At 41.4% G+C, this 123,823-nt stretch overlaps 1 protein-coding gene across 1 annotated transcript; it reads left to right on the top strand.

The window, feature by feature from the left end:
• Positions 1-11,700: 11,700 nt before the first annotated feature.
• Positions 11,701-94,137, top strand: LOC124607324 (acetylcholinesterase-like). The gene is made up of 10 exons (XM_047139625.1): positions 11,701-11,830; positions 22,804-22,938; positions 36,305-36,581; positions 53,791-53,976; positions 62,124-62,323; positions 66,734-66,884; positions 67,294-67,475; positions 78,127-78,256; positions 85,394-85,532; positions 93,878-94,137. The coding sequence occupies exons 1-10, from the start codon at positions 11,765-11,767 to the stop codon at positions 94,041-94,043; spliced, it is 1,632 nt and encodes a 543-aa protein (XP_046995581.1). The 5' UTR covers positions 11,701-11,764; the 3' UTR covers positions 94,044-94,137.
• The last annotated feature ends 29,686 nt before the right edge of the window (positions 94,138-123,823 follow it).

Here is a 123,823-nt window from a genome sequence, read left to right as displayed (position 1 = left end):
ATCATCATTTCATCCCCATCGACGCGCAGGTCGCCGAAGTGGCGTCAAATCGAAAGACCTGCACCAGGCGAACGGTCTACCCGACGGGAGGCCCTAGCCACACGACGTTTCGTTTTTACTGAGAACTTTTGTAATTTTCATTCTTGTTCTTTACGCTTAGCATGTGAGGAGGGGAGTAACGTATTCCGCCTGAAAGAAAGAAAGATCTGGAAATTTAAGACACAGGGTGTTTAAAAATATTCATCGTATTTCACAAGATGACACGAATGAAGATTTGAAGAAAATGTTTACTTACGTACTCAAAATAAACGTTTGCCTTGGCGCCAGTTGTAAGTTAATGGTTTATGCAGTTGCCAGTTGGGTCTCGCACGAACAATTTAAAGACATCTGTTGTTTATACAACGGGACGTTGGACGCATTGACGCACTGAGTAGAGTTTTGCAAGTAGTCCACAAAATTTGTTTTGGCAGCCGAGAATTAGTCATTCCTCGTATATCTGTCGGTGCGTTTTTTTTGCGTCGGTTGTTTTTCAAACAATACAGGATTCCTGTAAGCGGAGGCTTCCGTGGTCATTGTCGCATTCAATAAACTTCTTCTGGGTATGTGACCGTATTGCCAGTGTGTAAAAATGTCGGATGTTTCGGCCACTGTTGTAAATGGTCTTCTTCAGCGTGCTTTCTGTGCAAAAATACCCTGAGGAAGACCTTTTGCAATAGTGACCGAAACGTCGGAGAATTTTATACATTGACAATACTTTCTCATACTTAGAAGAATTTTATTGACTAATACAGGAGCAACAAGCCCTTCTTAATAGTGATAGACCATGTTGGGTTATGCGTCATTCTGAGCCTGGACATGGGTGAATGTAATACCGTTTCACGTTTACTGCTCAGTGATGAAACTACGTTCCTTTTAAGTGGGAAAGTGAACCATTACAGACCAAAAACATGAAGAACACAGGTGTCAGATGCCAACGGCGAGCACGACAAATAGTCCCGAAGCTCCATGCGTTTTGCACCGTTTAACGAGAAAAAAAGATTTGCGAACCATTCTTTTCTTGTCGACGTGTTGGGACAAGTCTTCCTCCTCTATTCTGAGACCGTTTCGAAAATGATGCAGGACCATGACACTGACAGCTGCATGTAAGAGCATTTCTTAACAATGAGCTACATGAATGATGTGGATCTCCCATTGCACTATGTGCCTCTGTAATGATTAGGTATTTAATTTCAAGACATAAATGTCCTCCAGAAAGTACGATATACCATGAAATCTCTCTAAAGTACGTAAATCATTTGTTTTCTAGAAAAAAAAATTGATGGACGACTTAGTCTTGCATCTACTCTTGTCTTTTGCTCCCTGTTTGCTCTCTCGAATGGAGGCACAGAGAAGGAGGTTCTGTACTCCATTTTGTAATGTAACTAATCAATGGGAATGCCCTTTGTTTCATTCGTTTTCATAATTTTTGTGATACTTTCCCAATGACTGTTAAGCATTGATACGTTTCCAGCTAAGTAGGGCGTTGGATGTCGATGGTTAGGTGACAAAACCATCACGCGCCATCAGCGCGCTATCGAATATGTTAGGCTGATGCACAAGTTCGTAGCATTTTTGTTTTTCGTGTGGGTATTTATCAACTATCATTTTTTATTTGTAGTTCACTGTTGCTATTTGAGTTTATATGTTTCTCATTTTCTCATTTGAGATAGTGAATGGAACTGTGGACGCTAGAAAATGGAGTGCCAAGTGAAGAAATCCAAAAAATTGCAACATATTCTTCAGTTTCATTTCAGCAGAGGGGTGATAGCATCGGAGACAGCGAGCAGCATGCGCGCTGTGTTTGTCATTGGAAGAGAACGGCAAAAAAATAGTTTTCTCGTTTTGACATTAGTGACTCTCCACGTTCAGGAATACCTTCGGCGATCGATGAAGATCGTTTAAACGCATTATCCACAATTATCCACGTCAGTGTACTAGAACCTCTGTTTGCGGGGAGGATTCTCTTGTAATGAACAGATATTTACTGAAGAATGTTGTTGATATTTAATAACAAAAAATTGCTAGAAAACATAACAAGAAAGACGTTGTATGTTATTCCAACAACACGCAATATTGTTCGCTGCACTTTCATTCACATCAGTGAATACAGAAAGCAGGGAACGTGTGTGAAGTGTAGTACCTATATTATTTAGTGTACCAAATAAGCCACCACACCTGAATCTGAAGGGAAAACTACATAGACTTGATAATAAACCTCAAACGTATTAGAGCTGTTTTCCAAAGCAAGAAGAAATCGTTTCCACAATTGTTGCTACATTTGAGACACAAAAAGGAAGAACGTTTATCACTTTCGCTTTTGAAGCAAAGGTAATTACACATATAAAAATATTCGTGTATTAAAAAATCGAATAAGCCCTAGTAATGGGCGAATCATTAGAAACAAAAAATTTTGTATGTGTCAAGAAAAATGCCTGTCATAGTAAGAACAGACAACTACATAAATATATGCTTTACATGCACAAGATATATGTTCAGCAGAATAAGCTGCAATTATACACATATTCGTAAGTATTTCTTCAAGAGTAAGTTCTAGCTTACGTCCCTGAATCAGTGAGCTTTGGCTGTTCTTACATTTATGTCACAATTTTTACTGTCTTCTGATATTACACAAACTCTTGGAGGCAAAAAAATAAAACACGTATTTCGTAAATCACGAGGAAAAGAGATGAAAAACAAACACTAGCCCTACGAACCAACTGGCTGTGCTTTCTCACCGACTGAAGCGCTATAGCTGTTCAAGCTATCAAACAGTAACACCTTTGCAGCAGAGACTGTCCTGACTGTATGCATTAGACTGTGATAACTATAATTTGACAAATGGTAAATGTTTTCAGATGAATTGTGAAACATATATATGCGTTCCGAAACAACTTTGTGATCATTAGGATGTCAATTTTCAACTTTTTAAAAAGGTGATGCTCTTCGACTATCGAGTTCTAGTATTTTCATTCAGGTTTTAATTTTTCGGTTTTGTTATTTTAGTTACAGATACTTGTAATCTCTGTTAATGTAAGTCAATGCCAGTTTCCATAAATGTAATTAGTATACAACATATATTTAAAGGGCGGAAGAGTTGCTGTTGCAAAGTTAATACATAAAGAAACATCAGCTAACGTTTGCCATGTGAATTAAATTAAGGTACGTTTCATAAATTTATTATCTGAATTTAAATTTTTATTACCAGTATCTGTGATTCAGGAGGTTGTGAGGATGAATTCCCACTGTAATGCAAAATTATTTAAAGTCTATAAAGAACACAACGGTTTTCAACAATATTACACTACAAGCGTGGAAAATCTCGTTGAAAAATCTCTGTTCGGAGCAATGAAGGAAATCTATGAATTCATGACATATCTCTTTCAAGGTTAATTTCTCTTACCTGAAGAGCAAAATTATTCTTTAAGGGGATACGGAATCGGATTTTGGGTTAAAAAATCGAATTTTTTTTTATTGGCGTATTATATTCTGCCATGTTTCCTCTTTAAAATGACGTATCATACATAGCTCTACTACAATTATAACTATTTTATTTTTATATATTTGTGAGATCGGGTATTGCGCTTTAGTTATACACGTCTCTCGTGGCTGACCATGAACTTTTTGGCAGTACCTTTAAAGTGACATGAATTCAAATATCCCGGTTTCCAGCGAATATTTATACACTAGTTGCCCGAAAATGTTTCTCTCTGGTTTCCTCAAGTTACTCTTTGACTTTGTGGCGGGACTGTTTTGTAAACAGTGTGATATAAGAAAGTAGTTGTTGTTGAGTTATTTCGTATTTAGTGCTTCATTTTTCGCAGTGAAAATGCCTAGAGCTAAAGCAAAAGTATTTAAAAAGCGTGTGAACTGGCAAAAGAAAAGAAATAATGATTCATTAGCAAAGCAAAGCAGTTCATCATCATCACTGTTGGAAAATGTGAATCCACTTATTACTGATTTGCCGAACGAACTTACACCAAATGAAAACAGTGCTTCTCATAAAAAACTAAGAGATTTGGAAGAGAAATATAATTTACTTGATAGAGGGAATGAAGTTTTTGAACTCATTGATACGAATATATTGTGTGAAGCTCTTGAAAACAGTTTGTGCTGCAAAAAATGTCATGGAAACGTTTCTCTGAAAGTAGAATCCCATGTTGGCCTGGCTGCCCAGTTTAATTTAATATGCAGTGTTTGTAAATACAGCTGTAAGTTTCCAAGTTCGGTTTCAGTAACTGTAAATAATGGATACAAGAAAACTGAACTTTATAGTGTAAATATTAGGTTAGTTTATGGATTGCGAGCAATTGGTAAGGGCAAAGCAGCTGGTGATATGCTATGTGGTGTTCTAAATCTTCCAAGTGCACCTTCAAAGTTTGAAGCTTACAATTATGTACTAGGATCTGCAGTTGAAGATGTAGCACAGAAGTCAATGCAGGTTGCTGTGGAAGAAGCAGTGGAAGAAAATGACGGCAGTCGTGACCTCACAGTGGCGTTTGATGGCACGTGGCAGAAAAGGGGCCACACCTCCAACAATGGTGTTGTAACAGCAACTAGTGTTGATACTGGCAAGGTTATTGATGTTGCAATAATGTCTAAATACTGTAGGTGCACAGGCAGGCTGAAAAATGAACACAGTGATGACTGTATTGCTAATTATTATGGTAGTAGTGGTGGCATGGAGGTTGCTGGGGTGAAGAAAATTTTTCATCACTCTTCACAGTGGTATAATGTTCGCTATGTCAAATATCTGGGAGATGGTGACTCTAAAGCATTCAAAGAAGTTTTGGAAAGCAAACCATATGATAACAGTGTAAATATAAGCAAACTTGAATGTATAGGACATGTGCAGAAGAGAATGGGTGCCAGGCTGAGAAGGTTAAAATCAGTTATGAAAGGGAAAAAACTAGATGATGGGAAAACCTTGGATGGCAGAGGAAGATTGACTGATTCCATAATAGACCACATTCAGAACTGCTATGGCCTTGCAATCAGGCAAAATACAGGCAATCTTGAAGAAATGAGGAGAGCTATATGGGCTTTATATTTCCACACCGCATCCACGGATGAGCATCCACAACATGGTTTGTGCCCCAAAGGTGAAAACAGCTGGTGTAAATACAATAGGGGACTAACAACAGGAGAGAAATACATTCACCACCACAGTCTACCATCAGCCATCATGGCAGAAATAAAGCCCATTTTCAGAGATCTGGCTGACAGAAGTCTTCTGATGAAATGTCTTCACGGAAAAACGCAGAACCCCAACGAGTGCTTGAATAGTGTGATATGGCATCGTCTCCCAAAAACAGTGTTTGTCGGAATTAATACACTACATTTTGGTGTGTATGATGCTGTGGCAACCTTCAATCTTGGAAATATAACTAAATGCCAGGTCCTTCAAAAGTTGGGTATGTGTGTTGGTTCCCGTACGGTACGTGCTATGTTCTTTTTAGATCAGCACAGACTAAGGCATGCTGATAATATAATCAAGACATTAGTGAAAAAAGCAAGACAGGTGCAGAGGGGTGCCAAAAGAAGACTTGAAGATGATTATGAAGACTGTGAAGATGATTATGAAGACGGATCAGGAATGTTTTAATCTTCTTTCTCCTTTTCCCGTAAGTTTACTTTTTACTTCATCTAGGAACATTATCTCAGGTACTGGTCAACCTAGAAGTCTGAAATTTTTATGACGTAGTGACATAGGTCCCTATTACATACTGAAACAACGATTTTTTAATTACTTGATTTACAAAAGACTTAGGGGTGATAGTCTAGTAAAAAGCGATGGAAAAAATTTACTTAAAAATAAATGTACAATATCTCTGTAAGAAAATACTTTGACAATAAACTGTTGTTTCAGTATTGTTGTAACATATGAATGCACATACAGTAAAATTTTTACCTCTCTGTCTCCAGTAGTTTGTGAGAAAATGTTCCCTATAGTAGGCATATATTAACATTGCGGGGATAGGTGATTCCGTATCCCCTTAAGAAGAATATGCATTTTCATTCCTTGAATGGAAGTATGAACATTATCTCTGCTATCAGAAGCAGTTAAAGCAATTTATCATAATTTCCTGTTCGAGAGTCAGCTGATAAATTATCAGAGTATTGAAAGTCCCTGGCAGATTAAAACTGTGTGCCCGACCGAGACTCGAACTCGGGACCTTTGATTCAAAAACCAGTAAGAATGTAGCAAAAAAATTATGCAACCACCTCTGGTGCTAACTCCCTGAAATTATGTCTCAAACAGAGGCTAATGATAGTGTTCAAAAAGTGATTTAGGCTAATATGGCTGAAGTGATGCTGGAGGCAGATGGAAGTGAAGAATGGGTAAAAAAAAGGCAAAATAAGTAAATTACGCATAAGGCTGTCTTTACTTAGTTTGCTAACATCGGTTGCCCGCCATGTTAATCTCCAGATGGAAAAATTTTCTGCAGCCGAATTTCTGTCAACACCAACTTCGACAAAGATCCTTCAACATAGTAGAATGATCCTACTTAAGGAAGTGGAACGGGTAAATTTCGGAAGATGATTGTTGTCAACAATGTTGTAGAAACAGATATCTTATAACACTATTATTCAATCAGTCATCTAATTCATAAAAAATTTTTGCCTTTAATATTGGAATGCTTTTCCATTGTGTGGAAGTTACTGTAGGAAGCAGAAAACGTGGCGTAATATGGGATGAATTATAAATCATTACTGAAGTGCCAATTACTTGTTTCCTTGCAGTGGAACTGGTGCTAAAACTACGGTTGCAAAAAAAGGAAGGAAGAGTTAATGTCTGGTCAAGAACGGGGTCATTACAGACGGAGCACAAGATCGGAGAAGGGAAGAATGGAGACGGTACTCCAACCCATTTAAAAGGAATCATCCCTGAATATGCCTTAAGTAATTGAAGTAGATCACAGAAAACTTAAATCTGGGAGGCCGGATAGGGACTGAACTGTAATCCTCCCGAATCAACGACGTGGGTAACTTTATACAAACTCATTGAAGTACCTAGGCATGACAATTATGGGGAACTTAACCTTGATCTATTACATGTATAATATTGTGGGGAAGACAGCATTTTATTGGCAGAACGCTTAGAAGATGCAGCAGGTTTATTAAAGAGACTGCCTATGCTACTCTTGTCCTTATTTTGGAACAGTACTGCTGTGCAGTTAGCGATCCTTCCCAGATAAGACTGACAGAGGACATAGAAAATTCCAATAAAGGACAGCTCGTTTTGTATTATCCCAAAATGGAGGAAGGAGTGTCACGAATATGAAAAGCGAATTGGTTTGGCAAGCATTAAAACGAAGACGTTTTTCTTTGCGGCGAGACATTTTCACGGAGATTCGATCACCAACTTTCTCCTCTAAATGCGAAAATATTACACTGTCGCCAAGCTACTTATGGAGGAATGATCATCATGATGAAATAAATCAGAGCCTGTACCGAAAGATTTAAGTGTACATTTTTCCTAGTTGCTGTTACCGAGTGAAACGATAGGGAAATAGTTTGAAGGTGGTTCGAAGTACTCCCTCCCACGCGCTTATACGTGAATTGCAAAGTAGGCACGTCGATGTAGATACAGATGAAAGAAAAATATGTAGTAGCTGCCTAAAGATCTTCCTTAGTCAGGTACATGGCATCGATGTTTCTGTCTAGTTAATATAGTGATTGCCTTTTAAGTTTATCTTATCAACGAGCTACACCTGGTAAACTAATTATCCTCTCAAACCTGGAAAGGTCAATTGCATCAGTACTAATTTCACGACGATCAGAAAATAAGCTGACATTATGCAACCACGTACATATTGTGAATATAGAGGATATAATGGACTTATAGTACCTTAGATAAATGTGCTGATTATTTTTTCTCTGTGTCAAACAATCTTCCCACAAACCCATCACATATTTCACTACCTGATCTTTTCTACACAGTCCTAAGAGTACTGCAGTACGGACTAAATGTTTTGCATCCACATGTCCACACTTCAAAGTCTGGGGTGCCGTCAGGGGCAACAAGAGTTAATGGCTTGGTCTTGTCACGTGTACTTCGAGATACTAATTAACCTAAAGACATACTATTCCTAAAAATATAATTATTAGTGTGCAAATGAAGTAAATAGTTATGTAATGGTGTTCAGTAAACTGTCCTCGGTCGCCAATAAAAATACGGGTACCGTTACACTCTGCATATCTTAAGAAACACTGAAATAAGTATCCCACTTGCTAACAGGCGTTTATATGTTAGCAGTGTTACATAGTGGTGATTTTTTCTTTGAATAAGTACTTATTCTCTCTTTTCATTTGGTGCTCGATTCACAAGTAACCGTAGAATACTTAACTACAGTCTATATTTCCCGCTTGCTGTACGAGTAATCGTGACTTAAATATTAGAAAATTTTGCACGTAGTAGAAAACTGATTTTTATGACGTTTACGAGAGCAATACTGAAACTGTTAAGTGTTTCCATTTTCACACATCATAAAATAATGGAAATGAAGTCCGTTTCTACACAGGTTGTAAAGATTGCCATTACTATGAAAAACAGAATCACCGTTATTGTGACGACAAATTTTTTACCGTGCAACGAAAAGATCTGCAAAAAGTTTGAGAACGTGATTTAATATCTCGAAATTGGCGATGCGAATAAAAATACAATACATTTTCTTCCGGTAGCAGCAGATTTGGCGAAAGAAGTCAGTTTGGAATTTAGGGTTTTCGGATTTAATTAGGAGAATATTTTCGGAATATGATTTATTTTTTTGAGAGGTTTGGGATGTGTTTCATGATCTCAAGTTCTTGTGGTATATCAGATCTGGGTACAAGACGACGAGATATGAATATGGAGGGCAGATGACTGAGAGGACAGAATAGTACAGGCAGTTTCAATTTGTAGTTTTTTAGGGGTTTAGTAGAGAACAACTTCTCACGCTGCTGTTTTGAAGACCCTTCGAGTAGATGGGATCGGACAGGGGTTCACTTGTGGTTCAATGTCAGTATGGGGCCACGATGTGACACTTGGCACACTGCACATAGAAAGCTGTCTTGCACCACCAATCCGTAATTCGCCGTTCTCAGAGTAACGAGCGTCACAGGCAACAAATACGTGCAGTAGAGATTAGCATAAGCGACCTCATTCTCAGGAGAGTAATCTTGTTGACACAAGTAGTATGTGCCTTGGATAGACTATGGGTAATTTGAAGAGTAATTCACTAGCATCCGAGACTAGACTCTTCAGTGATCACAAAAAATACCGCACGGTATTTACCCAAAAACTACTAGAAAACAACCAGTCCCAAAACACAGCACATCGGTCATTCTGCCGTTTAGTGAGAGTTGCGTTAGAGGAAATGCGACGACATTTTTGAACGTGACTCGTCGAATGTGGTGAGACGAATTATGCCACAACGAGTGTCTGCTTTGTACTTGATTACCAGAGGTAACGTCAGAGTAAGTCGTCTGAAGTTTTGGGCCACGCTTGGTAGTCACAAGTATCAATTTCCCTTTTGTATACAATGTAGCTCCTTGGCAGACTGCAGGGTGGTTACCAGTAAAACTGCCTAAAATCGCCCTATTGATGCTTTAACGTTCCAGTGTAGTGGACATTGTTGGATAGTAAGAGGTGTGTGGTAGAGGTAACTTGTAAACTTCTTCGAGTGTTATTCGCTAAAGGAGGTGAGAGAAATTACGCAACGGGAGTTTTAATGTACTAATATAACCGAAGACTAAGAACCGTGACAACAAGAAGTGGCAAATCCGTTCCAAAGAGGAAAAGAAACTTGTCGAAAAGAGGAAAAAGTCACACAATGAATGTTTAGAAATCCACAGAAATTAATTGTAGATGTTCCTAAGCAAGGCTATGGAAACATCAGTAGAAGACTTTTTGCAGACCCTGAAACTTCAGCAGGAAAAACAAGTGTAGATCTGCAATTCATCTATCGTTTCAGTGTCATTCTAGAAGCTATTGCTAGTAGACATAAGACAGAAATAATAAGTTGATTTATATATATCCATATATGGCCACACGTATATCCGTTAATACATATTTATATCAATGGCATCGAATGTACAAAAGATTTTGGTGTCTTCCTCAACTGTCATTGCATATTACCCATAGGCAGTTTATCAGAAGCATCAGAGGAGGCCTGCAGTTAGACATAATAAACTCGCTACTAATGACACCTGATCTATTAATAAAAGATACGAGGCCGAAGCCAAAAGAAACAAGGAAATCTTTCTCAAAAGAAAGATTAGATTTACTGTTCTCTGGTGCATGACGGATTAGGCATGTATCTCAGGCTGAAAATGAAGAAGAAGAGGAGTCAACAGTAAAAACAGACTGCTCAGATGAACAAGACTAGGAGGCATCATTTGAATAATACATAGTATTGTAGTCAATAAATAAAGAATCTAATGAAAAAACCAATAATTTTGTTTAGTTCATATTATAAAGTATGTAAGTACGTTATTACCCTACAAATACGTACAAAAAAACCACAGTATTTTTGGACTACTTTTTGCATGAAATCCTATCTGTGGCGTTTAGTATGGCTCTCCTGAAATAATCAATTCTGTATTGGCATGACAGGCGTGGATCATAAGCAGTTTAAACAAAAATATCGCGGCTTGATAAATCGCTGTGTCGATGCACAAAGTACCTACACTAGGTGTAGCACAATCTTACAAACAACGTAGATGCAAACGCAGTACGTGCGTGTGAAGTTAACGGCGCGACCTTCCATTATTTGCACATTGTGCATATACTTTCTCTCAACTGTAAACGTTAAAGCTTCTGTAAGTTTGAATGTGAGAGAATAATTTTCTATGACTGAAATTTAGACGTGTTTCTGGTTTGGTTTCTATGAATAACGATAACAAATGGCCTTTATTTCATCAATTCTGATAAATATCGAATAATATAGACGTTTGTTTCGTAATACGAAACAACAATAATATCTAAAAGGAAAAGGGAAATGCAATACATACTTCATGAGTAAGAGTGATTAATAATATATTTTCGAATGGAATGAAATTGAAGTACGTTGCAGTAAGTAAACAGAATAAAAAAAATAAATAAAAGGAAATTACAAAAAAGCCCACAGAATATACTCGAGATTCCCTTTTATAGCCTTAACGCAAACTACTTCGATATATTATAGTTGGGCTATATAGAACGAGTTACAATTCATTGATTAATGGATATTCAGTACTGTCATCTTTTGTTGTACGATTTTCATTCTCTTCAAGAGACCACATTTCTTCCTCTTATCTGCCTACGGTTCACGTAACACTCAGTAATGTCGAAAATTTGGCTTCTTTATTTCCCAAAAATCTCCACTATGTTTATGGAAACACTCCACGTATGACTACTTTGTATTATCTCTGTGTAATTTTCGCTGCGCAGTGCTAACTATATAGACACTTAGAACATGCAGAATTACGTAGTCCAGTTGCCACTTTGTTATCTATGAAAGCTCTCACTTCAATCAGTTTATTGCTTTATTAGACCCACTCAACACAAAAGACTGTTTATTACGTAGGTGATTAGAATATGATATTTTAGATACGACAGCTAGGTGCAAAGGACGCTGTCTGTTTTCCCTTTCTCCTTCCGCCTGATAACCAGCTAGCCTTGGAACAGTGATGTGCTTACTTGAGACGTGGCTAATACCTCGTGCTGCAGTTGTAAGGCAGACGGGAGTGTCAGAACACGGCAGCCATGCAGGCAATCCGAATGTCTCCCACGTGCGCCTTTCTGCTGTTCTGGTTGGTGGTCACGGTCAAGGTAAATACTGCCCTATCTTCGGTGATATCTCACCCTTGACAATATTTACGCTGAAATACAGCAAAGAAATTTAAGAAGAATCTACCTTAAGAGCAACAACCCGCTTTCTTAGAAGCAGACTGAGATATGTAGCATCTTTGAATGTAAAATGAATGTTTATAATACTTTGCATAGTCCTGTGTGGATAGTCGAGGTTACTGTTTCAGTCTCACTATATTCCTTCGTTCCTGATCTGCATCAATAAGCGTGGATATCCGCCTTGCCTCAATCATTTTCGTCGCTGGAGGCTGTAAACTGGGCTTTCACATCATTTCATTCTAAAAAGATGTATTGTTCTGTCCAGAAAATACCAATAGTAATCTCTCGTAAAAGAATACCGACTTTTTCCCGTCATAATCTCATTATGTTTTGACTTGTCAGTTTCTTACGGTACACTCCAACATTTACGTGGCGAAATAATGTACTCTGTTTCTGCCACTAAGTTTTAAATCGTGAATCCTGTACAAAACGCATCACGATGCAGCGTTCAGGCACCAGGGTTAATCCTGCCTTCTGAACGGTGGTTTATAATCTACCTTTTGCTCCTTCTCTAACGTTTTTCTCTCATCGTTGAGCTTTGTGTGTGAGTATGAATGTGATATATTACCCCTAAAGGAAGGGAAGGTCTCGAAATTCAAGATAGAGGGAGATTAAAAAGATTCATGATATTTCACAAGATAAAACGATTGTCGATTAAGAATAAACTTTAATCATTGAAACTAATTACTTCCCTTGGTACCGGTTGTAAGTTGTTGATCTATGTGATTGTCGGAAGAGGTATTCCTGTACAGCTCCCACGCTAGCTCATTCATTGCCCAACGTATGTAGAGTCGAAATGCTGACAATAAAGTAACAAAAGGCGTTTTGGTTAGTCCATCTCATAGGATCGATTAAGTTACAACTGCGCGGCGTGAGTTTCGCCGCAAGTACGTCACTATAGGTCACAGAATTTGACGACGGTACCAGTAGTTTCAGGAATATGTTTGTTTATGTAAGGGAAAATGTACTGTAAAAATCATTCTACATATGTAAATAACAAAAAAGTTCTTGAAAATGTAACGATTATAAGCCTGAAGATGCATCTATACTGTTGTTGTTGTTGTGGTCTTCAGTCCTGAGACTGGTTTGATGCAGCTCTCCATGCTACCCTATCCTGTGCAAGCCTCTTCATCTCCCAGTACTTACTGCAACCCACATCCTTCTGAATCTGCTTAGTGTATTCATCTCTTGGTCTCCCTCTACGATTTTTACCGTCCACGCTGCCCTCCAATGCTAAATTTGTGATCCCTTGATGCCTCAGAACATGTCCTACTAACCGGTCCCTTCTTTTTGTCAAGTTGTGCCACACACTCGTCTTCTCCCCAATTCTATTCAATACTTCATCATTAGTTATGTGATCTACCCATCTAATCTTCAGCATTCTTCTGTAGCACCACATTTCGAAACCTTCTATTCTCTTCTTGTCCAAACTATTTATCGTCCATGTTTCACTTCCATACATGGCTACACTCCATACAAATACTTTCAGAAACGACTTCCTGACACTTAAATCTATACTCGATGTTAACAAATTTCTCTTCTTCAGAAACGCTTTCCTTGCCATTGCCAGTCTACATTTTATATCTTCTCTACTTCGACCATCAGTTATTTTGCTCCCTTGACAGCAAAACTCCTTTACTACTTTAAGTGTCTCATTTCCTAATCTAATTCCCTCAGCATCACCCGACTTAATTCGACCACATTCCATTATCCTCGTTTTGCTTTTGTTGGTGTTCATCTTATACCCTCCTTTCAAGACACTGTCCATTCCGTTCAACTGCTCTTCCAAGTCCTTTGCTGTCCCTGATAGAATTACAATGTCATCGGCGAACCTCAAAGTTTTTATTTCTTCTCCATGGATTTTAATACCTATTCCGAATTTCTCTTTTGTTTCCCTTACTGCTTGCTCAATATAAAGATTGAATAACATCGGGGAGAGGCTACAACCCTGTCTCACTCCCTTCCCAACCACTGCCTCCCTTTCATGCCCCTCGACTCTTATAACTGCCATCTGGTTTCTGTACAAATTGTAAATAGCCTTTGGCTCCCTGTATTTTACCCCTGCCACCTTTAGAATTTGAAAGAGAGTATTCCAGTCAATATCGACTAAAGCTTTCTCTAAGTCTACAAATGCTAGAAACGTAGGTTTGCCTTTCCTTAATCTTTCTTCTAAGATAAGTCGTAAGGTCAGTATTGCCTCACGTGTTCCAACATTTCTACGGAATCCAAACTGATCTTTCCCAAGGTCGGCTTCCACCAGTTTTTCCATTCGTCTGTAAAGAATTCGCGTTAGTATTTTGCAGCTGTGACTTATTAAACTGATAGTTCGGTAATTTTCACATCTGTCAACACCTGCTTTCTTTGGGATTGGAATTATTATATTCTTCTTGAAGTCGGAGGGTATTTCGCCTATCTCATACATCTTGCTCACCAGATGGTAGAGTTTTGCCAGGACTGGCTCTCCCAAGGCCGTCAGTAGTTCTAATGGAATGTTGTCTACTCCCGGGGCCTTGTTTCGACTCAGGTCTTTCAGTGCTCTGTCAAACTCTTCACGCAGTATCGTATCTCCCATTTCATCTTCATCTACATCCTCTTCCATTTCCATAATATTGTCCTCAAGTACATCGGCCTTGTATAGACCTTCTATATACTTCTTCCACCTTTCTGCTTTCCCTTCTTTGCTTAGAACTGGGTTTCCATCTGAGCTCTTGATATTCATACAAGTGGTTCTCTTTTCTCCAAAGGTCTCTTTAATTTTCCTGTAGGCAGTATCTGTCTTACCCCTAGTGAGATAAGCCTCTACATCCTTACATTTGTCCTCTAGCCATCCCTGCGTAGCCACTTTGCATTTCCTGTCGATCTCATTTTTGAGACGTCTATATTCCTTTTTGCCTCCTTCATTTACTGCATTTTTATATTTTCTCCTTTCATCAATTAAGTTCAATATTTCTTCTGATACCCAAGGAGTTCTACTAGCCCTCGTCTTCTTACCTACTTGATCCTCTGCTGCCTTCACTACTTCATCCCTCAGAGCTACCCGTTCTTCTTCTACTGTACTTCTTTCCTCCATTCCTGTCAATTGTTCCCTTATGCTCTCCCTGAAACTCTGTACAACCTCTGGTTCTTTCAGTTTATCCAGGTCTCATCTCCTTAAATTCCCACCTTTTTGCAGTTACTTCAGTTTTAATCTACAGTTCATAACCAATAGATTGTGGTCAGAGTCCACATCTGCCCCTGGAAATGTCTTACAGTTTAAAACCTGGTTCCTAAATCTCTGTCTTACCATTATATAATCTATCTGATACCTTCTAGTATCTCCAGGATTCTTCCATGTATACAACCTTCTTTCATGATTCTTAAACCAAGTGTTAGCTACGATTAAGTTATGCTCTGTGCAAAACTCTACCAGGCGGCTTCCTCTTTCATTTCTTAGCCCCAATCCATATTCACCTACTATGTTTCCTTCTCTCCCTTTTCCTACCGACGAATTCACCTACTCCTGCATTACCCCTATTTGATTTTGTGTTTATAACCCTATAGTCACCTGACCAGAAGTCTTGTTCCTCCTGCCACCGAACTTCGCTAATTCCCACTATATCTAACTTTAACCTATCCATTGCCCTTTTTAAATTTTCTAATCTACCTGCCCGGTTAAGGGATCTGACGTTCCACGCTCCGATCCGTAGAACTCCAGTTTTCTTTTTCCTGATAACGACGTCCTCTTGAGTAGTCCCCGCCCGGAGATCCGAATGGGGGACTATTTTACCTCCAGATTATTTTACCCAAGAGGACGCCATCATCATTTAACCATACAGTAAAGCTGCATGCCCTCTGGAAAAATTACGACCATAGTTTCCCCTTGCTTTCACCCGTTCGCAGTACCAGCACAGCAAGGCCGATTTGGTTAATGTTGCAAGGCCAGGTCAGTCAATCATCCAGACTGTTGTCCCTGCAACTACTGAAAAGGCTGCTGCCCCTCTTGAGGAACCACACGTTTGTCTGGCCTCTTAACAGATACCCCTCTGTTGTGGTTGCACCTACGGTACGGCCATCTGTACTGCTGAGGCACGCAAGCCTCCCCACCAACGGCAAGGTCCATGGTTCATGGGGTGACAAAATTATTTTCGGTGAAAACCGGGACACATTTACCCAGGTGCCAATGGACACCTCAATCCACATGTACCCAGGTTTCTTAGTTTTAAATATTAATGTTTTGTTGATACATTTTGCTAACCCGATTATTATAACTAATAAGAGGATACAAAAGATTGATATAATCTAGATTATCTGTACAATTAATGACATTTGATAAACGTATACAGTAATAAAGAAATGTATTACGATTTTACAAAATTTTACAGCCATTCAAATTTTTAAACAATTAATATTAACATGAGCTTTAATATTACTGAGCACTTGTAGATGGAATTGACTGTCCTTGATGAAAAGGGCATTTTTCACTGCCTCCGGCCTTCTTGATCATGTCTTTGTTCTTTGAGACACAGTGATAAAACTCGGCACAATCCATTTTGTAGTTGTACAGGATCTGCAGGATTGCTTCAAGAGAGTCCACCTCCATTCTGTTTCTTTCATCAGTCCATTGGATATTCATGAACCAAAATGTTCTTTCCACATTGGGATTACGGGCTGGGGTTGCAAATAAATACCTTAAAATTATTACCAACTCAGAGTAATGCTGCGACAGTCACAGCTTTTAAAAAAACCCACTCACTTATCATGACATTCCAATGGTGTTTTTTTTTCATCATTCCACTTGTGAAGAATTTCTTCAACAAAATTTGTCAGTAAGCCGAACTGATCAAAGAGAATGGAATCATCGATTTCAATCTCTTTATTCTTCAAATAAGAAACTGTCTCTTCGACACTTCCCTATTTTGGAACTCTCTTCTGTAACATCCAATCAAACACCGGCGATGAGGGTAAATATGAGGCGCTCCACTTGCTGAGATATTCTACACAAGTGACATAAAACTTGTTAACTTCTTCTCTAAAACTCCTTACCGCTGCTTCTGATACTTCTGCTCTTTTAAGGACAGATTTAACATTAAAAGAAATGAACTGCTGTTCTCTCTTCTTAGTAACAGTTTCCAGAGTATTTTTCAAAACATCATTTACCTCTATTACACTTTGCGTGCTTCCCTCAATATCCTTTATCGCATGCTGCAAAGTGCTAAGCTGACTGTGAATGAACCATAAGTAGGCTTCACTTAAAGGGTTATTGAAAAACTGAACCAATGTTTTGGGGGCTTTGTCTTCATTTAGGAAAAAATCTTTTAATGGTTCAAACAGGCGAATTACTCTTTCAACTGCTGGAAATAGTGATAACCAGCGAGTTTTCGAGTGACACATTACATTCATATATTCAGTTCCCACATAATCACAGAACTCCTTAAGCCTCTCTGTTCTAAGAGTATATATGTAAAAGTGTGAGTATACCTTCATGATGATAGTTTCAACATCACAGATTAAACTGTCAGCAGATGTCTGCACGCTATTGTGTAAAACATGTGCAGGGCACCCTATGCCTTCCATGTTTTCATGCAATGTTGTCTTTTATTTGGTAAATACGTTGCATTTGCCTTGTCTTTTTAAACCACCAAAGTTTGTGTTGGTGTTATCTCCACAAAATGCCACACATTTATTTTTCTCAAGATCAAACATTTCGATAGTATTCATACAAATTCTTGAAATTTCGTCAGATGTTTCATGAGGTAGGGAACTCACCTTCAAAAGTTTGGTCTGAATTCCCTGATCAATATCGAAAAACTGAACAACAAACGGAAATATTTTAGTGCCCTTATGACTGCTGGCATCAGTGGATATCCCGTAGAAAGAAAAATTCTTGATGTATTCAAGGCTTTCCTTTACACTCTGGGGAGTAATAACTCCTTTCACTAATGCTGAGACTTAAGTTCTTGCTGAACTAAACTGATGTTTCACAAAATAAGTAGAGTTTTACTGCAGCTCGGTGCAGTGTATCTGTTAATGTGTTTCTTTGACCTGATGTCATCAACTACGTCGGAACGTCCACCATGACTTATACTAATAAAACAGTTACATACGGAACACTCTGCTTCGTAATCAAAACGACCGTTCTTAATGAAATTCCATTCCTTGGAATAACAGTCACTGAACTTGGATACACGTTTCGGCATTACGTTTCACAGTACTGCAGCAATAATACCACTAATATGAGAAAAAACTATTGCAGTTTGTCTGACAAAACATCAACTACTACACTGTTCTGACAATGAGTGTGTGAGTAAGTGGCGCGACACTCGGAATGTTTCATAGTTGTGTTACAATAATGCAACTTACTACTTGTTGGCCAAAGCACCGCTCAAAGTAAATTATTGCCAGAGTGTATCAATACTGATACTGTGATTATTAGTATGGGACAATGTAGGTTTTAGACAAATAAGCTAAAATATATTAATTTATTGTGTTGTATTTCCTTTAATATAGCGAAATCACAAAAATTTGAGAAAGTTTATGGGCACCGGAACATAGGGATGAAAACCGGGACAATCCCGGTTTTCCGGGACGTTTGGTCACCCTAGTCTATACTGACGTGAAACGGGTAGTTGTGAATAAGGTTCCTTATAGATTTTTGCAGCTTTTCGACAGACCTAATAAGTTCTGACTTTTTTAATTGTTGTAATTTTTACGAAATTTAAATTGTTATTGACTGAAGATTCTATTCATCGATATTAACAATGTCTCAAATCTGTGTTTACCCTCCCCATAATGTTGTTTGCATTATTGAATGGAGTTTTGCGTGTAGTGCTCATAGATAAACTCGTCGTGCTAGGCGGGAGTTAGCGATTCGTCGTGGGGATGTCGGAAGCATTTTTTTTTTTACGTTGTTGGCTTTTCAAACAATGACGCCAACGCAATAATTCCTTCATGCATGTGGTAACAATGTGTAGAGTTTAGTGTCATTAAGAGTGTGGAGATAGAAAACAGAAATGTCATTTCAAGTCAGGTGTTCAGTGATAAGGCAACAGCGAACGCGAACTGTTACAATTTTAAAATATGGATAACACAGCAAGGTCGAGCTCGAGTCTCAGAGCTGCGTAGTTTTACGACCATTTTCCGAAGAAAACTGATCGATGGAAAACAGATCGATGTACACCTGGCATCTTCCTCAGATATGAGAACATGTCGAAAAGGTTACAGCACCACCACACTGGCAGCTGCATCTAACAGCATTTCTTAACAATGAGCTGCCTGAATGATGGGTGGACCGTGACCGGTGTACGGATCTCACATTGCACCGTTGGCCTCCATTGTTATGTGACCTCACGGTACGTGATTTCTTTTTGGGATGGTTTTCGCGTGAGTTTCTGTCTACGTGGCCCCCCTTCCAATTACTTTGGACTACCGTCTGGATGTTTTGTCGTGTGGTCCATGGAAGGACATTGAACATATGTGAAAGTGGAATGAGACCTTTGGTTTTAAACGTATTTGTAAAATGTATCTACACTCCTGGAAATGGAAAAAAGAACACATTGACACCGGTGTGTCAGACCCACCATACTTGCTCCGGACACTGCGAGAGGGCTGTACAAGCAATGATCACACGCACGGCACAGCGGACACACCAGGAACCGCGGTGTTGGCCGTCGAATGGCGCTAGCTGCGCAGCATTTGTGCACCACCGCCGTCAGTGTCAGCCAGTTTGCCGAGGCATACGGAGCTCCATCGCAGTCTTTAACACTGGTAGCATGCCGCGACAGCGTGGACGTGAACCGTATGTGCAGTTGACGGACTTTGAGCGAGGGCGTATAGTGGGCATGCGGGAGGCCGGGTGGACGTACCGCCGAATTGCTCAACACGTGGGGCGTGAGGTCTCCACAGTACATCGATGTTGTCGCCAGTGGTCGGCGGAAGGTGCACGTGCCCGTCGACCTGGGACCAGACCGCAGTGACGCACGGATGCACGCCAAGACCGTAGGATCCTACGCAGTGCCGTAGGGGACCGCACCGCCACTTCCCAGCAAATTAGGGACACTGTTGCTCCTGGGGTATCGGCGAGGACCATTCGCAACCGTCTCCATGAAGCTGGGCTACGGTCCCGCACACCGTTAGGCCGTCTTCCGCTCACGCCCCAACATCGTGCAGCCCGCTTCCAGTGGTGTCGCGACAGGCGTGAATGGAGGGACGAATGGAGACGTGTCGTCTTCAGCGATGAGAGTCGCTTCTGCCTTGGTGCCAATGATGGTCGTATGCGTGTTTGGCGCCGTGCAGGTGAGCGCCACAATCAGGACTGCATACGACCGAGGCACACAGGACCAACACCCGGCATCATGGTGTGGGGAGCGATCTCCTACACTGGCCGTACACCACTGGTGATCGTCGAGGGGACACTGAATAGTGCATGGTACATCCAAACCGTCATCGAACCCATCGTTCTACCATTCCTAGACCGGCAAGGGAACTTGCTGTTCCAACAGGACAATGCACGTCCGCATGTATCCCGTGCCACCCAACGTGCTCTAGAAGGTGTAAGGCAACTACCCTGGCCAGCAAGATCTCCGGATCTGTCCCCCATTGAGCATGTTTGGGACTGGATGAAGCGTCGTCTCACGCGGTCTGCACGTCCAGCACGAACGCTGGTCCAACTGAGGCGCCAGGTGGAAATGGCATGGCAAGCCGTTCCACAGGACTACATCCAGCATCTCTACGATCGTCTCCATGGGAGAATAGCAGCCTGCATTGCTGCGAAAGGTGGATATACACTGTATTAGTGCCGACATTGTGCATGCTCTGTTGCCTGTGTCTATGTGCCTGTGGTTCTGTCAGTGTGATCATGTGATGTATCTGACCCCAGGAATGTGTCAATAAAGTTTCCCCTTCCTGGGACAATGAATTCACGGTGTTCTTATTTCAATTTCCAGGAGTGTAAGTGGGGTATGCGCATGCAAGTAAAATACAGTACGTAAGTTCAAGTTGGAGAGGGGAGAAAGGAAATGCAAGGGACTGTTAATGATAGCTGCATCGGGACTTTTTACGGAGTGGGCGGAGAAAAGTGAAAATGTGTGCTGTACTTGGATTCGGACCAGGGATCTCCTGTTTACCAGGCACGTACGTTAAACAATGCGGTGCTCAGACACAGTGTTTATCGGAACTGGGAGGACTATTTAGGTACTCCTCCAGGCCGACCCACATTGCCAACTAGTGCCAACTATCAGAACTCTCCGTCCATGTCCTCCACGCTCGCTAACTTGGGATGCCAGCAAGAGGATGGGCGTAACTGCGTATCCTCTCTGACGGTAGTAGATTCATTGCCCATCTAGGCTAATATGTTATGTGAATGCGTGGTGTCTCTTCTTCCGGACGTGTTCAGGTGTCAGCCCAAACAAATTCTGCTCATCTCATTTTTCATACAACGCTTAGCGGTGACAGAATGCTTGGGTTTGTTTCCCCTTTACAAACAAAATGATTTATAAGTCGCAATATTATATGTCCATTTGATAGGGCGCTACCACGTTATTCTTATGTGATATTCATTTTACCGATATCTATTAACAGGAACAATATAACAAGAAGAATAATCAGTTTTCCAGCGGCGACTGAGTAGCGCACTTTCGCACGGCGGTATCAGTCAGCGCGAGCGAGGGCACAGCTGTAACTACTTGTTACTCCTCATGTTTTATTGTCCCTCTTAACACATATCGGTAAAACGAATATTGCGCTAGGCTAACTTGTTTGGGCTGACTCCAGCAAGACGTTGCAAAAACAAAATTACAAGCATCTGTCGAAACACCAGAGAAAATGGCTCTGACGGCTGTTAGGAGAGACAATTTGTATATCCTTGTAAAATCCCATGGTTCTCCGACAAATAAAAACTTTATAGTACTATGAACAAGTTAAAATTCATCCCAAGTTTCTGTCCTTGTGCATGTAAAAGGCATAGTCTTGTGAATCTGGATGAACCTTTTTGAATCACGCTGTAGAACCCTTTGCATGAAGTACAGGATCTTGTTTCAGTGCCTCCCAATGCGCTATACTGAGTAAAAGTAATTTAGCAAAGGGTAAACGATTTTACTTGAACTACAAAACACTACGTATGCTATCCTCCAAGCATTCTCTATGTTTTACCAAAAGAACGTCGCCTTTCCTCAAGGGAGTTCCATTAGAGTTCGCGAAGCATTTCCGTAATACTCGCATTTCGACCTAACATACCGGTAATAAAACACTTTACATCATCGTAGGTTATAAATTACGTAGACTACATTCCACTGATTTGTAACGTATACACATCAGTAATGCACATTCCACTAAGAGTAGTGTTTTTCACGATCATCTGTATTTAAGTTAAATTATTAGATAGAGATGCAACCTCGTTACCGTATTTACTACAGCAAAAGATATTCGACACGTAAACTTGCGGAAATACCAGTAAACAAACAAGTAAATGAGCAACATTTAAATCTGCTGAACACAAATCACGAAAGGAGTACTGCTTCACACTGTTAATGTTTTCGGTGTATAGTTGGCAGGCAGAATACGCAGTATATACAAGCAATACACATAAAAATATAACACAAAATGTTTAGCAACAGTACTTATGTAATGGAGGAAAGAAATTTGGAAAATGCTGCAAAAGAACTCTGCACAGCTAAAGAACCAAAGACAAAATAATAATACAAACCAGTAAAGCAAACGTGGTGGTCAACAAACTAATCGTCTTTCTCGTACTGCAATGTTAGCATAAAGCGTTTTGTTTACAAACAAGTACTTCTCTAAAAGGTGCGGAGAATTGTCCACCAATGAAACAGTTGTTCATATTTGAAGCATCCACATATTTTAGGTTTTGTATTTCGAATTTTTGAACGTTCGCTTACTCAAATATAAGAACGCTCCGACAGTGTGACGAGGTGCTGGTGGCCGTGCGGGAGGGCGTACTGAGAGGCAGCACAGCCACGAGCGCCTACAACACGACGTACTCCGCCTTCCTGGGCATTCCGTACGCCGAGCCGCCGGTCGGAGACCTGCGCTTCGAGGTGAGTGGACAGACGGACAGCCCTTGTATCATTATTATTATTATTAAAAGCTCGCTTACAGTGAGATTACTTTCTCTCAGATCGGTTCACGGAGAGCTGTGAATGTATCCAGTGAGCAAGTTACAGTAAACTGGTTGATAGTCAAATAAATGTAACACTTTATGATTGTTTGCTTGTTCAGTGGACGTATGGCACACGAATGGAATGAATCTTTGATATACCCTATTTGCAAGAAAGGCGATAAATTAAAATGCCAAAATTACCGAGAAATAACTCTACAAAGTTCATGCTGCAAACAGTAGGCTAAACTTATAAATAAGACCTTAGTACCAATAGTGGAAGCACGTATGTTGGAGGTATAACATGGTTTTAGGAAAGGTACATCATGTTCGGCCTTACTTTTCACTTTGGCACAAATAACCGTGAAAAGAAGGGTGTTTAGCTTGCCAGCTTACTATGTTCGGTTTGAAAAGGCGTTTAACAAGGTAGAGTAGAAAAAATCTATGTGAATCACTTACACTTTCACCGCCATGTGCGGTATACGCCTATATGATGTACACTGATTTTTCAGTTTTCGCCGTGTGCATCATAAGCGATCACGTGAGGACTCGTGAGTATTTGTCTGTGATGCATATATTATCAGAGTTGTGCTGAAAACAAATGGGCGCCACTTTCTACCGGCCAGCGGCAAAAGTTCTTTGATGGTTTTGTAGTGCAGTACTGGATGACAGGCAGTTGTTACCTGGTTACGATATGTAGCACCTGTATGTGATCCTTGCTGGTAATGGCGTTTCGATTACATGGTTGGCGTTGCGTAGTCCTTGTTTTCAATAAGACTTTGTGGTTTTTGGTAAAAATGGATTCACAAGACCACAGATCCAAAAATGATTGAAGTAATCGAGCTTAACTGATGAGTCACTGTTCGGAAGTGGCATTAATTCCCACGAAGACAATCGTCCTCGTTCCTGGAGTTAGAGTAGTAGTGAAGATGAAGTAATTCCATTAAAGAAACAAAACATACACATGCAAGTTACGAATGATACGTCCATAAGTTGGGAAAACGAAGTTCATCATCCACTGACCATAACAGCAAAAGTGAGCTGTCACCTACAGAGATATCGTGTACTGATGGGCTCCCTACTTCACGAATAAAGTGGTCTGAGTGCAGGGGAAAGTAAACTGTTTTGTTGTTTCTGGTAACTGTGGATTGGGCAATGCACTCTTGGTTAATCTACCAGCAAATATTCGTCTCATTGACGCTTACAATTTTTTTCTTGATGAAGAAGTATGCAATTTCATTGTGAAGGAAACAATCCGTTAAGCTGAACAAAAGATTGTTACTGGAACAACTGCAGAGACATTACCACCGTCTTCAAGACTGACGTTATAAAGTAATATTAGCGTTGATAATTTGAGGAAATTTATGGGACCTTTGTTGTGGATGGCTCTTGGTTACAAGCGTTATTAGAGCCGGAAGCTGCTTTTTAAAAACCAAGTATCTTCTACTATACACTGAAGCGCCAAAGAAACAGGTACAGGGATGCGTATTCAAATACAGAGACATGTAAACAGGCAGTGTTGTGTACATAGTTCCGCGTAGTCAACGCGTACACAACTTTCCCACTAGAGCGCGCCCCGCTAAGCACAACAGCGCAGGCGCAGCGCTCGTCCGTCTCCGCACTACGAGATGGCGCTATCATAGAGACGGACCAAATTTTGCTTCCGCCGATCCGCGTATTAATATGTAACGCAGCCAATGAGATTGCTGCTAACGTATAACCTTTTCTCCTCGCGGATTACACTCGCGCAGTGATACCTGAACGCGCGAGGTATTATAACCTCCGATTAGTCAGTCTGCATTGGTCTGTACCAGTCTATAGTCAAGTTTCAGTCTTCGCCTAATAAGATTACCATATTCCTGTACATAGCCATGAAGATAAATGTATAGACACTTCGTCAAGTATCAGAGATATGTGAGAGTAAGATTAACGTACCAAGACCAAAGGAACTTCAGATTGTCAATTGTAAACAGCATCCAGAATCAAGTTAAGTAATGTTTATGCATTGTATTATTTTAATAAATGTGTGTGAAAATTAATCAAGTTCTGTTTAAAGTTGGTCACCGTCAATCTGCTACTCTAAGCGTGCAAGGGGCATATCTATCGTCTGACCTAACGGCAGAAGATAAACACGCCACGATAAGACCACGAGACATATTGCTGACACTCGCCTACTTCGTTAGAGCGACAAGTCAAATAATCTGATGGTGTGTGTACCGAAGGTCTTACAGTACGCACACCACAGGCAGAATACAGCGCTACGGTCGGAAACGCCTATATAATACAAGGGTCTGTCGCAGTTGTTAAATCGGTTGCTGTTGCTACAGTGGCAGGTTATCGAAGTTGAAATGCGTTTGAACATAGCGTTATAGTCGGCGCACGAGGGGTGGGACGCAACATCTCCGAGATAGCGATGAAGTGGGGATTTTCCCGTACGACCGCTTCACGAGTGTACCGTGAATATCAGGAATCCGGTAGAACATCAAACCTCTGACATCGCTGCGGCCGGAAAAAGATCTTCCAAGGACAAGACCAATGACAACTGAAGATGATCGTTCAACATGACAGAAGTTGAACCCTACCACAAATTGCTGCAGATTTCAGTGCTGGACCACCAAAAAGTGTCAGCGTGCGAATCATTCAACGAAACCGTTAGATTTATTAGCTTACCTTTTTACATTAAGGTGTATGATGCACGTTAGTTTTTGATACCAAAGGAATCATCGATATGGGCTTTCGGAGCCGAAGACCATCTCGTGTAACCTTGATGACTGCAGGACACAAAGCTTTACGCCTCGCCTGGGCCCGTCAATACCGACATTGGATGTTGGTGACTGGAAACATGTTGCCTGATCCGAAGACTCTCGTTTCAAATTGTAGCGAGCGTATAGACGTGCACGGGCATGGAGACAACCTCATGAATCCATGGATCCTGCATGTCAGCAGTGGACGGTTCAAGCTGGTGGAGGCTCTGTAGTGGTGTGGGGCGTGTGCAGCTGGAGTGATATGGGACTTCTGATACATCTAGGTGTGACTGTGACAGGTGACACGTACATAAGCATTCTGTCTTATCACCTGCATCTATTCATGTCTATTGTGCATTCCGACGGACTTGGGCAATTGCAGCACGACAATGCGACACCCCTGCACGTCCAGAATTGCTGCAGAGTGGCTCCAGGAACACTCTTCTGAGTTTGAACACTTCCACTGGAGAGCAAACTCCCCAGGCATGAACATAATTGAGCATATCTGGGACGCCTTGCAGCGTGCTGTTCAGAAGAGATCTCCACTCACTGATACTCTTAAGGATTTATGGACAGCCCTGCAGGATTCAGGACGTGAATTCCCTTCATTGCTACTTTAGACGCTAGTCGAGTCCATGCCACGTCGTGTTGCGGCACTTCCGTGTGCTCGCGGGGCCGTACACGATATTAAGCAAGTGTACCAGTTTCTTTGGCTCTCCAGTGATGTTGGATTTGCTACTTCGTTGTACATTTTTGCGACAGTGAAAATATAGATGAATATGACAAGGTTTTCAAAAGACGAAGCTTGTGAATCGTCTGAACAAAGACTTCAAAGAAGCTTTCACTCCGGGTGAAGGAGTTTGTACCGATGAAACAATGGTTTCATTTCGTGGAAATTTATGCTTTCGCCAGTTCGTTTCTGGAAAACGTTTTAAATACGGACAGAAATTATCCAAAGTGGGTGCTGTAGGCGGATATACACTACGTGATCAATAGTATCCAGACACCTGCCTGAAAATGACTGACAAGTTCGAGACGCCCTCCATCCGTAATGCTGGAATTCAGTATGGTGTTGGCCCACCCTTAGCCTTGATGAGAGTTTCCACTCTCGCAGGCATACGCTCAAGCAGGTGTGTGTGTGTGTGTGTGTGTGTGTATGTGTGTGTGTGAATTCCTAAGGGACCAAACTGCTGAGGTCATCGCTTCCTAAACCTACACACTACTTAAATTAACTTAAACTCACTTATCCTAAGAACAACACACAGACCCATGCCCGAGGAAGGACTCGAAGCTCCGGCGGGATGGGGCTGCGCAATCCATGACTCTGCGCATCAAACCGCGTGGCCACTCCTCCTCATACAGTTGCTGGGCGGTTTCTTGGGGAATGGCAGCCCTTTCTTCACGGAGTGCTGCTCTAAGGAGATGTATCAATGTCGGTTGGTGAGGCCTGACAACAAGTCGGTGTTCCTAAACATCCCAAAGGTGTTCTATAGGATCCAGGTCAGGACTCTGTGCAGGCCAGTTCATTACAGGAATGATACTGTGACCACTCCGCCACAGGCCGTGCATTATGAACAGATGCTCGACGGTGTCGAAAGATGCAGTCGCCATCGCCGAATTGCTCTTCAACAGTGGGAAGCAAGAAGGTGCTTAAAACATTAATGTAGGCCTGTGCTGTGATGGTGCGACCACACCATAACACCATCGCCTCTGAATTTTACTGTTGGCACTACACATGCTGGCAGATGACGTTCACCGGGCATTCGCCATACCCACACCCTGCCACCGGTTCGTCACATTGTGTACCGTGATTCGTCACTCCACTGTTCAGTCGTCCTATGTTTACGCTCCTCACACCAAACGAGGCGTCGTTTGACATTTATCGGCGCGATGTGTGGCTTATGAGCAAGCCCTCGGCCATGTTTCTCACCTCCCGTCTAACTGTCGTAGTACTTGCAGTGGATCCTGATGTAGTTTCGAATTCCTTTGTGATGCTATGGATAGATGTTTGCCTATTACAAATTACGACCCTCTTCAACTGTCGGCGGTCTCTGTCAGTGAACAGACGATGTCGACCTGTACGCTTTTGTGCTGTACGTGTCTATTCACATCTAGGGATGTTTAGGAGTGTGGAAATCTCGCGTACAGACGTATGGCAACTGACTCCCAATTAACTGACCACGTTCGGAGTCCGTGAGCTCCGCGACTTGACCCATTCTGCTCTCTCACGATGTTTAATGACTGCTGAGGTCGCTGATATGGAGTACCTGGCAGTAGGTGGCAGCACAATGCACCTAATATGAAAAACGTATGTTTTGGGGGGTTTCCTGATACTTTTGATCACACAGTGTGTTTGGAATGTCAAAATGTACGGTGGAAAAGAAGTTAATGTTATAAGCGTAACAACAAATGTTTTAGAGTTAATGGAATCGCTTCTGAATTCTGGGAGGACATTATTTGAGGATACCTTATACACTTGGGAACACTCCGCGGAAACAGAATGGGTAATCCAAAAACTATTATCAGAAAAAATAATGGAGAAAGGGGAAATGGCGGATGCGAACAGCAACAAAAGATGGGTATCCGTAAGTGGCGTGCATTGCAGTCAAGCTCATGCTTGAGGAAGTCACTGAAGTGGTACCGTAAAGCGCCTTTGAATGATTATTCAATAGCACTTTTGTAAATGATGGTACTTTGTGTGTTCAGATTACAAAGTGAAAAATGGGTATCAATGCTTTCCATGAGGCTACTGCTAATGAATTACTCGGGACTGGCGATGTTCAGGGGATCACGAACTGGTTGTAACTGCAGAGAGACCACTTTGTTAACAACTGTTAGCACAAACTCTCAAAAGCAAGTGGGTGAAACGATGCTATCAAATACATCAAGCTGGTGTCACTGAAATGCCAAATTTGTTCTCAGAGTTTCATGCACAAATGTGTGATAATGTCAGTTTTCTATTTTGATAATCAACGAAATTATGCCGGCCGTTGTGGCAGAGTGGTTCTAGGTGCTTCAGTCTGGAACCGCGTGACCGCTACGGTCGCAGGTTCGAATCCTGCCTCAGGCATGTATGTGTGTGATGTCCTTAGGTTAGTTAGGTTTAAGTAGTTCTAAGTTCTAGGGGACTGATGACCTCAGATGTTAAGTCCCATAGTGCTCAGAGCCATTTGAACCATTTGAAGGAAACATTATTTAAACTCTACAAAGTAATATTGTTCGTTAGTCTGATGCTGTATGCTAGAAATGTTGAAAAGGAACATGTGATTAACTACGACGAATTGAATCATCAGCGATAAAATTCCTCCACTTCGTAGCGGATATTCATTGTTGGACCACTAGAGAAATGATGATATTAGAGAACTAAAAGTTGAACCTATTACAGCTACAACTGAAAAAGACCGACCGAACTGAGAAGACCATATGTCTAACGAATGCATAACTAAAGCGGCAGTACAATGTAGCCCAACCGGCGAGATACGTAGGACGTTTCTTAAAACAGATGCCATGAATAGCTCTGAGGCGAAACATTCCAAAAGACCCAATCCTTGAAGACGATGATGATAAATGTAACATCTGAAACAACATGTGTCGGTATGAACTCACTCTTTGATGGCGAGCGGCATGGATTTGTTGCAAGTAATAATTCCAGTAAACTATTTACGTTCCTTGGAAACGTATATTTAGGTAGGTGGGATGACAAGTTTTGTGACTGACGACTGACTGATTATTTCACAGGAAAGTTTAAGTTGCCACCAACCATCCGAATTAATGTTTTTCCCATTTTACCGTCACTGCGACTGAAGTTCTGCACTAGCAGCACGGTGAAAAACTTTAAAAAGGGACATTTTTCGGTCTACAGCATTGTAGATGGCGTATAAGTTGTACCAGCCGTTCATGTGAACGTCCACAGGTCACGAAAGTCGTGAGAATCAAGTGGGTGGCTACGTGACAGTTGGTTGTGTAAGATCAGGCCGGTGAGAAGAGTGAAAGTGGAGAAAGAGGCAGAGTGACGGAAAGGAGCTGCCGAGTATGGACTTCTCCCTGAACACTACGGGTATAAAGTTAATGGATTTCTTGGTGGTTCAACAGGTCTGCAAGGAATACTGTATCAGCTGCAGAAATGAATACGGTCCTGAAAATATCCTAATTGACAGGTTCCGGAGACGAATGTTACATCTTGACATCGAGCAAACGTTGCAAAGGGAACTGAAATCAAGGGACGTTTGGAATCTGGTACCTTGCTTAAGGGCACTGCTCACAGAGGAACATTATAACTTGCAGTGATCGAAATTTTATGCAATATATTGAGTTTACTTTGAGTTCAGGATTTGAGTATGAAACAAAATGTAACACAGTACCTTAAACTGCACTTATGTACGGCATTTGCATGTTAAACAGCATGAATCACAATATCTTATAAAGCTCCAAAAATTTGAAAATTACGCAGTTAGGAGCGACAGCCACAAGACTGTAAATGGAATTAGTCACAAACATTTACTTTTATAAACAAAAGTGCTTTTCGACTAAGGCTCTCCAAGTACTATTTATAAATTGCTATCATAAGTAAAAAGGAAATAATCATTTGCCCATCAGCAACAAATTTCTCGTGGTTGTAGCAGGGCTTTCAGTGTTGTTGCTATGATATGACAGCCTCACATGAATAAGAAGGCTTTCAAGCAGGCAATAGTTGAGCTACTCCTGGAGAGACTGGAGGCGTCCTCGAGCAGGCAAGCTGTGTCTTGTGGCAGTATGAAGGCAGTGGATGGATGTTCTTTGGTCGTCGGGCCCCGTCTACCAAAGTCCGGCGGCAGGAATGTAGTGGGTCCGCTTTTGCTCCCACTATTCCCTCAGCAAGAAGCCACTTACAGACTTTGAAAGTATTTCTAACAAGCTTTTCTTCCCTTGGCAAAATGCACGTCACATATCTGACATCGGCGGCCACATCCTCTGGGAGTGTCCAGCTGTCTACTCTGTCCCTGCATTTGATAACGTCTCCTTTTTGGCAGTCTGATAATGTGGATCTGTGCCCCTTCAACACTTCTCAATAGCAGAGACCGCTCACTGTGCTCCAAAGATTTTTATTCCACTGGCACACAATAGCGGCAGTGTGGAAGCCATGGGGTCTTTCACATGTGGGCAAGTGTGCCCCACAGGTGGTGGCGGAGCCACTTATTCAGGGGTCGATCAGCTGTTTGTCTTACACTGAAGAGAGAGTGTCTAGAGGGGGGCAGCCAGGGTTCTGTAGAGGCTAGATCCCTTCATAACGACCATATTATATTCGTGACATGACATCCAGAGACGAAAACGTTACGTTTCTCCCGACTTAAAAGACGGAAATCTCAACTGTACCCAAATTTCTTCCATAAAACTGGCAGTAGCCCACACAAAAAGGTCTTACACTGTCTTTCTATGACCCATTCACATTCAAATAGTTGCACTCCATGTTTGTCCCGTAGTGATCAAAATCTGTATTTAATGTCCCCAACACTGGGCGTCTCTTAATACTTGTACAATCATAAAAATTGCATCTCAGTGGCTATACAAGGGGTTGTCCATTCATAGTGCATTGTTGCCAGATATCCCTCATCCCCTCCCCTCTCTTCCTCAGCCTTCCCCCACAACATCATGCAATGTTACCAGATTTCTGACAAAGGTCAATTTCTCCATTGTATAAAATGGCGGAAAATTCAAATTTTGTTGGGAAATTCAAAAACAGGCCAATTATGCCACCCATATGATGTCACCTAGGAAGCAGGGCTGTTGTCTTAACTATAAATAGGTAGCAAAAAATGCAAGATGATGTATTGCCATACTAGAATCAAAGAGAGGGATACTGGCCCAGCTTGCACTGTGGCCCAATTATCCCCTGAGACAAAGAATGTCTGTTTGCCCTATAGGCCAAAGTCTGCGATTTTGGAACAAAGTGCAAGGTCACCCCTATCTCCTCTGTATCAGTTCTAGAACAAAGGGTATTTGTTTCCCTTGCAGGTGCAGGCCTATGTGCTAGACAGAAGAGGCCAGTCTCAACCTGAAGAAGTTTTTCATCATATAGGTAGTAACCAGTCTGCTGAAGTGCTTTCAGTGATATGAGAACAGGGTTTCCCAAACTATTAATCATTCATACGTTTAGGGACCTGCAGTCATGATTGTCACACCATGGTCACCAGGTTCTACCTTGACATTCTCACCGCTCGCTCCAAGTTGAGGTCCAGCTATCCAAAGCTTAAAGCAACCCCCCAACTCCCCTGCTGCCGAAGTATAAACATTTAAGTCTCCTGTGATGTAACCGTACGTTGGATCCTACATTTAAGTCCACCTATGCTACGCTTAAACTACTGCCGGGAATAAGATAGTAAAAATGTTGTACCTTTATTTAAATGAACACCTCACTATAGAGTGGCCCCTTTGCATGATGGCAAATTTCATGACTGCCAGACCAGTCAAGAAATCCTTGATTATTGACTGCCTTGTGAGAATAAATTTGCTGCCCTTACGACGCAACACCGTGTCAAGTGTATTCTTTGTTTCCTCGACGCACGATGTGCAGCATACTTCACGGTGTAATCCGACAAAATCCTAATATTCCTAAGGGATGTATGGAGTTGTGTATCTGCAGATAGGAATTAGAAATTCTGATTGTCTCAAAGATGGCGAATGAATTATCTACGCCACAGTTTGAGAACTTGCATAGTTGCAGTTTTCAAGACAATGAAAATTGTTGATTAAGAAATGCACTTGTGCTACTGATGCCAAGAAAATGACAACGAATAGGGATTCAGTGGTAAGTATTCCTTTGAGCGACGGTGCAGAGAAGCGAATCTGTATTTTGTAGACGTGGCTGCCACATATATAGGAAGAGAATTTCCTATCATGTAAAAGACATTCAGTTTCTTTGACGGCTTGCTATCACTTGTTTATGCTTTTGTGTTGGATGAGCAAGTTGGTTGCTTAAATGAAGAATGACCAACACTTTATTAAAAAATTTTTTGTGACTGCTGGGAAGTTGGAAGTTTGTGATGACTGATTCGCTGAATAAAAGATAGTTATAGCGTTAAGTTCGACGAGAAGTGTAGAAGAACAGGGATCGTTCATGACTGGAAAGATTTGAGCACCGCAATTCTGGTGCAATGAATAGGAAGGGAACCGAAGTGTAAGTGGCTAGTGTACACTCATTAGTTTCGCGAAATTTTGAGTTCTGAGCATTCAAATGATTATGTAACAACCGGAAAGCTAGAATCGAGAGAGTTTCTTGTAAAGACAAGATAAATATTTCACTAAGGAAAGCGCTTTTCTTTTCCTCTGTACAATCCAAATTGATGTAGCTAACACGGTGTAGAGGGACGTCTTTGTTTTCCTGATTCTTTGGAACAATTTAATGGCATCTTCTGAGGGAGGGAGAAAAAATTGAAATATTTATTATATTTTACGGGTTTAAATGTAATAAACTTGAACTCACTCCTTTCTGTTTACTTTTTGGTAAATCACTGACCACATAAGCATGGACTAATGGTAATTTTAACCTCTGTCAGGTAACACAGTGGGTCTTGAGGGTTACAGGGCTCTGCAGTGGCGATCGTGAGCAGCTCAGCCGTACTTTTTTCTCATATCACACAAAACTGTCACGCAAGGGTAGCTGCACACCGTGAGAGTCTGAAATGGACATTGAAATGTACGTAATTAGTGGCTCTCCCCCACATTGTTAGTAGAGGCCACTCCAGCAACCAGTATAAAAAGAAACACCCTTACGGGCGTGCCATGAAGAACAGGCACTGTCACATGTTACGTTAGAAAACAGAAGAGTAGGTAGGTGTATGTAAGTGATTGGACTGGCATTAGAGTTCAACTGGATAGTGAGAAATTCAGAATTGAAAGATAAATTAGGTAAGAAAATTTAGCGCCACAAAAACTATTCAAAGCATTCATGATATATGTTTTCACATCCTTAACACGGGAAAGTAAAAGACGACTACTAGTTAATGGAAGGTATCTGAAGAAGAGAAATTTGTTAACATCCAGTATTGATTTAAGTGTCAGGAAGTCATTTCTGAAAGTATTCGTATGGAGTGTAGCCATGTATGGAAGTGAAACGATAAATAGTTTGGACAAGAAGAGAATAGAAGCTTTCGAAATGTGGTGCTACAGAAGAATGCTGAAGATTAGATGGGTAGATCACATAACTAATGAGGAGTTATTGAATAGGATTGGGGAGAAGTGAAGTTTGTGGCACAACTTGGCCAGAAGAAGGGATCGGTTGGTAGGACATGTTCTGAGGCATCAAGGGATCACCAATTTAGTATTGGAGGGCAGCGTGGAGGGTAAAAATCGTAGAGGGAGACCAAGAGATGAATACACTAAGCAGATTCAGAAGGATGTAGGTTGCAGTAGGTACTGGGAGATGAAAAAGCTTGCACAGGATAGAGTAGCATGGAGAGCTGCATCAAACCAGTCTCAGGACTGAAGACCACAACAACAAACAATCTGAACATCTTAGTTTTACTGATGACGCTGTACTTTTTGCCTTCAGCGCAGAAGAAGTTCAGCAACGAACGCAAGCTAACAAAACTATTCTGAAAATAGGCTTCGATACTACTTACCATAAAACGTAAATAATGTGTAAAAGGCGATAAAAATTTTTCCGTTTGACGGCGTTAATGCACCGTATATGCAATGTAACGCGACTCCAATGCGTATATATAAGCACATACATGCAGGAAAGATATTAATGTGGATGCCTGTCTTTCCGACGTGCGTGTTATAAATGCGAAAACGTGAAATATGACGTCTTTATTAATAAATGCGTCCAAACAGGACCAAATTCCTGTTATTCTTCTCTTACAGTTAGTTAGCGAAGGACAAACACCGGTAGACATCCATCACATGTTGAAGGAAGCCACCGTTGTGGAATGGTACAACAAGCTTCGTGCTGGTTGTGATTCAACACAAGACGCCGGTCGATCGGGGGGGGGGGGGGGGCGGGGGGGGGGGGCAGTCTGATCCATTACCGATAGCAACAAGCCGGCCTTTGACGATGCTGTGATGTTATCCATCGTCCTCTCATTCCAACTATCTTCCAGACAGCTGATGTCCTCTCTGTTCGCTGATGACCGGGACTCACTGCTTACTGATTTCAAGGTACCTGGTGTCTGCATGAATGGAGAACTGCACTGAGAAACACCGGAGAGATTACGGCGTGCAATTAAGGCTAAACGTCAGGGAAAACAGCGCCAAGGGCAGCTGATGCTTGATGATGATGCACCTCCCCAAATCGCAAATGTCGTAATGGAGAACTTACGCCAACTTAAGAGGGAGACACTCGAGCGCCAGCCCTACGGTCCTCATCCCCCCCCCCCCCCCCCCCCCCCCCCCGTACGATTATCACGCCTTCGGTCCCTTAAGAAGTGTCCTGAAGGGTCGACGATTCTCGTTGGATTAGGATGTGCAGGAATAAGTTGCACGGTGTTTTATGAAACGGGTATCTTCGCTCTGCTGCGTCAGTTCGATGAATGTCTCAGTGCTCAAGGTAATTTTGCCTGATTAACATACCGCTTCTGGACTGTACGATCTTCGAGGGAAACTTTTTGATCATTCCTTCTTTTAACCAACGTATAGAAATGAACGTGGTACAAATTAACAGTGAAATCATGGGATCGGGTGACATGTTCCGATTGTGATAGACGATTACTGAACAGAAAGGAATAGAAGTAAGAAGAATTTAACGGGTGTGCAATGCTTTGGTAAACTAAGTGGGGCTGTTACTTGTGATCCTCCAGTATGTAGACGAAGGAAACCTTATAATCAGTTTAGTTACAAGTTGTGAGTTAACCACGTGAGACGTGGAATTTTAATGTGCAGAGCAGTTGAGGGTTGTTTAGCGAGCAAAGAGGCGATGCCGGGGATTAATACAGGGAAAAAGAAAGGAAATAAATGGGCTGGGGAATGGACTAGAGTGGGGAACGAAATGCAAATGGCAAATGTAGCCAGAAGAACTGATGATAGCTGGATTCCAAGAGATAGGAAAAGACTAAGACGACAGCCTAATGTAAAATGGGTGGACGATATTACAAAACTTGTATAAGTACTTTTAAAGACCGTAATTCATCGAAAAGTCTATAGGTTGCCCTTAACAACCAGAGGTTGCAAAGTAGTTAATGATGATATTATACAGGGTGTTTCGGAACCTCACTGACAAACTGTGAGAAACGAGAGGCATACCAAGAGGCTCATTTTCGATTAAGGAACATATTGCTCTCAGTCCGTCATTTAAGCCCTCTGGATATCATATGGCTGATGCTGATGATAACGATGAATGATAATAACTAAATTCGTCATGTCTATAAGCACTATCGAACTAAATATCAACAAAAAGTATATATATATATATATATATATATATATATATATATATATATATATATATATATATATATATATATAAAACAATGGCTACCATTATCAGCAAAAACACCCCAGTGGTACAAGAAAGTAGCGACTATGAACAATGTCAGTATAATTGTCATCGAGTTTCTTCTCATATTTCAACCAGAAACTGATTTCTGTCAGGCGCCACGACCAGTAGCGGCCTGGGAGGGCGTGTTCAACGCCACAGAATACGGCAGCGACTGCGTGCAAGAGGACGGCACCGGATCTGAGGACTGCCTCTACCTGAACGTGTACGTGCCCGGCGTTCCGGAGGAGGGCGCAGGGCTGCCCGTCATGTTCTGGGTGCACGGCGGAGGCTTCTCACACGGCAGCGGTGCAGGTCTAAAGTTCGGGCCTGATTTTCTCGTCTCGTATGGAGTCATACTGGTCACTGTCAACTACCGATTGGGTCCGCTCGGTAAGTACGTGTAACAAAAGTAAAGATGGCAAATAGCCCTGCGATTTAAGTAAAAAATAAAATACACTGACGAAAAAAATCGCAGCATCAAGAAAGAATTGTGCGACATAACCGAAAGTTGGTAAGCGTGTTTGTACATCTAAAAGATGATGTCTATTCAGATTTCGCAGCAGTCGTGTACGGATGGTGCTAGCCACGCCGCCACGAGGATGCAAATCAGGTTTGTTTTAAATACAAGCTATAACTCAGACGGTCATACGCGTTGCTTACCTATGAAATTGAACGTGATGATTTGATGTCAGTCAAGAACGGTTTTAAGGCGACAAAGACGCCATTGTCAGTACCTTACTGAGTTTGAATGAAGTCGTGTAACAGAGCTACAAGAATCTGGATGTTCCCTTTGCGATACTGCAGAAAGATCTGGCAGGAATGTAGTCACTGTACATGATTGCTGGCAGCGGTGGTCACGAGAATGTACGGTGACAAGATGAGCGGCTTCTGGACGGTCATGCGTCACTACCGAGAGGGAAGACAATCGTCTACGGCTTATGACTCTGGCGCATCCTACTGCATATTCAGCAGCATTTGGAGTAGCAGTTTGCGAACTGTTACAAATCTCTTACTTCAGGCACAGGTCCGGGCAAGACACCGTGTAGCGTGCATTCCACTGACCAAAAAATACCGCCGTTTGTGACCTCAATTGTGTCAAGTAAGAGCTCATTGGAAGGCAGCGAGGGAGGCAGTTACGTTTTCTGACAAAACTGGTTCTGCTACGGTACCATTAACTGACGTGTGTTAGTCAGAAGCAGGCCAGCTGAGGGCCTGCAACCAACCTGTCTGCATGCTAGACACTCTGGACCTACACCTGAAGTCATCCTAGGGGTACGATTTCCTATAACAGCAGGGGTACTCTTGTGGCTGTCTCACACACCCTGACTGGAAATACGAACGTCAATATGGTGATTGGAGCTGTTGAGCTGCCATTCATGATCTGCAATATTGATCGATCAAGTGCAGCAGGCATGGAACTCCATCCCACAAACTGACATCCGGCATCTGCACAACACAATTAATGGACGTTTGCATGCTTGCATTCAACACTATGGTGTTTACACTGGTTATTAATGCATCAACAATTCACATTTGCAATGGCTTATCTTGCACGTACAATGAGCTATGTTCTTGCACTTAAATAATTTACCTAGAAAATGTATTCCAATAATTTCATTACTCTACACTAAGTAGTAGTAGTAGCTTTATTCATCCGTAGATCTCTTTTTACAATGATTTAGGACATGTCAGAGTATTTACAAATTTAGATCAATTTAAAATAAGCTAATTCTTATAGCATATATTTACAGACTTCTAGTTAGAGACAATCATTAGATTTACTCCTGATATACAATACTATTTTTTTACAAGTGGCTTATTACATAATGTAACGCCACATTATTCACTCATATCTCATTATCAGTCACAGCACACACTATACACACATTGTTTCATAACACTTCACTCACTACACACACACACACACACACACACACACACACACACACACACACGCACACTAGTGACCTCTGGGCCATTTTCTGTACCGCAACTTCCCATTTGCTATTCTGAAAAACTTATTCAGCATCCCTCCATAATGAGTGTGATGTTGAGCTCAGAAAGAGGAAGAGGTATTGGTACTGTGCTACGCATAGCTTGGGGGTAATTATTTCTTGAAAGGAAAAAAGAAGGAAAAAAGAAGGTGTTATATGGAATGTTGTATGTTTTATAATCATTATTATTATTATTTATTTGTATAGCATTTGTATCAAACCCCTACTTTTGTTTTAGCTACGTAATACTTCAATGTATAAAATGTGTGGCCTAACAGGTACTTTTTAGCTGCCTTTTTAAATAAGTGTATCTTGGCAATTTCTTTAATCTCTTTTGGTAATTTATTTTAGAGTTTTATTCCATGGTAGAAAATGCTGTTTTGGTTTTACGTTTATTTTTTCTTGCTAAATGTAAGTTGGGTCTATCTCTTGTTGCATGGTTATGGACAGAACTGCTGTGCAGTGATTACCAAAGTTATTTTTGATGTGTAGAACTGACTGGTAAATGCATTTGCATGGAGCAGTTAAAATCCCCAATGTTCTGAACAGATCTTTATATTGAGCTCGACTAGTATTTTTGATTATTATTCTTATGGCTCCTTTCTGGCGTTCATATTTTGTGCATTTGTTCCCCAAAAAAGAATTCCGTAGCTAACAACTGAGTGTACATATGAATAATATGTAACTAAAAGACACTGCCTGTTACACATTGATGATAGGATTCTAAGGGCATAACATGCTGATGCCATTCTGTTTGCAAGTACCTTTGTGTGTTCACACCACTTCGTTTGAGAATCAATATTCATTCCTAGAAATTTTGCATTTGTTACACAGTCTATAGAGATGCCATTTACATTTAATTTAACATTGTCATTTTTCCTCTTTAAACTGAAATTCAGGGCATTAGTTTTCTTTATGTTCAATGCCACTTTATTACTTATTGACCAATAATAAACTTCCTTGAGGGTTTCATTTGCTTTCTCGGCAAGGAGTTCTCTTTTTTTCTCAGTCATTACAATATTGCAGTCATCAGCAAAGAGGATTTTTTCACTATGAGTAACACTACTGGGAAAGTCATTGATGTATATCAGGAACGGTATTGGTCCTTGCGGAACTCCTATATTAATGTATTTTGATTCTGGGAAGTGTTTTACTAAATGTTTAGATCTATTTGAAGTATGTGTTATATCTACTCTTTGTACGCTATCTGTTAAGTGATTGAAACCAGTCATTAGCTACCCCTCTTATTCCTAATGCTTCTAAGTTATTTAATGGAATCTTGTGGTCGACTGTATCAAACGCCTTAGAAAGATCCAAAAAATATGCCTGTGATACACTCATCTTCATCAAGAGTATCAGGTACAACTTTTGTGAATTCTACTATGGCTGACTCCATATTTTTGCCACTTCTGAAACCAAACTGTGATTCGCTTAAAAGATTGTATTTATTCAGGTAATTCATTAATCTCTCTTTCATAATTGCTTCCATTGTTTTTGAGAATACTGACAGCAGGGAAATGGGCCAGTAATTTTCTATGTCTTCTGCATTACCTTTCTTAAGCAAAGGTACAACTCTTGCCTGTTTTAACTGCTCTGGAAATGTCCCTGATGTGAAGGATTCATTTATAATATTTGTCACTGGGTCTTGTATAATCCCTTGCATTGTTTCAGTACACACATTCGTACTTCATCTAAGCCTACTGACGTTTTATTTTTTAGTTTTTGAATTGTTTTACTGACTTCATTCTCTGTGGTTGAAAGTAACATCATTGTATTTAGTGCAACATTATTTAAAGGTGTTATATTTGTTTGGGGGAACTCTTGCTGTAACGTCTCTGCAATACTTGAAAAATGCTCGTTTACATAGTTTGCTAAGTGTTGTGGATCATTTATTAGTTTATCCCCCTCCCTAAGCAGTATGTTATCCTGTGTTGGTTAGCCTCTCCCCGTTCCCTTTTTTATAACATCCCAGACTGCTTTGCTTTTATTCTCTGCATTATATATTACTTTGTCATTAAATGAATTTTTTTGCAGCAATCAGCACCTTCCTATAGATCTGCTTGTACAGATGATAGAAATTTAATAATTCTGGATCACTGCGAGTCTTTTCCATAGAACTGAGGTGTTTAAGTGTTTGGGAGGACTTCTTAATACCTGTAGTTATCCATCTGTTTTGTGAGATGTTGATACAGACATGCATACTTTTCAACGTTCAATTTAAACAATGTGGAGAATTTAGAGAATTTCATATTCACATTGGTTTCCTTATACACTTCATCCCAGCTTTGCTTTTCTAGTTCTTTTAAAAAATCTTTTATTTTCATTCCTGATAGATGTCGTTTGTAGGCTCGTAGTTTAGGGAATGATTCGATGCCTGACTTTACTGTTGTTATTTGACAGAGATTGTCTGATAGTCCGAGATCTTTTACAGATACATCACATTTTTCCCTGTCCATATTTGTGGCCCCATGGTCAATTACTGATGAAGTCGTTGTGGTAACCCTTGTTGTACTATTGATCAATATGGATATTACAAACTTTGACGGATGTTTATGAAGGTGCTGCTGGATTCATTTATGATGTTATGTTGATGTTAATGTCCCCACAAAGAATTATGTTGACCTTTGTACTTGAGACTTTATTTAGAACTTCTGTTAACGTATTGGAAAAAGATCTATACACACACAAAATGATTAATTTCTTGGTGATGTCAAGCCCTGTTAATTCAATAGCTGATATTTCAAAGTGTTTCTCTTCACTTACGGTACTGAGGACATGTCTTGATTTGAACTGTGTTCCTTTTCTGATATAAATGCACGATCCTCCACATCTTGAAGTAGTTCTGCAGTAAGAGTTTGCCTTTTCATACAATGATAATACTACATGTTGGGTTTCTGTGTCTTTACACCAGTACTCAGTAATACAAACTTCTGTGCAAGTCAAAGATTGGAGCTCAACTTGTAATAGTTGTGTTTTATTTTTTATTGATTACATGTTTTGATGGAGGATTGTTAAGTCTGTGAAATGCCCCATGTAACTCTTTCCAATGTTTTGTTCCTTTGTGACATCTGGTTTATGTGATGTTTTAGGTGTTAAAATCTGCCTTTTGAGTAATTGTTTCAGCATTTTTTTAAAGTGCTGGAGATACTCTTTAGGCAGGGAAATCTGTTGTCTGGATTTATCCTTAAAAATATCTACTTTTCCTACCTATGATAACATGTATGGCTCGAGATCCACCTCCTATAGTTTAAGTATTTTCCGTTTGTGTAATATCACAGTAACTAAAATCTAAAACATAGCCCATGATCTCCATGACTCATCGAACAGCTCCGAATTTTCGTGCAGTCTACACACCTCTGCGTTCATCAAGCAAGTTCAACCGGAGCCAACGAATGCTATTCAGTAGTTACACTTTGCACGTGGATTCTTTAAACATAAATAGCATATTAAGTTCCAGAGCCGTTATCCACCAATTCCGATCGACGCGTTTCTCAGGCTCGGCTACAATGACGTTATATCGCGCTTTCGATTACATGTCGAAACAATGTGGATAATATCCACTGCGACTATCGATGTACATCCCAATACATTTCCGTGAGACAAAGAGAACAGGAAAGGTAAGAGCATCTGTGTTGTCTGTTCATCAGTGTTTCGTAACAGTTACAGAGGGAGTGTGAGCATAAATTAAATCAGTGCAACCATCAGGTTCGTAGCCTACTTTAATTGACTATATATGTGCTTCACAACCCGCGTTAGAAGTACAAGGGTGTGCTGGGAAGTAATGCCTCCGAAATTTTTATGTGAAAACTCTTAAAACATCTTATTAATTTATGAACATCGTCACGCTGGCGCACAAACAAATTTTTCCCAACGGGAGAGCAGTTTGTTGATACCGTCCCTATTGAATATTTGACTTTGTTGACGGGGTCGCAAACTTACTTCTGCACCACTTTATCACTATCAAGGTTAAGTCCTCGAAGGTCTTCTTTAGGTTTTGGAACGAGACTAAATTCGGATGCGACCAAGTTGCGTCTCTATGGGGAATGGTCTATGACAGTGAACCAAAGGCGTCAGGTTGTTGCAGAAACCGTACTGCTCGCCTGTGGTCTGGAATTGTCTTGCTGAAGGAGGGGAAGCTCCATCAGCGGACGAACACTTCGAATTCGAAACTCGGTAGCAGCACGCTGTTTCTTAGGAACCAAACAGTTACGTTACACAACGTAATGTTACACGCTACATTTCGGAGATCTGTATCGGCAGAGGCTTGCAAATATAAAGACATGAAGTATAATGTTAATAACATTTGTTTTATTTAAACATGTATAATCTTTTACACCCTCTACAGCTCCCTCTATTATCATGGGAGTTACCGCCTGATGTCTTAACAGATCTCCTATCATCCTGTCGCTTGTTCTTGTCAGTGTTTTCCATATATTCCTTTCCTTGCCGATTCTACGCAGAACCTCCTTATCCCTATCGATACCAGTCTATCAACTTTTCAACATTCTTCTGTAGCGGCACATCTAAAACGCTTCATTTCTCTTCTGTTCCGGTATTCCCACAGTCCATGTTTCACTAACATTGAATGCTGTGCTCCAGACGTAAGTTCTCATAAATTTCTTCCTCAAATTAAGGCCTATGTTTGACACTAGCAGACTTCTCTCAGCCAGTAGTGCCATTTTTAATGGCACTCGTCTGCTTTTTACGTCCTCCTTGCTTCTTCCAGCATGGGTTATTTTGCTGCCTAGATAGCAGAATTCCTTGACACCGTCCACTTCGTGTTCCTCAATTCAGATATTAGGTTTGGCGCTGTTATCATGTCTGCTACTTTTCATTACTTTGGTTTTTCTTCCGTTTACTCTCCATCCATTTCCTGCACCCATTAGACTACTGGCTCGAAATGGCTCTGAGCACTATGAGACTTAACATCTTTGGTCATCAGTCCCCTAGAACTTATAACTACTTAAACCTAGCTAACCTAAGGACATCACACACATCCATGGCCGAAGCAGGATTCGAACCTGCGACCGTAGCAGTCCCGCGGTTCCGGACTGTAGCGCCTAGAACCGCACGGCCACCGCGACCGGCCCCATTAGACTACTGATTCCATTCAACAGATCCTTTAAATCTTCATCATTTTCTCTGAGGATAGCAATGCCGACAGCGAATCTTATCACTGAAATTCTGTGACCTTGAATTTTAATCCCTTTCTTGAATTTTTGTTTTATTTCCTTCACAAATTCTTCGATTTATAGATTGAACAGTGAGGGCAAAAGACTACTCCCCGGCCTTACACCCTTTTTAGTCCGAGTACATTCTGATTCTAATACTGGATCCTCTATCTCTTCCCTTTCGATTCCTATTTCATTTTCTATCACTTTGTCAGGGAAGTCCTTCCGCTCATAACTTCAATATACTCTTTCCACTTATCCACTCTCTCCTCTGCCTGTAACAGTAGAATACACAATGCACAGCATAACCCCCACTACGTTCTTAATGTTACCGCCATTGTTTTTAATTTCACCGAAGGTGTTTGAGCTTTCTATATGCTGAGTCAGTGCTCCCGACAATCATTTACTTTTCACTTTCTTCCCATTTTTCAACGACCACTTCGGCTTAGCTTCCCTGCTCTTTCTATTTCTTTCATTCTTAAAGGACTTCTATCTCCATATTCTTCAATTTCCCTGAACAATTATGTACTTCCTTCTTTTGTCGATCAGCTGATGTATTTCTTCTCTTACCCGTGGTTTCTTCGTTGTTAACCTCCTTGTAAATGTGCTTATCTTTCCCATTTCTGTGATGACGCGTTTTAGAGGTATCCATTCCTCTTCAAGCGAACTGCCTATTGAGCTATTCATTATTGCAGTATCTACATCCTCAGGGAAATTAAAGCTTGTGTCTTCATTCCTTAGTACTTCCATTTACCACTTTATTGCGCCCTGTTTTTTCCTGAATACTCTCTTAAGCTTCACCCTACTGCTCATCATTACTAAATCGTGATCTAAGTTTACATCTGCTCCTGGGTACACCGTACAACCCTGAGTATGATCTCGGAATCTCTGCCTGACTACGATGTACTATAACTGGAATCTTCTTAACTTCCCCGTTTTATCCAAGCATATTCCATCCTCTTATGATGGTTGAGTATTCGCTGTTATTTGCTAAAATTTATTGCAGAACTCAGTTAGTGTTTCTCCTCGCTCATTCCTATTACCAAGCCCATATTCTCCCGTAACCCACTCTTCTACTCCTTTTCCTATGACCGCATTCAGCCCTCCATGACTATTAGATTACACAAGCCAACGATGGAAAAACTTTTTTGCTGAAAATACCTTATTCTTATGTTTTTAGGGTGGTAAATCCAAATAAAATCTGAATATGATACTTAAAAAACTGTATCACCCACCATTTCTTCAAATTTTACAGCTGAATTAATTAAGTTAAGCGATTTTTTAAAGAATTTAACAGCTTTTATATAGTTAAAATAATTTAAAGCGGAGGTGTAATGAACGTAGATGACGTTGGTAGCAGCGCTGAAAAACGTTTGTTGGCAAAAAAAAATCGATTCTATTTTTGTGTTAACAGATGCTGTTTTGTTTACTGTCAGCCTCACCTCACTTGCCCATTTCCTGTACATGTGCTCAGTACAATCTGTAATCGTGGTTGTATAAACTCTGCTGACAGTTTTTGTTATATTTGTTGTGAATTTACGGTTAAAAACACCAAAGAAACATTACAGATCTTGTGAGAAAGGTTCAACTATCATAATTTTGGTCTAAACTTGGTGATCAAGACAATTCTTGGGCGCCGCATAAGGTATGTTATGTGTGTGTTGAAGATCTGAGAAAATGGTCCGAAAAGGTGAAAAAAGCCTTTAGATTTGCTGTTCCTATGATATGAAGTGAGCCAATAAATCATTCCGATGATTGCTACTTCTGCAGTGTTGATATTACTGGTCATAAGTCGAAAAACAAGAAGGTAATAAGCTACCCTAGCCTTCCGTCCGCCATCCGACCAGTACCGCATGGTGTAGATTTTCCGGTTCCTGAACCACCAGGTGATGTAAATTCTATTCCAAAAGAAGTATTTTCTGATGTACAATGTGATTTAGATGACCAGATGATGATAAATTCCATTGTAATACAGAAAGTCTAGAGCCCACATTGTTTACTCAGACCGAAAAAAATGGTTCAAATGGCTCTGAGCACTATGGGACTCAACTGCTGAGGTCATTAGTCCCCTAGAACTTAGAACTAGTTAAACCTAACTAACCTAAGGACATCACAAACATCCATGCCCGAGGTAGGATTTGAACCTGCGACCGTAGCGATCTTGCGGTTCCAGGCTGCAGGGCCTTTAACCGCACAGCCACTTCACTCAGACCGAACTTACGGGTTTGGTTAGGGATCTTGGCTTAAAAAGCTGAATTGCTTGGCTCTAGATTAAAAGAAAATAACTTAATGGCAGTTGGAATCAGCATATACATGTATAGAAAGAGAGAGCGGCAATTTTCCAAGTTTTTTCAACAAGAAGCTGATTTAGTGTACTGCTCAGGCATTCCCATTCGGATGAACGAGTTTGGTATGGAATACAAAAAGGAAGACTGGAGGCTGTTTATTGATTCATACAAAACTACTTTGAAGGATGTTTTATTATACAGTGGTAACATGTATGCATCTATACCTGTTGGACACTCCGTACATATGAAAGAAACCTATGAAAACCTAAAAATAGTGCGAATTAAAATAGGCTATTCAGCTCATGGTCGGATGATATGTGGCGATCTAAAAGTGACGTGCATGCTCCTTGGTCACCAAGGCGGCTTTACCAAATTTCCAGGATTCTTGTGTAAATGGGATACTAGGGCTAGGGATCAACTGTGGTGCAAAAAGAACTGGCCTGTGAGGGAGGCCTAATGAAACAGTTTGTAAAGGCTTTGCCTAAAGATGGACCATGTTTTAAGTATCTCTGATAAAAGTTTCCACACCTTTCAGAAACTAAACTAAAAGAAGGCGTCTCTGTCGGAACTGGTATTAGAAAATTGTTGTTTGATGTTAACTTTGAAACGACAATGACCTTAAATGAGAAAGAAGCATGGGTATCATTCAAGCAAGTCGTTATAAAGTTCTTAGGACATGAAAAAGACCAGAATATGTTTCTATTATAGATAAAATGTTAAAGAAGTTTAAATTTTAAGATGTTTAATGAGCCTGAAAGTTCACTTTTTGAACAGTCACCTTCATTACTTCCTGGACAATATGGGAGATGTTAGTGAGGAGCAAGGAGAGTGATTTCACCAGGACATTAAAGTGATGGAAAAACTTTACCAAGGCCGTTAGAAATGGTTCAAATGGCTCTGAGCACTTTGGGACTGAACTTCTAAGGTCATCAGTCCCCTAGAACGTAGAACTACTTAAACCTTACTAACCTAAGGACATCACACACATCCATGCCCGAGGCAGGATTCGAACCTGCGACCGTAACGGTCGCGCGGTTCCAGACTGTAGCGCCTAGAACCGCTCGGCCACCCCGGCCGGCGGCCGGTAGAACACCAGCATGTTGGGAGACTACTGTTGGTCACTTCACCGAGAAGTTTAGCAAGCGACTCATCGTACAAAAATCTACACAAGAAGCTCCAAAGAAAAAAGAGAAAGAAAATACAAACCAATTCCAGCTAACAAGTGAAACCTCTATTAACACATATCATTGTTTTAAGTAGCTTACTGTAAATACAAACCATGCTTATATTGCAACAAAGCGTTTCATTAATTTCCCCGTTTGCCGTATAGCATAGGATTTTTATACTATATATAAGAAAAAGCATATTGCTCGAAAACTACAGGTGATACAAAAAACCTAAGGCTAGATTTCGATTCAGCTCATAAAAATCTATAAAGATGAGCTATGGAAATAAAAAAGGTTTTTCAAAAAAATATTTCGTTGACTTGTGTTATTCATCACCCTTTACGTACCACATTTCCGTTCAATATCCCCATATACTATCTCTATCTCTTCATCTTCTGCTTGCGTCGTCGGCATGTATACCTGTCAGTGTTGGTTCTCTGTCGAATCTGACGAGAATAACCCGATCATTGAACTACACAGTAACACACTATCTGCCGTACTCTCCCATTCATAACGTATCCTACTCCTGTTATAATATTTTCAGCTGTTACTTCAATCACCCCTAATATACACAGAGTGAACCTGTACCTTCCCTTTTCAGATTTTCTAGCTTCCTTACCAAATTCATACTTCTGACGCTCCACGCCGCGACCCTTAGAATGTTATTCTTTCTTCGGTTATTCAGTCTTTTTCTCATTGTCTCCTCTCATTTGGCAGGACCCTGCCGGAGATCCGACTGGGGGCTAGTTCGAAATCTTTTGCCAATAGGAGGGACCATCCACACAAATTTTCAACTGCAGGCCACATATTCTGCGGATACACATTATGTGTCTTTAATTAAGTAGTTTACATCGCCTTCTGCGTCCTCATGCCATTGATTATTGCTGATTCTTCCGCCTGTTATGAGCAGTTCTCCACCCAAAGGGCAAGAGAGTGTCCTGAATCTCTGTCCGCTTCTCCGTCAACTTTGGCAAGGCCGTTGGCAGAACGAGAGTGGATTCTTGTGCGGACAGACTTCGGCCATTCGCCGGCCGAAGTGGCCGTGCGGTTCTAGGCGCTGCAGTCTGGAACCGCGAGACCGCTACGGTCGCAGGTTCGAATCCTGCTTCGGGCATGGATGTGTGTGATGTACTTAGGTTAGATAGGTTTAACTAGTTCTAAGTTCTAGGGGACTAATGAGCTCAGAAGTTGAGTCCCATAGTGCTCAGAGCCATATGAGCCAACCATATGAACTTCGGCCATTATTGTTGATGATTTTTACTCAGAATTTAAGCAACGGCGAGGTTCGAACCAGGCCGACGATCTTTAATAGGCGTAATCTCTCTTTAATCATTGAAAATTCGTTTACTGGCGTCCTGTACAATTTTTAAGTGGCAAAAAAATATCAGTTTACGCCCCATCACGCAAAGAACCGTGTACGCATCTACACTCCTGGAAATTGAAATACGAACACCGTGAATTCATTGTCCCAGGAAGGGGAAACTTTATTGACACATTCCTGGGGTCAGATACATCACATGATCACACTGACAGAACCACAGGCACATAGACACAGGCAACAGAGCATGCACAATGTCGGCACTAGTACAGTGTATATCCACCTTTCGCAGCAATGCAGGCTGCTATTCTCCCATGGAGAGGATCGTAGAGATGCTGGATGTAGTCCTGTGGAACGGCTTGCCATGCCATTTCCACCTGGCGCCTCAGTTGGACCAGCGTTCGTGCTGGACGTGCAGACCGCGTGAGACGACGCTTCATCCAGTCCCAAACATGCTCAATGGGGGACAGATCCGGAGATCTTGCTGGCCAGGGTAGTTGACTTACACCTTCTAGAGCACGTTGGGTGGCATGGGATACATGCGGACGTGCATTGTCCTGTTGGAACAGCAAGTTCCCTTGCCGGTCTAGGAATGGTAGAACGATGGGTTCGATGACGGTTTGGATGTACCGTGCACTATTCAGTGTCCCCTCGACGATCACCAGTGGTGTACGGCCAGTGTAGGAGATCGCTCCCCACACCATGATGCCGGGTGTTGGCCCTGTGTGCCTCGGTCGTATGCAGTCCTGATTGTGGCGCTCACCTGCACGGCGCCAAACACGCATACGACCATCATTGGCACCAAGGCAGAAGCGACTCTCATCGCTGAAGACGACACGTCTCCATTCGTCCCTCCATTCACGCCTGTCGCGACACCACTGGAGGCGGGCTGCACGATGTTGGGGCGTGAGCGGAAGACGGCCTAACGGTGTGCGGGACCGTAGCCCAGCTTCATGGAGACGGTTGCGAATAGTCCTCGCCGATACCCCAGGAGCAACAGTGTCCCTAATTTGCTGGGAAGTGGCGGTGCGGTCCCCTACGGCACTGCGTAGGATCCTACGGTCTTGGCGTGCATCCGTGCGTCGCTGCGGTCCGGTCCCAGGTCGACGGGCACGTGCACCTTCCGCCGACCACTGGCGACAACATCGATGTACTGTGGAGACCTCACGCCCCACGTGTTGAGCAATTCGGCGGTACGTCCACCCGGCCTCCCGCATGCCCACTATACGCCCTCGCTCAAAGTCCGTCAACTGCACATACGGTTCACGTCCACGCTGTCGCGGCATGCTACCAGTGTTAAAGACTGCGATGGAGCTCCGTATGCCACGGCAAACTGGCTGACACTGACGGCGGCGGTGCACAAATGCTGCGCAGCTAGCGCCATTCGACGGCCAACACCGCGGTTCCTGGTGTGTCCGCTGTGCCGTGCGTGTGATCATTGCTTGTACAGCCCTCTCGCAGTGTCCGGAGCAAGTATGGTGGGTCTGACACACCGGTGTCAATGTGTTCTTTTTTCCATTTCCAGGAGTGTATATTTGACTCAAGCAAAGCAGGATGCTGAAAGCTGAGTGATCTACTGTTCTATTGCTAAAGTATCTTAATATAAACGAAGCTAATCTGCGTACCATGCTATAGTAGATTTTCGAAAAACGTTTTACTTTATGCATTAAAAATTGGAAAACCACAGGTTTAGGACTTCCATGATTTTTCATCATGCAGCTGTTCTGAAGTGATTGCCACCAACTGGATGTCACATAGACGACTTGCATGTCCACATCCAGTTATCCAACTGGGGAAAGGAGAGCTACTGTGTAAAGTGGAATCAGTGCCACGTTTCGTCTCTGGTGACTGTCCACATCATTGACAGGTGAACAAGTGAGCAAGTCGGGATTCGATCCCACAAGCTCTTCGTTTCCACCCACATGCTCTACTTCTAGACCACCACATCAGGTGTAAATCTGATTATGCTTGCTGTACTCTCGACTCACAGCTGCTCTCTCGAGTTGTGGCGGACTGTTCGCCAGTGGCAATGGCGTCGTTCTCAGAAAATAACTTGAATTCATCATAATTCATACAATTTTTACGAAATATTTATGAATAATATGCAAAAGCTGTTTTCTTCAATCTGTTTACCTGTCAGTGAAAAGCGAATATAAATCCCTACTGCAGCTCCTGAGAGTAGCCTACACAGGCAGACGGCCCCGAAAAGGACCTTCAAGTTACATTCTTAGAGACTCTACATATTACTAGACGTAATTCTATGAACGTATCATACACATGTTTAGATATAGTCGTACACAGATACTCTGTGTTCTTTTATTTTTAACTTATTGTGTAAATAGCAGTAGTTCCGTTGAATGCTAGGTTTGCACGAGTGGGTAGAAGTATAATTCATATTTTTGGGAGTTTTTCTCAAAATTTGTACTGCATTTATCTAAATACAGATTCTATAAGACAAAATCCCGGAAACGAAAAGAAAAATCCATCGCTGTGCATTAAGAGAATGAAACACACTTCTCATCAAATTTTTCGTACAGAAATTAGCCACCATTTGTGTTACCAACTACAGTCAAAAAGTAAAGGGCATTTGATGATACGAGTATCTAAATGTTGACAGATCAGTTTAAATATAAAGGAACGTAGCGCAATCTATTAATTTTTTACGAAGGCGCATAAATTATTGTTTGGATTCAGTGGTCGACTGACTGTAGACTAAACAATGTTTTCGGAATCAGTAGCTGTCACTAGTTGGGAGGTGGGTGCTGAATTTTATTTAGTGCCCTGAAGGGTCTACAGCTACTCCACTTCATCGAGAACTATACCTAGTTATAGGCCTATACTAAAGAATGAAGCATAGTTAGACAATTGCGTGGGGACTTGGTAAAACTGGGAGTACATATCTGAAGGACGAAGAGCGGGGTCGAAGACCCAGTATACAGATTAAAAAATCGTCATTTCTGTTGATCTGTGGAGCGTGGGTCAACAATTTCAGCTAACGTGTACTGCGAAATTCTCACCAAACTGTACATACAAATTCAACGGAGCGGAAAAGAGGTCAGGGGTACTATTCCATGATAGCAAACGTCCACATACCGTAACCAGAACCACGAATTTCCAGTGGAAAAGTTTGAAAAACGCTCCTTACAGTCCTGACTTTGCCAACAGCGACAATATCAATTTCTTGTATTTGAAAAAATGACATTATGGACAACAGCTTAAGGATGACGAGCAACTGAAGGATATACACTCCTGGAAATTGAAATAAGAACACCGTGAATTCATTGTCCCAGGAAGGGGAAACTTTATTGGCACATTCCTGGGGTCAGATACATCACATGATCACACTGACAGAACCACAGGCACATAGACACAGGCAACAGAGCATGCACAATGTCGGCACTAGTACAGTGTATATCCACCTTTCGCAGCAATGCAGGCTGCTATTCTCCCATGGAGAGGATCGTAGAGATGCTGGATGTAGTCCTGTGGAACGGCTTGCCATGCCATTTCCACCTGGCGCCTCAGTTGGACCAGCGTTCGTGCTGGACGTGCAGACCGCGTGAGACGACGCTTCATCCAGTCCAAAACATGCTCAATGTGGGACAGATCCGGAGATCTTGCTGGCCAGGGTAGTTGACTTACACCTTCTAGAGCACGTTGGGTGGCACGGGATACATGCGGACGTGCATTGTCCTGTTGGAACAGCAAGTTCCCTTGCCGGTCTAGGAATGGTAGAACGATGGGTTCGATGACGGTTTGGAAGTACCGTGCACTATTCAGTGTCCCCTCGACGATCACCAGTGGTGTACGGCCAGTGTAGGAGATCGCTCCCCACACCATGATACCGGGTGTTGGCCCTGTGTGCCTCGGTCGTATGCAGTCCTGATTGTGGCGCTCACCTGCACGGCGCCAAACACGCATACGACCATCATTGGCACCAAGGCAGAAGCGACTCTCATCGCTGAAGACGACACGTCTCCATTCGTCCCTCCATTCACGCCTGTCGCGACACCCCTGGAGGCGGGCTGCACGATGTTGGGGCGTGAGCGGAAGACGGCCTAACGGTGTGCGGGACCGTAGCCCAGCTTCATGGAGACGGTTGCGAATGGTCCTCGCCGACACCCCAGGAGCAACAGTGTCCCTAATTTGCTGGGAAGTGGCGGTGCGGTCCCCTACGGCACTGCGTAGGATCCTACGGTCTTGGCGTGCATCCGTGCGTCGCTGCGGTCCGGTCCCAGGTCGACGGGCACGTGCACCTTCCGCCGACCACTGGCGACAACATCGATGTACTGTGGAGACCTCACGCCCCACGTGTTGAGCAATTCGGCGGTACGTCCACCCGGCCTCCCGCATGCCCACTATACGCCCTCGCTCAAAGTCCGTCAACTGCACATACGGTTCACGTCCACGCTGTCGCGGCATTCTACCAGTGTTAAAGACTGCGATGGAGCTCCGTATGCCACGGCAAACTGGCTGACACTGACGGCGGCGGTGCACAAATGCTGCGCAGCTAGCGCCATTCGACGGCCAACACCGCGGTTCCTGGTGTGTCCGCTGTGCCGTGCGTGTGATCATTGCTTGTACAGCCCTCTCGCAGTGTCCGGAGCAAGTATGGTGGGTCTGACACACCGGTGTCAATGTGTTCTTTTTTCCATTTCCAGGAGTGTATTTAGAACAACTGCTTCTATTTCCAGGAGAAAAATTTGGTTGTGTGGGGTGACGAAACTTTTGCAACGTGCTTAGAAGTGAACATTGGTTACACCGATAACGAGAGGCCTGATTCTTGTGGGAAATTAAACTCTCTTAAAAGTTTTTTTTTTCTAAGGGACATATTTTTATATTACCGCAGGACCGTTATGCCTAGTTTTAAAAACCATGTAGTTAATAATGTATTACGGATCAAAAATACTCTGAGAACAGAAAATTTGTAAACGTCATGGTTATGGAGTCACACTTATCGCAAAACTCGTGAAAGTTAATGCATTATTGGTAGCTTGTAACAAAGATAGTAAAACTGAAAAGTAAATATGGTGCTTATGTATGTAAAATGTAAAAGAATAAGATGCAAATGTTGTAACACTTCTAAATATTACCAGCACTAACCTAGACGAAAACAATATTTTATGCAAAGGCTGAAAGAGAAAACCAAGTGCAGTTTAGACTCCCATAAGTGGTGTTACAACAATTCAATTCTATTTTCCGTATAACTGAATGGGAAAACAACTAAAAATTCAATAACAGTCACTGACCTGTAACATCTGGCAATGTTATATTTAACCTGTAAATGTTTAGTGCTAGAGACTGTTATAATATTAAGCAAACAACATTTTCTGTTTAGGTGTACAATATTATATAAACGAGGAGTGAAATAAATGACAGATACGCGTTCATTTTATATAATATAAACGTATTGGAAAATCCAAACAGAATGGACAGAAACACCATCTACCATGCTACTTCATCTAGATATGCACTTAGTACGTTGTGAGTTTGAAACAGCTAAAAGCTTTCAGTAGCAGGAAACTGATATATAGCCGACTCAGGAAGAAAGTGTTGAAACATCATACAAAAATGCTAAGGGACTGACACAAAAATGAAAAGTTATTGTACGGTGCGCAGGATAAAATACTAGAATCAGAGCTCGTTTCCAATCCTGTTGCAGGCTTCCTGAGCACAGGTGACGAGGTTGTTCCTGGCAACGCGGGCCTCAAGGACCAGCAGCTGGGGCTCACCTGGGTGCAGAGGAACATCGCCAGCTTCGGCGGGGATCCACAGCTGGTGACTCTCTTCGGTCAGAGCGCTGGAGGGGTCTCTGTTTCACTGCATCTCATGTCGCCTGGGTCTGCAGGTTAGTAATTACTTCCAGAGATCAGTTTGACTCACTAACAGTGTGTGTATATATAGAGGACACTCAAATGAAAATGAGACAAATGGGAAAAAAGTAAGTAAACCGTTTATTATTTCAAAGGCAATCGCAACAACTGTTAATATATTTATTCCATTGTGAGAGAAGTTGGTCAGTGCTTAATCGGAAGATGTTTACGATTGCCTTTGGAACCGTAATGGAGCGGCCCCACATGTTGTCAGTTTTGTCAGGGGTACGCTGCAGAAGTTTCGCTGGGAAGCTCTTAAACATCCTGCATAGAATCCTGATCTCTCGTCATGCGATTTCTATACCTTGAGAGGTCTGAAGGAGGACATTCGTGGCTGTCGGTTTTCCTTGGGCAACGCAAACATGTTTCCGTGAAGGTACTGAATTTCCTGTTCCACAGCAGAATAAAGTTATTAAGAGCTATGGCGATTACTTTTGGAATAATAACAATGTACTTACCCTTTTCCATCTGCATCGATTTCATTTGCCACTTCCTTATATTACCGCTACATTTCTGTGTTAATTGTTCTCCTATCTCAAATTTTTATTTAGATATATCCACTGTTACCTTCAGAAAACATCAGTTTAATTAATGAAATGAGGAAAGAACAAAAGACACTAGCAGATCCAATGAGAAAACGGACTTAGTACAGCTGAACGTAGCAAGACAGCAACTAGTAGAATATGTCAAAATCTGGCTTCTAGATATAGTACCGCTGAACATAACAAGACGCCAACTAGCTTCTAGAAATGTGTAATGCCTTAATTTAGAGAGACAGGAAACGTGGCTAAAGTGGGCAACAGTGATATCGAATCTATTGGATAGCAGATGTTAGGATTTTGTAACTGACTGTCATCACTTGCTTCGCTCAAACATCTACGTCTTTCTGCAATAGGTCACTAAAAGATGGTAAAAGTGGCTGTATGCACGCTAATTAAATTCTATTTAACTCTTGCTGGAAAGGGCAGCACTAGACTAGAAATGTGGCAACACAGTGAGAAACAATCGATAACATTTATTAGTAGTAATGGTACAAGACTGTGCTTAGCGTTGATAACAATTTGATCCTTGGCACTCTATTTCCTCTGCTAATGAAATCTATATAAGTCTACTGTCTCTAGACAATCTATGATATTGCGACTATGTCTGAAAGTACTAGGCAGGCACACCGCAGATGGTGACTGATGGGTCAGAACCGTAGTTCTGTGAACTCACGGAACTATGTTTCGTGGCGTAATTGCCGAGGCTGCTACACTATAGGACCCAGGCGAACTGCAGGAACTGAGAGTGTCCCCTCGACCCGTCAAGTTTTCTATCTGCTGGTGGAAGGATCTGGATCCGCGCCAGCTCTACAGTCGAGATGGGGTAAGAGGATGGGTAACGCTTATTTCATGAGACTTGCTGCAAAAGTAGCGTCATTCTGACGTCACAGCCAATATCGGCAACAGCAGAAACTGCTACCGACTTCGTTAGCCTTCGATGAGGGCCTCTCTCACATGGGTAACATCTCGCACATGTCGGTAGCGGTAGAAATATACCACCCGAACTGCCATTGGTTTGCAGGAACTCTTGTGACATAAGTGTTACCCGCAAAATACTTGTGACAAGGAAGAATATGAATGTTATTTGTTTCTCTCGCAGCAATTTAAGCTGTGCTCTTAGTTACCAGGCTACACACTCGGAAAGCGCTACATATTCGGAATTAAAGAGCCAAATATTTGTGAGAAGGAGGAATATGAATTTCGTTGCTTCACGTTTCAGTTGCATCAATTGAAACTGTACTCATGCATTCCTGCCTAACCACATACTCGGTAATCGTCACATGTTCAGAAAAAAGAGCCAAATATTTGTGAGAAGGAAGAATATAAATTTTATTGCTGCCCGTTTCAGTAGGAGCAATTAAAGATGTTCTCATAGGTTTCTGCCTAACGACACACTCGGAGATCCGATATTATGACACACAGTGAAACATTCCTACTGTCTGTTACTCGCAGCGTCTCTGGCGTCGCGTTTCATGTCCCTCTCGCTCACACGGTCAGTGTCCACTCACTCTTAGCTTCGTATGGTGCGAGAGACAAAGGCCGCAATGTATTGCTCGACAGAGATACTCGGTAACGTCTGTTGTCGGGCTTGCGCTGCTATACTATTAAAGAAGTCTAGCCAAAGGTCGCCAGCCTCTGAGTCGCGAGACAGGGTTTGAAATTATCACTGCTCCTAAACTGTAGCAAATGCCTTCCAGCCGTCTTACCATTTTCAGAAATGCTTAAATATCCGCCTAATGTATTGGAAAATGACACATAGTAATTTAAACTCTGGCTGATCTCCTACAAAACAAACCAGAATAACTGTTCGAAATCGAAAAGGGAAAAAATACACAAAAACGCCTCACTTCTAATTTACACGGGAAGAAACAGAATTTATTACTATCAACAATTACAGCTGGCTAAGTCTGCCTCGTTCATTGTACACAACCTCTGGTTACATACTGGCCCTACACAATGGCATCCCTGCTCCCTCCCCTCTAATGAAATACGTGAACGCTCACTAAACTACAGTACTCGCGTAGAATACCGACAGATTAAGTAGAATTCCTCGCCTCCACACGGGAACGCAACAGCGAAGTGTCGTAGAGGTTTCTGTACTGAGAGAAACAATTGTATTTATCACTGTGGATTACTCACTCGTGACTTGGTACATACAACACTCCAGAGACGACATCTGCGCTACACAGAACTCACAATTCGCATCCTATACCCGCGAGGCTGGCCGTCCCATCTTCGATCTCGCGAACTCTAGCAACTACATAGAGATGCGCCGATGGTTTAAAAATGTTCAGCAAAAGTTCTTCAAAACAAAAGGTTTGTTTAAAACTGTCCAGTATCCAAATAAAAATGTGGAGCTGGGTAGGCTGGGGAAACTACGAATATAATATTTGTTTGAAATCACCAGCAGGTCTCATTTTTTCGATTTTTCTGGTACTACTGTACAACTTCGGTCTCACACCACTTACAGATATTCTGATAAAACCGCAGATGGGGAAGGGAGAGATGGCAGCAGAACAGTGCTCTGCTCTACAGAGCTTAAAAGAAACAAAATGGAATAAAAGTTTTTTTTAAAGAAATGCACTATATGAGTTTTAGAATATACCAATGATTGTGTGTATGTTAGAAACAAACCCTGCACTGTATTACACTACAGCATCATTTGATTAGAGGGCCCTGCATTCAAGAAAAATAACGGTGACAGGGAAGGTGGGTTGATCCTTTGAGGTACATAAAGAATTTATGGAGCTACTTGATTTGGGTTGGTTTGATTGTCGGGATAGGGGGAACGTGAGTCGATGTTTGGTAGTGAAAAAAAAAAGGAGATTCCAGAAACAGATAGCTAAAATGGAAGCCAGGCCAAGTTCAATCGAAGTGAAGGTGAGGGAGCGAACGGAACCGAGCGGAGCCCCTAAATCGAAAGGGATAAGGGCAGTGGGTTATATTTGATACGACGGGCAGATGCCACAGTGGATGTACGTATGGCAGCACACCAGGAGTTGTAATTAGGAGAGGGACAATGGGTTGTTGGAGTTGAATTTGCAATAAGTGTGGGATCTACGAAGGTATTCAGTGACGGCAAGGAAGTGGGGAAATGAAATGAGTCGGTGAAGGATTCTTGTAGGTTGGAACTTAACAGGGACTATGGAAAGCTGACTATATAGGAGAGTGGAGAATACTATTTTATTTTCAAAACCTGAACGTAAATGGATTTGAATCGCATTGGTTGGATGTCTGTGAGCAGTTACTTGAGTGTAAAGATGCCACTCTCTTCATTAATTAGGGGGGGGGGGGGAGGGGCATCATGTCAATGGGTATGTAACGTTTGCGAATGCCGCATATGCCACAAATCCGGATATTTCACCATCTCTTTGAAAGGGAAGTCAAGGATAGGCCTGTTACTCTGCTGTCGTAGGTACGCACTGTAATTATCCAATTAATCACTAAATTGTGGTGGCCTGGGAACTAGAGACATTAGCAGCGAATAAATAAAACAGAGCTGCAATAAGCTTTCAAATTAATTGTGAGGCGCATTGTCCTCTAATAAACAACCGTTACACCAGCAAGAGATTGATAGCTACATTAAGTCTGGCAGCTATTGTTTAAAACGAGATCACACGACAGACAGCGGTATCAAGCAAACATCTTACCTTATGCACCTTTTCATGATGCTTCCATCAGTCATGTTAAAATGTAATTCTTCTCACGAATCACGTACTCACTACGAAGGAACACTTCACTCACGTTAACCATTTCTAAACTCCAGAAATTCGCCCCAAACACTTTGTATTTTAAAATAGTTACAACACGGAAAAATAATATGTGTTGGAACTAGAAACACTACCATCACGCGACCAGTCGGGCATCTGAGTGGTTAAACTTTGAATAAACAACATCAGAAATCCCAAAAGCGACAAGATGTACGCTGAAGTTACTTTACCCCATCATGCTGAGACAGCAGTGAGAACGCGGTCCTACTGTCGATCTAATAATCGTCACAACTGGAAATGATGCTTGTACTTACGTGCAAAGTTACTTCCTACTCGTACACGATACTGCGTACAATATTTACAAAAAATCCTGTCGCTACTCAGATGCTGTTTCGGACATTCAGAGCCGTGTCCGAAAAGCGACACTACTCCGAAAGTGTTGAATCCTCCCTAGTCGTCGAATATGGGGTGTCTAGGAAACCTTTCTGGAACCGCTACACAACAATTCGAGCAAATCGTAATAATGAGCTTTTATTACTTTGAGAAGTACATAGATGTCTCGCAAGCAAAGGGCGACATGTAAAATAAGAAATCTCTTCAGTATAAACAATTCCTAATACAAGTGAAGTAATACAGTTGACTCTTCTATTCAGGTCGCTAGTCGTGAAGCTTCTGTAGAGTTGAACCACGGCCAGTCGGCGCGGCGCTTATGTCCTCTTCGCATTGAGCCCACTGCTGTCGCATTGTCGTCTTGGAGCGGGGTCGGTCAGCGTGCAATTGGCTGACGTCTACTTCGTAGCCCTCTCAGCTCTCTCGTTTCTGACTGGCGCGCCGGCGCTTGACTTTGCGCCGGAACACTTTGTATTAAATCGGAGATGAACGTTTTTGTGGTGCGTTAATTTATGTGTCCTGCTCTACGGCAGCTCACTAACAGCTTCCAAATCGCCTTTGTTTTTCGAGAATGTCTACACACCACCTGGTGCCCTCTCAGCTGAACATATGCTTCCGCACTCGTGAGTTGCAGTAGATGTACCTGCTTTTAAAAATGAATGAAGACATACGAACTGAAACAGAGGTATCTGAGCCATTAGGTATTGTCCTCTAATGCCTTCTTTAGAGTACAATTGAAATAAATAATTGTTAACCTAAGGCTTAAAAACTCCTGGGAGTATTTTATGTCTTTCTACGAAATCTTCATCTATAACGTAGCAGACCAACACCGGGATTCGAAAACGGCTTAGGAGTTTCGCTCGCCTTCAAGCTACCGGAAAGGTTTATACACGCGAAGATTCTCCTAAAACAAGAGCGACGTTTTGTGTGTTCCCGCGCAAACGCCACACTCAAGTAACTTCCGGATACTTCACTCTCGCGTCTTTCTTCTCCTATCAACTCACTGCCTACCATACACAGCGTTCAGTTGCAAATCGTTGCCTTTAACTTTAGGTGAAGCCTTTAGTTATCACTGTTATTACTAAATGTAAGTAAAAAGAAAAGTAGAGGAAGATACATTTATACATTACTACGTAACGTAGTTGCTACGTACGATTGGAGAATGGTGCAAGAATGTGATCCCTTTCTTCGGTCGTTTAATAGTTTTAGTCTGTCGTGAGCTTTCTGTTGGATAGCTGGTAGGTGAGATTTTCGCGTTAATTTACTATAAAGGGTTTGCCCCAAATTCTTTAGGGCGTCTGTTAATTCGAGAAGATCGTCATAAATGGTGAGATAAAAGCCATAAGGCTGATGCTGCAAATAGTTCATCCCAAATTTAGTGCTTAGGCTTTCAGAACGATTAATCTTGAGCCACTAGTTTCCTTGGGACGTAAACTGGTTGATGTGAATCTGGAGGGAGCGCTGATATGTCTATGGGGTATGGTAGAGAGCTAGTAAGACCGTGTCTTGACATATTGGAGGAGGTGGTACAGGTGTGTCAGCAGTGTAAAGGGTTTGGAGAAGAATTCCGCTTATGCAAGACACCTTAGTAGTTTTGTTTTCACCCAGACATTCTTCAGCAGTTTTTGTGCTATCTTCAGTGGTTTTATTTGTTTATTTTTCTTCTCCAAGATTGTTGTTACATGTTATCTCCAAACAAACTTTTGGTAAAAATATTTACATTCGTAAAATGAGCGATTATTGTCGAACATTTTACGCTGGTTAGCATACAGTGCGGAGTTGAGACAGATATCACCGTGTTGAAGCATTCTATGTTTATTTACGGTATGTCTAAAGATTCTAGTTCGTTACATACCTCGCATGAAGCTCTGGATGTTTATGCTAGTAGCTCTAGGTTTACTGGGAAATCTACAGATTGTCATCTGCAAACAGTGAGACGTTATTTTATTTTCCTGTCTATTATGCATTTTCGACCGAGAATCACTATGTATTGTGTCAATTAGCGTGTTACTTACAGTTTTTGATGTCTGGGTGAAACCAAAACTACAAAGGTGTCTTGCATAAGGGGGAATTCCTCTCCAGTTTTCTTAGCAAGCACAGAAATGAAAAGAGCTGCAATATTCACAACATGTGTAGTGCAAAGGGTACACAGGAGTGGAGAAGGACAGAGCGTTTGAGCACACTAACAGTAGGACAGAAGGTACGGTAGTTGGTAATGTTGAAAGTGACAAAAAATGGGCTGTTACACAGAAAAGATCGAATTTGGTAGATGTAGTTATCTGCAGGTGCGTATTTCTGGAGTTTGAATAGGAGACTAGAATGGATACACAATCAAATTTTCTTGGTCGAGGGATACAAACTGGCTAATTAACAGTTATGAAAACAATGAGATAGTAGATAGGTTTGATACGGGAGTTGGTCATCACAGAGAAATTGAGACGTTAACCACACTGGTTTACTGGTTTATAGGCAGCGGTAAGGGCTAATTTCGATATTTATGGATGCGTTGAGAGAAGATGAATTCAGAGATTGCTATACATGGGTACCAGGCAGATGTGGTGTTAGGAGGAGGTCTCACTAGGTTTATTGCGTTTTAGGAATAGTTGTTTTTTGGAGATTATCCATGTTTCAGGATCATAACCTGTAGAGGATGGTGGCGTAAAGTGTTGCAAGGGTTGCTAAGAAGGACAGAGTACATTGTATTAGATGTCCAGGTAATGAAGTTGTGATCCGTTGTAGTGTCACCTATCTTGTGAAGTACTTGTTTAATGTCGTTTGCGGTGATTGGTGTGTCCAGTCCTGTATGTATAAGTATGTAGAATCAAACACCTTTCAGCCGCCTAGTTTCCGAACTTATTTTATTTGACTGCCAGTGTCGGCGATTTACTACGCCATCTTCAGGCCCCTGACCGACATGAAGGAAGATTCCACTTCGCTTCTGGTCAAACCAAGGGCCAGCAATACAGGTATCAGTAGATTTCTGTTTGCTATAGCGATCACTTCAACCATCATCTGCAGGCATCTGGTCGGCAGATGATAATTGAAGCACACAAGGATGCCACAGCGTGGACCTATAGTATCACAGAACATACCAGCACGAAGGTGTACATAAGCACGCATCTGGGCACACCATGCGTTGAAGGCAGTCTCCTGAATTCGCTTGGAGTGTTTCCGATGCCAAACCCCATAACGAGCTTCAAAAACGTATACAAGCCAAAACAGAACTGCATTTCAAGGCTAACAGTTGCAACAAGAGGGCATACAAATTTAGAAAAACCGTTGGTATAGGTTCGCATCCAAGAAATGGTACTCTGCTAGGGGGAAAACTATTTAATTTGATGCTATACGAATGCCTAAATACGAGGATAGACATTGCGGAACTAGTTTAGTAACATTATTCTTATATGACAATGTTCGTAAGTTTCAGGCTGTTTTATCTGTGTATTCAGTGTATCTTCTTGAAGCCTGTTCCTGCTGCAGGTCTGTTCTCGCGGCTGGTGGACCAGAGCGGCACCTTCGTAGCTGGCATGTCCGTGGTACGGAATCCCCGGTATCACGCCTTCAGATTGGGCTCCGTTCTCGGCTACGAAGCTGAGAACGCACAGGAGCTGGTGCAGTTCTTACGCTCTGTAAATGCCACTGACCTCCTAGTGGATACGTCGCTCTTAATGACAGATGAGGTGAGTACTGAGCTTCACTTGAACCACACGATCTTCGAATTGAAATATTTATTGTCTTATACCGAAGTTTGTTTTGGACTGGTTTTCTTATTGCAAAACTAAAGTGGTAAATTGAAGAGTGGATACCATGCTTCGGCATCTACTTTTAAAATGATACTGCCGATTACCTTCTACACTCCCAGCTTCTGCTGCGCTTACAATGACATCATCGACTGGACGCTATACCTTAATCGTTCCTTGTTCATTTTTTAATATCCATTCTGAAAGAAGAATAGACCACAAATAAAAAGTAAATGTTACATTCAGATACGCTCACTTATTCCGCTAAAGCAGTGGTACAAAGAAAATATTTCGAAACATTCTCCTCGGTAATAGGATACTACGTTCAATTTAAGACAGGATTGCATGTGATACACTAGTTACTAATAGTAATGAGCATGTTGTTGTTATTGTGCTCTTCAATCCAGAGACTGGTTTCATGCAGACTCTTCTTCTCCAAGTAACTACTGTAACCTAAATCCTTGTGAATTTGCTTAATGGATCCATCTCTTGGTCTTCAATCCAGAGACTAGAGCTTTAAAGCATTCTTTCATTTTTGTTCATAATTTTACTAAATCATAGTCACATGCATAGCTGTAAATCATTAGCTAAATATTTGAATAATCATTATGAATAATCACACATACATAGTGGAAAGTTATTATTTTAAATACTGGTAATAAAATAAAGATGTTTTAAAATAAATGACTCAATATGTGCATTATGTGATCAAAAGTACCCGTACACCTGGCTGAAAATGACTTACAAGTTCGTGGCGCCCTCCATCGGTAATGCTGGAATTCAGAATGATGTTGGCCCACCTTAGCTTTGATGGCAGCTTTCACTCTCGCAGGCATACGTTCAATCGGGTGCTGGAAGGTTTCTTGGGGAATGGCAGCCCATTCTTCAAGGATTGTTGCACTGAGGAGAGGTACAGACGTCGGTCGGTAGGGCTTGCAAGGAAGTCGGCGTTACAAAACATCCCAAAGGTGTTCTTTAGGATTCAGGTCTGGACTGTGCAGCCAGTCCATTACAGGGATGTTTTTGTCGTGTAACCAATCTGCCAGAGGTCGTGCATTATGAACAGGTGCTCGATCGTGTTGAAAGATGCAGTCGCCAACACCGAATTGCTCTTCAATATAGGCCGCTTATGTGATAGTGCTGTGATAGTGCCACGCAAAACAACAAGGGGTGCAAGCCCCATCCATGAAAAGCACGACTACACTATAACACAGCCGCCTGTTGGCAGTACACACGCTGGCAGATGATGTTCACCGGGCATTCGCCATACCCACACCCTGCCATCTGATTGCCACATTGTGTACTGTGATTCGTCACTCCACACAACGTTTTTCCACTGTTCAATCGTCCAATGTTTACACTCCTTAAACCAAGCGAGACGTCGTTTAGCATTTACCGGCGTGATGTGCGGCTTATGAGCAGTCGATCGATCATGAAATCCAAGTTTTGTCACCTCCCGCCTAACTGTCATAGTACTTACAGTGGATCCTTATGCAATTTGGAATTCTTGCCATTTACACATTACGATCTTATTCAACTGTCGGCGGTGTCTGTCAGTCAACAGACGAGGTCGGCCTGCACGCTTTTGTGCTGTACGTGCTCCTTCACGTTTCCACTTCACTATCACATTGGGAACAGTAGACCTAGGGGTGTTTACGAGTGTGAAAATGAAGCGTACAGACGTATGGCACAAGTGACACCCAGGTTCAAAGTTCGTGAGTTCCGCGGAGTGCTCCATTCTGCCCTCTCACGATGTCTAATGACCACTGAGTTCGCTAATATGGAGTACCTGGCAGTAGGTGGGAGCACAATGCACCTAACAAGAAGAACGTATGTTTTTGGAGGTATTCGTATACTTTTGATCACATAGTGTAACTTGCAAATTTCTTAATCAATAAACATTCCACCCAGTAAAATAAAATGACAGCACTATACAGGCCTTCAAGTTTCCACCTAATATATTGCAGTCGCACAGTTAGATTGTCTTCCGAGAATGATGTCCCCCTTTCAAGGACGGTTACAAAATTTATTTGTTTTAAATTACGGACGGTTACAAAATTAATTTGTTTTAAATTACAGTTTAAATCTGCATCGTTCATTTTGCAGTAAGTCACTTGACCGAGTAAAGTTTGTTAAAGAATGGTGCTCTCTGACAGAAACGTGTGGTAATTATTGAAGCATGACATTTTAAAACACAACGGGATGGACTCAAGTACATTCAGAGTAACATAGCGAATGACAGAATGCCATTTCTTTTTCCTAATAATCTTTATTATTATTTCATTCCTCTTTTGTGGGCAGCAGAAGTGTTGCTGCTCCTAATCCATACATGTTTATCTATGTACAATGACTCAAAAAAGAAGTTCAAAGGTGAACTTGAAATGTAAATTTAATTAAAATGAATATTCATGGTATGGTGTTGTTGATGTAGTTGATGATCTTCATTACTTTGACATGTTTGTGTTGTAGCTGCTAATGATTTTCTGAGGCTCGTCGATCAGCTTACAGCTGATAGTTTTGAAAGAACACGACTGTAAAGGTAGAGATCGGAATGAAACCCGGATAGGGAGCTGTTTTACGAATGAGATTTATACTTCTTTAGGGTTGATATGAAAGGAAAGGGTCTCACTGTGGACTGAGTTCACTAGGATGAAGTCTGCTGACTGGAGCAGTGGGGAAGTAGAAATAAACAAATATCTCTTGCCGTGAAAAAATGAAATATAGTGATTTGGAGGTACACGACGAAGGAATGTAGGTGAAGTTGGAGACTAGTTTTCCTTCTTTGAGGATATGGAAGTACGAGAAGGGGATACAGAATGAAATGCAGAGCAATGTTGTCTTCAACGGTGGACATCATGTGTAAGAGTTAATTTGGATGAAGAAGTGTATTAAAGGCGACCGAATACGTTTACTTCACCTTTAGTGGGAGCAGGTTTTGCATACATTTAAAGGAATAGGGTAGGTATCATACGTTAGAGATAATACATTGAAGTAACTACCTTTTCAAAGAGGACACTTAGGTGGGAAGAGTGTTCACTGCATTCGCTCAGACCGTCATTGTGGGTAAGCCGTTAACAGTCACAGCGAGCATGGGACTGGGAGTGGTAAAATAAGCGAAGGCGTTGTAAGCGTCGTAAGCAACGAGGCGATCGTTTGTGCTTGTGAACGATCCTTAAAGCTACCTAACTACCACAGGATAGGCGTAAATGACGTGTCGCTGGCGGCAACGGTGCAGAGTTCAGAAGTACTGGCGTCCTGTGGGAACAACGAATTTACTGCAGGTACTCGTTACATGTCATTGAAGCATCGGACGCGGGTACGAAACACTAACCTTACAAATTTAAATGAACACAACGAGATACCAGTAACGCATAAATTAAGTTCGGGGCCTGCGGGAAACAATGTCATTCTTGTCATTTTAGTGTACTGTTTATAAGAAATTATGTTTTAAAAAATATAATTTCAGAACAAGGTTTTATGATAAATGACTTCTCACTGTAATTTTTATCAGAAATTCTCAAAAATCGACACCTAAAATTTTAAAAATTAAACAATTACGTGTACCATGTAGGCCCTACTCCATGTGCTGACGATGAGGACATCAATCATGTCTTGTTCGACCGTAAAGATCAACGTGATCCTACAAATACTCTTGTCACATTACGATTGCACCTAAAAATGAACCACTCCCTACTGATTTCGTAGTTGTCTTATCATTGGAGAAATCGTGCGAGGTACACATTCGTAACTAACTCGCCTTCTGCTGTTAACGTGATGCTTCTTCTGAAACCAGTAGATGATCTAAATGATTTAGTTGTTTAAAAAGGAAGTACAGTCAAATAGTTTACAAGTAGTCAACTACGTATAATATTGTAGCTTACTGTTAGTTACCACTACGACAGCAGCTGCTTTTAATAGAATTTACTTATATGTCAATAAAAGTAAGGAAATAAAGAAATATACCCACACTGCGGTATCTAAAGTAGATGTACAACTTATGAAGAAACGGAATCGACGTCTTACCAGTTTTAACTGAATTTATGAGGAAATGCAGTTTATCAAGGCGGGAAAGTAAAGTAAAATGAAAATTTCATGCGATGAAACAAGAGTTCACTTTGCAGCGGTGTGTACCCTATTTCAAATTCTGGGGAACAAACTATGTACTAGATCGTCTCTCGAATAAACGAGAACAGCATGGGCAATAAAACAACGGCAGCATTGGTAAAATTTATGATAGCATGTAATTTGTCTGTTATACTAAGCAAGACAACATTCCACATAAGAACATAGATTCAACAGGAGCCGAAATTTGTAAGTTTAGTTACTGGGCTGATTTTCTTTTGTTTCCAGCAAAATCTCTACTTCTCATACATCGTATGGGCACCTAACACCGAACCAGACATCGAGGATGCATTCATATCAGAGTCTCCTATTCGTGCTGTGAATGAAGGTCGCTTTAACCAGGTGCCCATCATGACTGGCGTGACCTCCGCTGAGACAGGTAAGTGGTCCCAAACAAACTTCGCCTTTTCTGCTTTATACAGTGAAAACCTCAGGCAGATTCTAGCGATGGTCTGAATGTCACCAAATTGCAAATACCTCTTAAAGGTTCTACGGAATAACTTTGGTATTAAAATAAGAAGTTTTCTAACAATTTGTTCATAATTTTTTTAATAAAGCAACTGCAGGACAACAAAATGTGAAAAACGTAAGTAATTCGGATAGAGGAAGGCCCTCTAAATTGTAATTTAAGAACGTGCTAGAATTGAGCGCTCTATTGTTTACAATGTGCAACAAGGTGTGAGTCTGCGTGGGTTTAATAATTCGCTATTTTGGGAAATATCTGTTATATAAGGTATGTTAATTATTTTATAATTTTGCTGTTTGTTGTAATCACCTTTTTCTTTTAGGTGCTGATATTGTAAATAAGTCAGACCTTCTAACTAACCTCAATAAAACGTTTGAAAAAGTAGTGGGACCTTGTCTACATTTGCCGACGATAGAAGAGCAGACTCAAGCAGCAGAGAAGCTTAGGAATTTCTATTTTGGAAACGAAATTATCTCTGCCGATTATCCGGAACCTTTGGTTCACGTAAGTAAGACTACTGTTGAGCTAATTTTTCAGTGTAGATGCTACGCAGTACGAATTATATATTCATTATAATTTTATCAACCGAAACAATGCATTTCCTTAACCAGTAGGAGCAATAGTAGTATTAGAAAGGTGTCGTCTGATTTAGGCAATCGTTGTAATTTGGTCTGTGTTCGGTTCCCTATCAAACACATTAGATATGCTTGTAAGTTACACCAGTATTTAGAGCAAAGTATAAGTTAAACGTCAATTTCAGCTACTTGGGCCAACGAGAAGAAATTTGTATTTCTTCGACGAAAGGATATGTGGTTAACTATGAACTTTGAACGTGGTAGAAATTAGCAGGTTTACGTTTCTAGAGTACAAAATGAATGGCCTGTTGAAAAATAGGTGTAACATTCGGAACATTTTAAAACTTAGATCAGAGTACGAAACAGCTGCACGTTCTGTGTCTCAGAACTCTATTGTCTCTTTACCGGAATCGTAATAAAAGTAGTAGCGTTAAGTCATTTTGACGACAGGCAGCATGACTTCCAGTTCTCTTTGAACCATACACAGGTTCTCTTTCATGTTTATACCGCTTGAAAGCAAGGGGAAACTACAGCCGTAATTTTTCCCGAGGGCATGCAGCTTTACTGTATGATTACATGATGATGGCGTCCTCTTGGGTAAAATATTCCGGAGGTAAAATAGTCCCCCATTCGGATCTCCGGGCGGGGACTACTCAAGAGGATGTCGTTATCAGGAGAAAGAAAACTGGCGTTCTACGGATCGGAGCGTGGAATGTCAGATCCCTTAATCGGGCAGGTAGGTTAGAAAATTTAAAAAGGGAAATGGATAGGTTGAAGTTAGATATAGTGGGAATTAGTGAAGTTCGGTGGCAGGAGGAACAAGACTTCTGGTCAGGTGACTACAGGGTTATAAACACAAAATCAAATAGGGGTAATGCAGGAGTAGGTTTAATAATGAATAGGAAAATAGGAATGCGGGTAAGCTACTACAAACAGCATAGTGAACGCATTATTGTGGCCAAGATAGATACGAAGCCCACACCTACTACAGTAGTACAAGTTTATATGCCAACTAGCTCTGCAGATGACGAAGAAATTGAAGAAATGTATGATGAAATAAAAGAAATTATTCAGATTGTGAAGGGAGACGAAAATTTAATAGTCATGGGTGACTGGAATTCGAGTGTAGGAAAAGGGAGAGAAGGAAACATAGTAGGTGAATATGGATTGGGGGACAGAAATGAAAGAGGAATCCGCCTGGTAGAATTTTGCACAGAGCACAACATAATCATAACTAACACTTGGTTTAAGAATCATGAAAGAAGGTTGTATACATGGAAGAACCCTGGAGATACTAAAAGGTATCAGATAGATTATATAATGGTAAGACAGAGATTTAGGAACCAGGTTTTAAATTGTAAGACATTTCCAGGGGCAGATGTGGACTCTGACCACAATCTATTGGTTATGAACTGTAGATTAAAACTGAAGAAACTGCAAAAAGGTGGGAATTTAAGGAGATGGGACCTGGATAAACTAAAAGAACCAGAGGTTGTACAGAGATTCAGGGAGAGCATAAGGGAGCAATTGACAGGAATGGGGGAAATAAATACAGTAGAAGAAGAATGGGTAGCTTTGAGGGATGAAGTAGTGAAGGCAGCAGAGGATCAAGTAGGTAAAAAGACGAGGGCTAGTAGAAATCCTTGGGTAACAGAGGAAATATTAAATTTAATTGATGAAAGGAGAAAATATAAAAATGCAGTAAGTGAAACAGGCAAAAAGGAATACAAACGTCTCAAAAATGAGATCGACAGGAAGTGCAAAATGGCTAAGCAGGGATGGCTTGAGGACAAATGTAAGGATGTAGAGGCCTATCTCACTAGGGGTAAGATAGATACCGCCTACAGGAAAATTAAAGAGACCTTTGGAGATAAGAGAACGACTTGTATGAATATCAAGAGCTCAGATGGAAACCCAGTTCTAAGCAAAGAAGGGAAAGCAGAAAGGTGGAAGGAGTATATAGAGGGTCTATACAAGGGCGATGTACTTGAGGACAATATTATGGAAATGGAAGAGGATGTAGATGAAGATGAAATGGGAGATACGATACTGCGTGAAGAGTCTGACAGAGCACTGAAAGACCTAAGTCGAAACAAGGCCCCCGGAGTAGACAATATTCCATTGGAACTACTGACGGCGGTGGGAGAGCCAGTCCTGACAAAACTCTACCATCTGGTGAGCAAGATGTATGAAACAGGCGAAATAGCCTCAGACTTCAAGAAGAATTTAATAATTCCAATCCCAAAGAAAGCAGGTGTTGACAGATGTGAAAATTACCGAACTATCAGCTTAATAAGTCACAGCTGCAAAATACTAACACGAATTCTTTACAGACGAATGGAAAAACTAGTAGAAGCCAACCTCGGGGAAGATCAGTTTGGATTCCGTAGAAACACTGGAACACGTGAGGCAATACTGACCTTACAACTTATCTTAGAAGAAAGATTAAGGAAAGGCAAACCTACGTTTCTAGCATTTGTAGACTTAGAGAAAGCTTTTGACAATGTTGACTGGAATACTCTCTTTCAAATTCTAAAGGTGGCAGGGGTAAAATACAGGGAGCGAAAGGCTATTTACAATTTGTACAGAAACCAGATGGCAGTTATAAGAGTCGAGGGACATGAAAGGGAAGCAGTGGTTGGGAAGGGAATAAGACAGGGTTGTAGCCTCTCCCCGATGTTGTTCAATCTGTATATTGAGCAAGCAGTAAAGGAAACAAAAGAAAAATTCGGAGTAGGTATTAAAATTCATGGAGAAGAAATAAAAACTTTGTGGTTCGCCGATGACATTGTAATTCTGTCAGAGACAGCAAAGGACTTGGAAGAGCAGTTGAATGGAATGGACAGTGTCTTGAAAGGAGGATATAAGATGAACACCAACAAAAGCAAAACAACTATAATGGAATGTAGTCTAATTAAGTCGGGTGATGCTGAGGGAATTAGATTAGGAAATGAGGCACTTAAAGTAGTAAAGGAGCTTTGCTATTTGGGGAGCAAAATAACTGATGATGGTCGAAGTAGAGAGGATATAAAATGTAGGCTGGCAATGGCAAGGAAAGCGTTTCTGAAGAAGAGAAATTTGTTAACATCCAGTATTGATTTAAGTGTCAGGAAGTCATTTCTGAAAGTATTCGTATGGAGTGTAGCCATGTATGGAAGTGAAACATGGACGATAAATAGTTTGGACAAGAAGAGAATAGAAGCTTTCGAAATGTGGTGCTACAGAAGAATGCTGAAGATTAGATGGGTAGATCACATAACTAATGGGGAAGTATTGAATAGGATTGGGGAGAAGAGAAGTTTGTTGCACAACTTGACCAGAAGAAGGGATCGGTTGGTAGGACATGTTCTGAGACATCAAGGGATCACCAATTTAGTATTGGAGGGCAGCGTGGAGGGAAAAAATCGTAGGGGGAGACCAAGAGATGAATACACTAAGCAGATTCAGAAGGATGTAGGTTGCAGTAGGTACTGGGAGATGAAAAAGTTTGCACAGGATAGAGTAGCATGGAGAGCTGCATCAAACCAGTCTCAGGACTGAAGACCACAACAACAACAACCGCATGAACATTTTTAAATTCTTATTAATGCAGTAGTGCAGATCGTATGACCTCATACCGAACGATTTTAACCCACTGCTAATCAAATGAAGAAGTATTGAATCTAATCTGGGAGAAACTTCACTAAATGAAGAAACAGATTTTTAGAAGCTATTTTGGGACTTCAATTTAGTTATCGAGGGCGTTCATGTTTGGTTTTGTGGGTGGTTTTAAGGGTTTAGTGGAGAGGGGGGGGGAGGGTGAGTAAATACGCAGACGTTGTACATGGATGAACTGCAGAAAACAAGTTAAAAAGGATGTAGGAGCAGTTACTACGCAGATTTGTAGAAACCGGAAATGGACAGGGGTGATTAATAGATTACAAAAGATACGAAAATAAAATTTATAAGTACAGAACTACTTCTAACCTCAAACTGATTACGCTACGTAGTAGCTGGGATAGATGTGCAATGTCACAGCAGTACCCCAAAAATTCTGAATGGATGTCATCTACACCAGGTACTCTTCATTTATCTAGGTCCTTCAGTCAATCTGTAATTTTTTAAAATAATATCGCATGATCCTTCTAATCTTCATCCACTTCCTCCTTCCATTCCATTATTTTCATCTCAGGTTTCTGTGCATACATTCCTCTCCCGTTTCCGCCTGTCCTTCTTTGTTTACTACTGGCTTGTGATACGACCTCTCGTTGTTCATCTATTTAGTTTTTCTGTAATATTTTCCACAATCATGCATGTTTTGTTTTCATCCTGTAGCTAATCCCGTTTTGTCATTTGTACTTTCTATCAATCTCATATACCTTACGTCTGTATCCTCACTATCCTGCTATATTTGCCGCATTTTTTATTTGCCCTTTCGTGAATTAAATTTCACATTTCTTGTGTTTCCGAAGAATTTCTGCTAAGCCTAGTGTTTTAGTCTAGTTTTTCCTTTGCTGCCTTCACTATTTGGTCTGAAAGCTCGCAATTTTTCCTTTTTGTGTTCCAGTCCAGTATATCTGTCAGTCGGTTGTTAATGTACTATTCGGGCACTAGGCGCTTCAGTCTGGAACCGCACGACTGCTACGGTCGCAGGTTCGAAACCTTGCCTCGGGCATGGTTGTATGTGATGTCCTTAGGTTAGTTAGGTTTAACTAGTTCTAAGTTCTAGGGGACTAATGACCTCAGATGTTATGTCCCATAGTGCTCTGAGTCATGAGCCATCTTCGGGCACTGCGCAGTCTAGGATTGTTTCAACTTATCCACTTACCATCTCCTTAATTTTCTACCTTATAATAACTGCAGCATCAGTATACAACAAAGCGTTTATGACCAGAGTCCATTTCTGCTAGTAGAAATGCTTTCCAGTATCAATTTCGAAATATTAACCATTTTATAATATATGTGAAACCTTTCAGTTTGCACAATCTTCATCTAATGCAAACTATTTCTTTCATGATTTTTAAATACATAATTTTACATATGGTGAGACTGTGCTCCTTGCAGGCACTTTCGCATATCATTAATCGCATATCATTTATTTTCCCAGTCATGTTTTCTTTTAATTTTCCCTCTCTTGTTCTACCCACTATCGAATGCTGTTTTTCCATCTCAACAAAATTTTTGTCTCCCTTAACACATAGCATAATCTTTTTGTCACTACACATTTTTCCAGCGTGTTCTTCGTCTGTGGAGTTTTCAAGTATGCCGACTTTTTTCTATTACTGTGGGTAGTGTATTTGTCTCTATCTTGACCATCAGAATCCGTTCACAGAAATCTTATGTTGATATGTTTGCACTCACTCGACAAGAAGTCCTGTTATTCAGCCAACATTTCTCACTAATATATTGAATACCTAACATTAATCTCTCTATTTCTCTTTTTAAGTCCTCTAACCTACCACTATGGTTAAGGGGATCGAATATACACACTTAGAGGTACAACATGAATTTCTTTTCATTTAGACGACATTCCCTTGAATAGTTGGCCCCTGCACATTCGAATGGGGGACTTCTTCCCTACGCAATTTTTTGCCCGAGATGGTGCAATTATCATTTCGCCCTGCGGTAGACGTGCATCTCCTCGGAGAATACAGCGCCTGTGCTTTTCCTTGCTTCCTACCTTGTGACAAGGCTATGTTAAATGATGTTACAAGGTCAGAGAAGTCAATCAACCAGACTATTGCCGGTATAGGGCTGCTTCTATTCAGTAATCACGTGTAGATCTGGGTTCTCTGTGGATACCAATCCGACTTGGTTACAACAGTGGTCGCCCGCAGAAATTTGTCTTGCGGGGGGCGGTGGGGGGGGGGGGGGGGTCGACGACAAGACTCTAGGATCACTGTTTGTGATGTAAAGGAATTGCTTATTTTTGGACATGTCGTGGCATAAGAACTAAATTCTATAGATGATATTAAAAACTTATCAAATCCCACAGAAATCATCTTTATGCACGTAGTTCATAAGTAAAAGAGGGAGAGGGGGCGGCGAGTCCCTGCTATTGTCCTACTTGTGAACGCTTATGGTTGCATCAGGAGTTCAGCTGTCTATTGATGAAGTACACACATCAGTGCCCATAATTCTTCAGAGAGAACACTTGGTTTAAATGTCCTGTCCACAATTTGATCGTTAGAATCGTTAGAGAAGGCACAGTATTTGGAGGGGATATAGAGTGATGTTAGCAATATTAATGATAATAATAATAGTAATAGTAGGATAACTAGTAGTTGTAGTGGTAGTAGTCGTAATCACCATCAGTATCATCAGATTTATTTCAAATAAACAGGCCATTAGGCCGTCGCCGAGGACAAAAATATACATATACATTAACATAAAATATAACGAAATGGTCAACATATCCGGTCCACGACTCATGACTGAACAGAACTGCAAGATAAAAAAAATTGAGTACGTATGTTTGCCCATTTACTTTGGTCTCGGGCGTCTGGATCTGCTTCTTCCAAGATCACTAACGTTTTGTCCTTCCACCTCGCTCGCGGCGATCTCTCAGACGTCCACCATTTGGCTACTGTACTCATACTTTCTAAGGGAGAGTACCCTCTGCTCGGAGAACATATCCTGTCGACCGTAGTCTTCTTCTTCCAATCACTCTCCCAATATCAGCTTTCTTAAACAGCCGATACAGATCTTCATTGTGCCTTGTTCCCCGTCTTCCATTATCTGTATTGTATAGTGGCCCATAAGTTTTCCTTAAAATCTTCCTCAGTAAAACTCGGATGCCCTCTTAGATTGCCAGTGTAATTACCTAAGGGGAAAGCATAGCAGTATCAGTAATAATAATGAAATAGTTATAATAATAAAAATGATAACAATGGTACTATTAGTAATTGAATCACTGGTTTTAGGCTCGTTTCCGTCATTTATTGGAGTTTTTCTAGTTTCTTTTCTCGTTCTCGTTCATCATATTGTTTTTAATATTCAGGCAGCATTCAGATAGGCGCTGATGTAATTAGTTCAATGATTTCATTGTTCACAAGGACGCTTCCTGTAAGCTGTTGTTTTGAAAAGTGTTATTTTGGAATTATATGTGAACGTTTTTATGTTAAATATATTGGAGCATAACGTGATTAACTTGTTGGCTCCCGATTTTCATAATTTTATTCTCCATGGAAAGTTGATAATGAGCAAACAGTTCTGTCGTAAAATTATTGTTACATATTATATAGTATTCTGTATCTGTATAAACTGACGTAAAAACGCTGTAACACTAAGCAATAATTAATATAGAGTAATGAAATTTGGAGAATATATTTGTCTACGTAGCTTATTTAGGTGATTAACATTGCAGTATCAGGATTAATGTACGCACAAGATAAGCCACTGAAAATATGAAATGCTAGTACATTAATAACCCGTGTAAACGCCAGAATGTTGAATGGTGATACGCGGACGTGCGTGCATTGTGTTTTACAGGTGCCAGATGTGTTTGTGAGATGGAGTTCTATACCTGTTCCACTTGGTCGGTCAAATAGGTTGTGGATGACGCAGATGTTGCCATTCGAAGATGTCTCATATGTGCTCGACTGGAGAAAGATCTGGTGATCGAGAAGGTCAAGGCTCGACACTGTGTAGAGCATTTTGGGTTACAATAGCGTTATGTGGGCAAGTAATAACCTGCTGGAAAATATCCCCTGGAATGCTGTTCATGAGTGGCACACAACGTTTAGTCGGGGTGCGTGGCACAACCAAGAGAGTACTTTTGCAGTAATACGAAATCGCTCACCAGGCCATAGCTCCAAGTGTAGGTTCAGTGTGTCCAGCTAGCAGAGAGACTGGTTGCAGGCCCTCAGCTGGCCTCCTTCTTAACAACAAACGGCCCTCACTGATAGAACCCGCTTTCACCAGGAAAACACACCAGACGTCTATCCTACCCTCCAATGAGCTCTCGCTTGACACAATTGAAGATTCAAATGGTGGTGGTTTGAGGTCAGTGGAAAGCGCTCTATAGGCCGTCTGGCTCGGAGCTGTCGTTGAAGTAACCGACGTGCAACAGTTGGTTGTGGACTATGGTGCCAACTGCTGCTCAGTTTGCAGCTGCAGATGCAATACGATGGGCCAGAGCCATGTGACGTACACGGTGGTCTTCCCTCTTGGTAGTACCAAGCGGCCTTCCGAGTCGAGATCTTCTTGCGATCGTACATTCCCGTGACCATGCTGCCAACAATCATGTACAATGGCTACATTTCTGCTAAATCTTTCTGCAGTATCACAGAACGAACATCCAGCCTCTTATAGCCCTTTTACACGACCACGTTCAAACTCAGAGAGCTGCTGATAATGGCGTGCTTGTCGTCTTAAAAGCATTCTTGGCTAACTTTAACTCACCACGTCCAATTTCAAAGGGGAGTAAAGATCACGACCGTTACAGCGTGTATTTAAAACAAACCTGATTTGCATCCTCACCGTGGCACTAAATCTGAAGAGACATATTTCAGATGTAGATGTACCAAATTTCGTTTATGTCGCACAACTACTTCTTGGTGTTGCAATTTCTTTTCTACAGTGTATTTTGAACTGCATCGTTAAAATGTCCTTAAAGCTGACGTCGTGTGACTACATGATTTGTGTTGGTTATAAAATTACCGGTTTTGTATAATACGATATTGCACTGCCTGTGTTATTCCTAATTGCGACACCGTGCAAGCCAGTTTCCAGTAAAACGTCTCCCCTGTAGGGTAATATGCATGATGGATGTACGAGTACAAGCTATAGACGTGGTTTACGACATGTGGAAGTCTGGATCTGACCGTGAGTTGTGCTCGGAATGCCAAATGGTAAGGTGACCGATCGCGATAAGCGGGAAATCCAGGTTCCAGTCCTGATCTGGCACAAGTTTTCATTGTCGTCATTCCATTATACAACTGCAGATTGTCCATACTCGCAACTTCGAGTGCATTTAATGTAGTTTTGTATAATTCCGATACCGCTAGTTTAACATCATAGTTTTACTGTGTTGCCATTCTTTGTCTTCTACTGCATAGTCCCACTGATTATCTTACAGTAATAGTGGGGCTGTTGCGCCCGTCATCATTCTCCAGACACCAAACCGTCAAGAGTGTCATCTACATTTATACGCTGCGAGCTACGTTATGATGTGTTTGGTGGCGGGTACTGTTGCGGAACATCCTGTTCCCGCGCCAGTCGCGGATGGAGGATGGAAACAACGACTGTCCGTAAGGTAGCGTCCGAGCTCGAACCTCTGCAATTACCTTAATGGTTTTTTGGCGATGCATGGTGCACAACGTCACTCTTGTTAAGTCGTACATCGCAGTAGGACGAGTATCTAGATGACGCTTTTACGCTCAATTAAAGCCGTGACGCCAGCCGGAGTGGCCGAGCGGCTCTAAGCGCTACAGTCTGGAACCGCGCGAACGCTACGGTCCTGCCTCGGGCAAGGACGTCTGTGATGTCCTTAGGTTAGTTAGGTTTAAGTAGTTCTAAGTTCTAGGGGACTGATGACCTCAGATGTTAAGTCCCATAGTGCTCAGAGCCATTTGAACCATTTTTAATGCCGTGACGGAACGCGCCGTTTTTATTTAGATCTTTCCTAATTCTTCCAATAATCATCTCTGGTAAGAATCCCAGATTGAGAGGAAATAGATAACGGTCGAACAACCGTTCTATAAACTACTTCTTGCAAATGGACTGTACTTCCTAAGGAATCTCTCATCGAATCATAGTCTGACATTTGACTTTACTATTAGCTTTATGTGCTCATTCCACTTAAAATTATTCTGTGCATTTTTGATGGATTGGAATATTTGCAGTGACTGTTCAGTAACCGTGTAGTTAAACAAGAATTGATCTTTCGGCGTATTTTTACGCAATACGTTAAATTTATTTTGAATGGGTGACAATTTCCGATTCATGCACCAAGCGTCGACCCCTTTACATGTATTTGAGCTTTCGCTATAAGTTCGTAGCGTTGGGTATTGTCTATATACAATAGCCTAAGCAGCGAACTGTTTAACGGAGGTTCCGACGTAACCATTGGGTAATTTGTATACGTAGTGAACAGTAATGATCCTGTAACATCCCTTGGGGCATGCTCTAGCTACTGATACGTCTAAAGGTTTCCCTGTGTTAAGAATTTTGTGCTGTATTCTGTTCGCAAGAATGACGAAGACAGTCCGATGATCCATACACCTGTATTTTGTTCACTAGGCGACAGAGTATTGGAGGCCTTCTACAAATCGATGAACACGGCATCCCCTTGGGCACCGGTATTGACTACTTTCAGTGTTCCATAGACGTCTTGATTGTATGACAGTCTGCACAAAGACGTGGATCTTAATCAACGATGACGGAGTAGATTATGAAAATCATAAACTATGTCTTCGTCAATTTTCCGGGAAAATTACGAAGATTAACATTTTTAGCGCTGACAAGATTCGAATGAACAACCACCACAAAGTCTTCGCAGCACTGTCGTACTCAGGGTCAAATGATAATTCAACAATACGCAACTTAAACCGTGGCATATATTCCAACATACATAAGTAATAAATTTCTTATTGTTGCAGCTTGACGTAGATTTAAATTTCTTCAACCCCACCGATGCGCTGGTCAGAAGGATAACTGAAATAACTAACGTATCAGTCTACTACTACGAGTTCGACTATCATTCAGATGACACCTTCGTGAATGAATTTGGTAAGTGAAAAGAGACACATTTTAAGATAAATACTCTGGGAGTTGAGAATGTTTTACGGTATTGATAAAATTCTGAATTCCCTGCATACTAATTCTTCAAAGTGGTTTGCAGAGCACAGATGTAGATGTGGACGTAGAATTAGAAGTGATTTATTTTTCGTAAGAACGAACCTATTGTTAATTTTAATATTTCTGAAACTTTGAATAAAGCTATAGTGGTTTCCTTCAGACGATTTCACTACTCCTACACCTTCAATAAAATCTCGGTATGACAATGAAGTCCCCCACAAGATGAATACTACCTAAACAAATACACTGCGGAGACCATTGCCAATCACTAGCAAGGGCCAATCTCAACAAAATAGTAATGTGACAAACTGCAGAATGGTTACCAACACCTCTGATTCAGTTACTCTAGTGTACACTAATTGTGGGCAGAGCATCACTTTTCTGGAATGTTAAAGTTCTAATCTTCCTAATAAATCATTGACACCGTCAGTCAACACAGCAAAGCAGCTGACGATCAGACATGCATTTTAGACATTTCAAAGATGCCTCAGGATCCAAAAACGTGGGCTTACCTTTGGTTCGCTGCCATGGCGTGTGGCTAGGTGGCGCTCTGGGGCTGGGAGGTAAGCTGAGCAAGGGTCTGAGCTGGCGCAGTGACTGTGAGGTGAGGGCACCGAGTTCTGCAAGACCGTTTACGAGGGAGTGTGCACTACTGGGCGTGCTGCTCGCCGGTGGCAGCCCCGCAGGCTGTGGGGGCTGGCTGCATTCTGCAGTGGCCACGTCCTGCTGACCATGACGTATTTTGTTGCATGTTGGCTGACACGCAGAACTGCTTTTTGGCGCCTTCCATTCGTTCATCACAGCCATACATGCGGAGAACAAAGGCGACGTTCTGGAAGAGAGGGTATTGCTGTTCTGAACTCTGGATCCAAGCACTCTAATTCCTTCCGTATGCATTTGTATTGCCAGTATAAGAATTGGCTTTAGCTTGTATTTTAAATGACTACCTTCACCTGCTTTGGCTCCTTCTATACTTAATATGACGTTTATTAAGTTTGAATGTGAGCGAATTGTTTTAAATTCACGTATTTATTTCTATAGACATTTGGTGGAAATATTGGTGTATTCTGGTATTGCCCAAACGATGTGCTAAGCTTGAATTATGGTTACATCACTGGGAAATTATTCTGCTGGGTGTAAATTATGCTATATCATGTAATAAGATTGCTATGCATTAATGTGGCAGTACGAGAGGAAGAGAAACAAAAATATTCTTTAATACTCCGTGGCGTAGTGCGCTTAGATGACTAGTCTACAATAAATCGAAGTCATTGGGCGATGCTGAAAGAAATTTGTATATACATCTATATTTATCATAGAGAATCGCTAATTTATGTACGAAAAGAATTTCATTGACACTAAGGTCAATAAAACTTCGTTCATTTCAAAAAGGTACATGTTATTTCCTAAAAAGTATACTCAAGTGTGATCCATTAATGAATACCAGCTCAATAACAATTTCGACGGGAGCGTTCAGTTCTAATTAAATAATTTGAGGCTTTCTTCGGAAAAGAAGTCATTTCACGGATCATTTTTCTGCCACCAATGTTTCTAAGAACTGAAGGCAAATCTGATTGCTATGCAACAGAACCCCGACGAATATTTCTCAGAAACTTTGATTAACACCTTCAGCTTCAACACAGCATCTGCAGCAGCTGGAGCAGATCACCATAACAACGGAAGCGCATAGACTGGAAGCAGTTTCACCCATCGCCCTGTGTCCCACCAACGGTCTATGTATTCACTATAACAGAACACACACACATACAATCACTCATACATATAAAGTCACAACACAAGGTGGTGTGGGAAACATCTCAGCATAAAAGGCTCAGTATGGGAAAAACACAAATAACAGTAAGTGAAGATAGCTGAGTGATTTTATAATATGAGTTGTTATTTACTCGTGCTCACAGCTGAAACTATGGTAAACTGTAAGCTATAGCAGCTTAATTTGTCTTGTTTTACCTTACGGACTTTTGCGTGTAGCGTGTGGTGAGGCATTATAAGTGTTGGTAACGTAAATGTATGTCCTAGCTAATATTTTACTGCCAATTGTATATTTAAAATTCGTGTAAATTTCTTATGCTGTCTAGTCCGCAGATTAATTTGCATTTCTTCGTGCTTGCAAGCTTCTTCACGTTACTGAGGTTTGAAGACAGTAAGGCCCACGTATTTCGTGCGATTGCTCGAATTCGTGTCCGTCCCAAGCGTAGTGGCCTGGTGCATGGTTTTACTAAAGAAAATTTTATATTCATACTGAAGATCTAATTTGGCATACGACTTTCAGCTCTTCTGTTTAGACTAATAAGGTTTTGTATCCAAGGTATGCTTCCCATCGTAGTTTTTACTCTACGCGCTTGGGTGGGACTACCTCTCTCGCGTCAATAGTCAACGCCTGGGTGGATGCGACGGTCGGGCTGCCATGTCCCCACATCTGTGATCCGGACACCTAGACATCGGACGACACGCCTTGTCGTCTGTAACCATTCCAGAGGGACTCTGCCTCTATATTGTGCCTGTTGCAACAAGTCCACACAACTAATTGTCAAAGTTAAGTTGTTGTTTATTGTGGTTGAAAACTGGCCTTGGGCATTTAATACTTCATGTAATAACTGAAACTAACTCTTTTTTTCATTTTTCAAGAAGTTGTTTACTGTACTGTTTGATTTTTTTGTAGCTGATCCATTACTGTGTGAATATAATTTTATGGTTTAGTCCTCCCTTCGCTATAATTACGTTGTCCTGACCTTATTTCTTTCAGGCCTTTTTTATGGATCAATGTTAATTATTCTTGTGATTTTGATCCAGCAAATTTTCTTAAAATTTTCTTAAAATTTTCTTATTCAACTACTAGTACTCAAGGGGATGGTCCCACGCAGCAAATGAATTTGATTTTTTAAATATTTTTTTAATAATATTATTCTGAGCGTTGGCCAACCTGTGAATCTTGATTTTGATGTTATTAATTGGTTACATTAATTAGCCGTGAGGTTGGGAAAGCAAATTCTGTGTCAATACACTATTGGCCATTAAAATTGCTACACCAAGAAGAAATGCAGATAATAAGCGGGTATTCATTGGACAAATATATTATACTAGAACTGACATGTGATTACATTTTCACGCAATTTGGGTTGCATAGATCCTGAGAAATCAATATCCAGAACAACCACCTATTGCCGTAATAAAGGCCTTGATACGCCTGGGCATTGAGTCAGAGCTTGGATGGCGTGTACAGGTACAGCTGCCCATGCTGCTTCAACACGATACCACAGTACATCACGAGTAGTGACTGGCGTATTGTGACGAGCCAGTTGCTCGGCCACCATTGACCAGACGTTTTCAGTCGGTGAGAGATCTGGAGAGTGTGCTGGCCAGGGCAGCAGTCGAACATTTTCTGTCCTGCTGAAATGTAGGGTTTCGCAGGGATCGAATGAAGGGTAGAGCCACGTGTCGTAAGACATCTCAAATGTAACATCCACTGTTCAAAGTTCCGTCAGTGTGAACAAGAGGTGACCGAGACGTGTAACCAGTGGCACCCCATACCATCACCCCGGGTGATACGCCAGTATGGCGATGACGAATACATTCTTCCAATGTGTGTTCACCGCGATGTCGCCAAACACGGATGCGACCATCATGATGCTGCAAACAGAATCTGGATTCATCCGAAAAAATGACGTTTTGCCCTTCGTGCACCCAGGTTCGTCGTTCAGTAGACCATCGCAGGCGCTCCTGTCTGTGATGCAGCGTCAAGGGTAACCGCAGCCATGGTCTCCGAGCTGATAGTTCATGCTGCTGCAAACGTCGTCGAAGTGTTCGTCCATGTGGTTGTTGTCTTGCAAACGTCCCCATCTGCTGACTCAGGGATCGAGACGTGGCTGCACGATCCGTTACGGCCATGCGGATGAGATGCCTGTCATCTCGACTGCTAGTGATACGAGGCCGTTCGGATCGAGCACGGCGTTCCGTATTACCCTCCTGAACCCACCGATTACGAATTCTGCTAACAGTCGTTGGGTCTCGACCAACACGAGCAGAAATGTCGCGATACGATAAAACGCAATCACGATAGGCTACAATCCGACCTTTATCAAAGTCGGAAACGTGATGGTACGCATTTCTCCTCCTTACACACAACGTTTCACCACGCAACGCCGGTCATCTGCTGTTTGTGTATGGGAAATCGATTGGAAACTTTCCTCATGTCAGCACGTTGTAGGTGTCACCACCGTCGCCAACCTTGTGTGAATGCTCTGAAAAGATAATAATTCGCATATCACAGCATCTTCTCCCTGTCGGTTAAATTTCGTGTCTGTAGCACGTCATCCTCGTGGTGCAGCAATTTTAATGGCCAGTAGTGTAGATAGTTGAAACTAACCTTCTTTTAAACGATTGTTTAATTAAGAAGTTATTTTCTGAATGATTACGATAAACATATATTTTATGTTTGAAATCAAACGGTGAACGCTGTTGAACAATCTAGTGGTGAAATGCTTCCGTGTGAGAGATTTCCTAGAAATACCTTGGCGCGCAATGTGCCCTTTTTAACTCCTTTCGACAATTCTTTCCTTTTCGATTTCTTCACATCTTTCCTGCGAGCATTTATTCTTGTCCGCCGCGTTTATTATTTTTTTAATTCCTATTTGTACGCTCTTCTTTCACCAATAGGCTGAAGTATTTCATCTATTAACCAATGATGCTCCTCATTTGATTTCCTAATACTTATGTCTGTCTTTTCATCCTCTGTGATTGCTCGTTTTAGAAATGTCCTCTCCTCTTCATTTTAACTGCCTAGTGTGGTATTCCTTATTGCAGTATCCGCAGCCTTATCGAGTTTCAAACGCATCTAATTACTTCTCAGTATTTATGTATCCCATTTCCTACCACACAGGTTCTTTCAGACGATTCTCTTAAACTCCAGTCCATTCGTCGTCATTACTAAATTGTGATCTGAGTCTATATCTACTCCTGGGTACACCTTACAACCCAGTATCTGACTTCGGAATTAGTCTGAGCACAGTGCTATCCAACTGGAATCTCCCGTGTCTTCGGGCGTTTTCCACGTATACCACCAATAGTTGTGATTTTTGAGCTGAATATCCTCCATTACGTGTTGAAATTTATTGCAGAGCTCATCTAGTTATGAAATGATAATTAAATCAGTACCCTAGGCTGTCGACAGCCGTTGATATACATCAACGGTGACAGTCGAAAATGTGTGCCCCGACCAGGACTCGAACCCGGTATCTCCTGCTTACATGGCAGACGCTGTATCCATTTGAGCCACCGAGGGCACAGACGATAGTGCGACTGCAGGGATTTATCCCTTGCACACTCCCCGTGAGACCCACATTCCCAACTTTAATGTCCACACACTACATTCGTAGTGCTCGTGCCAATTACACTCATTACTCGCGGCAGGCAATCTTACCGAGTCCCCTAAGAGTTCGGGCAATGCATGTACATCCAGCACACAAGAAGAAGGTCAATTATGTAATGTAGTAAAAGTGGATGTACTTAACTTATCTGTAAACTGCATAAAACAGAACGACATTGTTTACAAGCTGTTCTTTTCCTTTCCAGCACGAATTCTGACTCTGAGAGCCCATGCGCTGTCCCGCTTGCACCTATGTGGATAAATCTCCAGAGCTACCTGCCGGCGGTGAGAAGTGTGGGCAGTGCTCACTGAGCTACACGAATTCGCCCCTCTCTCCTGTGGCGGCCACTTTGCATATTCGTATGAAGTTTTCCGCTTTACTTCATCGTTTCCTTGCATTCGGCGTTCTTCTCTGCATGCACCACGGTGCCCATTGGAAACCGAAGGTACTACTGAAGAAAGTTAAAAATTAAGTGTGCAGAGAGGTACATGGCCTAGAGACATGTAACATCATAGGCTATGGGAAAGACCCTATAGAAAGCTCTTACCATATGAATAAATACATTACATTAGCGTACCATATTTATCACTGGAAAGACAAGCAGAGGGAGAAAATGGCAGGTGCAAATAAAATCTACAACATAGATAAGTAATTTGATTTACGTAGAAGTAGGAAGACTATTTCAAGGTAGAAAGACATGGAGAATGGCATCATAACATTCGAAACACTGATTATACAAAACATCACAACTTTGCACATCGTTTTGAAGCCTTCCAGCAGATATCACTGCTGTGTGATGTGAACGTAAGGGCCGATCAAAAAGTTTCCGTTCGGAGGCCGTACAGACCAGAATCGGTATTTAAATCAGACGAAATCGTGTTGAGCGTTGAGGTAATCATCCCACCGAGGCATCAATTTCAAGATACCCTTTTGGTAAAATAGCGTGTGTTGCAAACGTGAGGAGGTGCGTTACTGCCTACTGTATATCCTCGTCCGACAAGAATCGTCGACCCTTCAAGCCTTTCTTAGGGGACTGAAGGCGTGATAATTACATGGAAGTGACTCCAACTTGAGTTAGCGTAACTTCTGAGTTACGACATTTGCTCTATGATGGAGTGTGTTATCATATAGAGGCAGCACCCCTTGTCGCAATAGTTCACAACGATGATTTTCGACAGACATGCTGCCCCATGATCATCTTTCATTCTCCAGTGGTTGTTACTGGTGTTTGTCTTTCGGTAGCAAAGAAAAGAATATCACGGTGGTCCTGTTCGGACGCGTTTGGTAATAACGACTCCAGTTTCCGCAATTACTGCACGCTCGTCGGAAAGACACTAATGCCGCACTAATCCCTTGTCTACATGTCGGTGCTTACGTGCCAGCATCGGAGTCGCGCTACGTTGCCTATTTCCTGCAGCAACGCTCTCAAACTGACAGAAACTTTTTGTTTACCCCTAATACATTACAGCATTCAGCTAAACTAAACATAGTTAAAGTACTTATACTTAGCGCAAAAGGTTGGTTAAATGTTTCTTCGGGAGCGACAACTGCGCATTCCATGCACTTGTATCTGCGCACTTATTTTATACGTTAAGTCGACGAACTCTCACAAGCACAATATTTCCATAAGTCAATCACGATAATGAATTAGTGAAAAGAAAGTGTATGCTTGTTACTGTTGTAGGAGTTGGACATGGCGGTGAACTACAATTCCTCTTCCTGCGGAGAGATCTAGACATTAGTTATAATCTGGATCCAGAATCAGAAGAGGATCAAGTACGAAGAAACATTCTGCGCCTCTGGACCAACTTTGCGAAATACGGGTATGTGTATATTCCACATTCAAAATAGATTCAGGACTTAAAATAAAATATTGTAATCGTTTAGGACTCAAGGCCTCGATAATGTACGCGACTGCTAATGAAGGGTGATACGTGGAAGACGCTAACTGATTTTCTTTCTGTTTTAAAACTAAATTCATTTGCCAAACAAAGTGTCCATGTCTATTTACACTACTTTCAATTGCCTTTTACTATCACCAAATATTCAGTATAACTACCCGTAAAACTACTGGGAAACTCCCTCACTGAGATGTCAAAATCTATGAGTTCAACCCCGGAAGGCAAAGCTACATGTCTTTGCATGTGGGAAGCCCGCGATCTTTAAGGTTTTTCCGCCTATTACAAGGAACACGTAATATGTTTGCGGGCTGTACAAGGTGCATATTGTTGCTACTCTCTCTATTAAATTTATCATTAGCGACACAACGGCGGGTGAAATACTAAATGAAGATACTTACAAAAGATGTTAGGATTCTACTGCTATGTCACCAATACATTAAGAAGCAAAATCCCAACTGCTTATATTACTGAGGAATAGTAAGTTACAAAACTTTAGGTTCTCCATGTTGGTTAGTACAGCTGGAACTGGAGCGAAATATAATCGAATGGGGATTTAAAAGGCTAAAAGGAAGTGCAATAAAAAGTGCAGTTTAAAACAAGACATATGCTACAGTAAGTTGATAAGGGCATGGAAAAAATTTTGAGATAGATTTTATACTCAACAAGAAAAAAAAAGTTAGAGATATTAAACGATTGTCAGAACATCATGACAAGTTTCAAACAGAATCAAGAGTTGTTTCAAAGTAATTAAGCAACATGTTCAGCATCTTAGAAAATGAAGATAGTAGGATTTTCTAAACTAAGTTTCCGTTGTAAATGAAACGAAATGTTGGCAGTCAGTGTGGATTTCCAATTCTGACTTATAGCAGTAGTGAAAGTTAAAATTGTCCCAAAAATGACGGTTCTTCAATGAGAAATAGTGAGATGCGTGAAGCGAATTACTAGAATGAAGTGGGAAACAAATAAATGTATGAGGAAACTGAATAGAGTGAAAGGCATAATTATGACTGCATTGAAAATGGAATGGAAACACGGAGGACATTTAGCTCAATGAATGTCTACAGATAGGCTAAGAAAGTCCTGGAAAGCACAAGAGAAGATGACGAGGTACGGACTCCTAAGTTGAAGTTAAAGGATGTACCAACTCCAAAATTTTTCACCGTTTCCACGCAATTTATTGCTGAGAAGATCCTCGTGTATCAGCAGGAATCAGCTGTACTTTCAATATATGACGATGTTAACAGAACAGGGATCTGAATTTTGTCTTGTCAAGGAAGTACCGACTAAAACTTCGTCTCTATGAAGGCTAACCAGTATGTCATGAAGTGAGAAATATTTTACAAAAAAAAATGTTCAAATGTGTATGAAATCTTATGGGACTTAACTGCTAAGGTCATCGGTCCCTAAGCTTACACACTACTTAACCTAAATTATCCTAAGGACAAAAATGGCTCTGAGCACTACGGGACTTAACATCTGAGGTCGTCAGTCCCCTAGAACTTAGAACTACTTAAACCTAACTAACCTAAAGACATCACACACATCCATGCCCGAGGCAGGATTCGAACCTGCGACCGTAGCAGTCTCGCGGTTCCGGACTGAAGCGCCTAGAACCGCACGGCCGCCGCGGCCAGCTATCTTAAGGACAAACACACACCCATGCCCGAGGGAGGAGTCGAACCTCCGCCGGCACCAGCTGCACAGTCCATGACTGCAGCGCCTTAGACCGAATATTTTACAGATCACAGTCGTGAGGAATACGACAAAATTGGCACATTAAAGGAAAGTCATTAAGTAAAAGCTATTCTACTGTGTAGCTTCACTAGTGAACACAGCAAAGTTTCGCAGCTGGAGATACATCGTGAAGTCCTGTCCCTCTCCACCCTCTCGCTCTCCGTCCATTACCTCCTCCCCTCTTTCTTCGTCCATCTCTTCCTCCTTTCCCCCTTCCTCTATACATCATCTCCTGCCGACTCTCTCAATCCATTTCCTCCCTGCCCCCCTCTCGTTCTCCTTTCACTACTACCCTCCTCTATCTGACACTGAGCCTTGTTTATTCGTATTGCAAACGGAACATTGACTGGAAACTGAAATCGCTTACAATGAATAAGTAAATTGGTTGGGATCATTTGTGTATGGGGTATGACAGAGACCTTTCCAACTGCAGGATCTGTGAGTATCGTAGCTTCAACGACATTATTTCGCATAGTTTTAATCAGAAAATGGGTGGGATTCAGTGTTTTAGACGTTCAGATTCCATAGGACTATTCTGACGATAATTGGACTAGCCATAAATGCCACTGTCCGGTTTCCTGTAAAACCGATGGCGAGGAAAAAAACTGCATAGCATGTTGTTGTGTATAAAATTTTTGTTTGGAAAAAAAAATGAAATGCCGTGTGGCTAGAAATTATATAGAAGGGCTAGAAATGTATGTGGGAGAAACAAGTAGGTAGCCCAATTGTTTACGCGCTCTACTATAGTAACTGAAACTGCCTGCGAGGAAGAATTAGGAACGGCACTTTTGTACAGCACAACGCAGCATTTTCTTTCTTGCGAACGGTATTAACAGATAACTGCGAATTGTCGTTTAAAAATGTATAGTCTACATCCCTCTAAACGTTTATCAGAGTGTCATGTAAAAACTGGAAATAGATAGATCAGGAAATTTTGGAGATTTTTGCTAAAAATACGTGGTGACAATTATCGAACTATATTAAAATAAATCGTCATAACTTCTGAACGGTTTGCGTTAGGACGTTCGAACCGCGAAGTTGGCTGCGAGGGATGATGAGAATTAACATGCGCACGCATGGTTTTGTTTAGCGATGAGGTCCACTTTCACTTGGATGGCTTCATTAATAAGCAGAACTAATGCATTTAGGTGACTGAGAATCCGCATTTCGCGATCGAGACGTCTCTTCACCCTCAACAGGTGACTGTGTGGTATGCAATATCCAGTCTTGGAATAATCGATGCGATATTCCTTGATGGCACGGTGAATGCCGAACGGTATGTGAGGGTTTTTGAAAATGATTTCGTCCCCGTTATAAAAAGTGACCCTGATTTCGACAATCGTGTTTCATGCAAGACTGAGCTCGACGCCATTGAAGCAGGAGTGTTTGATATACTGGAGGAGCACTTTGTGGCCAACATTCTGACTCTGGGGTATCCATAGGCGACTGGCGTGGGCCTCGATTGGCCATCATATTCTGCAGATCAGAACACTTGCGACTCTTTTCTATGGGGCTATATTAAAGACAAGGTGAACAGCGATAACACCAAAACCATTGGTGAGATGAAAACAGTAACTGAGGAAGTCATCGACAGCATTTATATTCCGACGCTTCAGCGGGCCACACAGAATTTCGCTATTCGTCTGCGCCACATCGTCGCCAATGATGACAGCAAATCAAACATGTCATAACCTAAATCCGAATATCCGTAGTGACGTTTACGTTTAGAACAAAGTGTGTGTATGTCGTAGCTTGTAACTAATTTACGATTTTTTCATGTAGTTCAACAATTGTCACCCTGTATTTCTTCTTTACATTCACTACCGTTGGTAGACAGTGGAACACAACAGCCAGAGGTGTTTTCACGATGAAATTTATTCGGCCGATTAGGGACATGACACCATACCTCCACATGTACAGCGACGGTGAAAATTCAATATATCTTGGAGAGTAGCGCCACCATGTGCTGCTGTCACTGGCAGTAGACATCATGGCATGGAAAGAAAGAATATGCTGCTGGGGAATACTCAGCGACGTAGTTCGTAGGCGCGTCCACAATGCATCGACCGTGGCTGAAGGAGGACCTCAGCGAGCAAGTTGCTGGCTGAAGAAATCCCACACATGGACGACATATCAGGCGAACGGGAAGAGCAGGAAAGCTGTAGTAGCCGTCGTCTTCGAAGAAGGCATGCACGTTCCTCGCCGCATGCGGTCGGGCGTTGTCCTGCTGAAATATGGCATTTGAAACGGGTTGCAGGAAAGGCAGTGCCTCGTGCTGTAAAATCTCCCTGATGCAGTAGTAGCGGTCCAGGTTGATCTCAAGACGTAAGAGGCGAGGTCACGTGTTATAGGCAATGGCGCCCCAAACCCTCATATTTTGCGTTTCTCCTCATTGCAACTCAACAATAGTCTGCCCAATAGCTTTCACCACGGCGGCATCGAACGCGTATGGGGCCATCAATGTAGGACAAGTGTAACACTACATTCATCCACTCAGCGTGTCGGAGTCGGTGTTCACAAGCCGATTACAGTCTGTGGCATTGGTGGGTCTGGTCAGTGGAAGCCAACACAGTTAAGTGCGTGCCACCAGTCAGCCTCACAGAAGGCAGTGTCGAACAGTCGATTCAGACGTGTCTATACTCGTTGCAGCGCGCCTACGTCGCGCCAACACTCTGGAATAAGCCGACAAGACGGCGGTCTTCTCGCTCTTTGGTCTCAATGTGTCGTCCAGTACCCCGTCGGCTCTCTTCTCTCCACTGGTTCCACATACCCCTCACTGCTGAAGGAGCGTGCCGTCTACGAGCCGCAATATTAAGGAATTACAAATCCGCCTCACAGAGACCAAACATTCTGCATCGTTCGAACGGAATCACATGCCAATATTCCATCCTGTGATGTCGGGGAGACATAGTGGCCCTTAGTTTTACGTTTTTACTTAGTATGACGGCTCCGCACCGACTGACCGTTGCGAAACACTGACTTCTACAGTCACACGAAAGAGAGCGCTGTTGGGCCTGTGTGCACATCATCTCTCTGCCATTTATATAACTTATTATGGTTCTGCTGTTCTGCACGTCCTCTTGTTGTGGCGTGTTGCAGAACATTGCTTCTGACACCCAAACCTCCAGATGTCAGACACTCAGATTAATACCAAATGTTCTAAGTCGATAGAGTATCAACCAAAACACAGATTTAGTTCGTACTATGTGCTGTCGTCCAGCTGAACGGGCGTTAAGGTTAGTTAAAAGTAACACCAGAACTGTGCAGCACAGAAAGAGCGTAACTATAAGTAATATGAGTAACTTCCGTGGGAAAGCGTTAGACTGTGGTTCCAAGGGTCGTGGGTTCATTCACCGAAGATAATAATTTTTTTACTGTATTATGCGTGAAAGTGTTACAGGGGGCTGTTAATACTTCCTTACATGTGATGCAAATGTTTCCTTGTTCTACTGTTCCGTTTGTTTATGAATATTCTGTGAAACTGCAAATGCACTAGCTGCTTCAACACGAGTGGTGTCTGTTCTGTTACACATGTCCGACAGAACACTACATCTATCTATACAAATGTACTTAGGTTTGCTACTTCCAGCTAACGAAGCGAAAGCAAACTGCCAAAAGAACATTGCTGCACGCTCCGAAAAGACCTTTTATATGCCACGAAAATGTTCTCCCATACAATAGTTAACACAAACAGTCGACAGTGGGGCTAGAACTCAGAAACTGGGGTACGAAGACTTTACGCTGTACTAACTCACCCACGAGAGAACTACAAAACTGACATTCACAGATACGCCTTTCCTGATCCCCGCAGTTCTAGTGTTATTTTTAAATTCCGTTTACGCATGTTCTGCTGGACGAAAGCACTTAACGAGAAGTAATCGGTGTTTTGGTTGATGCTCTGCCTACATACAACGCTTCGTAACGATATGAGTGTCTGGCATCTGGAGGTTTGGTTTTGAGTGTTTCGCATTTTACGAACGGTAGTGTACTATCTACATATTTATGTACCATACATTATAAAAATATGTGACCTATGCCTGTCCAAGAGCTGATTAGGATATCTGAAGTAAATTGGGCAAGAAACTTTCTTCATTTTCGGTAACAACGCTAAACAATGACTTGCCTCTACAGGGTATAGCACTGTCCGCTCACATTAATGTGACCACCAGTCAGAAGCCTGAATAACCATCTTTTGCAGAGCGGACCGCTGCGAGATGAATAGGAAGAGATTCAGTGTTGTTCTGGAAAGTACAGACAGGGCCGAATCCACTGCTGTGCCCACTTGCGCTGCTTTTCTCGGTCGTCGAGCCAAGGTGGAGACAGCCTTACCGATATGGTTACACGGATTCTCCGTTGGGGCTAAGCCTGAAAAAGTTTAGTGGCCAGGAGGGTACGGTAAACTTATCGCAGTGCTCTTCGTACCGCGCCCGTACACTGCCGACTGTGTGGCACGTGGCATCGTCCTGCTGCTAGGGGTCATCGTGCCGAGGAAAAACAAACTGTATGAAGGGGTGGACATGGTCCCCAAGGACAGACGCATACAGTACTTATGATGATCTATTGTGCCTTCCAGGACGACGAGATTACGTTTCACGACGTACACGCCAGCGGCCGTCCGTCAGATTGCGCATAAAACATGATTCATCTGAAATAGCGACCTGTCGCCACTCAATGGGCGTACACTTGAGGTATGGGCGTGCAAAATCCGCACTTTGTCCCAAGGAACAGCAATCAACGTGGGTGCATGAACAAAGCGCCTGCTGCGGTGACCCATACACAGCAAAGTTTGCTGAACGGTCGTTGAGGACACACTGTCATTATTCCCTAGGTTAATTCCGACGGTCAGCTGCCCAACAGTTGAACGACTATTAGCTCGTACTTATCTCAGCAGTCGTCGTTGACCTGTGTGATCTACAGTCCGTGGTGCACCACAATTTCCTTTGCGCTGGTTTGCATGGCGCCATTTTGCCATACACAATATGAATTAATCACAGCCGGACGTGAACCGTTTACAGACTTTGACGTTTAGGAAATGTTTCCACCCGTCGTCCCCAAGCCAACGATAATGTAATTTTGGACGTCAGTAAATCGCTCCGATTCCGCATTATGACAGCGAGTGCACTATATTCCGCGTCCACCACCCCTATTCGACACGCTTTATATACCCTCCACTGCTAGTGCTGCCACCTGACGTCTGTGATTGGCTATTGCACGTTGATGTCAAGCACACGCAGTGATCACATTAATTTGACTGGACCGTGTAGTTTAGATCACATAACAAGCACAGAAACTGTTTTCCGAAACACTCTGACTTTTGATCAATAAGGACTAGCCATGTGTTAGGGAGCAAGAACGTGTAGTGACAAATATCCTTCCTTTTTGTGACCATTCACAAAGTACCTCAATTATATTGAATAAAATACAATGTAAACAGTTGCAACAGATTATTATAAAAGTACACACGCAATAGCAGGCAAATTAGTACTTAAAAGTAATGTAGACCTTCACATTACCTGTTATTTGTAGGTAACTCAAACCCAGTATGTCACTTATGTTGGATATCATTTTATTGGCCAATGTCTGAAGTTGTAACCAGTTGCAGGACAACGAGAGATTTGTCCACAGACAGGGCCAGAAACTATATTCTCATTACGTAGCTTGCTTCTCCGGTTTGCTACCGCTAGTATAAAATAAGTACAGAGAACCTACTGAAACGTCACCTTAGAAAAATTAATGAATTACTATGCAGATAAACCTCTTACATTATTTGATTTTCAAACAGCTGAGCAGAACTGAACGTACTCAGATATTTCGCTTTTTACCTATTCTGATCACCACTAAACTGACACACAATATTTTTAGCGCAACGCAATCTGACTTTCAATAATCCCTACAAATAATGGCCCTGGCCAACATTAACCTATATCTTTCACAAATCACTTACCTCACAAAAATCTTCGTCACTCGAACTACTGCAATACAGTGAGCGCCAATACTGCCAGCTAAATAAAAGATTCAAACTGCTGAAGGCACTAACTACTGATAGGCATAGTTAGCAAATGAAAGATTTTGGTAGAGAACAAACAATGTATTTACCTTAATAGTGTTCAAAAGTCATAATATATATATCAGTTAATGAAATCCAGTGTTACAAATTTACTGTGTCTCTGATGGACACACGTCCAGATCATCCGCTCTCATAACTCCGCCATTTCTCTCCCCACATCCACCACTACTGGTGGCTCACCTCAAACTGCGCAACGCAACGCGCTGTTAACAGCCAACTGCCCAACACTGCAATGGCGAATATTACTCCAACAATGCAAAACAACCACAGCCTTCACACAGCAGAGTCAGTGATTTTCATATAGAGCGCTACATGGCGTTACCAACATAAAAACCTAAACAGCCTACTTACACTACTTTGCAACCAGAATGTCAAGTCGAATGCAGCAGTCAATACATTAGACGGACAAAATGTTATCAAAAGTGGACAAAGTTAAGATTTAGTAATAAGTGCATATTTTCCGCAGAAACCCGACACCAGCTGCAGATCCTGTGGTCTGGGAGCCCTACGACATGACGAGGAGAAGCTACCTTCTGATACAAGCCAACATCACGCTCGGTCACGACAAGGACAAGGACCGCATGGACTTCTGGGACGAGAATGTACCGCTGCAACCGTTCCCTGGAACATAGGGCCTACTGATGAGAGCACACTCTGGAGACACGGCACTGTCAGGGTTGCTCCGCAATATTGTTTGACGTGATAATAAAAACGGATTACAGATTACACACATTCATTTTAATTTCAATAATGTGAAAGGATGTCTTCTTTGTGGTTTGGCTATTCAAACGTATTTAGCTCCCAGTATTAGTTCTTGTAACTAGAAAGCTATACCCCTAATCACTTGCTCTCTACAAAGCTTTTGTTACTTACTTTCGTTCGTGATACATGTAATGTTCAGATGTCTGAAATGACGTTAACATTGATCGATAAGCGTGCAGAGGTTTGTTGAGAAAGCAATATTCAGAAACGTTTCAATAAATAACTTGGTGCCAGATGATATATTGTGATCTCTGTAGAAAAATAGTAGGAATATGAAGGTAAATGTTCTTTTGTCACATTCTGGTATCTTTTTTAGAGTTGAATAGAACTTGGGTGGAGGGGAGTATGTCCGTTCATTATTTAATGATAACCATTTGAGTGAAGAAACCGGTGTACAAAATTGTTGTTGTCCTGTGGCACCTTTTATTGTAGAGAAGGCGGTTCTTCGACGCTGTAAAAGGAGGAACTGAAAACCGATTAATTCCTGGCTGGCTTCAACTGTGTCACAATGGCTGCTTGCGCGGTATGTAAAAATTAAGAGTGATTCTCACCCTTTTCAAGAGCTTGTAATCTTTAACTTCCCAATTTCACGGTCAAAACATAATAACAGTTTTCTACAGGTCATTCATCAGAGAAGTCCTCTGCCTCCTGCACACCGATCTAAAGCGAGATAGGTGTATCTTTTTTTTTTCTGGGTCATGAAACTAACCATAATCATGGCATATGGTACTAGAAGATAATCCGTTCGTGCCTCTCTCGCTAAGGTAAATCCCTTTTGTGTGCTGAGAGTAATGATTTCATATAAAATCATCCTCAAATAGAGGGCGTATACAATTTTCAAAATCGTTAAATTATTTTTCTCTCACTGATAAATAAGCAGTCATCGATTTTTCTGTCCCCGTCAGTAAAGGCAAGCCTCACAGAAGGAGATTTTGCACCGGCGACCGTTTACAGGACGTAAACATACACATATTTATCGTATTTATTTTATGCATTTGTACAATGAACAACGCTATTGTTACATAAATGTTTATTTCGTGCTATTTGCAACTGACCGCATGATGCCGAGCAAACTAGAATAATAAGGAAGTATTTTCCAACAATCTGAGACATTAAACTAGAACAGAAAAATCTGGAAAAAAGGCAATCCTGAAATATTTTCTCGACGGCACCAAACCAGCAGGTCAAGTAAAGAACACCATTTCTCTTTCGTAGCGCTTGTTAAATTTAAATGTGGGCGTAGAATTGATTTTTTAGGAGATGCACTGTCTGCTAAGCGCAGAATTTGGTTTCATTTCTAGTACTTTCAAAATTTATTATTTTTAACGTAATTTGTAATTGCATAAATGTTCCACAAGATGGCGGAAAAATCTTTTAGTAGCACGGATAATATGCTCGCATGACACAATAAGTGGCAGCTAAGAGTCATCACCGTTGGTTAGAAACAGATGATTGCTATGCTTAATCTCCCAATTTTTTTGCGAAAAAAGGAGGGAAAAAGTTATTAGGACGTATAGAAGTCGCGTGTGAGCAATAAATACAGCAGAACCACAGAATAATAAATATAGACGGTGGCCCATTCGGGGAGTGAGGAAGTACCCCCCCCCCCCCCTTTCGCGTCCAGGAGTTACACAGTTATACAATCGAGATTATACTCAACATGAGTTTTGTACCAAAATGCATCTGGAGCGGAAGAAAGAATTAAAAGAGAAGAGACGAGCAGTTACCATTCATCAATATCAGCAACAAATAACAAGGGAGATAGAAAATCTGACAGCGCTCAACACAGGCATGGCTGACAATTTTAATTTAAACGAAGGATCAAGTTCCCTCGCCTGCAGGGAGACTCTGGGGACGACGCTGGGTGGTAACTCACTTAGCGCACAAATTACGCAAGAAAACAGTAATAAACCAAGGGAAAACCATTTGCAAACAAATGTACAGCTAATATAAAGCCAAAACAAAGATAACAGATATCATAGCGATGCAGTAGGTCCATTTTATGTATTTGTAGAGGTACTTAATGGTAACGTAGGTAAATACCACCCCATGGCCTTGGGGAAGTTACTATTTATCTCAGATTCTGGGAACAGGCAGAAAATCACAAATCTGAAGGTTGTACGGAAAAACAGAATTCGGATTGATTTATCGACAAGAGAGGCTGCAAACAACTTTTCACAAGACAATCAGCTACATCAGAAACAGATGATAGCATACATACTAAACCACAGAACACATTGGCGAGGAGTTGTTAGTAATGTAGATACCGAATTAACAGAGTTAGAGTTGAAAGACGCTATTCAATCCACAATTATAGTCACCATGTACGCCGAATGATCAAGAGCATAATTAATTTAGAAACAACGAACTACATACCCGACAAACTTTTGAGGTCACATTCGTATCGCGTTTCCTACCAGAATATGTGACGATGTATGGAATGATATGCAATTTTAGACTATTCATACCCGTAGTGAGGCAGTGTCTTAAATGCCTTGTGTATGGCCATCTTAATAATCAATGTGTGGTGGCCGAGAGGTTCTAGGCGCTACAGTCTGGAACGGCGCGACCGCTACCGTCGCAGGTTCGAATCCTGCCTCGGGCATGGATTGTTGTGGTGTCCTTAGGTTAGTTAGGTTTAAGTAGTTATTAGTGGACTGATGGCCTCAGAAGTTAAGTCCCACAGTACTCAGAGCCATTTGACGTAACCAATGTCAGTCACAGACTCGAAGCAATCTGTGTGTGGGGACCCACGAGACAGTTCAGTGAAAAAGTGAAATAATGGACTGCGCCCACTGTAAAGGGAAACACACATCGAGAGATAAGTCTTGCCCAGTATACCTCAAACAACAACTGATTAAGAAAGCATTAGCTACATACGTTATATCCTTTGTAAGGAAACTGAAGAATATGTAAACCAAAGACCTTATGCTGCTGTGGCGGGGAATCTTGGTAGGAGTAAATCGGATTGGGAGAAAAAGTTTCCCCCGTAAAAAGTATTCAGCACAGATTCAGCACAACTATTCATCACAGTAGGCCGAAAGAAAGACTACGCCAAGTTCTTTTGTTAATAAAAATTTACCAATATCTCCTGTTAAAGAGAATCCACGTACACCACGGCCACATACTCCTGAATCACAACAGGAAATTATATCCGGAGTGGAGGATAAGAATACGGAGACAGTCGAACTACTGGTGGAGGAATAACAAATGTAATAACACAGTTTACCTCATTAACCAAAGACGGTTTCGGTCAAGCTAATATATACAATATGGCTGCTTGGATACTACCAAAAACATAAATATAGATAAAGACAGAAATAGGTCATACTTTAGCTTTACTCATATAAACAGAAAAGGGATATTGAAGTTCCCCTGTGCAATACCAGATCCTTATATGCTAATAGAAAGTCTTTCATACACGAACTTTATAATAATGACTACTCTATCGCTATTATAAGCATGGCCTGGATGAAACAAAACGTGTGTATTAGATGCCAATGATATGCAGTAATATAATCGGATCGAGAGGATGGAAAAGGTGGAGGAGTTATATTGATTAGTACAACATTCAGCTATAAACCAATTACCATGTCACTAGCTAACACTGACTGGCAAGCAATAACAGTAGAAGTAAGTACTAACAAATGCTGATTCTCCATTGCATCTGTATTTCAAACAACACATGAATACAATGTAGGAACATACGCCAAAACCCTTCCAAATCTGTGGGGACTTCAATGGCAACCACACAGCGTGGCGGTGTCATACGAATGATAAAGCAGGGAGTACGGAATGTCTCGCATTGATGATTATAACATGATCATATACAGTGATGGATTTGTAAATTTAACCAAGGACCGTGGATGAGACCAACTGCAGTGGATGGAACATTGGCTTTTCCCTGTATGAACCAAATTACAGAATGGTCGTTTCTGCTGGGTACCGTTGGATCAGATCATTTCCCTATAACTGTGAATATGCAATGCGAGAGAAATAACCGAGCACATATTGCCAACACAGTGGTTTGGAGCATGAGCATATCGCCAAATCCTTGAAATTAGAGTTGAAATCAACAGAAAAAACCAGCCTCGATACAGGGCCTATACGCAACTAAAGAACAGCATATATCATGAAGCAAATGAAGCCATCCGAAAACGACCTCTATCAACAGAATGAAGGCGACCGGGTAATCCACGTCTTCATCTATATGGATACTCCGCAAATCACATTTAAGTGCCTGACAGAGGGTTCATCGAACCACCTTCATAATAATTCTCTATTATTTCAGTCTCATAAAGCGCGCGGAAGAAACAGACATATCTTCCCGTGTGAGTTCTGGTATCCCTTATTTTATTATGATGATCGTTTCTCCTTATGGAGGTCGGCGTCAACAAAATATTTTTGCATTCGGAGGAGAAAGGCCGCGCGGGATTAGCCGAGCGGTCTAGGGCGCTGCAGTCTTATACTGTGCGGCTGGTCCCGGAGGAGGTTCGAGTCCTCCCTCGGGCATGGGTGTGTGTGTTTGTCCTTAGGATAATTTAGGTTAAGTAGTGTGTAAGCTTAGGGACTGATGACCTTAGCAGTTAAGTCCCATAAGATTTCACACACATTTGAACATTTTTGAGGAGAAAGTTGGTGATTGAAATTTCGTGAGAAGATTCCCCCGCAACGAAAAACACCTTCGTTTCAATAATGTCCACCCGAAATCCTGTTTCATGTCAGTGACACTCTCTCTCTCTTATTTCGCAGTAATGCAAAACGTGCTGCTCTTCTTTGAACTTTCTCGATACACTCCTTTAGTTCTATCTGGTAAGGATCCCACACCACGCAGCAGTATTCTAACAGAGGACGGACAAGCGTAGTGTAGGCAGTATCTTTAGTAGATCTGTTACATTGTCTAAGCGTCCTGCCAATAAAACTCAGTCTCTGGTTAGCCTTCCCCACAACAGTTTCTGTGTGTTCATTCCAATTTAAGTTGTTTGTAATTGTAATTCCTGGCTATTTAGTTGAATTTACGGCCTTTAGATTTGACTGATTTATCGTGTATCTAAGTTTAACGGATTCCTTCTAGCACTCATGTGGATGACCTCATACTTTCCGTTATTTTGGGTCAATTGCCAATTTTGCAATTTGTTTTGATCTTCTGATGACATTATTAGCCGATAAACGACAGCATTTTCTGAAAACAGACTAAGACGGCTTCTCAGATTGTCTCCCAAATCGTTTATGTAGATAAGGAACAGAAAAGGGCCTATAAATCTACCTTGGGGAGCGCCAGAAGTCACTTCTGTTGTACTACATGACTTTCCGTCATTTACTGTGAAGTGTGGCCTCCCTAACAGGAAATCACGATTCCAGTCACATAACACACAATTTCACTACAAGCCGCTTGTGTGGTACAATGTCAAAAGCCTTCCGGAAATCTAGAAATACGAAATCAATTTGAAATCTCTTTTCAACATCACTCAACACTTCGTGTGAGAAAAGAGCTAGCTGTGTTTCGCAAGAAAGTAGTTATCTAACTCCATGTTGACTATGTGTCAATAGACCGTTCTCTTCGAGGTAATGCATAATGTTCGAATACAATATATGTTCCAAAATCCTGCTGCATATCGGCGTTAATGATATGGGCATGTAATTTAGTGGACCACTCATATTACCTTTCTTGCATATTGGTGTGATCTGTGCAAGTTTCCAATATTTAGGTACAAATCTTTCGTCGAGTGACCGGTTGTATATGATTGTTAAGTACGGAGCTATTGCATCAGCATACTCTGCAAGGAACCTAACTGACATACAGTCTATACCGGAAGACTTGCTTTTGTTATGTGATTTGTTTCACTACTCCGAGGATGTCTATTTCTACGTTACTCATGTTTGCGGCTGTTCTTGATTCGAATTCTGGAATTGTTACTTCGTCTTGTTTGGTGAAGGAATTTCAGAAGGCTGAGTTTAGTAATTCTGCTTAGGCAGCACTGTCGTCGATATTATTTTCATTGTTATAGCGCAGGGAAGGCATTGATTGTTGCCGACAACATACTTCGTGTACGACCAGAATCTCTTTGATTGTCCTGCCAGGTTTCGAGACAAAGTTGCGTTGTGGAAGCTATTATAAGCATCTGGCCTTGAAGTCCGAGCTACATTTCGAGCTTATGGAAAAGTTCGACAATTTTGGAGATTTTGCGTCCATTTAAATTTGGCATGTTTTTTTCGTTGTTTGTGCAACAGCGTTCTGACCTGTTTTGTGTACCAAGAAGGATCAGCTCAGTCATTTGTAAATTTATTTGGTATAAATCTCTCAATTGCTGCCGATACTATTTCTTTGAATTCAAGCCACATCTAGTCTACACTTCTATTGTTAATTTGGAAGGAGTGGAGATGGTCACCCAGGAAGGCGTCAAGTGAATTTATCTGCATTTTTTCGCTTTCTTTTTTTTATTTTCAAAAACTTTTATCTTTCTCTGTGTATTTATCTCTTCTCCATATTTCTGCCCCATATAGTAATACTGGTCTGATTATGGTTCTACATATTCTTACTTTGGTTCCTCTTGAATTTTGGGTCACAGTAGCTTGTTGAGTGAGTATGATGCTCTGAATGCAGCTTTTATCTTCGCCTCTATTTCTTGCTTCTCATCGCTTTTATTGTTTACTACTAGTCCCAGATATTTAAACTCCTTTACTTCTCCAAATATGCGGTTATGGATCTACAGAGTTTCCCATCGTTTTGTTCTGTAATTTCTTTCTACTTTCATGAATTTTGTTTCCTCATCATTTATTTCTAACCCAGCTTGGTTTACTTTTTGAAAGAGTCTTTTTATCAGTATTTTAAGGTCATCCGGGTTTTCAGCGATTAGTTCTACATCATCTGCAATGTCCAGTACGTTTATTTTTGTTAATATTGCGATTCCCTCTTCTGCTTCACTTGCTGCATCCAGCGCTTCCTGTATTACAATTTTGAACACGAGGGACGATATTCCATCTTCTTGCTGATTTCTGTTTTTGCGTCAAGCGTCTTGAAATATTCTCCATTTTCACGACCCTTTCGAGCCTTTGTGTCACTTTCACAAGATTTAAAATCTTCTTCGGTATTCCGAATCTCTGCATTGTCTTCCACAATTTATCTCTGTATATACTGTGATAGGCTAACTAAAATCAAGAAATAGAATTGCCATTGTTTTGTTGTAATCCCAATATTTAGATATGGCTTCTTTCAGTATGAATATCTGGTCAATAGTTGAACGATTCTTCATATATCCCGCTTGTTTCTCATTTATTATCTCTCTTAAATATGGTTGTAATTTTTGTGAAGGCTCTTGGAGAACATGTTATAGGCGGTGCTAATTAATGAGATGCGTCTGTAGTTACTGCATTGTTGTTTGTGGTCCTATTGTAAATTAGTATTATGACCGCTTCTGTTCACTTCTCTGGCCTTCTTTCATCATTCCAGATGTTGGTGACAAGTTTATGTATTTGTTTTGCAATTTTTATTCCTTCCTTCTTAAACAATTCAGCTGTTATGCCATCTCTCACTGGAGCTTTGTTATTTTTTTCTAGTCTATTGTCTCTTTCATTGTCGGTGGTAGAAACAATATGGAACAGTAGAGTATGCAAATAAACGAAACTGAGAACAGGTGGTATACTGGTGAGTATCGAATCAAAAATATTTTTAAGAGAGGAAATTATAACATACAGTAAGAATCCAGGAAATGTGTGTTTTTATCATTGGAAAAGACTTATACACCACATGCAGGCCAATCAGACAGTCTGAAGTGAAAAACTACGCAATGTGTGAACAGTTAAACCATACAACTAGCGATATCTCTAGTACCGATGAAGGAGGAATTGAATTTACAGAAAGAGAATGAGCTGCTAACAGTAATATTGTAGTTGAGAAGGAGAAAATGATGAATTATATTACACAAGTTAATATTATTGTCAGCGATATTGTTTGTGGCCACGATATTCAGAATGTCTCAGTGCAACACAACAGTCCACTAATGAAATTGTTAGCTGATTTGAATAACTACACCAGCAATGAAAATTGTGGAAACAATCGATTCCAGTTAAATTACCGAACCTAGTGTTAACGTTGTTGATGAAGTTTGTTTGATTGATGGAGATACTGACGTATGTTTTCGAGGAAGATCGTAGGCATATGCTAGTTGATAATAGTGTTAGCAGTGAGTGAATGTCAAAAGAGGAACTACATTACACCAAGGCCTTGGTGCCAGGATTTTTCTAAACAAACGGTTCAGAATAGATAAGTATGGAGTTGGAAGTAAAACTCTGAGGTAAACGATAAACTTAATATAGAAATCTTCTTCATTGAAATCTTTGTAGGACTTATGCATCCTAAATGATGATTTCAGTGAAGAAGGGATGTAATAGAAAGAAGAAACAGAATGCGAAAAATCACAAGCTGGAAATGTTGAGCCCGTTGTCACTATATATGTGGGAAAGGTGAAAACTGAAGCATTATTAGCAGTTGTAGTTAGGGTGCACACACGTCTGAATATTTTCTTGGACAGGAAAGAATTAAACACTTCTGTGGGACTTCATACAAACAGTCAGTATCAGAAATGTAGATTGTAACTACAGAACATCAATGAATAAAGAAATACGTCTAGAATACAGGACAGAAGAAAGTAATTTAAGTTTTAGTTGTGTTACGGAATACATATAATCAGTATTTGGGGGTAGATTTTTCGTGTATTCAAATATTAGGATGTAGGCTGGTAAAAATTACGGATAATCCATTATAAAGAGGAATCCCTTGGCATGAGTACACCAGAGTCGGTTAAAAATGAGCATAATTAGGTCAACCATATATCCAGTGACTTGACCTGCTCAGATAGTTGAGTGCGATAGCACGGCGATTCTGGAATTACGGCCTTGGGTAGAAACTTCCCGGTGATTGACGACCTGGGCTGGTGTACTGCCCAACCTGGGTGCTTTTAGTCAGTTTTCCACATCGAGTTACGTGAATTCATTAGTTACACTATTCTCATACATTTCGAAACACTCTCTCACACATTTACGTGGGGTAATAATAGGCAGAGACGGATGAAATATGATAATTTCGAACAGGATGGGGGTTGAGGGTGAGGGGAATAGGCGGCAAATACCATTCAGCCATCCCCTACCCGCTACCACTAACACTGCTAAATCCAGATTGACTAGTTGATCTCGTGAAGATAAGGGTTGAGAGTAGGAAACGAAGAAGTATCCAGTGACTGTAAGGAAGAAGTTTTCGATGGTTTGTGTAGACTTAGCGACGTAATTGTAAACAATAAACACAAGTCGTAGATTCTGATCTTCTTTGAAGATGATAGTCCATAAAAGCATCACATTTAAGCCATTTGTAATCGTGTTAGTGAACAGGGGTGCTTTCAGAGCTAGGCTATGGGAAATGCTTAATACAGTGCTTAATGGAACCTTATAAATATGAGAAGAGTACCTTTTATAATGCGTTTGTTATTGTTAATTAATGAAACAAGTCAATCAGAGATGTATTGGTTGATAGAAGGCTTAATAAAGTAATTGAAAATGCTAATAATCTATCCTCTGTCCAGACAACTTTGGGTCTATCTACTGCGATCGAATTAAGATTCCACATATTCTAAACATTTTTATTTGATACCACAAGTGGTATGAAATTCCGTTTTCATATCTCCTTCTTTATATGTCAGCCTGTGGCTGCCGAGTTTTTCTCCCGCGACGTGTGTGGTACCTTTTCATTGAGCTGTGTTAACAGATTTTGCTTTACAGGTGATTTATTTTCCAACTCAGTAACATTATTATTTAATTACGTTAATTATATTTAATTCACTACTGACATTCTTATTTCTGGAAGCCAAGCGAAGAACTTACGATCGCAGCCCTTCGGTTGTCAATCGCGTTTTCTGCCATCGACAGTGGTATATTTGGTACGTTGTTCAGTCGAAGCCAACAGCACTTAATGTCTTTTGAGCTCGCTGAGCAGCCCTGAAAATGAGAAAACGACGGCTTCATGATAGTCGAAGTTGCTGCTTTACGCAGGTATTTGTAACCACTGTATCCGTTATCCTCTCCTGACATATTTGAGCTCAGTTGTTTGCCACTTTCGCGGATGCTGAAGCACATTCTGCTTAGCTACTAGACGCCACTCTGCTGTCGAACGGGCACAGGTCGACGTTCAATAAGACATAAGCTGATGTTAAACAGTTGATGGCTTCTGCCTCATAAATGGCGATTTATACAGTTTTCTAGTCAGGTTTTCAGAATTCCACGCAAAACAGAATACACATTGCAGTCGCTAATATATCCTCTAGTATCTGTTCAGAGGCCTTGGAAGAATATAACCCGTAAACGTAAGTAGAGGCGACAGCATTTCTCCATAAGGAAACATAAGGATGACCTATAAAATCAGTGAAACTGAGGTTTAAGTTATGAAAGCTGACATATATCGCAATCGGCAGCTTACATAGTTAAAAAATTAAAATATAAAGTGAAATAAAAGTCTTCATAAGTAATATTTTTTCTATTTCGAACTGTTATGCTGATGGACGTATGTAACTAAATTTAGATAAATTTCGTTTCCTGTAGAAGATGTATTTAGAACCTCAGTGACTTAGACTTAAGAGTAGTAACTACTGTAATAGCAATACATTTTACAAAATTTTTTCAATATTCACTTTAATCTTACTGAATTGTTGTAGTTTTCTGACATAATATATTTAGAATTCTATCACGAATCTGTTCAGAATTAGTTTGTGGTGGCTTTAATAACAACTATCAAATTTCGTGTCTCTTCGCATTTATAGAATTGCTTTCTAAGTTTCTTTGGGGTTACGATATTTTCTTAAATTAACCCTGCTGTGTGACGTATGTCATTACTTGAGAGTTTCTTCCGTATCAGAAGAAGGTCAGCAATAATTAACTCATTCGGTTAAGCCGCGTACTGTGCATGTTTTCTCTATCAGGTTAAGGCAAGGGACTTTCGAACTTAAACGTTTTGAGAACGCATGTAATTGTCCCAGTTTCATATTGGCCAGAGTATGTGATTCATTACCACTGGTGACCATGCAGCTCGTTAGAATGAAATTACAATGAAATAAACACCCTTAACTGCTTACAGGCGTTGACATACGTCAACGGGGACAGATAAAAGTGTGTGCCCCGACCGGGACTCGAACCCGGGATTTCCTGCTTAGATGGCAGACGCTCTAACCTTTTTTTTTTTTTTTTTTTTTTTTTAAAACAAATCTTATTTTGTTCGCTTCTGTTCGTTGCATCTGCTCGGGGCGGACGTCGTAAGACCGTAAGACAACCGTTTAATTTCGTTATTGATCGATTAACTCACTTTTTTTGTTACAGAGGGCACGTAACCCTCTGACAGAACACGCTGAGCTACCGTGCCGGCTGTACACAGACGATAGCGCGACTGCAGGGATTTGTCTCTGGCACACCTCCCGCGAAACCCACATTCTCAACCTATTCTCCCGCACTACATTCGTAGTGCCCCCGCCCATTATACTCATTACTCGTGGCGCGTTATCGATCCCCGTAAGAATTCAGGCACTGTTTGTGCATTTGCACCGAAGAAGAAAGAACAGATACCATCTTACTATATATATATAGTTAAGGATCACCGGCCACTTGACCATCTTCTTCTTCTGTGCGAATGCACAAACAGTGCCCGAACTCTTACGGGAATCGGCAACGCGCCGCGAGTAATGAGTACAATGGGCGGGGGCACTGCGAATGTAGTGCGGGACAATACGTTGAGAATGTGGGTTTCGCGGGAGGCGTGCCAGAGAGAAATCCCTGCAGTCGTGCTACCCTCTGTGTCCTCGGTGGCTTTAGATGGATAGAGCGTCTGCCATGTAAACAGGAAATCCCGAGTTCGAGTCCCGATCGGGCACACATTTCCATCTGTCCCCGTTGACGTATATCAACGCCTGAAATCAGTTAAGGGTGTACATTCCATTGTAATTTTCTGCCCACGTGTCATCAAACTGAGGAAAAAGGGACGCTGGAACGAATTGCATTTGTCTACTGAGAGCGACTCAATGGTCTCCAACCAGAAACAGTTACAACCAGTATATGCTAATGTATTTCATAAATGCTTAACCTAACTCAGATTACAATGATGTTAGCATTATGGACTTTTTCTACATTTTTAGCTAATTCTAATTCTCACCAAGGATGCTTTATTTCCATGATGTTAGATACAGTGCAAATAATTACTGAAGTGCCAGTTAGATGGTTTCTTGCAGCAGAAGTGGTGCTAGAGCTAATTATGCGAGTAACGTCCTATTAAAAAGTTAACAAGACACTTTGAAAACAATCTATGTGCTGTTCAGATAACTTACAGGAATGCAGCCGAGTAATGGCGTCTACAGTAGTTGATATTTCGACAGAAGACCACCCTGTTATTATTTTCAAGGCAGAACTGCACCCGGATGTGTTCCTTTAAGTTATCCGAACATTGTGTACGCCAGAAAAAATTGAAGTCTCAAATCTGTGTACAGGATGCATACATTTTTATCTTTCTCGGAGGCACGATACTGGTGCTTCTGTCTTGATGATATGATGAGTGGCTCTTACGTTTATCTTATCACGCAGCTAACGTTCGATAAACAGATACCCCTCTCTTGCTTTCCGACTCGGAGAGATAAATCGATTCAATTAAGATCTGATGATACTTGTGTCAAAATATAAGTTGACATTCTGTAACCGTGTACTCTGTTTACTTTAGAAGTATCTATATTTAAATATGTACTAAAGAGGCATCCCTTGAGTACAGGGGTTCATATGTTGCTAAGAATGCGTAGTGATGATGTTTTGATTAAGTACTTATCCTTTAATTTCGTGTAGTCTTTGTACCGCAAGTAACTCTAGATTACTTAACTTCTGAATCTGCGCTCGTCATAGGAGCGACCGTAACTTAATATTAGCAATTTATACGCATGACAGAAAAGTGACTATCGTGAACTTTGCCTGTGCAATACTTAAACTATTAAGTGTTTCCATTCACACATGTCATAAAAAAATGGCGATACAGTTCGTTTAAATATACAGAGTACCATTACTACAAACAACGCGATCAGCACTATAGTGATGCCAAATTTTTTTCGCTTACGACGACAGAAAATTTTTCCGAGGTCAGTTTGGAGTTTAAAGATTTTGGGATTTTAACTGCAGAATAAGTTCGGAATATATTTTATTTCTGAGATATTTGGAACGTGTTTCCAGGGCTCGGGGGTCGGGAATTTAGGTTTAGGAATTTCAGATCTGGGCAGAATAGGGCGAGGATTTGAATATGAAGGGTAGGTGACTGAGAGGAAGTAATTATGTGATCAGTTATAATTTTTAGTATTTTCAAGAGTTTAGAGGGGGACAGCTTTTGTAAACTGGCATTTGTGAAGGCCCTTGGAATCGATCGGATGGACGAGTATTTATGATTTGATTTGATGAATGGCACGGGGCATGTTGTTATGTATTAGCTTCGGGTAATCATATAAAGTGTCTGGTGGCGAATTTCTCAAGATATTCATTAGTTATCCTGGGTCAATGGTATAGCCTCGACACACTTCACGGCGATTATCCAAGTAGCTTCCTCTCCCCAATCCCTACTTTCCCGTTGTTAAGGTAACAGGCGTCATCACGATCATCTTCCCTTCAAGCATTAGGCCTTTTTTCATTAGGCCTTCTTTTGTTTTGCCTGTTACGGAACCCATCCATCGCTCCTTCGGCCTTCCAGGACTTCTCCTCCCAGCTGGCTTAAACCTTCTAATGTGCAGAGTTGATCTTACTCCACTCATTCTTTCGAGATGTTCATTCCAGTCTCCTATTTCATTTTATTTCATTGATGATATTAAATGTATTCAGTTCTTCATTAACTTCCGAATTTCGACATATGTCGACTCCTGTGAGTCCCTGTAGCGCTCTTAAAATCCTCGTCTCTGTTGCTTGTATGCGACTTTCTTGGTGTTTACTTGTAACCTACGCCTGACCTTCGTGAACAAGCATTTGAACTACCATTACCTATAAAATTTCAATCATCTTTTTTTCTTAATTTTACTTTTTAGACATCTTTTTATTCTTCTACACATATTCCCTAGCTTTGCTTCTTCTCAGTATGTCATACTCACATGTGGTCTCACATCCTAAATAGTTTAAATGTTTGCCCATGTGCACCGTACTTTTGTTAGTCACAATTTTTGTCCCTACTGAACGTTTTCCTTTAAAAACCCTAGATTTTACTTTCCTTTCTGAAATAGTCAAATGGTAGTCTTCACAGATCATACCTAATAAATGTATTCCTTTTTATAAGTCCCAAATTAAAAATCTCCTTCCATTTCTGAATTGCGTCATCTAATAAATGTTAAAAATTACGGGTGAAATGTTGCACTATTGTGTAAATCCTTTGTTTGTGACTACAGGCGGTGCTAGAATACCACTTACATCTAATAGACCGTCTTGTGTTCGTACAGACTCTTTAAAGCATTTATTGGATGTTATTGACACCCTCTTTTCTTCAGAATTCTTCACAGTTTCTTCTTATGTGCATTATCCAACGCCTTAATAAAATCAAAGAATACGAAATTATTTTTCACCTTATACTTTCTCTCTTTTTAGATTATTTATATATTGCATTTGATGTCTACCTGCTCCTCCGAAATCCCATTTCTGTTCACTTAATAAACTCTCAGCTGTGATCGTTAACCTCTTGTGCGCCATTCTTGCATAAACTTTGCTTAAGATGTTCAGTAAGCTGATTCCCCTGTAGTTTTCGCAGTTACTGCGATCTCGTTTTTTGAACCGTGATATCAGCTTTGGTTGTGGCGACACTTCTGAAATATCTCCATCCCTCCAACACACATTAAATACATGTCGTAACTGTCTTGTAGTGCTCCATATTTTATCATTTCAGCGTTTATACTGTCCAGACTAATATGTTTTTTATTCTTTGGATTCTCTTAAAACGTCCACACACAAATTGTATATAGGTCCTATTTCAATTTTATTCTATTTATTCTCTGTGGAGTTTGTTTCTTCATATCTCAAGTTCTTATAATGTTCTGTCCATATTGCTTGGTGGATGTTATTTATTTTAAAACCTCTTCTTCTGTTTGATTGAACATTTCTGTTGTTTTACTAGCTATCTTTTGCTCTCCGTGAATATTGTCCTCTGTTACACTTATAAGGCTATAAGAAGAATGTTATTCGATTTGCAGAAGCTGTATCTTTTTTTATAAATTTCATGTCTCTGCTTTGTTGATTCTTTGACATTTTAAAAGTCTTGTTTTGACTTTGTAACCCTTCTTATATTTTTCTTTTTTCCTAAGGCTTCATAAGGGGCTTTCTTAACTACAGTTTCAATGCTTTTCCATTTCGTATCTATTTATTCCGTCTATTTATTCCGTTTCTTCTTTCTGCTCCAGTTCTTAATGAAGTTTCCTCGAGTCCAGATCTTGTAGGCTCGTATTTAGTAAATTCACCAGTATTTAGTGAATTTTTTGCTTCAGCTTTTCTTTTGTCAACTTCTCCTCCTTTCTCCATTGTGGGTATATTTTATGTATATTTTTATATATATTTGATATAACACCAAGAAATGGCCAAAACCTACCGTATGTCACTGCTCCTGTACGCACTCGCGTCGTTACTTTGTCTTATAATCTCTCAATGTTCCATTGTTATTTATGATGTTTTCTCCCATCGTTCAGATAATTTCTGGGATAGTTTTATTCCCTATCCGTGCGTTTAAATGTCCAATATCATTTTATGCTTTTTGTATCTACGTGTCCTAAACTACTTGCAGTTTGTCATAGGAATCGATAGGCACCACATGTTTTTCCTTCCTCAGGTACATAAACTACAAGTCACGTCTTGTCTCTCCTTTCTCACAGTTAAATCTATAATTCTTTATTTTATATATCTATACACTATAATTCTCTCTTCATATCTATTGTATATCAATGACAACAGGCATGATGAGGAAATAAGTGTAGTAGAGATTCGCGGAAGCAAAGTCTACGAATTCTCGTCTGACGTATCGAAAGTAATCTTGCTGAAGCCAGCAGTAGTGTCCTCGTCAGTGGTTCCTAGAACGTCGTTAGAGGAATCATGCCGGCACGAGTACCTGTACAGGAAGGGGTTACGTGAAGTAAATGGTGAGTACGTAGCCTGAGGTGTCGGGCCATGAGTGATAGTGACTAGTACCGAAGCTCCCTCTTGGATGGAATGTAACCTCTTAGAATCCTGCACACCATTGAAGGGTTGGAAATCACCCTATTGCCGGTTTAATGTTCTAGGGCAGCAGGCACGTTGTGAGATAGTAGGGGATATGTGGTAGTGGTAACGTCTGAGAGTGCTCCACCATTACCCTCCTAATGAGTTAAGAGAAATCACACCAACTCGAGTAGTAATCTATTCATCGGAGCGAAGGCTAAGAACTGGTGGAAATCGTGTGTAACTGGGCAACATTGAAGTCAGCACAAGAGAACCTTGGATCGTCGATCAGCAGTTTTTGCCAGCCGTGTCCTGCAGCCTCTACAGGCTACAAGTTGAAGCAATGACGCCTGTGCGGATGCTGAGGCAGAGCTACACCGGTGCAGTGTGATTTGAAAGGTAACTCCACGCTGCTTTCTCCTAGGTGCTGGCCATAGGTACCAGCTCCTGGCGGTTGGTGGCTTATAAATATGCTCCTCCACTTGGATGGTCCGATCCATTTTTAAGGAGAATTATTTCCTCTCACAAGCACCAACTGACGTTATGTAGCTCTGGTGGTAGACAGATGCAAGGATCACTCAGGTGGCCAGGAAACAGCGAGGGCACCGTAAGTACGTCAAAACTTAGAAAGAAGAAGAGACTGTTTTGTAATTCTTGTAATTCATATAGACCAACAACATTATCTCTGTCAGTGTGGGTTCTTGTACTGCCGCAAACAAGCTCAACCTGTACGGAACTGCACAACCGAGGAAACAATGCGTGTCCTTTGTGACGCTAGTCGCCTGCGGCCGTTGAAACCCTGAGTGGCGTTCAGTTAACTCTCTCGTTTAGTGTGACTCTCCCGAAACAATAGATTCCGTATCCGCATGACAGCCGTGGATCCCGACCAACTGTAACAGCAGTATCGCGGTACAACAAACTGCAGTGTTGATATGCCACGATCCTGCGGGTTCAAAATTTCGATGTGTGGTTTGAGATGCTTCTTCTGACACTAGACATAATCCATTTTTCTCACAAATAACGTAGATCCAAATGCAATACAGAATGAGAAACTCATCGTACGATCTTCTATTATCTTCTATTATTCCTACCAACTTTGTGCGTTTGTATTGAAATGCTAGTCATTTACATTCCCAAGCATGTAATGCCCTCCATGGCAGTTTGACGTTTGTTTCTTGTCGCCTTTATCGAATTGCAGCTGTAGAAGCCCGGATTGAAGTATATGACGAGCAGAAGTGGAATAATATTGAGAAATAGTACCTTAAATTTTAAAATTATGGCAAAGCAATCAGTTTTTCTTTCCTTTCGGGCTTCATTAAAGCAAATCTAGATTTCGGATAGTGCCTAGCCATTATTAGTGCACTATTTCAGAGTTTGAATACATGTCCTACATCACTCACCTGTTGTTCGCGCTTTTGTCACAGTTCATTCAAAACAAAAGAGTGAAAAGCTTGCAACGTATTCCTTTCTTAGACGCATGCCATAGTTCGTGTAAAATAAAGTAATTTACAACTGAAGCGGTATTTTCAACCTGTGCTATGAGAAATTAGTATAAATTTTAAATGTAAAGTTGGTCTTCAGCAGTAATATCAGTGAATTCAGAATCAGATTGAACAAAGTGTTGGTATTTGACGGTTGCAGGCACAACCCGCTGTTAGAGTATCCTAGTATTAGCCACTGATGATTCACCCGCTCAGCATCAGTGAAGGCTAGAAGATGGTCTACTGAGTCACCAAAAATAATTGCATCATAATAAATAACATCAAAACAACGGTTGCAAGTGTTTCGTGGTGTTATGTATGCGAACGGGTAGTCCGACAAACTATTAATCAAGAGGGTTGACAAACAGAAACTTGAATAAAATGTAAGTCAGCATGAAACTTCCTAGCAGATTAAAACTGTGTACCAGACCGAGACTCGAACTCGGGACCTTTTCCTTTCACGGAGAAGTGCTCTACAAGCCGAGCTACCCAAGCACGACTCACGCCCCGTCCTCACAGCTTTACATCTGTCAGTACCTCGTCTCCTACCTACCCAACTGTACAGAAGCTCTCCTGCGAACCTTGCAGAACTAGCACTCCCGAAAGAAAGGATACTGCGGAGACATGGCTTAGCCACAGCCTAGGGGATGTTTCCAGAATGAGATTTTCACTCTGCAGCGGAGTGTGCGCTGATATTGCAAGTACACTCGCAGATACGTATGGTGACTGTTCCCTGATGCCAACCACTTAGTCACTCTGAATAGATTATGACAACACGTCCCATCACTTCGTTAGCGAGATGAGTTCCCCCATTCTTCAGTCTGATTACATTTCGACTTACCTTATCATGTACAGAGTGCAGTCATGTGCACGCTTATGCTACGTCAAAATTCTGCTTTGGAAAGCCACTTTCCATAACCTTTGGGAGGAAAATTGTTCAGTCTGAGATACCAGTAACCACGGACCAGATGTCGGCCACGTTTGAACTCGCGACCCCAAACAATCCATCAGGAGGCGTCAGCTCTGTGATACTGATGCCTGAGAAATCCCTATCGAAACACACGTTCCCTCTCTTTCTTTCTCAAATGGCTACTTCCTGCCCTGCGATCGTCTCCTGTGTGACACACTAACCCCTCCTTGCCCACCCAGTTAGCCATGCGGTCTAACCCACGGCTTTCCGGAGTAGGAAGGAGCGCCTGGTCCCCGGCACGAATCCGCCCGGCGGATTTGTGTCTGTCGAGATCTGGTGAGCTAGCCAGTCTGTGGGTGGTTTTAAGACGGTTTTCCATCTGCCTTGGTGAATGCGGGCTGGTTCCCCTTATTCCGACTCAGCTACGCTATGCCGGTGATTGCTGAGCAAACAAGTTCTCCATATATGCGTTCACCACCATTATTCTAACACGCAAACATAGGGGTTACACTCGTCTGATGGGGGGATGGGGTGCCTAGAGGCCGAACTGCACAATAACCCTGCAAGAGTGGTTCGATGTGGGGCGGTGGAGGGGTGAAGTTGACTGCAGTAGTCGTTGTGGGGTTGTAAACCACTGCAGCTGCGGCGGGGGGGGGGGGGGGGGGGGGGCGATCCTCTATATCGTTTTTAGGCCCCTTGTTAACATACAATACAACTACTATTTTGCCCTGAACAAAGTAGTGGATACCTGGTAAACCACCAGATTGACTAATTAAATTGATTCTGTGTGTGACAGTTTTTTCTTACATCGTTCTGGAGGAACCATGGACCTTGCCGTTGGTGGGGAGGCTTGCGTGCCTCAGCGATACAGATGGCCGTACCGTAGGTGCAACCCCAACGGAGGGGTATCTGTTGAGAGGCCAGACAAACATGTGGTTCCTGAAGAGGGGCAGCAGCCTTTTCAGTAGTTTCAGGGGCAACAGTTTGGATGATTGACTGATCTGGCCTTGTTACATTAACCAAAACGGCCTTGCTGTGTTGGTACTGCGAACGGCTGAAAGCAAGGGGAAACTACAGCCGTAATTTTTCCCGAGGACATGCAGCTTTACTGTATGATTAAATGATGATGGCGTCCTCTTGGGTAAAATATTCCGGAGGTAAAATAGTCCCCCATTCGGATCTCCGGGCGGGGACTACTCAAGAGGACGTCGTTATCAGGAGAAAGAAAACTGGCGTTCTACGGATCGGAGCGTGGAATGTCAGATCCCTTAATCGGGCAGGTAGGTTAGAAAATGGATAGGTTAAAGTTAGATATAGTGGGAATTAGTGAAGTTCGGTAGCAGGAGGAACAAGACTTTTCGTCAGGTGATTACAGGGTTATAAATACAAAATCAAATAGGGGTAATGTAGGAGTAGGTTTAATAATGAATAAAAAAATAGGAGTGCGGGTTAGCTACTACAAACAGCATAGTGAACGCATTATTGTGGCCAAGATAGACACAAAGCCCATGCCTACTACAGTACTACAAGTTTATATGCCAACTAGCTCTGGAGATGATGAAGAAATAGATGAAATGTATGACGAGATAAAAGAAATTATTCAGGTAGTGAAGGGAGACAAAAATTTAATAGTCATGGGTGACTGGAATTCGTCAGTAGGAAGTGGGAGAGAAGGAAACATAGTAGGTGAATATGGATTGGGAGGAAGAAATGAAAGAGGAAGCCGCCTTGTAGAATTTTGCACAGAGCATAACTTAATCATAGCTAACACTTGGTTCAAGAATCATAAAAGAATGTTGTATACCTGGAAGGATCTTGGAGATACTAAAAGGTATCAGATAGACTATATAATGGTAAGACAGAGATTTAGGAACCAGGTTTTAAATTGTAAGACATTTCCAGGGGCAAATGTGGATTCTGACCACAATCTATTGGTTATGAACTGCAGATTGAAACTGAGGAAACTGCAAAAGGTGGGAATTTAAGGAGATGGGACCTGGATAAACTGAAAGAACCAGAGGTTGTAGAGAGTTTCAGGGAGAGCATAAGGGAACAATTGAAAGGAAAGGGGGAAAGAAATACAGTAGAAGAAGAATGGGTAGCTCTGAGGGATGAAGTAGTGAAGGCAGCAGACGATCAAGTAGGTAAAAAGACGAGGGCTAATAGAAATCCTTGGGTAACAGAAGAAATATTGAATTTAATTGATGAAAGGAGAAAATATAAAAATGCAGTAAATGAAGCAGGCAAAAAGGAATACAATCGTCTCAAACATGAGATCGACAGGAAGTGCAAAATGGCTAAGCAGGGTTGGCTAGAGGACAAATGTAAGGATGTAGAGGCTTGTCTCACTAGGAGTAAGGTAGATACTGCCTACAGGAACATTAAAGAGACCTTTGGAGAGAAGAGAACCACTTGTATGAATATCAAGAGCTCAGATGGCAGCCCAGTTCTAAGCAAAGAAGGGAAGGCAGAAAGGTGGGAGGAGTATATAAAGGGTTTATACAAGGGCGATGTACTTGAGGAAAATATTATGGAAATGGAAGAGGATGTAGATGAAGATGAAATGGGAGATACGATACTGCGTGAAGAGTTTGACAGAGCACTGAAAGACCTGAGTCGAAACAAGGCCCCCGGAGTAGACAACATTCCATTGGAACTACTGTCGGCCTTGGGAGAGCCAGTCCTGACAAAACTCTACCATCTGGTGAGCAAGATGTATGAAACAGGCGAAATACCCTCAGACTTCAAGAAGAATATAATAATTCCAATCCCAAAGAAAGCAGGTGTTGACAGATGTGAAAATTATCGAACTATCAGTTTAATAAGTCACAGCTGCAAAATACTAATGCGAATTCTTTACAGATGAATGGAAAAACTTGTAGAAGCGGACGTCGGGGAAGATCAGTTTGGATTCCGTAGAAATGTTGGAACACGTGAGGCAGTACTAACCTTATGACTTATCTTAGAAGAAAGATTAAGAAAAGGCAAACCTACGTTTCTAGCATTTGTAGACTTAGAGAAAGCGTTTGACAATGTTAACTGGAATACTCTCTTTCAAATTCTGAAGGTGGCAGGGGTAAAATACAGGTAGCGAAAGGCTATTTACAATTTGTACAGAAACCAGATGGCAGTTATATGAGTCGAGGGGCATGAAAGGGAAGCAGTGGTTGGGAAAGGAGTGAGACAGGGTTGTAGCCTCTCCCCGATGTTATTCAATCTGTATATTGAGCAAGCAGTAAAGGAAACAAAAGAAAAATTCGGAGTAGGTATTAAAATTCATGGGGAAGAAGTAAAAACTTTGAGGTTCGCCGATGACATTGTAATTCTGTCAGAGACAGCAAAGGACTTGGAAGAGCAGTTGAACGGAATGGACAGTGTCTTGAAAGGAGGATATAAGATGAACATCAGTAAAAGCAAAACGAGGATAATGGAATGTAGTCAAATTAAATCGGGTGCTGCTGAGGGAATTAGATTAGGAAATGAGACACTTAAAGTAGTAAAGGAGTTTTGCTATTTAGGGAGTAAAATAACTGATGATGGTCGAAGTAGAGAGGATATAAAATGTAGACTGGCAATGGCAAGGAAATCGTTTCTGAAGAAGAGAAATTTGTTAACATCGAGTGTAGATTTAAGTGTCAGGAAGTCGTTTCTGAAAGTATTTGTGTGGAGTGTAGGCATGTATGGAAGTGAAACATGGACGATAACTAGTTTGGACAAGAAGATAATAGAAGCTTTCGAAATGTGGTGCTACAGAAGAATGCTGAAGATAAGGTGGGTAGATCACGTAACTAATGAGGAGGTATTGAATAAGATTGGGGGGAAGAGAAGTTTGTGGCACATCTTGACTAGAAGAAGGGATCGGTTGGTAGGACATGTTTTGAGGCATCAAGGGATCACAAATTTAGCATTGGAGGGCAGTGTGGAGGGTAAAAATCGTAGAGGGAGACCAAGAGATGAATACACTAAGCAGATTCAGAAGGATGTAGGTTGCAGTAGGTACTGGGAGATGAAGAAGCTTGCACAGGATAGAGTAGCATGGAGAGCTGCATCAAACCAGTCTCAGGACTGAAGACCACAACAACAACAACTGGAGGAGACAAATACCACTACACTACAGAGTGCACCGCGATGTATTTAAAAGCAGAAAACCACGATCCTAATAGTTGTCAAGGCTACATGATTGAGATCGCTGAAAACACTCACACAAGCTGCCCACTCAGCTCCCAGATGTCCACATGCATCCCGTTCCTTCAACACTGCCAGCGCCAACGCTCAGACCAACTGACACAGAGACCATAGCTGCAGTCGTGGACTTGCATGTCTGCCATAATGCACGACCTCGGCCATGTAGCGCATCTGGGGATGAATAGAGTGGAAAGAATTCGGAAGTTATTACTTTGTGAGAGTGGTATACATTTGGTCGTATCAAGAACTCTGTTACAAAGCCTACATCACATGACGCAAATGCTTTTTCTTACAAGGGAACCTAGCCATCGCACCCCCCCCCCCCCCTCAGATTTAGTTATAAGTTGGCACAGTGGATAGGCCTTGAGAAACTGAACACAGATCAGTCGAAAAAACAGGAAGAAGTTGTGTGAAACTATGCAAAAAATAGTCCATGGGGAAGATATGCAACATCTAGGAAACAGTGGGCTCCGTAGCGCCGTGGTCCCGTGGTTAGCGCGAGCAACTGCGGGACGAAAGGTCCTTGGTTCAAGTCTTCCCTCGAGTGAAAATTTTTACTTTCTTTATTTTCGCAAAGTTATGATTTGTCCGTTCGTTCATTGACGTCTCTGTTCAGTGTAATAAGTTTAGTGTCCGTGTTCTGCGACCGCACCGCAAAACCGTGCGATTAGTAGACGAAAGGACGTGCCTCTCCAATGGGAACCGAAAACATTTGATCGCAAGGTCATAGGTCAACCGATTCCTCCACAGGAAAACACGTCTGGTATATTCTATACGACACTGGTGACGGCATGTGCGTTACATGACAGAAATATGTTGTCGACCCACCTAACTTGTACACTTGGCGAATGGGTGAAAATATTCTTCTACATTGACCGATTTAGGTTTTCTTGTGGATGTCATAATCACTCACAAAAAAGTGATGAAAACATAAGAGTTTGTCACATAAACTGCAACAGTTTCACAGTCGCACAGTTTTCCCTGTGCTATGCCAAAACATATGTTTTTAACGTTTTCAAATTTTTCCGTGTGTAGACTGTCAAATCCTGCATATGTCCAAGCAAATCTGAACATGTCCTGGAATTTTGGAGAGCGAAGTTGATTGTGTGTGAGTGCCTGAACTTTGATAATTGTCCGAAAACAAAAAATTAAACTTTTCACGCGAGAGAAGGCTTGACCGTAGGACCTTTCGTTCCGCAGCTGCTCACGCTAGCCACCGGACCACGGCGCTACTGAGCCCACATTATCCTTGATGATGCCTATCTTGGGCATGGACTATTCAGGTTGTATATTTTGCTCATTTTTTCATAGTTCCACACAACTTCTTCCTGTTTTCCCGATTGATCTGTGTTCAGTTTTTCAAGGCCTATCCACTGTGCCAACTTATAACTAAATCTGAGGGGGGTGCGATGGGGAGGTTCCCTTGTTAGTGTTGGAAATAGCCATCACCAGAGAGTTGGTGCAAAAACTATATTCCTTAGCCAAAACTATGAATTGGGTAAGATTCTATTACGACCTGCCAACTTCCCCTATGTGGATGGAAACACACTCTCGCATTCGTGAGATAAAGTCAGACTTTCAAAAGTCTAGCACTCAGCTAATTTCGAAATGAGCTACCCCTTCGCCGAACCTATAGGCTAACGACCCTGGGCAAAACCGAATGTGGCCTCTGTCTATGCATCTCATGACTGTTCCTCTGCCTTTAACCAACCGATAATTCGCACACACATACAGGAAAATAGTGCATTTGCGCTAGGTGTTGACAACTGTACTACATTTAAAAGCAGTTTTAGAATACGTGGCGAGAAGTGATATCATGATTACATGGAAAGAAGTGATAGAAAATCAATAAAATCACAAAAGTTGACGGAGAATATGTATAAATTGAGAGAAAATAGGCAAAAACGCGGAGAAATTGAGGTAGAATTAGGGAGTACTTGCATGTCTTCTACTTGGTGGAGGAAAATTCTTGTACATGGGTATGAGTGTGTGACGGCGAGAGGAATACAAGGAAAAGCTGACATGGAAGCACTAGGAACATGGGAAACAGTAATTTTTTGTGGGCAGCGACAAGACAGTTGGAATAGATTGTTTGACGAGGGTGACCACTAAATGTAGAGAAATATATATACGTCAGATCACTAGTCCAAGTGTAACCCCAAAGTTACTAGCAACCTACTTACAGATTTTTATAGTGTGTCCTTGGCTGAAGAGCATTGTATTACCAGATGGAGGACTACGATATACAACTACAGAATGGATTGTGTGTTTGAACCTGTGAGAGACTGTTTAGGCTTTTTAAGCTCTAACGAACAATATTTACAACGAGCTTCTCTGTACTCTCAACCAGTCACAAGCATGCGGTGTCAGCTAACAAATATCTTATAGAACAGGTGCTACATATATCTTAACAACATTCTGCTGTATGTCTATTGACGTATTAGGGATACATTCAAGTTGACTGCTGCTTTTAATGCTCTGCTGAAAAAGAGTTCCATCTGCTTCTAAATTGTCATGGATGGGCATTAAAGGATGACAGAAAGTAGATGGAGTGATCGGCTGAGAGGAGTTGCAATGAGGTATGATTCAATGGTTTAATGATGCATTCTAAAGAGAGAGAGATGTTGCAGTATGTCATTTATCGCGCATTTAATCATTTTTCTTCCGTTGCTCTCTTGGGGTGCATCAGTTATATGGTGGAACTTGGTGTTCGACTCGTATACAATTGTGTGTGACCTAGAGCGCTAGCTACCAGCAATCATTAACAGCAAACCTCTCCATACCACAGTCAGCAGAGAACTTACAACGCGCATGTGGATAATTATGTTGTGTTTTTTTTGTTGGTCGGTTTTGAAATTACGTTGTTGCGAGGCAACCCAACAGCGAACACATAGAGTACGAACTGGTGTGAAATTTACGTAATTTACTGCAGTACTGGATTTAAAACATGAATTCTTGTTGAAACTAAATTTGGTACCATGAACGGTCATCGTCGCAAACGTAAGAAAAATACAATGCAAAGTACCAATACTGAAGTCACACAAACCGTATTTTGCAGCAAACTTCGTGCTTCACAAAAAGACAGTTGTTCGATTACTACATATATAAATATTTAATAGAAGTGACTGTTAAGTTACGCTGATATTGTTTTACCTCCAATTTTTCTATGGTTGCAGATCGTACAGTCCACCCATTAAATCTGGATGATTAGCGCATACATATATATAAATCTTGCAGGATGGATGAAATTAATTCCTCTTCATATGATTGCAGGTGAAAGTCATGCTTATAAGTAAAATATTTTCTTGCATCTAGGATGCGTGTTTTACCACACATAGCATTCATAACATACATTTTTGATGCAGGAGTGAAAATTATATGTCCTTATTATGTGAGGTCTAAAACATAAGTATTGTCAAGCGTAACTGAAACAAAAGTTGTTAAAGAAAGTTGAATATTCTCCTGATATCACTCTTTTGTTATAAAGACAGTTTTAAAAGTCTAGCCTTGCTGTTTTCTGTAGCAATGTACCAATTTCTTATTACTAATGAGGAAAAGAAAATATTCATATAAACTGATATTGTGAGAAAAAATAAAAAGGTATTGCACGATGTCCGTCGATGGAAAACCTATTTCAACACCCTCCTCTATATGAACAAAGATATATGGAAAGTACTCCTTCCCCCTGCCACATCTAGGACATAAATCGAGTCTTCAGTTTTATAACTACAGTGATTCTAACTTAGTGACAGGGGATAGTGAGGTACTGCAATCCCTGTGTATACATTGGCTTGACAAACTTTGTGCGTATAAGAGAGTGTGTTCTGTTCATGGAGTTAATGCAGCACGGCGTGTAATTTCATGTATCAAACATGCTGCTACGCGCTTGTGTTTATGTTCTACGATCATTTCTCTTTTCCTAGCACCTTGGTATGGAATCCAGACACTACAACCAATCTAGACAATAGATAGCACAAGCTATCTGCGTAAAATGTTTCTAAGTCCTTACATCTGGAGCTCCATCATGCATAACTCAAACGTTCCTCTTCTTCTTCTTCTGCTTCTTAATCGTCTGTTAGATCACCATGACACTCTCAAATTTATCAGGCTCTTATCTACACTGATAAAGAGCACTAAAATCTTCAGCATGCAAGTATCTAGAGAAGACTGTACATAATTGGACTGGTGGTGTGAGTAAGATTGGTGCGAAACAGTCTTCACAGAACAGCAGTTACAGTACAGGAATGAGAAACGCTGTCTATATCACTAGTGCTGATCAGTAGAAGTTTGAGACAGGTGTTAGACACTTTGCGAAAGCAAAGTATAGAAGTGTGTTGATTATGTGGAACTCAGGTCTTTCTGTTACTTCACGAGATCTCGAATGTAGCGGGTATAGTACCCTCCTACTTATCATCAGTTTCAAATTAAATCGGAGACAGTATTGTAGGAAGGATTGGTTAAAGACAGAGGAAGAGTTACGAGATGCATAGAGAGACACCATATAGAGTTTTTCTCAGGGTTCTTAGCCTATAGGTTCAATGAAGGGGTAGTTCTTTTCGAAATAGAGGCCTGAGTACTAAAGCTTTGTATTGACGACTTTATCTCACGAAGGTGAGAATAATTTGTGTTTCCATCTACGTAGGAGGAGATGGCAAATCGTAATGAAATCTTACCGAATTCATAATGTGTTTCAGCTAAGGAAGTTAGTTTTTGTTTCTCCTCCCTGCTGAGGCTATTTCCAGCACTCAGACACAGCATTTGTGTCATGTGATGTAGACTGTATAACAGGGTTAGCAATATCTCCACATGTTTGTGACTCTCAAAGTAATGGAGGGGGTGGTTTGGCAATGATACAGAGCTTGTGTACCATGCTAAAGTGTCATATAGCGTAACCAGATCGACGTGATGAGATGCTTCGTTGATGTGACAAATCGAGAATGGTGATTTGGGCCTTGAGTAATTCATTAAAACTGCGGTGAACCTGGTAAGCCAGCCAGCGTGACCGAGCGGTTCTAGGCGCTTCAATCTGGAACCGCGCACCCGCTACGGTCGCAGGTTCGAATCCTCCCTCGGGCATGGATGTGTGTGATGTCCTTAGGTTAGTTAGGCTTAAGTAGTTCTAAGTCCCATAGTGCTCAGAGCCATTTGAACCTGGTAAAATTACGAGAATTGAGGGAAAATACATAAAGTGATGAAAATACTATAAAAATATGGAGATTCCATTTCTCTACTGGTGGGATTGACAGTTGATGGTACATACTACATGTGCTCGGTGGGTTTAAGTCCTGCAGAATATCCCCTCAGTCCACATAAAAATGAAAGGCACCATGTGTAAAGATTTGGAGGCAAGGATGACTACCACTGCGATCAAATACCTGAGTGCAATAATCAGTGCTGAGGATCTTTTCTAAAACCGGAATGCTGAGCCATCTGCTACCCCATCACTATGGAAGATGAGATTAAGTGTAGAGCTCATCACCTCTTGACATCAGGTTGGGGATTTTTTTCTGTCCAGGAACTGGGTGTTTGTGTTTTCCCCATCATATCATCATCATCAACATCGTTAGAGTGACTAGATTGGATTGTGAAAAGAAAATGGACTGTGTAAAAATTGGGACTTTGCAGAGGTGCTGATGAGCATGCAGTTGAGCGCCCCACAAACCAAACATCATCATCATCATCACATTTGGACAGCTGTTTGGAAATGCTCCACAATGCTGCAAACTCTACAAGTTTCCATAAGTTCTGATGTCTTCTACACATTTGTCAATAAGAAACACTGCCTGTGTATTTTATTTCAACCATCCTGTGTGTTGTGGGAGCAGCATAGTTTACACAATGTGCTGTCTAGCTTTCTGTGTTAGCCAATGGATCGAAACGTCTTAATATCGGTTTAGCACCTGACACAGACCTCAAGATCGTAGTGGAAAAACAAAATGTATGGTGGTGCACAAAGCTGTAGTCATACACTGGTTGGATGTGTTACAGCAGAAAAACAATGTATGAAACTGCCTATGAAAGAACAGTACAAGAACCTTCTCTTATGACTGATAGTCTGTGGGATGTGGTCCTCCCACAGTAATAGTGACCAAACTTTGCACTTTACTGTGCAAGCGACTTTGATCACTGGCCACCTTCTCCACTGGGCAAATACCTGGAAGTTTAATGGTATCGTCACATATGTTTGATATCAGCATGCAGACGGTATTTGTTTCCAATATATTGGAAGAGAGGAACAGGGTAATTACCTTATTGAGTTCTGTACTGGGTGATGTTAGTGAAACTTTTATAGTTCACAGTTTGTTGAATGATCCAAAATAATGAGGGGGAAGAGAATGTTTGGGTGAAAGACATGAATGCACCCTGAGAGTGCAGATCTACATTGAACTGCATTACCTTTATGTACTTTGGGAATGCATCACGATGCAGTAGGAAAATCCTCGTCCTTCTTCCAGTTTCTGTATGATGTGAAGTCTTCCCAATTTCCCAGATAAGAAACACCCTCCTGCAGAGAGGGTGAGGAGAGACTGAGAAACATTCATAGATTCAGAAAGACTTCTAAAACCATGTTGGAGTTTTGCTGCATGGGCTCCTTAGCTGATGGGTTCGAAAATGGTGATTCCTTTCGAGATATGTGACTGCCACAAATATGATTCACCAGTGGCTATAACAATTAAAAGACATCTGCATAGGATCCAATTCAAATGATTGGCTGAATGGAGAGACTTAGTTCCAAATGGCGGACAGAATTTCCAGCAGAGAGCTAACATTATACATCTAAAAAATCAGTGTATTGGTCATAAAACTTTGTACATTTCTTAAGACTTCAGTCTAGATTGCAGTTTTAAGAGATTCT

This window comes from Schistocerca americana, chromosome 3 (genome assembly GCF_021461395.2).
Source record: "Schistocerca americana isolate TAMUIC-IGC-003095 chromosome 3, iqSchAmer2.1, whole genome shotgun sequence".
In the NCBI taxonomy this organism is placed as follows: Eukaryota; Metazoa; Arthropoda; class Insecta; order Orthoptera; family Acrididae; genus Schistocerca; species Schistocerca americana.
The sequence above is the reverse complement of the archived record's forward strand: the minus strand, read 5'-3'. Positions and strand labels throughout refer to the sequence as shown.

Excerpts from the sequence above, each read along its gene's own strand:
- LOC124607324 (XM_047139625.1), top strand. The coding sequence starts at position 11,765 with ATGCAGGCAATCCGAATGTCTCCCACGTGCGCCTTTCTGCTGTTCTGG. Across the intron at positions 11,831-22,803 it reads GGTTGGTGGTCACGGTCAAG|TGTGACGAGGTGCTGGTGGC; the intron begins GTAAATACTGCC and ends ACGCTCCGACAG. Across the intron at positions 66,885-67,293 it reads CGTGACCTCCGCTGAGACAG|GTGCTGATATTGTAAATAAG; the intron begins GTAAGTGGTCCC and ends TTTTTCTTTTAG.